We start from the raw sequence: 143,811 nt of genomic DNA on the forward strand, positions 1-143,811 counted from the left end.
ACCCCAAGGGTCAGACATGACTCGGTGCTTGCACAGGGGATACCTTTACCTTTAGAGTTATATATAGGGGGATAGTTTGAGCAGGAGATCCAGTTCCCATAGGGAAGGCTTTTGATCTAAAGGAGCAAATCTAGGAGACATCCAGTCTGTTCTCCTTGCCATCCCTGGCAGTAAATGTCCAACCTCCATTATGCAAATCAAGGATGCGGATAGATAAGAGAGAGCTCGCAGCAGGGGAGAGAGTCTCTGTAGTTGGAATGGAAATGCAAGGGAAGGCACAACAGAAAAAATGAAAAGAAGGTGGGGGGAAGGAGGGGTGAAGGGCTCTCGGGCCTGTTAGACCTCTAAGTCAAGACTCCCGAGTAATTGAGAGGGCTATTATGACAGATGGGCAGAGGTGGCTGCTCAGTGCCAACTCAAAGAACATTGGTGTGGAGGATTCCAGTGCTCTTCCCACCCACACCACTTTTTTCGGGAGAGGAGGAGGAAGGAGAGGCAGCTGAGCGGAACCTTGAGTGGGCTCTTGATGGAGGAGCAGCTGCAGAGGGAGAGGAGGAGGAGGCAGAAGCACGTCTCCCTCCTCACCAACCTGGGTCAGAGACTCCTGGAGCAGGGAGAAGAAGACACATGCCAGGCCAGGGAGCTGGGGGGAGCGATGCTCTAGCTGGAAGGGGAGAGGTTAGACCACTGCCAGGAGGACTACAGGGAGGATGCCATGTTGGACAAGGAGGAGGCAAGGCTAGCCAAGGAGGACTTCACAGCCTTGTATGGTCAGGAGCTACATATTCCTCATGGGGGCTGTGGAGTCCCTACAGGATGGGGGACCTTATGGAGAGGATGGTGACTGTTATGGAGGGCAGGGCAAGGGAAAACCCCGACCGTGCCCCTCTTGAGCTCCCCACAGCTCCCCCCTGTAAAGCCAGTCCCAACTGCCCCACTCCTGGGTGTAAACTGCACGGAGCTTTTATTCCAACCCCAGATCGATTCAGTCCCTTGCCCTCTACACAGAATGCAATTTCTGTTTGGATTTTGGGCGATTTAAATTTTCCTTCTGCAGCAAGAAGGATTGATCCGGAGTGACCCTACCTTTATTGTGCCATATCTGAGACTGCTGTTAATCCTGAATAAAGAAAGCTCTGTGGTAGAGAACCTCTGATAGGCTATACCTGGTCATGTGACAAACTTGCCTTAAAGGAGAAGCCCCTAATTTCTCTCAACTTCTGTCGGTCCTGGATTTTTCCTCCCTCCTCTGCCTTTTTTGATCTTCTCCCTCACCCCTCCAAGAAAAGAAAGAGGCTCTCTGCCTGACTTTCCTGTTTCAATGGGGGGGGGGGGGGGAGGGAGACCCAAGTTCAAAGCGATCTGAATTCAACAGGATTGACAATGGAATAAAGAAAGTAAGTCCAGACTCTGCCTAGGGGTGGTCCTTGACTCCTGTTGCCATACCCCCACCCCTACATTTTTGTTTAAAAATAAAAGGTTTGTTAATTGTTTGCAGTGTTTTGCGCATTTAGTTCTGGGGCAAAGTGGGATGTGGGGGTGGGATTCTGCCCTCAGAGCTGGGGCAAGAAAGGGTCGTGCAGTCATACGGGGAGACTCCCTTGCAGTGCCGCCTGTGCGTTTGAGGGTGGTTTGGGGTGGGGGCTTTCTCTTCTGGAAAAAGGACTTGCGAGGCAATTATGGTTGAATTATAACAATATTTATTTGGAAAGAAGATATTACAGAGAGCCCTCCCTCCGAAAATACCCCAAGAACAAACATCAAACATTAGGAAATAACAATAAACACCAGACGACCACCCACCACACCCTTCAACCCCCAAAACCTCAATAGCCAACTATTTAGAATCCCTCATCTCCCCTGTGGAGTTGGTAGGCCCTCCGTCATTTCTCATAACTTCCGCATCCTCCTGTTCTATATTCTTATTGTCCTCTACGCCGTTCTCCGTCAACGTTCCAGGGCATCCACCCGGGCACTTAAGGCACGCACTGTGGGATAGAGCTGGGGTAGTCAACCTGTTGTCCTCCAGATGTTCATGGACTACAATTCTCATGAGTCCCTGCCAGCAAACGCTGGCAGAGGCTCATGGGAATTGTAGTCCATGAACATCTGGAGGACCACAGGTTGACTACCCCTGGGATAGAGGATAAACAGGAGGAAAATAGACAGGACACCCAAGGTGGTTTGGGGGCACGCAGTGGCACAGGACTTTCCCCAAGAGACGGATTGCATTTACGGGCAGACATGGTCCTCTCCTGCAGACCATCAATCCTGGCCAGTTGGCCTGAAATTGTTGATGAAAGCAGGGAAATGTAGGTCCACAGACTTCACCCATAGACCAGCTCATGGTGGACCCAGCCACAAACCACCCCTTCTCGATGTATTGGGAACTTGCTGGGATGTACCTTGTGTTACTTGGATGCTTGCAGAGGCATCCTCCTCCAACAGCATGCCTTGCCCAACCTCTGCCTCTTCTTGGGGGGAGGTTGGCATTCCCCCCTGCTGTTCTCCCTCTGGTGCTTGGGGGTGGGAGTGGATGGCTCTGCCACTCTCCTGGCTGCCACGGTAGCTGAAGAGGCCGGGAGAAAGAGGCAGAGGGGGGACAAAAAAAACAGAGTCTCAGTTCCTGTTGCTCTCAGTGACAGGTGTGTCCACTGATGCCAAGAAAGTGCCAGAAACTACAATGTGCGGTGGCGTGGCCCACAACTAAGGTGCTCACATCAGGAAGAGGCAAAGGGGCTGCCTGAAAGCCTACACCCCACCTTTAAAACCCTGTAGAACAGCTCGATGGTGCTGGCATATTCAGTGGCAAACGTGCAAAGGAATAAGGGGAAGTTTATGGATGCCCCTTGGAGCTGGAGCCTCTGGGGTAGAATGGCGCCACCATGCTCCTGGATGAACAAAACATAAGGGCTCTGTGAGACAACTTTCAAGGTTGTTATTCCCCCCCCCCCCACACACACACCCAGAGGTCTGAAGTCCACCCCCATCTAATCTATGTATAGGTGTGCTGCTCCTCACCAACATACGTCCTCCTGTCTGGGGGAACAGCAGCAGCCTCCCTTAAAGGAAGACACGCTGTAAAATGCAAGATAGTTTTTTTGGGAGGAGGAAATCTAAACATGGCACAAAGTTGTCTAAGTGGCACATGTGGGGGGAACTCACACAGGTGTCTCCTTTGCTCCAACGGAGGATGTCCTGCTGCCTCCCATATCTCCATCATCCTCTCATGGAAGGGAGTCCTGCCGCTCTCCCTGGGGACTCCCTGCCAAGTCTCCAGGCTGTTCAAGAAGTCTAGATTCAGCCTCTTGAATTTTGTCTGGCACTGTTTTCAGGTCCGATGGTAGCGCCTTGCTGCCAGCTTGCGAGCCAACAAAACATATGCCCTCCTGGTCAGCACATGCATGCTCCTGGAGTGCAGGACCACGTCTAGAAGAGCCTTGATTTCTGCCCTCTGCCAGAAGGCTTCTCTGCATGGCCCTGGCATGCTGGGAAATGGTAGTTATTCAGGAGAGCAATGGATAAACGCCCCTCCTAAAATTTTAAAAAATGTATCCATTTAATGGGCCAATAGCATTACTAGGGTATAAAAGCCATCTTCTTCTCCTCCTCCTCCTCCTCCTCCTCCTTCTTCTTCTTCCAATATACCTGGAAGATATCTCATGTTCACTTGTGCTGTTCCACTGCAGGCAAAGCACTGGGCTGGGAAAGGTTAGAGAAACCGCAGGGAAGTCAAGTTCCTTTGGAGACTGCTCTTCACTAAACCAATTATCCATCCTTTCCACCCTTTCACCTTTCCACCTAGCCTTTTCACTGCATTCCTTAAACTTCTTTTTTTTTTTTTGTTGCTCCGAAAGCAAATGAGTCTTTTCCCCCTCTCCTGTTCCTTTTTGCAGGTTCACTGAATCCCTTAACCTTGCATTCTCCCACAAATAAAACAAAAACTCAGGAAGGAACATCTGTTGATCACTGTCTCCGGGTGTATAAAGAGGGACGGGGTTCGATCATCATTCAGCTGTAATCCGGTTTTGAGTGTAAAGGTGCTTTGTGTGGAGAAATTTCGATTAGGCATATTTGGGACTGGTTTATCCATGTAGCACGTGGAGCATGTGCTACAAGCTCCACTCTTCCAGGGGCCCCATGCTGTGTCTTTCCCCACATGGATCAGGGATATAACCTCTCTCCTCCCCCTTTCCCCCTCTTTAGGGACATTTGGGGTGACACCCCTTATCCACTGTAGGGGACTTCTCCACCGCCAATCTGGCTGCTCTTGCCACAAGTATATTCTGCTAGGGCCCTGCAAATTCTAGTTCAAATCTCCATCAACGTTCTGCAGGGTCTGTAAAATAGAGCTCTTCCGCTGGGTCTTTGGTTGAGATCGGGTCTGTTAAGTTCAATGACCCCCCCCCCCCCCCCTCAGGCGATGCCATTTCATTTGACATTCCATTTGACAAACTGTTTGGTGTAGTGGTTAGGAGTGCGGACTTCTAATCTGGCATGCCAGGTTCGATTCTGCACTCCCCCACATGCAACCAGCTGGGTGACCTTGGGCTCGCCACAGCACTGATAAAACTGTTCTGACCGAGCAGTAATATCAGGGCTCTCTCAGCCTCACCTCCCTCACAGGGTGTCTGTTGTGGGGAGAGGAATGGGAAAGCGACTGCAAGCCGCTTTGAGCCTCTTTCGGGTAGAGAAATGTGGCATATAAGAACCAACTCTTCTTCTTCTTCAGTAATATCAGGGCACTCTCAGGCTCACCCACCTCACAGGGTGCCTGTTGTGGGGAGAGGAAAGGGAAGGCAACTGTAAGCTACTTTGAGACTCCTTCAGGTAGGGAAAAGCGGCATAGAAGAACCAACTCTTCTTCTTCTTCTTCTTCTTCTTCTTCTTCTTGTGGGGAGGCTGGAGGATTTTTCCTTGTACCATCTTGTGTTTGTGATTTTTATAGTTTTATAGTTTTAATTGGGGTTTTTGGGCATTATCATGTGATCCTCCTTGAGACAAGGAGAAAGGTGGATTATAAATTGAACAAACAAACAAACAAACAAACAGGCTCTGGTGCTACAGGCTCCGCAAATCCATAAACCACTGCTGTGCATATTGCCATACAGAATTAAAATGTCAGATAATGTAGGACCCGTGATAATGTAGGGCCCTTGATAACATTTCTTTTTGAGGGAGGATGGGTCTGCATTCCTGTTGATTGAATCATCGCTAGCAGGGAGACAGAGTGCTGCTAGAGTAGCTAGATTTTTCTGCTGCTTTGTGCCTTTTATTCTGTATCCAGGAAACTGAAAGAGCTTCTGCAGTTGAGCAAAATGCAATCCTGAATTCAGATGCAAGAATAGATTCAAGTGGGTCGCCGTGTTGGTCTGAAGTAGCTCAACAAAATAGCACCTTTAAGACCAACAAAAATTTATTCAAGACATGAGCTTTTGAGCTGATGCACTCGAAATCTCACATCTTGAATAATTTTTTATTGGTCATAAAGGTACTATTGGACTCTTATTTTGTTGTGCCACTTATTCAGATGCAAGAAGAAAAGCTGCTTTTTTTTTAATAGCCTGCTTTTCAATACCCAAAGGAGTCCCCAAGCAAGTTACAAACACCTTTCTCTTCCTCTCCCCACAACACATACCCTTGTGAGGTTGGTAGGACCGAGAGAGCCCCAAGAGAACTGCTCCTTGAGAGCAGTCCTAAAAGAACTGTGACTGGCCCAAAGTCACCCAGTGAGCAGCATGTGAAGAAGTGGGGCATCAAACCTGTTTCTCCAGATTACAGTCCACTGCTCTTTAACCACCACATCGTGCTGGCTCTCAAGAAGTCAGTTAATGTTATCTACGGTTAACAAGTCAGGTACAAATGGTGGGTTCGGTTCCCACCACAAACCACAACTTGTTGTACAGTCCACACTTGTTCGTTCATAAACCCTGGTTTGCCATAATGATGAAGAAGAAGAAGAGTTGGTTCTTATATGCAGCTTTTCCCTACCCGAAAGAATCTCAAAGTGGCTTCCATTCGCCTTCCCTTTCCTCTCCCTACAACAGACACCCTGTGAGGTGGGTGAGGCTAAGAGAGCCCTGGTATTATTGAAGAAGAAGAAGAGTTGGTTCTTATATGCCACTTTTTTCTACCTGAAGGAGTCTCAAAGTGGCTTACAGTCACCTTCCCTTTCCTCTCCCCATAACAGACACCCTGTGAGGGAGGTGAGGCTGAGAGAGCCCTGGTATTATTGAAGAAGAAGAGTTGGTACTTATATGCCTCATTTCTCTACCTGAAGGAGTCTCAAAGTGGCTTACAGTCACCTTCCCTTTCCTCTCCCCATAACAGACACCCTGTGAGGGAGGTGACACTGAGAGAGCCCTGAGATTACTGAAGAAGAAGAAGAGTTGGTTCTTATATGCCGCTTTTCCCTACCCGAAGGAGGCTCAAAGCGGCTTACAGTCGCCTTCCCTTTCCTCTCCCCACAACAGACACCCTGTGGGGTGGGTGAGGCTGAGAGAGCCCTGATATTCCTGCTCGATCAGAACAGTTTTATCAGCACTGTGGCGAGCTTAAGGTCACCCAGCTGGTTGCATGTGGGGGAGTGCAGAATTGAACCCGGCATGCCAGATTAGAATTCCACACTCCTAACCACTACACCAAACTGGCTTTCAACATAACCTATGGGGTGGTGACTGTTTTATGGATTATTCAAAGATGCTTCTAAATAGTTTTCATAATCCACAAAGTACAGAAGGGGTCGCTTCCTTCCCCATCAGGGTGAGAGCAGCTGCCAGTTTGAGTCAGATATCTGCGGGATGAAAAGTATTTCCCACTCAGTTGCCTGCCCAAAGAACCTTTACTTCTCATCCCAGTCAGGCAGCCCAATGGGATGTAACACTGGCATTATTTTGGCTTCTGAAAATCAGGCCAGGTTTTTTGCTTGTTTGTTTTTTGCATGAAGCTCTTTCCCGTTTTCATTCTAGTCCAGTGCACAAGAGAACGTAGAACTCGGAATAAAGATACGACAGAGAGCAGAGGGATTAGCATGGATCGCAGTGATGCGGGGGAACATTCATGTTCGATTTATTGTTCAAGATAAATCAGCGCTAAGGCAAGCAACAGAAAAGCTGTTAGGTTTCAAAAATGGCAGCCGGGAGGAGGAAACAGAACTCCGTTACCAAAATCTCAAAAATCAAACTCAAAACAAAGTAACCAAATTTCACATGACTTGAGATATTCATGCTATCCCCCCCCCCCCCCCCGTGATTTGTATAAATTAAAGTGACGATTGTTAAGATACATGGCAACCGCTCTCTTTTCTAGGCCGGATTGACCAGTCGGCAGACTAGACTTCACAGTTTTAGATGCCAAAACGTTTTTCAAGGTAAAAACAATATGGACCTGTGCAAAAAATTCAGTCAAGGACATCTTGCTTAATAACAGATTCTAGTGGGTAGCTGTGTTGGTCTGCATAGCACAGCCATTCTTGACTTTTTTAGCACTGAGAAACCCCTGAAACATTCTTCAGGCTTCATGAGATCCCAGATTCTGCACAATCATGCAGAAGATGGTTGGGAAGCAAAGCTGTGTATTTGCCCACCTGGGGTCTCTCCCCTTCCCACCCCCTCTGCGTCTATCATTGGCCATTTTGGGCGGTGGGGGGAAAACAGGTCAACATGACCATATATGGTCATATCTCCTGATAAATGCTTTACAATTTCCCATGACTCAGTGATGTCGCTTCCAGTTATATAGCTAGATGGTGCTAAGTCAAAAGATTGCTGTTTCATATTTCCATTTTGCCTTGCTGCCCCATAGCTCTGTCATTATGACCCTATTGTAACTCTTTCAAGTCCGTTGACTTCTATAACACTAGAAGAGTTTAACTCTGCTTAGGATTGCAGTGTCTGATGCACATGTAGAGTTGCCAGACCTCTGCCCTCAACCTCTGGGAACTTTTCGGGACAGGGCATAGGAAGCATCAATTGAAGTCATCATTCTCTGTCCCCCAAACTCTATGGTTTTACCATAGAGTTTTGAGGAATTACTGGAACTTTCCTATTCCTCCCCAAGTCCTGCTTCCCGAGTCACTTGAGCAGAATGGGGCAGAATGAGTGGAAGTTTGTCTTGCAGATCTGAGCAAACAGTTAGCCTACAGAGAATCCAACCACCAGACTATTAATTAGTCATTTTGTAATGATAACTATAATATGGGTTTGAGCTAAGAAAAAGGGGCAGAATCTGGAAAGTAACCAGGGTTTTCACGTAGCTAAATCTAGGTCTGCCTCTTTCTTTGTCTTTTTCTATTAAATTATAGGAATGGTTTTTATGTTTAGTAATGGCATAGTCTGAATGCCCAACCAGTGTGTAAATCAGTGAACCTTTAAAGCCCCAATACAAGGGGCATAGATTCTTTCCGTTCCTACTTCCCCTGCTCCCTACCCTGTTGGTTTTTCCTTAAGTGCAAGGGTTTTAGGATGTGTTTTGGATGAAGAATTAAAAATGCGGCCTGTCAGTTTCATGGGTAGGTTTGCCAACCTCCAAGTGGTACCTGGAGATATCCCAGTTCTACCCTTGACCTCCTGGTGACCAAGTTCTGGTCCCCTGGAGAAAATGACCGCTTTGGAGAGTGGACTCTACAGTATTACATGAAGTTCTTCCCTTCCCTACACCCCACTCTCCCTAAGCTTCCACTCCAGGGCAGAGTCTGCACTTACTTTCTTTATTCCATTGTCAATCCTGTTGAATTCAGATCGCTTTGAACTCAGGTCTTCCTCTCCCCCCCCCCCATTGAAACAGGAAATTCTTCTGCATGTGGTTAGGGAGGCTCAGAAGGAGGAGGGGGAGCCGAGCCTCTTTCTTTCTTTTCTTGAAGGGGTGGGGGAGGAGCCAGGCAGGGAGCCTCTTTCTTTTCTTGGAGGGGGTGGGGGAGAAGATCGAAAAAGGCAGAGGAGGGAGGAAAAATCCAGGACCGACAGAAGTTGAGAGAAATTAGGGGCTTCTCCTTTAAGGCAAGCTTGTCACATGGCCAGGTTTAGCCTATCAGAGATTCTCTACCACGGAGCTTGGTTTCCCAATCCGGATATTGAGCATTAAAAGCACTCTAAGATATCGCACAATAAAGGTAGGGTCACTCCGAATCAATCCTTCTTGCTGCAGAAGGAAAATTTAAATCGCCCCAAATCCAAACGGAAATCGCATTTTGTGTAGAGGGCAGGGACTGAATCGATCTGGGGTTGGAATAAAAGCTCCGTGCAGTTTACACCTAGGTTATTTCCCAACCCACAATTGGCCACCCTATTTCAGGGGTTGCTAATATCTTAAGCCTGTATCTTCTCATTACAAAAAAAAAAAAAAACCCAAAAAGTTTTTTCCTGGTTTGTCTTATAATCAGACCAATCTACTGTTTCTTCTGAAAAAACATATCCAGGATATAAACAATAAGTTAAGCAAATTGTTTGGAAGGTGAATATTCTACAACCCGCCTACCCCTCCCCAACATTCCATCACTTTTACACACCGGTTTTCATTGACAAAAAGAATACAATCGAGTGGTGATCATGTCGACGGTTTTCATAGGCTGGGCTGTTCTTTCTGCGCAAGCCAAGCTTAGGGGGAAATGTCTCTGGGGGGGGGGAGAAGATCTCCTCGTTGCCATGGCAGCTGTGTCAGGGCTCAGATCTTCACAAGCAGCTAACCTTTTCATTCACCTGGCTAGCATTGCTTGTTAAGGTCCCGTCCAAATGATGTATCTCTATTTTCACTGTAGAGTAGTCCTTGGCCATCATCTTAGACTCCTTTTTCAAGCATTTCATTTGCGCCAACTGGAGCTGGCTCGTATTGTACGCAATGGCGGGGATGGTGTTCACCAAGATCAGTTGCAGGGGCTTCTTCTCCTCTTTGTAGCGACACCGGATGTAACGGGAGAAAGCGGACCGGTAGGTCTTGTTGAAGAGCGTGTACACGAGCGGATTGACAGCTGAAGAAAGGTACCCGATCCAGACGAAAATGTTCAGCAGCCCCCCGACGACCTCCTCGTTGCACGACTCCTTACAGATGACGGCCATCACGTTGGTGATGAAGAACGGGCACCACATGATGACGAAGAGAAAGAACACAATCCCAAGGACCTTTGATGCTTTCTGCTCGTTGCTGATGGATTGCATCGTCCTCCTCCCAGAGGTGCCAAGGTCCTTGCTAAGAGACCGCTGGAAAAACTTATCAGAAGAAAGAGAACTCTGCGGGAAGAAACTAAAGGGCGCGAACTTGGTTTTGGAGCCAAAGTCGTCCATGCATAATGTGGCTTCCTTCTGGAGGGCTTTGATGGTTAAAAGATAGGTGATGATCATGATGGCAAGAGGAATGAAAAACGCCACGAACGAGCCTATCAAGACGAAATTCTCATCCACGAGTAAGCAGCTCCCGTTCTGGAACACTTTGGAATTGTCCTGAAGTCCAAAGACAGGGACTGGCATGGAAATACCTTGAAGGTTAGGTACAAAACAGAAGAGGACAAGTCATTTATCTTTAAACGCATAACTTTTGCATTGGCAAAATGTAGGGCGGAATTGCTTCATAGGGTTACATTTAAATTCTCACTTTAAAAAAAATTAACCCACATCCTCAAACTAATTATAACCCACGCCACATGCTGCAGAGAGCACACAAGCTGTGTATTGATAACATTCTTGGAAACAGAGATTAGGAGGGCATTGCTGTAGAATGTCCTCCTACTGCTGCTACCTTGGACGTTTATAGCTTTTCTACGAAATGCCATGAGGCACATAAGCACAGGAATCATGGAAATTAGGGGTGTATCTAGGACACCTGCCTTGGATGCCACTGGATCGGTGGCGCAACATGAGCCACACCCTGCCCTAGGGATGCTAGGAACCTGGTGGGATGGGGGGCTCCTTCACCTCCTGGACTGGGCTCAGCACTGATCCTTTGCTGCTTGTCTTCCCTGGATGGCCTCACAGGTCGCTGCCTCGCCCACCAGCTCCCAGAAGGGGCTGGCCAAGCAACCTGCCCCGCAGAACTGAAATCTTTCCCAAGTCCCATGCTCTGGCCATGCTCCAGAGTGCTCTCGTTGCAGAGCTACCCCAGTGTATGTGGCGCAGCCTGTCCTCTGTCCATCACTCCCTGGCAGCACCCATTGCCACAGCCTCGGGGTGCCCACCTCGTAGATGTGAGGCACCAGTAGATGTGAGGCAAGTCTTGGATGGGTCAGCTGGGCTGGAGGGCAGCAGCATGAGGCTTACGGGGACCTGGCGGCCAGGGAGGGGATGTGTCCGGGTACATGCTCCACCAGCTGCAGCTGCCAGGACATGCTCCCACCCTTGCCTCACCAGGCCCCACCCTGCCCATCCCCATCCCCATCCCCATCCCCTGTGTCATCAAGGCCCAGTCTGCCCCCTCACATCACCTGCCTGCCCCAGGCACCAAATACCACTGATAAAAATAAGCAATGGTCAGAACCATGAAGGCTGGATCATCAGAGGAAAATACTCACTCATCTTCTTTGAAGGCCTAGGGTGGGGTGAAGGCTTAAATGTCAATGAGCCCTTGTCAGAAGGGCTCATTGTAGTCCATGGACATCTGGAGAGCCACAGTTTGGCCACCCCTGCAAAACGATCTTCATAATAGCCAAAGTTTCCTTGGCAAAGGGATTGACCCAGTTTCCTTGTCATACAGATTAACTCATGGTAATTCTAGCCTGTAGTAGGAGAGGCTAAACTGTGGCTCTCCAGATGTCCATGGACTAAATGATGATGAGCTGCTAACAACTGGCCATGCTGGCAGGGGCTTATGGTAATTGTAGTCCATAGACTTCTGGAGAGCCGTGGTTTGGCCACCCCTGGCTGAGTGGGACAACTGCTATCTACTGTGCTTGTGAGTCCCTTCCAGGACTGGTTCTCCAGTTAAGTGACTCAAGTGACTCCTTACGGCCAGGGCTAGGTTATCCATGTAGTCCACGTAGCACATGCTATGGGCCCTGCACATTCAGGGGCCCCAAAAGGTTCCTTCTCCCCCATGGATCAGGGCCATAGCTTCTCTCCTCCTGCCCTTTCCCTCTTTAAGGACACTCAGAGTGACACCACTTTCCACTATGGGGGGCCTCTTCACGCCCAGTCTGGCTGCTCCTATTGCAATTGGACTCTGCTCCGGCTCTGCAATTACTTAAACCAGTGGTCCCCAACCTTTCTGAGGCTGGGGACCGGCAGGGCAGCAGGCCGCGCCCGCGCGAATGCATCATGCGCGGCCGAAATCGTGCATGCGTGGCACTTTCGCGCATGCGCAAAAGTGCCATGCATGCGCAATTTCGGCCACGCATGGTGCATTCGCGCATGCGCAATGCGCGGGCACAGCCAGCTCATGCGTGATGTGTGGGCGCGGCCCTGATTTCCTCTCCCCGCCCTCCCGCAGTAAGAACCTTCCCGGGCCGCAGGCTTGCGGCCCGGGAAGTTTTTTACTGCGGGGGGGAACGGGGAGAGGGAGCCGCGGCCTGGCGCCATGGCCTTCGCGGCCCGGCACCGGGCTGCGGCCCGCAGGTTGGGGACCACTGACTTAAACCACTCCTGCTTAAGGCAGCATAATCAGTAGGTTGGCTCACTCCCAGATATCTACATCACCTTCCTGAGCTTGTTCCGCTGCTGGCTGGCTCCAAGTCCCTGAAAAGGATAGTCATATACTTGGCTAGGGGGTGACAAAATACATTGAACCAGCCCTGTTTCTTCCTTGGTGGTGTGCATATGGTTATTTCTTTCGACAAAGAGGAGTGACTTCTCTCCTCCACATAGGTCGGGCAGTAGCCTCGGGCGTGTTTCAGTAGTCAATGTAAAAGAAGAGAACTGGACGAAGCTTTGCTTCAGGGCAAAACAGAGGCAAAGAAGGGGAGAAAAGCATAAACCACAGGAGGAAAAAAAAGGATAAATGCTCGTTTTTCCTTAAAGGGCGACGTAAGGGTATACACTCGTCCTTCCACATAAAATAACACATAGCCCTAAAACCGGCTGAAGAACTGAGATTGAAGAAAATGCTTTCAGGAGGCCAGTACTTTGCCCCAGTGTATACTTGTTCTGCCCTAATGTAACTAGTGGACTGCAGGATCCAGAGGTTTGATCATATTCTGGAAAGGGAGGGAGGAATGTAGTTGTAACTGTTGCTTGCTCCTCTAAACCAGGAGTGGCTAAACTGTGGCTCTCCAGATGTCCATGGTCTACAGCAGGGGTAGTCAACCTGTGGTCCTCCAGATGTTCATGGACCACAATTCCCATGAGCCCCTGCCAGCGAACGCTGGCAGGGGCTCATGGAAATTGTACTCCATGAACATCTGGAGGACCACAGGTTGACTACCCCTGGTCTACAGTTACCATAAATATGATGGAAGGGGCTTTCCATCATGCTGGCAGTGGTTAATGGTCATTGTAGTCCATGATCGTGTGGAGAGCCACAGTATGGACAACCCTGCTCTGATCTGTTATTACAAATAGGGTTACAAATAGGCAGGCGGTGGTTGGACACCTCCCAGGATTATGAATGGTCTCCAAATAAAGGAGATCAATTCGCCTGGAGAAAATGGCAATTTTGGAAGGGGGACTCTGTAGCACAGGGATTCCCAACCGGGGGTTCATGGACCCCTGGGGGGGGGGTCCTCAGGAGTTTTGGAAGGGGTCTGCGGGAGTTCTGAAATGGCGTGGTATGAGGGATCCAGGCTGTCTTATCAGCTCCTACTCTTCTTCTTGGCCTGCATGAGGCGGAGCTTTCTGGGTATGGCGGTATAATAAATATAAATATAAATATAAATATAAATATAAATATAAATATAAATATAAATATAAATATAAATATAAATATAAATATAAATATAAATATAAATATAAATATAAATATAAATATATTTATCCATGGTTCTGCCTCTTAATATTTGTGAAACTGCCGCTGGGGTGGAGCGAGTTAAAATAGGGCCAATCAGGGTGTGGCTGGCTGCACCCTGATTGGCTTGGCTGGAACAACGCCCACCCTTCCTCAACAGAAGCTCACCCCTCACCTCAGAGGCGTGCCGGCCTGCCCGAGCCGAAGGGCGCCTCTCCACTGGCGTGCGTGGTGAGGGGGGCCTTTCCTGCCAAGGGAGCGGCCTCTCAGCATCCCCTCGGGCCGGAAAGGCCTTTCACCGTGTCGCAGATATGGCGAGAGGCCTTCGTGGCCCAAGGGGACACTCTCCGCCGCCTTTGCAGGCAGGGGAGGGGTGTGACTCCACGTCCCCTTGGCCTGGGAAGGACTCACGCCACGTCACAGACGCAGCCACAGGTCTCCCCGGCCCAAGGGGACACTCTCCACCGGCGCCCGCTTCTCCTCTTGCATGCCCGGCGGGGGGGGTGGGCTCTCGGCTCCTGCCGCCCAGCTGCTGCTCTCCACTGCCCCAGACCTCCAGGAACACAAGCTGCTGCATAGGTAAGTTTTGAGGGGGGGGCTTCCCTTTCCCTTGCCCCTTCTCCCCTTTCAAAGCCCATTTTTTAGAAATGGGTTTTGCCACTAGTATAAATGTAAATGCAAATGGAAATGCAAATGCAAATAAATAAAGGCAGGGGGAGAGAGCAAAAGGAAGGCTAAGGCTGTGAACAGTGATGCCATTTCTGGGGGTGTGGCAGGGGGCGTGGCCAGCTGACATCACTTCCGGGGTTCCTTGAAGTCTGATAACTTATTCCAGGGGCTACTCCATGGTCAAAAGGTTGAAAAGGGCTGCTGTAGCATGATGCCACCACACTGAGACCTCTTCTGTTCCCAAGCCCCAACCAGGCTTGTGTGCTCCGGCACGCTCCGGCTGCTTCGGTGGCCATTCAAGCCCAAGGCAGCCAGCAACACAGCGTGAGTGGGGGGGAGGAGCGGTGCTGGTGGTGGCGTGTAGCCCGGCACCCACATGCAGGCTCAGAGCTCTGCCCCTGTGTGCATGCGCTTACTAGTGCGCCACCGCCGCCCCTCCCCCACACACCGCAGCGCTGGCCACCTCGGGCTCAAATGGCCGCCAGCGCACAATCCTAGCCCCAAGCTCTCTAGGCTCCATGCCTCCAAATCACCATGAATTTTGCAATCCAGAGCTGGCTGGGGGAGGAGTTCCCAGGTTTTGATTGGATCCTTTGCAGGACCAAGCTAAAGATCTAACATGTCATCCCTTTTACCAAAGGAGCATTTGCCCTCCCTGCGCCCTTTCTCTTGACAACCAAGAACGACTCCTTTCTCAGCCCCCTGGCAGAGCAGTAGCAGCCCTTAATAAGTGACAGGAATAGCATTTCATAATTTCCCCCCATTAAATTTTCAGGACTGAATAGGACCTATCATTCATTGTCGTGATGGGCAGAGCGGCAAAATCACCCTAGCAACGCAGGAGCCAATGAGAGTGGGGTTCTGGACCGGCCATTAGGACCCGCGGCCTTGGAGACAGGTTAAGATCCAACAGATGGAGTTTGGGTCAGCTGGAGAAGGGTTGTTTAAAAATTAGCTGAGCAGAAGTGTTGCGATAGCCTGACCTTTATTTAATGCCTCCCCTGGGGGTAACCGAGAAGAGACGTTACAGTATTCTAATAGGATTTGCTGAGCCTAGCATGGAACTAAATTGCAGCAGAATCCAATAGTTAAAGGTTATAAACCTGCCAGGGAAAGGGTTTTAAAAGCAGGTTTAAACTAGAGATCCCACATCTGCTTGTTCATATTTACCTCAGCTTGTGTTTTTTTTTTCTTTTTTAAAAATTAAATAATCTTTTAAAAGTAAACTGTCTTCTCACTATCCACTCCAACTGGTTGGCTGTGTTAGCCTGCAATGCAAAATAATCCCTGAACCCAGGAGCACTTTCAAGATGAACATTTATTTCTGCAGAAGCTTTCATGACTCAGAACTGGCCTCATCAGACAGATTCCTTCATTTAGGGTTGCAACTACATGACACCTGTGGCACAAAGGGGAGCCCTGGCCTGATTTACATGATTTCGTGAAACGAATAACCTGGGTGGAGTCTGCATGGAGCTTTTATTCCAATCCCAGGTCAATTCAGTCCCTGCCATCTCCACTGAATGTGATTTCCATTTTGATTTGGTCCGATTCAAATTTTCCCTCTGCAACAAGCATGAATGATCCGGAGTGACCCTACCTTTATCCTGCAATATCTTAGAGTGCTTTTTGCCCTCAATATTTTAAGAATCAGATTGAGAAACCATGAGGAACTCCTGGTGCTTCACATTTGATGCAGACTCCGTGGTAGAGAAGCCCTGATTGGCCCAGGCTGCCAATCTTTTCTTAAAGAGGAAGCTCTAATTTTCTCTCAGCAGAAGCCCTAACTTTTGTCTGTAGAGGTTTGCCTCGGGGTTTCCTCCCCCCCCCCCCTCTGCTCTCTCCGATCCTCTCCCCCCCATTCAAGAAAAGAAAGAAAGAGGCTCCTGCTGTGCTTGGCTCCTCCTCCCTTTCTGAGCCTCCCTAAACACGTGCAGAACACTTTTGTGTTTCAATGGGGAGGGGGAGAGGAAGACCCGAGTTCAAATCAATATGGATTCAGCAGGATTCACAATGGAATAAATAAACAAAGTAAGTGCAGATTCAGCCCTGGATAGCTCAGGCTAGCCCAATGTCATCAGTTCCTGGAAACTAAACAGGGACATCCCGTTTGAAGCAGAGTGCTTGCACTCGAAAGCTCACACCTTGAATAAATCTTTGTTGGTCTTAAAGCTGCCACAGGACTCTGATTTTGTTTTGTTGAGGGACATCCCTGGTTCATATTTGGATGGGAGACCATCAGGGAAATCCAAGGTTATGACAGGATTTTTCACATTACTGTTATAAACTGGATGGCATTAGTTGTTGAACGGATTTCAAATAAAGCGATACAGGGACAGGAGTTTCACACAGTGATTTCTTCCATGAATGAGTTGTCTCTGAAATGCTATGGTCATTTCAAACAGTGCTGCTTTTTGAACCTTCTAAGCTGAACACTATAATGCTATAACGCTATAGTGGCACCATTGGAATCAATGGACCACCTCTTGAGCCCAATGGTAAATTGAGCCCAATGGTGCTGCTATAGCTCTATAGCACTCCTTTTAGAATGTTGAAAACAGCACAAACCCTCTAGGGCAGTTCGCTTAGGACAGAAGGTGGGCAGAGAGGGGAAGCAGTATTGCAGGAAGTGCGACCGACATTTTACACAACACAATACAGGGATCCAAAGGTGCAAGGAAGAGGTAAAAAACCAGAACAGTTTTCTTCAATTGTGGTTGAATCACATTTTGCTAACCCGACACAAGTGGGTTTGTCTCAACAGGTAAATAAATTCCGCTAGCAGCCAGTTGCTAAAATGTGTCTGTTTGAAATGACAGAAGAAATCCGTTAGCAAGCAGTCGCTAAATTGGAATACAAAGGCAATTTGAAACCCCACACAGGCAGGGAATGGCAAACCACCTGTGAACGTCTCTAGCCTTGAATACCCCAAAGTCAGCTGTGGCAGGGCAGCAAAAAGAAAAAAATAAAAGATGATTCATGTGGTACAGATAAGGTTTTCTCTGACCAACTTTACAAACATAGGTAATTAGCCCCCTCCCATTCGGGAAACGTTTCCAGGGCCATCACGAAACCCTGGTTGAGAAAGCCTGCTCTAGAGCAATGGGGAAGGTGGGAAACTGCGAGGCAAAATACTTTGGGGAATGCGGCCTTTGTCAGTTCCCTCCACTGGCTATCTGAGAACAACAATTCACCCTTGAAGAAGAGGACTGTTTGGATGGAGAAATAACAAGTCCTTTGTAGTGTTCCCGCTCTACCGCATGTTTTATTTACGCGCTGCTCCCAAAGCCTTCCTAGCTGGCAGAAGCTGCTGTTATCTCTGCAGGACACAGCTGGAGGGAGAATTCCTTCTTATGGTCACGGTCTATTTTTGGGGCAGTAATTCCCACCGCTGATCACTCACACAATGCCCAAGCTGCAAAAGGACAGTGGGGACAGTAGCCAGCGAAGCAAGGCAATTTACATTCCATGTCACACTAACAAGCAATGCCTCCTTGCATTGGGTGTGGCCACCATTGTGTTTCACTGGCTTTGAGTGTCAGAGGCTGAGGGGAGATGCTATGCCAGGCTGTTATGCCCCATCCAGGAGCAGAAGGAAAAGAAGTACGTGCCACTCCAGCAAAGGGACTTGGTAGGTCATTGAGAGGTGGAGGAAAGAAGCCATAATAGGGTAATGGTAAAAAACCTTTCCAGATGAGAAGAAGAGGAGTTGGTTTTTATACTCCACTTTTCACTGACCGAAGGAGTCTCAAAAGCAGCTTACAATGGCTTTCCCTTCCTCTCCCCACAGCAGACACTCTGCGTGGTAGGTGAGGCTGAGAGCTCTGACAGGACTGTTCTGTGAGAACAGCACTATCAGGGCTGTGATGAGCCCAAGGTTACTCAGCTGGCTGCATGTGCAGGAGCAGGGAATCAAACCCAGTTTGCCAGATTAGAAGCTGCCGCTCTTAACGTCTGCACCACGCTGGCCCTCCCAGACGGGATAAGCAAATTGTCCCTTTATTCTCCACTCTTTTAATTATGTGTGAATGTGATATGGAAGAGAAACTACTTCAGGGTGTGTGTGTAGGCTGCTACCACACAGAGGTTTTTTCCAATTTAGCTTCCAATCTGGTGCGTGTGGTGCGAAGGTGGGGACAGAGCTTCCACACAGAATCAGGCTATAATTGTCCTGTTTCCATCAGGAAGAAGAAGAGTTGGTTCTTATACGCCACTTTTTTCTACCCGAAGGAGGCTCAAAGCAGCTTACAGTCGCCTTCCCTTTCCTCTCCCCACAACAGATACCCTGTGAGGTGGGTGAGGCTGAGAGAGCCCTGATATCGCTGCTCTGTCAGAACAGTTTTATCAGTGCTGTGGCAAGCCCAAGGTCACCCAGCTGGCTGCATGGGGGGGAGTGCAGAATTGAACCCGGCTCGCCAGATTAGAAGTCCGCACTCCTAACCAAACTGGCTCTCAAGGAAAGGACAAAGCTATGGTTGACAACTCTGGTTTGAGAAATTCCTAGAGACCATGGGGGCGGGGGGCAGAGCTTGTGAGAACAGGATTTGGTGAAGGGAAGGGGCTTCAGTAGAGTATAATGCTAGAGACTCCGCCTTCCAAAGTGACCATTTTCTTCAGGGAACTGATATCCGTAGTCTGCAGATCAGTTGCAATTCTGGGAGGTGTCCAGTTTTATGTTTGTTCCCAACAAATTATATAAAGGGAAATAAAAACCCAGCTGGAGAACAGGCGAGAACCACAAAGGTTAGGGATAAAACCCAGGGCCATTCCGCACGAATTATAAGTAGCAGAAGGCTTACAAATGGTAAATGCTACTAATTTGCCATTCCACTGCTCCATAGGGGTGACTGTGGGTGTGGGCTGGATTCCTCCTCCCCTGCTTCGTAGCCGCAAGGGAAGGGGGGTTGGAAGTTTGGCACAGCTGCTAAGAGTAGGATCCAGCAGCCAATGGGCACCCCCTCCCTTTTTCTTTTTCCTTTTTTTTTTTTTGCTGGATCCTTTTGGGCAAATGTTGGATGCAGGGGAGCTGGACGCCCTCCTCCCCCCAGGTTCTCAAGAGCCAGGATCTTCAATATTGGGAGCAGGAATAAACGTTTTGGGAGGGCAGCTCTTGCAGGCATGCTTTCCAAGGGCTTCTCTTGAGCCAGGATTTTGGGGTGATCAGGTGGCCCAACAGCTACATGGCAAGCTGGGGGTCTCTCCCTGCTCTTCTACACATGCAGCCGGCTGGGTTACCTTTGCTTTCCATAGCACTGCAAGCTGTTTCTCTGCAGTACCATCGGGGCTCTCTCAGCCTCACCTACCTCACGGGGTGCTTGTTGTGGGGAGAGGAAAGGGAAGGGGATTGGAAGCTGCTTTGAGATCCCTTCTGGTAGAGAAAAGCAGCATATAAGAACCAACTCCTCTGCAACAGCTTTTAGCATTCAGAACAGTCGGCAAGGCCATGACAAGACTAATCATTGTAGGCAGATCTCCCAGATTTAGCTCACTGTCTGACAGTGTAGCAGCCAGTGCATTGGGGGGTGGAGGAGCTCACATTTTGTCAGAGCGGGCAAGTTGAGCAGGTCCTGTCACTAGCTGGCACTGGGATAATAGACACATAGCCCCTCTGGAGCATAGAGTTGGAATTTGTTCATAGGTTTGTTTGTTTTTTTAAACTATAGTCCAGCCCTCCAACGGTCTGAGGGACAATGAACTGGACCCCTGTTTAAAAAGTTCAAGGACCCCCGATATAGAGGAACAACCATGGATAAGGATGAGTTATCCTTTGAGGTTCCCAAACTATTTAAGATCGTTTCACGCAAGGGGAGGCAGAGGAAAAAGGCTAACCCAGGAGCATGCTGGGTTGGTGCACATATTTCCCTGACTGCTGTGAAGTAAGATACCTGAATGAAACCACTGAATCTCCCAGACTCATCCCAGTAGGGCAATCCAGAGAGAGACAAGAATATCCCCTGTTTGTTTCCCAGTGCGGGTCATTCCTTAATGTGGCCAACCCGTGCTTATCAAATCCCAAAGGGGTCCATGAACCTAGCTAACAACCTTGGTGCACTAGGGCTACCAGGTCTTCCTGCCCACTGGGATGGGGTTAACAGCTCCAGGTTGTGTGTGTGTGTGTGGGGGGGGGGGGGGAGTCTCGGGAAGACTGGACCTCACGGAGCTCTAATGCCATAGATTCTACCCTCCAAAGCAGGGGTAGTCAAACTGCGGCCCTCCAGATGTCCATGAACTACAATTCCCAGAAGCCCCTGCCAGCATTCGCTGGCAGGGGCTTCTGGGAATTGTAGTTCATGGACATCTGGAGGGCCGCAGTTTGACTACCCCTGCTCCAAAGCGTTGTTTTTCTCCAGGGAACTGATCTCTGCAGTCTGAAGGTGAGCTGCCTCATCTTTTATTCTTAGGTCTATTATTTATCATGTACTGGCCCAGAACTAAAGACGGAAAGCAAAATAATTTTTGCTATTTGATTGGGGGGGGGGGGGGAGATGGGGGGGAGGTTTGGTTTCCAGGGCCAAGCTGACACTGGTGTTCTAGCATGTGAAAAGTGCCACTACCGTCCCCGTCTTGCACCCTTGGGAAGCGCGGCATGAGGAAGAAGAAGAAAAGTTGGGTTTTATACCCTGCTTTCACTGGCTGGAGAAATCTCACAGTGGCTTATCATCACCCGCCATTCCTCTCCAACGGGCACACTGTGAGGTAGAGGTAGACAGAGAGCTCTGACAGAACTACTCGTGAAAGCTGCACTATTAGGGCTGTGACAAGCCCAAGGTCACCCAGTTGGCTGGCTCAACAGATTAGAAGCGGCCGCTCTTAACCATGCTAGCATGGCTATGCACACGCCCACCTAGGGTCCTTCCCCTTTCCACCCACTCTAGGCCTATCATTGGCAACGGGTGAGGGGGAGTGGGTTGACATGACCATGTATGGTCATGAAGGTAAAGGTAAAGGTATCCCCTGTGCAAGCACCGAGTCATGTCTGACCCTTGGGGTGACGCCCTCTAGCGTTTTCATGGCAGACTCAATACGGGGTGGTTTGCCATTCCCTTCCCCAGTCATTACCGTTTTACCCCCCAGCAAGCTGGGTACTCATTTTACCGACTATGGAAGGATGGAAGGCTGAGTCAATCTTGAGCAGGCTGCTGCGATCGAACTCCCAGCCTCATGGCCAGAGCTTCAGACAGCATGTTGGCTGCCTTACCATCCTGCGCCACAAGAGGCTCTATGTATGGTCATATCACTTACTTACTTACTTACTTACTTACTTACTTACTTATTTATTTGTCTTTTATACCACCCGTCCAGGAGAACCGACTCTGGGTAGTATGCAACATAAGAAAATACACAATCATAAAATTTAAAAATTAAATTAAAACGGTTAAATTAATGGTAAATGACATCTGGCTCAAATTTCTTAGCATCAACTATGTGGAATCTGGAGTCTCCTGCCATCAAGGTCAAGTCAGAACAGCGGTCTGGATCACTCTACAAGTGATAATAGGTGGTAATATGTGGGTTGGGCCCAGTAGAAGTTAGATGTTTCCAAATGCCTGCCGGAAGAACTCCGCCTTACAGGCCCTGCGGAACTGTGTTAGTTCTGACAGGGCCCAGATAGGTTCCGGGAGATCATTCCATCAGGTAGGGGCCAGGACAGAGAATGTTCCGGCCGTGGTTGAGGCCAGAAGTATCTCCTTGTGGCCAGGGACCACCAGTTGGTTGGTGTTAGCAGAATGTGATGCTCTTTAGGGAATGCAGATAGAAAGGTGGTCTCTCAGATACGTAGATATGGACCGCAGGTGGCCTTATGGGTAAGATAGGTCTGTGCCCTGACCTGTGGGTGGCCTAGGCCAGGGGTAGTCCTGTGGTCCTCCAGATGTTCATGGACTACAATTCCCATGAGCCCCTGCTAGCATTTGCTGGCAGGGGCTCATGGGAATTGTAGTCCATGAACATCTGGAGGACCACAGGTTGACTACCACTAGCCTAGGCTAGTCAGATCTTGAGAAAGAAACAGAATCAGACGGGGTTAGGTCTTGGATGGGAAATCACAAAGGAAGACTGGGGTTGTTATGGAAGTCGAAGAAGAAATGCTGATTTTATTAACTTAGGCAGATTGTGAGTGGATGGGCAGGAAGGGATGTGCCAGTGTTTGTCTCTTGTGGTCCTCCCTTGCATACCCAGGGAATGCTAATTGCCCCTGTGGGATGGTAGGTGAATTACCTCCAGGTCAGGCTGGATTCTGGAGGTTTTTGGTGGTGGTGGGAAATCATTTGAGCATGAAATTGGGTTTACTGTCGGGAGCCAGGTAGTTGTGAGTTCCTGCATTGTGCAGGGGGTTGGACTAGATGACCCTGATTCTATGATTCTAAGAAGAGCAGGTATTTTATACTCCACTTTTTGCTACCTGAAGGAGTCTCAAAGTGGTTTACAATTGCTTTCCCTTCCTCTCCCCACAACAGACATCCTGTGAGGGAGGTGAGGCTGAGAGAGCTCTGAGAGAACTGTATATGACTACATGGGAGGAGTAGGGAATCAAACCCAGTTCTCCCAATTGGATGCTGCTGCTTTTTAACCACTGGCTCTCGAAGGCAATGGCTGTCTCTTGATTTGAAAATCCTATGGGATCACCATAATTCGGTTGCAACTGGACAGCACTTTCCACCCCCAAAGACAGGGTCCGTAGACCCAGGCGCATCCGAATTCCCCTCCTTTTAACAAGACAACAGTTTGGTATTCAAAGCAGCTTTTCCTCCCCTCGCTCTGAAAGGCGAATGCAAAATCTGCAGCGACTAGAATGTTCATTTGCATTACAAATTTCTGCCTTCTGCTTTCTCTTCTGCCTTAGCAGCAATCAGATGTTCTCATCAATAGCGAGCAAAAGGTGATTGAAACCCCATGTGTGAAAAAAACGCCTGTGAAGAAGAAGCTGAATGTGATTTTTTTCCTGGCTTGTTAACAGAAATAGTTATGGGGCCCACCAACGGAAAGAACACGGCATTCCAGGAGACTTTAATCAGCCCTGAGTACAATAATAGGGCTATTACATCCCAATTATCCTCCAGGCAGAGAAGGGTCTAGATGAGAATTGCCAGGCCCCCTCTAGCCACCGGTTGGGGGTGGGTGGTAGGGATGCCGGATCCAAGTTGGGAGACTCCTGGAGATTTGGAGTCGGAGTCTGGGGAGGTCAGGGACCTCAGTGGGGTCCAAGGCCATTCAGTCCACCCTGCAACACATCCATTTTCTCCAGGGGAACTGATCTCCGTAGGGTTGCCAGCTTCCAGGTGAAAATCCCTGTAATTACATCTCACCTGCAGATGGCAGAGACCAGTATTGTACTCCACTGAGTGAGGCCCCTGGTCCTTTCCATCTCCAAATCTCCAGGAGTTTCCCAATTTGCATCTGACAACCTTACTCTACTCCCATCCCCTGCCAGTGGCCAGCAGGTACCCGGCAGCCCTAGATCTCTGTAGTCTGGGGATGAGGGTTAATTCCGGAGTATCCTCAGGTCCCACCTGGAGACTGGCATACCTTAAACTAGACTACCTTGAGATGATAGGGACTGAACCTGAGACCTCCAGTAAGATGAGAGCACGTTCTGCATGGCAACATCTCAGATCCTTCTTCATCATAAATCCGTTGCCTCCGAAGAAGAGTTGGATTTTATACCCCGCTTTTCCCTGCCTGAGGGAGTCTCAAAGTGGCTTGCAATTGCCTTCCCTTCTTCCCACAACAGACACCCTGTGAGGTGGTGGGGCTGAGAGAGCTCTGACAGGGCTGCTGTGAACTCAAAATCACCTAGCTGGCTGCATATGGAGGAGCGGGGAATCAAACCCAGCTTGCCGGATTAGAAGCTGCCAGTCTCGACCACTACACCATGCTGGCTTTGAAGTGGGGTGGGGGGGTGGCGGCTATTAAATCCATGGGGACAGTTCCAAACAGCCACCTCTTTACTAAGCACAAGAACACTGAGCAACATCAAGCAAAACGGGAACAATGGCCAAGACACACAGTTGGTTCTTAATGGAGGCCCTTGATAGGTCCACTATATTGTCCATTGAGCAACTAGGAATGGGGGCTCGGCGAATCCCATTCAAGAGTCCAGGGTCCCAGTCTCTTGCTTCAAGCTCCCTTCCTCAGATTGTCCACATACACAACAGGGGCATTAGCCTAGCCCCTCCATCTGCAGAGGCCTGATTGCTTCTCTGTGCTTATCGTGTGTGGCTGTGTAGGGGTAGGGGTAGGGGTATTGCTCTTGCTATCAGTTTGTAGCCCCTGCATTTCCCAGGATAAAAGCAAGTTGGCCTGTGGAAGAGAGAGGGAATTCAGCCTTTGCCTCAATTTCCCCCAACACCTGTATTTGGGATACAAGCAGAATGTTTAATCCTGGGCCTTGTGGGCAAGCTGGTGCTCCTACAGACCAGAAAACAAGAAATAGGATCAGTATCTGCTTATGTAACATCGAGAAAGCTCTCCATCGTTGGAACAGTGCCAAGATCAGCAGAAAATGGAAATAGGTCACAGAAATGCATGCTGGGATGTTCCTCTTTGGTAGGGACATCTGCCAATTCTTCTGGGTGAAAGATACCCCCTGCAGTATCCAGTGATCTAGGGTTTCCAACCTCAAGGTAAGGTCTAGGAATCTCCTGAAATTATAACTGATCTAAAGATGACTGTTCAAGAGATGGCAGCTTCAGAGGTTGGCTCTAGAGCCGGGGTGGTGAAACTGTGGCTCTCCAGAAGTCCATGGACTACATTTCCCATGAGCCCCTACCAATTGGAATGCATGAACCTCTGGAGGCATTGTACCCCACAGATGTTCCTCCCCTTCCCAGGCTCTACCCCCCCCTCCAAGTCTTCAGGAATTTGCAACCTGGTGTTGGCAGCTGTCCCTCCTCTGTTAGTTCTCCTTCTGCCCTTTCTTTGTGCCTCTGTGAAAAACAGATTATCGAACAAGGTTTTATTTCTACTGCTTTCTGAGGTTATGGACTACAGTTTTTTTTTGGCATCAGATTCTGTCTATTAAATGATAGATTTTATTTGCTTTATTTAATGAAAACATACTCATGATTTCTCTTGTGTCAGGGTGTAAAGTTTCCAAGCACCAGGAGAGTGAGTGGGGCAGGGACATGTGGTTGTGAGGATATGGGGGGGGGTTTGTCATAGAGTTCCTGGTGATTCTCAGAGAGGTGTGATATCACTTCCAGGGTCCATTCCGCACATATAGAATAATGCACTTTCAATGTGCTTTGGCAGCTGGATTTTCCAGTGCAGAACAGGAAAATCTACTTCAAAAGTGCATTGAAAGTGCATTATCTATTGTGTGCGGAATAAGCCCAGTTTTCTTGGAAGTGATGCCACGCCATCACTACCGGCAACCTATTTTTTTTTCTTCCTCCAGCTGCTGGTGTGTGATGTTGGGCAGGCGTACCATGATATTATATGAATGAACTTCAGCAAAATATTTACCACCGTTTGAGCTGCGTTGGTTGCTTGCCATGGATGCCCTGTTTTGTCTTGTGTTGGTTCCCAAAGTGGCTGTTCAAAGTACAGCAGAAGCAGAGGAAAACAAACTATGTCTACCCATTCCCTGTTATTAAAGAACTTTCGAAGAGGAGAAAAGGGATTTGTTGACACTTAGTAAAACATCAGCGCTCCTAAATCCACTTAGTACTAACGAAGAAGACATGTTTATTTCAGCAGAGATTTGGATTGTTGTGGCCACTTGAGAAGGTGGGCTGTGCTAGCAATGTCAATGGGGATTAAAACCAGGGCTTTGGCGCAGATGCTGTTGGAGTCAATTCCACTCTCCTTTGCAACCTGCCTCTGAACAGCATTCACTTAGACCAGGGGTAGTCAAACTGCGGCCCTCCAGATGTCCATGGACTACAATTCCCAGGAGCCCCTGCCAGCGAATGCTTCTGGGAATTGTAGTCCATGGACATCTGGAGGGCCGCAGTTTGACTACCCCTGACTTAGACTAAGCTGCTCATCCGTCCTGACTTTTGCGGGACAGCCACGCCTTCTAGGACATTGTCCCGCGTACCACACAGGTCCTTTAAAGTCCCGCTTCCACCTCCTCTTTTGGTGCCATGGGCCATGGCCCAGACGGAGCTCCCTACCTGCCTCCCTCCCTTCCTGCCCCCCGGCCAGCAGGATGGCCGGCAGTGGCGCTCTGCCCTGACTGGCCATGTGGCTGGCCTACACAGGTGCGCCAGGCAGAAGCCCGCCCTAGGCCCCCACCTGACCTGCGCTGACGGAGACCACGCAGGCGCACGAGATGGGCTTGCGGGAGAGGCACTTGGGAGGTGAAGGTGAGCTCAGTCGGAGGGAGGGAGGCCGCTGCTGCCGCATCAGCGCCAAATCCCGCCTTACCTCCCTTCAACTCTGGTCACCTTAAATTAGACCAGCCTTTTTCAACCTTTTGACTGAGGAGGAGTCTCTGAAATTATTTTTTAAGCTTCAAGGAGCCCTGGAAGTGATGTCAGCTGACCACACCTTCCTGCCCCACATCCTAGAAGTGATATCACCACCTCATCTTAACAAGCAGTCCTGAGAACTGAAGAGCTTATGCTGGGGGGGGGGGGGGCGGGTTAGAAGCAGCCAGTTCCCTGGCTTGTGACCAAGTCTGTCAAAGCAGGAGGATGAAGGCCATGGACCCCCTCAAGAGTTCCTGCAGCCCCTTGGGGGTCCTCAAACCCCTGCTTGGGAATCCCTGCTTTTTTGAGTCTCTGGGCACCTGTGAAATTCAACACAATGCACAGCCACAAAATGGCAGCAGGAGAATGCAGAGCCAGCTACAAAATGGCTGCCACAACTTACGCAGTGAAAGTCTTACCTATATTCACAGAGTGGTGACCTCTGACTTATAGCTCCCACCCCTCAAAAAAGGTCTAAATAAGGACAACATGCTCAAGCCTGTGTAGGGTAAAATGTGTTGTAAAATTGAATATTCATATTTATTAAAATGAAAGACCCAAGGCTTAAAATATAGCCTCATTAAAATCCAAGTGTACATTCATACTAATGCCACCACTGACAAGATGTTTTTCAGCAGGGGTAGTCAAACTGCGGCCCTCTAGATGTCCATGGACTCCAATTCCCAGGAGTCCCTGCCAGCATTCGCTGGCAGGGGCTCCTGGGAATTGGAGTCCATGGACATCTGGAGGGCCGCAGTTTGACTGCCCCTGTTTTTCAGCATCATTGCCTTTATCAAGTCAGGCATAAAGCAGGCCCTGGTCCAGAGGAGCGCTTCCAGTGTCCAGTGAGGGCCCTATAAGAGCCAGCCTTGGCTTCAGAAACGTAGGCGGCCTCAAAGAATTTTATCTGGCCGTCTGGTCCATATAATTGATTAAGGTTCTTAGTGTCCTAAATATTAAACATTGTATATCATTGTATGTAAAGGAGCCCCCTGTTTATTAAATTTTCTTTTCCTGTATTTTATGTATGCTGTTCTATTTATGCCTGACCACTGATAAAAGGAGCGACGTTGAAATGCATCTGGTCAGTGGTTGTATTAGCATGAATGTACACTTGGATTTTAATGACGCTATATTTTAAGCCTTGCGTATTTAATTTTAATAAATATTAATATTCAATTTTGCAACATGTTTTACCCTACATTTTCCTTATTTTGACCCTTTTGGGGGGGAGTTCTTGACTTGGGTCAGGATATTTTCTCCTTTTTGTTGTGGACCTCTGACTTATATCTACCAACCGGGACATGGCAAATCTTCATTTTAAATTTTTTACAAAAATGGACATCCTTATTAGTTGCAAAGCAGATGTCCGAGACACAGATGAAACATTTTCATAGACATAAATGGCAAAGCTTGTGGCTGTAGAAGCCATGTAATAATCAGGGATTTGCACAGCATCAAATTTAAATCCTGGTAAAAGAGCTATAAATTATTCAACATAGTGTTCAGGTGTTCTTTCCCCCCCTTCCTAAGACTCTTGACCTAGTTATGTGGTCTTACGGATGGATATACAATGCAGATGTACCATCCCTCACCTCAGGGCCTGGTCATCCTTTTCCCTTCGGTACCCATTGTCTGCCACCACTTCCTCTCTCTCAGGGATGCCACTCCTCAGATGGGACCTGGAGACCCCCTAGAATTATAGCTCATCCCCAGGTGATAGAGATCAGTTCCCCTGGAGAAAAGGGCTGCTTCGGAGGGTAGACCCCATAGCATTACACTCCACTGAAGTCCCCCCCGCCCCAAATTCTGCCCACTTCCGGCAGATCGGAACTAGAAAGAATAATTAGTTAGATGGTTGTTATTTTCCTTCCATATAACGCTTCTCCTAATTTCATAGCAAACGTTTCTTAGATGCTAAACGCACAGGTCTCTGTGCTGCTTTCTTTCCGTTATGCTGTGTTTTCCCTGCTAAATTCCCCCAACAATTTCCTGGGACAAAACGGCTGCTTTGGAAAGTGGGCTGCATGGCATTATGCCCCAAGCCCTGCCTTCCTAGGTTCCACCCCCAAACTCTCCAGGTATTTCCCAAGACAGAGTTGGCAACCCTTGTCTTGGCTTGATGGGAGAACTTCTCCTTGGCATGCAGAAGGTTCCAGGATCAATCCCTGGCCTCTCCAGCTGAAAGTGATGCAGGTAGCAAGTGACGCAAAAGACCTCTGTGTCTGTTTCTGCACTAGTGATATTGTTTGGATTTGCGTTTTTAAAGGGTTGACTTTTTTTGTCCGTTTCTGCTCTAAAATGTGTTTCTTCAGGAACAGTCCCAAATTGCCCTTTTGACTTGCCCCAAAGCAAAGGAATCCCCAGAAAACCCAATTTCATCTTTTCAAGTGGAGTTTAACAGGGTCTAATTCAGGGCTGCTCAATGTGGAAATACATGCAATCAGGTTTTTCCCTGCACCCGCCGATTTCAGTTGTTTGGAAACACCCCTTTTGTTTGGGAATCCCTCCCTGCCTCCCTCTGTTCTGAATTAATCTGCCTTAAAGGTAAAGGTAAAGGTATCCCCTGTGCAAGCACCGAGTCATGTCTGACCCTTGGGGTGACGCCCTCCAGCATTTTCATGGCAGACTCAATACGGGGTGGTTTACCAGTGCCTTCCCCAGTCATTACCGTTTACCCCCCAGCAAGCTGGGTACTCATTTTACCCACCTCGGAAGGATGGAAGGCTGAGTCAACCTTGAGCTGGCTGCTGGGATTGAACTCCCAGCCTCATGGGCAAAGCTTTCAGACAGCTGCCTTACCACTCCGTGCCACAAGAGGCTCCGCGCCACAAGAGGCTCTGAATCTGCCTTAAAAGGGGGGGGGGGGCTATTGCATTACAATGCTGTTTCTAAGAGAAAAAAAGCAGTCTTGCATAGCAGTGTTATAAAATTATAACCTAGTTTTCTTAAAAAACAAAAATTACATTCCAGACCCTTTCGGGGGAATAGGGGAAGAGAACAAGGGCACAGAATAGTGGGATTAAGGGGTGCAAAGAAAACAAAATTGCAAGCAGGTACCATTTTGCAAAAAAAAACATTTTTTGAAAAGGAGACTTGAGGAAAGCATGGTGGGAGGCTGCATCCATTGGACTCAATGAGGAAAATTGGGTTATAATGTTATAACACCACACAATCATAACGTCTTAAGTTTCAGCCTGGAAAATGAGGGGAGGAAAGCCCGAATACGGAAATACTAGGCCATTTCTGCATGTGCAAAATGTAGCTGCACAGCCTCCGCATGTTGGTGGCATATTCAGCCCCCTCCACATGATGTGCCAACATCCCGAGGCTGTCTAGTAGGTGGCTCACAATTTCGCCATTTTTATTTTGTGATGCAGTAAATCCAGGAAAGTGGATTTACCACCCTAAAATGCTCACGCCACCAGTGAACAACTAGTAATCAGTCAGGGAAAAGAGCATATGGAGGAGAAAACTTGCAATGGTCTCTTGAGTATTGTCCTACCCTTGTTCCTGCCCTCCCCTCTCCATTTCCTGCCTGGTGAGGGAGCCAGATCCCCTCCCCCCCCCGCAGAGGTTCAACCACCATTAAGGCTCTCTCTAGTGGACCTAAGTAACCTCCACTGCCCAAGCCGCCTCTGCTTTGCTGCCCCAGTGCCTCCTTCCCTTCCTCCTCTCATGTGTCTCCTCTTCCCCCCACCACGCCCCAATGACCCCTGCCTGCTGCTCACCCCTTCACTTCCCCACTCAACGTGGATTCTTGCCCTCCCTCTCCCTCCCTGAGCACTTCTTAAGCAGAGGCACTGCTGCTGCACCTCCTGAGCCACGAAAAGTCAGTTGCTTGGGCAGTGTGGCAGCAATGGCTTGGGCAGCTCAGGCAGCACGGTTCAGGCAGCTAGGGCAGCTCGGGCTGTGTGGCGGCAGCTTGGATGGCATGGGCCAGGTGGTGCGGCTCGGGTGGCATAGCTTGGGCAGCCCTACTTAAGAAGTGCTCGGGAAAGGAGAGGGAGGGCAGGAGTCCAAGGTGAGTAGGGGAGGGAAGGGCTGAGCGGCAGGCGGGCTGGGCACCAAATTCACCGTGTGGACATTTTCATTTGCTATTTTGGTTCACCTTCTCACCTCAAATAGGTGTGATCCTTTAAATGGTTTTTAAAGTCTCAATGAACACACATGAGGAATCTCGTTTGTTCTCTTTCAGGAAACCAGGGTTGCCAACTCAGGGTTGAAAAATCCCTGAACATTTGGGGGGTCAAGTCTGGAAAGAATGGTGTGTGTGTGTATACACATCCCAAAGCAGGAATTTTCTCCAGGGGAACTCTTCTCTGCAATCTGGAGAGCCATTGTAATTCTGGGAGCTCTCCAGGCATCACCTGGAGACTGGCAACCCTACAGGAGGTTGATTTGTATGCTGGGGATTTACTGCTCACTGGGGAAGGCTTTTTTTTTGTAACCTTAGCCGAGAACTGTGCTGAGAAGATAAATGAATTCCTTTAAAGCAATTCTGCAAATCCTTTATATGGATTTTGTAATCTGTGAAACTCTTTCACACAGAGTTTTATTTTTTATTTGAGAGAGAGAGGGAGGGAGGGAGAGCACTTCACATTTGATAAGCCAACCCCCCCCCACCCCTAAGTCTGATGTTCTGTCCCTCGGGGAGGCCAATTTACACACTGGAGTGTACCCAAAAGAGCAGAGTTCACCTCCAACTTTATAAAGATGCCAATCCCCAGATGGGACCGAAGAATCCCCCAGTTTTACAACTTACTTCCAGGTGAGCTGGAGAAAATGGCTGCTTTGAGCGTGGACTCCTTATTCCATTGAGGTTCCTCCCTAACCCAAATCCCATCTACTCCTGTCTCTACCCCCAAAGTCTCCAGTTATTTCCTGACTCAGAGTTGGGCAACCCACCTCCAATTAAGTGGTGTCCCATTAATACTAGGTATTAGTATATCTCGACAGGGCACATAAAAACCCAACTTCTGCTACTGCAATGGCTTTTACATTGCCAGGAATGGGCCATAAGTCATGTGCCGCTCTCTCTACCAAATAACACTCCCCTCTAGAACAATTCCTACATTTTATATTTTTACTTTTTACTTTTTACTTTTTACTTTTTACCATCTGGGCCACTAAAATCCCTTGCCATGAAAGCTTCAGGAGCTCAAAGAGGCCATGATGCTGATGCACAAAGTAACCAGCCCAGACCACATGTTTCTACAGGAGAACTCCACAGGATCCAAGATCTGACTGGGCTCTACATGAACTTATCTGGGGCAACCAGTTCCATATCGTTCCAGGGTAATAAACAGGGCTGCCAACCTCCAACAACTGGCTTCCTGGCCAGTACCGTAGAGAAAACAGACGCTTTGGTCAACTCTCTGACATCAACTCTCTGACATTAAACCCACTGATGTTCCTCTGCTCCAGGGGTGGCCAAACTATGGTTCTCCAGATGGTTCTCCAGGGGTGGCCAAACTATACTTCTCTCAGAACTCTCTCAGCCACACCTGCCTCACAAGGTGCCTGGTGTGAGGAGAGGAAGAGAAGGCGATGGTAAGCCACGTTGAGACTCATGAGGCCTACTGGGTGACCCTGGGCCAGCCACAGTTCCTCTTAGAGCTCTCTCAGCCTCACCTCCCTAACTGGGTGTCTGTCGTGAAGAGAGGAAGGGAAGGCAATTGTGAACCGCTTTGAGACTCCTCTTCTTCTTCAAACTCCACCTTCCTCAGGCTCCACCCTGACAATCTCCAGGTATTTCCCAACCTGGAGCTGCCAGCCTCTGACAGTCAAGGAAAACCAAGACATTCCAGTAAATGGTTAGATGATTCTGGGAGCTGTCGTGGGCATTGTGCTGTTTGTTTCTTCTCCTGCTTTTGGAGGAAGGGTTTGTGATGCATGTCATCCAATTTAGTGCCCATTACTGTCTTATGATCACCATCTATATAGAGCTCATAACTCAAATGGATTTTCCCTGGAAAGGATGGCTTAAATTATACACTGTGCTTTCTCCTAGCCCGGGCTTTCTCTACCAGGGTTTCATGAAACCCCGGGGTTTCTTGATGGCCCTGGAAGGGCTTCCTGAATGGGTCGTAGTTGTACACACACACACACACACACACACACACACACACACACACACACACACACACACATTTTTAATTTGTAAAACTAATTAAGCACTGGTAAACGGTAATGACTGGGGAAGGCACTGGCAAACCACCCCGTATTGAGTCTGCCAAGAAAATGGTGGAGGGCGTCACCCCAAGGGTCAGACATGACCGGTGATTGCACAGGGGATACCTTTACCTTTACCACCCAAGAAGGAGGAAGAGGAAGAAGGAGGAGGAGGAGGAAGAAGAGGAGCAGGATCCTGATGCCACTTGTGCCTGCACCATCTGGGGCTCGGGCAGTAGGGTTTCTAGCCTCCAGGAGGTGGCTGGAGATCCCTAAGATTGCAACAGATCTCCAGATGACAAAAATTAGCTCCTGTTGAGAAAATGGCTGCCTTGGAGGGTGGACTGCGTGGCCTTATACCTTGATGAGATCCCTCCCATCTCGAAACCTCAATCTCTCCAGGCTCCACCCCTCAATCTCCAGCTATCTCCCAGCCCAGAGCTGGCAACCCAAGGCAGCTGGTCTCTGGCTGCAGCAGTGGCACTTACTTATCTTGCAAAGAAAAGGAGCTGGTTCTTTGTATCTCACTTTTTACTACCTGAAGGAGTGTCAAAGTGGCTTACAATCACCTTCCCTTTCACTCCCTGTGAGGTAGGCGAGGCTGAGAGAGCTCTGAGAGAACTGTGATAAGCCCTAGGTCACACTCCCTGTGAGGAAGGTGAGGCTGAAAGAGCTCTGAGAGAACTGCGATTAGCCCTAGGCCACACTCCCTGTGAGGAAGGTGAGGCTGAAAGAGCTCTGAGAGAACTGTGATTAGCCCTAGGCCACACTCCCTGTGAGGAAGGTGAGGCTGAGAGAGCTCTGAGAGAACTGTGATCAGCCCTAGGTCACACTCCCTGTGAGGAAGGTGAGGCTGAAAGAGCTCTGAGAGAACTGTGATTAGCTGTAGATCACCCAGAAGGACTCAGATGTCTCATAAGGTCTTTCAATCGCTTCCCTCTCCCCACAACAGGCAGGGGAAGTGGGGCTGGAGAGCTCTGAGAGAATGGCGACTGACACAAGGTCACCCAGCTGGCCGAATGTGGAGAAGTGGGGAATCAAACCCCGTAATCCAGATTAGAGGCTACCATTCTTATCCAGTATACCGTGCTGGCTTTCCCATTGTTTGGCCTCCCATTGCTTGGCCCAGGCAGGGGAGCTGGTGGCCGGGTGGCGGAGATTCCGAGGCCCCATTTTGGGCTTTTGCCCAGGGCTACACAATCACTAAGGTTGCCCCTGCGTCTCATTCCCTCCTTGGAAGGCTGTCGGACAGAGCTTTGCTGCGGAAAGAGCAGAATGCTCAGCTAAAGAAACTCCCCTCCTACAAAATGATGGATGGGAATTCGGCTTGGACTTGCATAAACAAGTCTGTGCAAGGAATTTGCCAGGGGGATGGGGAGAGGGAAACAAGGTGACTTAAATGGATTGTCCAGATGGAGGGAAATTCGGCTTGCTGCTGGGAAGCGGCGCGCAGAGGAGAATGGAGAATGCTGGCAAGGTTTCAATGCAATAACGCAAAGTTCCCACCTCTCAGATTTCGTGAGAACCCAGGCAAGCCGATGCCATCAGATCTCTCAAACAAAACAGGGCCATCCCTGGCTCGTATTTGGATGGAGACCTCCAAGGATTTGGGTGGTAGGTCCTCCAGGGAGCACCAGGGGTCATGATGCAGTGCTAGGAAGTGGCAGACCACCTCCCAACATCCCTTGCCTGGCTGCTAGATAATCCTCACACTTTTCCACAAGTGTAAATTATAGCTGGACAGGCTCCACATGTTGGCGGCATAACCCAACCCAACCCAATAGCTGTCACCAACATCCTGAGGCTATCCAGTAGGCGGTTTCCAATTTCACCATTTTTAAATTGCATGAGCCACCGGTGAGCAACCAGTGCTCAACCAGGGAAAAGACCGTATGGAGAGGGAAATGCGCCATAGTCTCTTGAGTGTTGTCTCACTCTCGCTCCCACTCTCCCCTCTCCATTTCTTGCCCAGTGAGGGAGGCAGATTCCCACCCCTGAAGCAGTTGGAAGAAGAAGAAGAAGACTTGGTTCTTATATGCCACTTTCCTCTACCCGAAGGAGGCTCAAAGCGGCTTACATTCACCTTTCCTTTCCTCTCCCCATTTCTTTCTTTCTCTCTCATTCACCTTCCCTTTCCTATCCCCTTTCCTCTCCCCTCTCCCCACAACAGACCTCCTGTGAGGTGGGTGAGGCTGACCACTGCTCGGTCAGAACAGTTTTATCAGTGCTGTGGCGAGTCCAAGGTCACCCAGCTGGCTGCATGTGGGGGAGTGCAGAATCGAACCTGGTATGCCAGATTAGACGTCCGCACTCCTAACCACTACACCAAACTGGCTCTCAACTGCAATTCTCTCTAGTGGTCCTAAGTAACCACCAGCACCCAAGCCACCACTGTCTTGCTGCTCAAGTGCCTCCTTCCCTCCCTCCTCTTGTGTGTCACACCCTGTCCCTTCTGCTCCTCTTCTCCCCCCACCCCACTGCTCAACCCACTCAGCCATTCCCTTCCCTGCTCACCTTGAACTCCTGCCCTCCCTCTCCCACCTAGTATGCTTTTTAAGCAGGGGTGCTGCTGCTGTGCTGCCCAAGCTGCCACTGTGCCACCATGCTACCGCTACCAGACAAGGTAGTTGGCATTTGTTTGCTTGCCTTCAGACCACCATTCCTGATGCTGCCAATAAAAGGCGTAGGAGAGACAGCTTGGTGGAGAGCCAGTTTGGTGTAGTGGTTAGGAGTGCAGACTTCTAATCTGGCGAGCCGGGTTTGATTCCCCAGTCCCCGACATGGGCTCGCCACGGCACTGATAAAGCTGTTCTGACCAAGCAGTAATATCAGGGCTCTCTCAGCTTCACCCGCCTCACAGGGGGTCTGTTGTGGGGAGAGGAAAGGGAAGCCACTTTGAGACTCCTTTGGATAGAGAAAAGCGACATATGAGAATCAACTCTTCTTCTTCTTCTTCAGTAATATCAGAGCTCTCTCATCCCCACCTACCTCACAGGGGGTTTGTTGGGGAGAGGAAAGGGAAGGCAAATGAGGCTTATAAAAAAACAATTCTTCTTCTTCTTCTTCTTCTTCTTCTTCTTCTTCTTCTTCTTCTTCTTCTTCTTCTTCTTCTTCTTCTTCTTCTTCTTCTTCTGTAGCCAGAACTGATGTCCCACCATAGCTCTATTTCGACTACTCTCAACTTTTTAACCATTGAGAACTCCCTGCAACATTCTTCAGGCTTCAAGGAGGGTGGTGGTGGATGGGTGAAGTCCAGCCAGCACTAGTGCTTTATTTTTTCTCTTTTGACTCCTGAGCCAGAAGCAGCCTCTCAGAGAATGAGGCAAATCTCTGCTGAGAGAATTGTGGGCTTCAGAGTGCAGTCACTTTGAATTGAACAGTCTTTGAATTGATGCCCTGGCCAATCAGAGAAGACTGCTTCAGAGCAGGAAGTTAATTTGCAAAAAAACAGAAATCTACACTTCTACTGGTGGCGGTTTTTCAAATATCAAGGGTTATATCCACTCCTAGATATCGTGGGGGAAAGGTAGGGTCACTGCAGATCAATAATGCATGTTGCAGAGGGAAAATTTAAAGCACCCAAAATCAAAATGGAAATCGAATTCAGTGCAGACGGGAGAGATTTATTCAGCCTGGGAGTGGATAAAAAGCCCCATGCAGATTCGACCTACAGCTGCGTACACGTCCATCTGGGGCCCCACCCCTCCAGGCCCAGCATTGAACATTTTGGGAGGGGGTGGCCTGGTTGACATATATGGTCATATTACCCATACATATTCAACAAATTTAAAAAATATATAAAGCATTAACTCCTGCCCATTCAGGAAACCCTTCCAGGGCCGTCAAGAAATCCCAGTTTCACGAAACCCTGGTTGAGAAACCCTGCTCTATTTAAAGGTGTTTTATTTTCAGTCTTTTCCCACATAACACCTGGCTTTTTGCCTTCACCACTGTAGAATGAAAGACTGTGATGTTCTCAGGGCTTCCTCTCAGCCTTGGGCAGTTCAGACCACAAGTCAGGATTTTTAGGTCAGATGTGCATCCGTCATCTGCCATGTATTGCCCACTCATCTAGTCTGTACTGATCCCGCCGCAGTGGTTTACAACTGCATCATCATCATCAATCATTTATCCTTGACAAACCTGGCTACTATGCTGCTCACCTCCCTCCAATTTCAGATTAATTATGAACAAATTAAAAAGCACTGGTCCCAGGAATGAGCCTAGTGGGAACCCATGGCTGACTGGGTCAGCACAGGGTAGTGCTTAACAGAGGCGCACTCTAATCTGAAATAACTGAGATTGTTTCCCTCCCGTTTGCGCTGAATTCGATTTCCATTTTGCTTGTGGGCGCTTTAAATCCCCCCCCCCCCTGCAACACGCAGCTAGCTGGATGATCCTGGGTGAGTCACAGTTCTTTTCGAGCTGTTCTCACAGAGCAGTTCTTTTGGAGCCATCTCAGCCCCACCTACTTTACAGGAGAGAAAACGAGAGGAGTTTATATGGCACTTTGTGTCTCTTTCGAGTAGTACAAAGTGGGGCATATAAAACCTAGTTCTTCCCTCCATTGTGAGAACCACCAGCTTTCTGATTCTAGATCTTTGTCAAATTTTTAATCCATAAGAGAACCCATTCTCTTATCCCATGAGAGCTAAGGTTGCTCTGGAGTTTTGGACCTTTTCCGCACCAGGCGAGCAATAAGGCGGGTCAAATTCCCGATTCCACTTGACACTCAGGTGTGGTCTGATTCAGCCCCTCCATTGCTCCATGGAAAGGGAATGTGGATATATCCGCATTTCCTTTTTTCCATGAAGAGCAACAGGGCCTATGTTGTAGCAGACCTGAGCAAGAGCACAAATCCGGAGCAGATGAGGTACCAACGGCAAAATGCTCCCCCATGCATGAGCAGGAAGAGGCGGAGCAATGTGCCCCATCATAAACACCAGGACGCAGCCCGATGTGCTGGCCCGGATGCAGAAAAGGTCTTGATGAGGCTTTTTGGAAGTACCAGTATATCATCTCTGTCCAGGATCAAACCTTGTTAACCTTCTCAAAGAATTCCAAAAGTTTGGGCGAGGCCCAACTTCCCTCTGCAGAAGGCATGCTGTTTTCCTCTCATCAGGCTTGTTCCTCTCTACAAGCCTGATGCCATATTAATTTAATAACAGTTTCTACTAATTGGCCTGGAACAGATGTTAGGCTAACTGCTCTGTCATTTCCTGGATCTCCTCTGAACAACTGATGTAATGTTTGCTATTCTCAAGTCCCTTGGTATGCAGGCTGACTTTAGAAGATCAGTCGTTTCATCTTGGAGTTCTTTAAGGGTTCATGACATCCAAAACCAGAGATGTATTGGTTTCCCATTTGCTGCACAGTTCTAGGTCCATTCCGCACAACTTTAATATAGCACTAGTCTTGCATTTTGTTTTCGCCACTAAAACTACGTTCCGCATGATGTCGTGAGCAATCTGCAACACTCCTGCAATACTAGCGTGAAAATCTCTTAATTGTAGCGATTTCCAGGGAATCCAGAAAAGTGGATTCACCCTCAGAAAACTGCCAACAACCTGCAACACTTGCAAAAAAGACCTGTGCGTTCTCAATGTAGCGGTTGCAACAAAGTTCCTCCCCCTGGCTCTCTCCTCCGAATTTCCGGCAAAGCGATTGCCATTTTTTTTTCCTTGGAGTGAGCGGGGAAAGCATCAAACCAGCGAGGCTTCACTCACCCAGCAAGGCTTCTCCGGCTACAGTCCCTCCACAGAAGTGCTTTAAAGCTCCCCTAAGTCCCCGAGCACAACACAGCCCCACATTTGCCAGTTCCCTTTAATTTCGGTCAAAAATCAGGGGGGGGGTTCCACTCGGGGGAGCGTGGTAATGATGACTCGCCAGCTCAAGAATCAAGGCATATTCGTTGAAATGTGTGTGTGTTTTTTTAAAACTGTGCTTAAAGGGAAAGGGGCTTTTCGGGAGCATGAAAACAACCGCCCATTGGCTGTTCGTTTGATTGACGGCCAGGAGCGGGAACAAGCACAGAAACAATCACTTCCTTTCTAGCGATTCCTGCGAGACCAGAAACCTGTGGGGAACGAATGAAATGCTACTGGATTCCACTACAAATGAAGGTATGTGGAACGCCGAGATTCCACTATTTAAAATAGCGTTATTGCTTTGTGAAAGCAATTGGCAACATTGCTCCTTGTGCGGAATGGGCCCTAGAATTTCACCTTTTCTACTATGGGGAACTGATTTTTCAAGCTAGGCACAGGCTCTTAAGGTTTGGTCCTGATGTGTTGAATCGAGCAAAGAGGCTTCAGAACATTGAGGAAAGAAGGATACTAGGGCTGAATCTGCACGGAGCTTTTATTCCAATCCCAGGTTCATTCAGTCCCTGCTGTCTACACTGAATACGATTTCCATTTTGATTTAAATTTTTCTTCTGCAACAAGCAGGATTGATCCAGAGTGACCTTACCTTTTCCCCGCAATATCCTGGAGTGGATATTTAAAAAATCGGCATGGGTAAAGGTGCTGTTGTCTGCTTTTCCCCAAACTAACTTGCTGCCTCTAGCCTCCAATACTGTAGAAAAGCCCTGATTGGCCAGGGTGTCAGTTCAAAAGTTTCCTCATTCCCAGCTTGCAAGGCTTCCCTTAAAGGGGAAGCTCTAACTTCTCTCGGCAGAAGCTCCACAAGCCCTAACTTCTCTTGGCAGAGATTTTCCTCTTGGATTTATTCCCCCTCCTCTGCTGTCTCCAATCCTCCTCCCCTTTCTAGAAAAGAAAGAGGCTCCTGCTGCACTTGGCTCCACCCTCCCCTTCTGAGCTTCTCTAACCATGTGCAGAATACTTTTCTGTTTTAATGTGTGTGTGTCTGTGTGTGTGTGGGGGGAATAGAAGAAGACCCGAGTTCAAATTGATCTGAATTCAGCAGTATCCACAATGGAATAAACAAAGTAAGTGCAGATTCAGCTGGGATCTTCAACTGAAGGCAGAAACAATCAGCCTAGTGAACATGGGAAGGGGGCTCAATAAAATGCTAGGTAGCTCCTCAGCTGATGAGGTTAGCATCCCATTGCCACTGAATGAGTCTAACAAGGCATGTTCTCAGGTGTGTCTGTGGGTGGGGCATTTCTCTATTTGCTAGCTGGATCCTGGATTTGTACTTGGCATCCCATGTGTGCTGTAAATGCACTGCTACATAGGACTTCCTCTGCCATCCTTTCAGCTATTATGTGAAATGCAGACCACCTGTCCAGTCTGCTTCCCTATAGGCTTAGAAGAAAAGCAGGCAAGCCTTTATCATATGAAGACCCAGGGGTGGTTTGCACCTGGAGAGGCTGTTCAGATAATTCTCCAAGCCACAAGGAAGAAGAAGAGCTACCCAAAGGAGTCTCAAAGTAGCTTACAATCACCTCCCCATCCACTCCCCACAACAGCAACCCTGTGAGGGAGATGGGGCTGAGAAAGCTCCGAGAAAACTGTGACTGGCCCAAGGTCACTCAGCTGGCTGCATATGGAGGAGTGGGGAATCAAACCTGGTTCTCCAGATTAGAGGCTGTTGCTCTTAACCACTACACAAAGCTGGCTCATGAAGGAGAAGCCAATCCCAGGGAAGCAGCACCTTGCCCGGCAATGTGCCAGTTTGGTGGGTTTGGTCCACCTGAACAACTGGTGTCCCCCACAGTTGTGTCATGGCGATGTGGGACTCCCATTGCTTGAAATACACCATGGAATAAACTCTGAAGCAATGTCTAAAGCCCAATGGAGACCCCCTCCAATTAAGGCCAGTTACAAGGTGTGCTATTCTGCACATGTCGGCTAATGCACATCCCACCTTCTAAAGTGCATTGAAGGTGCATTATCCAACAGGGAGCTAAGTGCTATATAGGCAACTTGAGCAGATCCTGAGTGGGATCGGAAAGCTGAGAAAGGCAACTCTTTAATCCCTGATAGTTCACACGAGGGTAAGTGAAGTGCCGCCACTGGGAGCTCACAGCTTCAGCTGATGTTCAGTTGGCAAGAGACTGATACAAAATGAACCAGAATTATTCTGGTTCATTAAGCTGCTCCATTGGGATGGTGCTGCAGATCAGCTGTGCCTTCTCATCATCCCTGCCTTCCTGGGAGAGGCATTTGCTAGCTTCTTTCAGGATTGCATTGTATTTTTGTAGAGAGATGTGGGAATTTATCGATTGATTTATCGTATGGCATGTGTAGCATAGCCAGGCGATCCGAGGATGGCCTGGGCAACCAGGTAAGGGACGCTCCCAGGTGGTTTGCATTGCCTACCTGTGCGTCACAACCCCTAATGTACCTTAGAGGAACTACCACCCAAATCCTTGAAGGTCTCCCACCCACATACCAGCCAGGTCAGCCCTGCTTAGTGGCCATTTTCTTCAGGTGAACTGATCCCTGTCACCTGCAGATCAGTTACAATTCCAGGATATCTCTAGTTACCGCCTGGAGGCTGGCAACCCTAATGTGGGTTGTACACCATTTCTTTTTATGCAGAGTTCTAACTGGACGTTTCTGTCTTTTAAAGCTGCATTTATGGTCTGCTTCAAGATCCTATTTTAAATATATCCTTTTTCGGCTGTTTCATAATGTTTTATATCCTGGCTTTTTTTTAATGGCTGTTTATTCTTAATAACTTTTGTGCTGTTGGTTTTTATGATTGTACTAGCTTCAAAGCTGTTCCTAAGAATGGGCCCTGAAAGCTTCCCCTCCCCTGGCCCCCAGCCAGGCAGCTTAAGGTGGCTTTGGGCTGCAGCTTGCAGCCAAATCAAATGGGGCAGGCGGGGACTGGGCAGTTCGTTAGCAGGGCCAAGACAGAGCTCCTTAGCAGGCAGTCAGCAGACCAGGAGGCTCTCGTGAGAAGGCCCAGCCTAGCAGGCCAGGAGGCCCTCATTAGCAAGCCCTCCACCACAACCCTTTGCCCAGGGCCTTTCCCCTTATCTGCTGCTGTCTCCAGGCACTGAGAGCAAAGAGGCTAGAGTCCAGGGACGGAGGGTGGGAGCCGCAGGGGCAGGGCCAATCAGGACAAAGCTGGCTGCACCCTGATTGGCCCTATTCCAACTTGGACAGCCGGATATGTCCCACCCCCTAGGCTGTTTCAGAAATATATAGAGGAACAACAATGGATAAGGATTTGTTTCTTTACTTTGTGAGCTGCCTTGAGCAGGTGTCTGGCATTTTTCTGAATAGCAATATCAGCAGTCATGGGGTCGATGAGATATTCAGTTCTATGAAGATTGTTTCTGTGTTTTTATAGCCAAATTTGCCTGCATAGGTACATCAACTGAAACATCACACATCTCAGCTGATACAGTGATAGCAAGACTGCTTTTTTGGGGCGATGTATGATCAATGATCATGTATAAATTGACAACAAAGAAGAAAGGGATATTCAATCAAAAGGTGCTGAAAGATACGGCAAACCCACAACAGAATTGAAAAATCTTCCCCATTAAACCTGAATTAAGTAAGAATGAGAGACTGCACAGGTTGAAATTCTGGGATCATAAAGGAATGGGATGGATGAAATCTGCTCATTCAAACGCAACTAGTCTGCAGTGGGCCAGTTCTGCGCAGGTGTGTGTTTTTGTGGCAAGCTGAGGTAAATAACAAGAACATTCTCCAAGACCACCAACGGCATTAATGTTTAGATTTTTGTACACCTGTGCCTGTTTCCCCTAGTCTGGTGGTGGTGCGGTGCATGAGAAATGTCGCTCTACTCACCAACGGATATGGTCCAAACGGCAAGGATCTTTGCAAAAGCTTTTGTCCTTGAATTAAAACGGCTGTGATGAATGGGGTTTCGGATGGCAATATAGCGATCCAGCGAGATGGCACAGAGATGCATGATGGAGGCGGTGGAGAAAAGCACATCTAAATAGATCCATATCGCACAGAGGTTTCGGGGCAGAGGCCACGCGTATCCTGCAACCGAGGAGAGCATTTTTGTATTAACTGTATTTGTCAAGACATACCTTGGCCCATCCTCAACAGTGGCGAAGACTCCTCAGAAGGACAGGTAGGCTACCCAAGAGAAGATATGGCTGCCAGTCCCCCTCTGGGTGTGGGATCCCCTGCCCCAAAGTGTGCCCCCCATGCTGATTGGCCAGCTGGCGGGGGAGAAGGGCGGGCATCAGCAGTGTCTGGATACAAAAACCTTTCTCAACTTTTTTGCCAATGAGAAACCCCTGAAACATCCTTCAGGCTTTGAGAAACCCAAGAACTGGTGCGATCATGCAGAATATGGTTTGGAAACATAGCTGTGGACACACCCACCTGGTTCTATACCCCTTTCATAGTTAGCTTGTGCTTCACCTTTGACATTGCCACGCTGAGGCAGTCCTCCGGGCCTCATGCTGCCTCTTGAGGAGACCCTGAACTTCCTGATCCAGCACTGAAACGTCCATCTCTTCTGGCTCTTGGCTGCCTACTTGTAACCTTTGTGTTTTGCTACCTGACCTGTCAGGTTCAGAATAGGCCAGAATTTTTTATGACTGGTTTATTGGAACCAGGGTTACCAGTCTTTAGGTAATGGCTGGAGAACTTTCAGAATGACAACTGGTGTCCAGGATACAGAGATTCCTGTGGAGAAACGGGCTGCTTTGGAAAGGTGAACGCTACGGCATTGTACCCCTTCCTGTTGGAGTATGCAAGAGCTGCAGTGTGCATAACTGAGCAGAATATTAAGAGTGTCCTGCAGGGGGTGACAGAGATGTGTATTTGGCATTGTTATATCAGGAACTTCCTGATATTTTGCAAATTATCTCCTCCAGTGTTTTGATTGGCTCACTGGGAGACTTCCTGCTCCTTTGAGCACAGTTACTCTCTGCTTGCCTCCAGAACAGCAGTTGAAGAGAAGATTGACTGTACAGTGTAGATTACAGTTAGAAGAAGAAGAAGAAGAAGAAGAAGAAGAAGAAGAAGAAGAAGAAGAAGAAGAGTTGGTTCTTCTATGCCGCTTTTCTCTACCCAAAGGAGTCTCAAAGCGGCTTAGAGTCACCTTCCCTTTCCTCTCCCCAGAACAAACACCCTGTGAGGGAGGTGAGGCTGAGAGAGCCCTGATATTAAGAAGAAGAGTTGGTTCTTCTTATATGCCACTTTGCTCTATCCGAAGGAGGCTCAAAGCGGCTTACATTTGCCTTCCCTTTCCTCTCCCCACAACAGACACCCTGTGACGGAGGTGAGGCTGAGAGAGCCCTGATATTACTGTTAAGTCAGAAGAGCTTTCTCAGTGCTGTGGTGGTCCTAAGGTCACTCAGCTGGCTTCATGTGGAGGAGGATCAGGAGATGAAATTCTCTAATCTGCTCACCAGATTAGAAGTCCACACTCCTAACCACTACACCAAGCTGGCTCTCTGTTAGACTAACCGTTAGGAATCTCTCCCATCTCCTCTTTCTATACAAAGGTTTTTCTCTTCTCTTTTTTACTTTTAAACAGCCGGGTGCTTTGCATGCCTTGCATACTGGGACTCTGTGCACATTCCTCTTCCCAAATCCCACCCTCCACCCACCACATCACCAGAATTTCAAAACACAGAGCTGGCAACTTTAATTGGGATTTTGTTGATAATTATGTTGAAAGCCCTTTTCATGGTTGCCTGAGAAAATATGCTTGGTTCCATCTGGGAAGGGAGTCCATTTAAGCTCCCTGAAACATCAGACTCCAGTTAAACTGAGCATTAACCCAATTAAGAATCGGGGCCAAGAACCATCTTCTGGGGGATCTCATCAACAGAAGAATGGCATGGACACCCCCACCTCCCCCCCCCCCGGAAATTTGCCTTCTTTTTACATCGATGAGATCAGCACATGCAGCATACCAGGAGGTCTTAAACTGAGATGATTTTAAATGATTAAAATGCTCCCCTCCCCCTAATATGTCTTTTGAGGGTTTTCCCTTCTGGACTCCCACGGGAGTTACAAGTATCCAGGGCCTACTCTGCGCACACAGGATAATGCACTTTCAATGTGCTTTGGCAGCTGGATTTTCCTGTGCGGAACAGGAAAATCTACTTCAAAAGTTCATTGAAAGTGCATTATCTATTGTGTGCAGACTAAGTCCAGGGTTTCCCTTCCATTCTCTACAAGCGATTCATCTTTTGTTGTTGCAAAAGCAGAGTGTCAATTTATTAAGAATACTGCCAACAAACATCAGTGGCAGAGAGCATAATTGGGAGAGACAGCCGCTATAGCTGCCGCGGCGTACCATTTTGCTTCTTCGACTAGGACTCATTTTGTTTCCAGTTTTCCAATTAACTCCTCTATTACGCTCCAATCTATTTTTGTCCTCGCACACTGACTCCACGCTCAGTTCAAGCAGAGTAAAATAATTGGCAGAACTGAATCCATTCCTTAAGGCACTCGCTTAACGACAGCCCGAGATTATGGGCCACGTTTCTGGGTTTATTGCACATGGCCCCTGTAATCTCTCCACTTGGCATCTTAGAAAACAACGTTTCAGCCTCTGCTCTAAATTGTTTTATTTTCCGAACTCGGTCGTAATTTGTAATCTAAAAGACCAGGAGGAAAAGGAAATGCAAACCGACTATCTGGTCTTTGTCCTTCCCTATGCGTTTGTGCTGTAATTTTGGGTGATCTTTTACTTGCATTTAAAACCGGGTTGGTCTAAGATAGCCTTTCTCGACTGTTTTCCCGTTGAGAAACCCCTGAAATATTCTTCAGGCTTCGAGAAACCGCAGAAGTGGCACGATTGTGCGGAATATGGCTGGGGGCCCTCCCCTTCAAACCCCTTCGGGCCTATCATTGGTCATTTTGGGAGATGGGAGGTGGGTTGACATGGCAATATATCAGCATTCGCTGGCAGGGGGCTCATGGGAATTGTAGTCCATGGACATCTGGAGGGCCGCAGTTTGACTACCCCTACAATATATGGTCATATCACTTGATAAATGTTTAACAAATTAAAAAATATATAAAAATTAATTAACTCTTACCCATTCAGGAAACTCTTTCAGGGCTATCAAGAAACCCCAGGGTTACATGTACCCTTGGTTGAGAAAGCCTGCTCTAAGACGTCCATAACTGGGGTGAGTTTGGTGGCAAGGTTTTAACTCCCCCCCTATACTTAAAGCTGTAGGTCTGGAAACCTTCTGGAACAATATGCTATTTGGAATAGCTTTGTCAGCTCCCCAGCATGGGGTTGTCACTAGGGATACCTAGTCCAAGTTGGAAAATCCTGGGAGAGGAATGGGAAGGCGACTATAAGCCGCTTTGAGCCTCCTTCGGGTAGGGAAAAGCGGCATATAAGAACCAACTCTTCTTCTTCTTTTTCTTTGTGTGTGTGTGTGTGTGGAGAGGAGTGGCAGTGTTTTTGGGGAAAGGAGGTACTTCAGCATCCATGTTCTCCAGGGGACCTGATCTCTGTTGTCTTAAATTTCATTGTAATCCCGAGTTCTTCAGGCCCTGACTGGAGGTTGGCAACCCTAGGTGTCGCAAAAATCAGCAGGTGGTAAAAATTGTTTCTGTAACTTCATGGCCACCTTGGATATAATCTGCTGTGTTTAGCACGCCTTGGTATTAGGGTATATTAAGAAGTACATATCTGTGTGTGCGTACATATCTGTGCCCTGAAGTAAATATCAGACACTTTAAAATCAGAGTCCAGTGGCATCTTTAAGACCAACAAAGATTTAATCAAGGCGTGTGCTTTCGAGTGCAAGCACTCTTCCTCAGACTAAACTTTGTGATTGATGACATCTACTGGTAATTTATTTTGAATGCCACCGTTGGCAAGCTGTACTGGAAACGTACCTATGAAGCCTTTTTTCAATTAACGCTTTCTTTTAATTTTAGGAGGACAGTGGGAAATGTCAAAACAAAAATCTGACAATGATTCGGATGGTCCAGTTCAATGCCCTTAGGAATGATAAAGTTTATCTTCTCTCTAGTAAAGAATGACATTTAACACAATTGGTTTATAAATCATCTCCAGCCAATAAGGTGCTTGCAACGACCTCAATGCCCAATAGCTCTTCCCCCCTGCCAATTTAAATCCCTTTCCTCATTGTAATATAATCTGCTTTCCCCCTCCCTGTGCAATCAACAATCATCTCCCCTACTGCAATCTATAAAGAGGAAACTGAGTGGCAACTGTGAAATCCAGGGCCGTACAAAGAACAAAGGGACTAAAAATTAAAAAGAAACCTTTAAATCAGACATGTGGATCTGGAGTTAAACGGCTTGCGTCTCCCTCCCAAGGATGCACATTTGTTTGAACAGACAAGATCATCGGACTATTAGAGAACCGGTTTAATATTGTTAAGGGGGGGCGGGGGAACCTCGCATCAAGTACAAGGAAAAAACAATGTCTGAGAATAAATTAATTCCTGGCATTTTCTGGCCTTTCCCAGGGAATGTTCATGTAGCGATCAAGTCGGAAATGAGGGTTAAGCTTGTGCATTTACCGAGGGCGCCCAACTGCCTTTGATCAGGACTACAAAATGCCAGAGAAATGTTGAAGTCACAGGGCTTGCTTTGGTCGTTTGTACAACGCCCATGGGAGAAGAAGAAGGGTTGGTTTTTATATCCTGCTTTTATCTTCCTCAAGGAGTCTGAAAGCCGCTTATAAACTCCTTCCCTTCCTCTCCCTGCAATAGGCACCTTGTGACAGTGCTACTTCACGTTTCTTTTCCCCAGCAGTTTGCATCTTGAGCAGAACAGAACTGCTGCAATCACCTGGTGGAATGATCTCCCTGAAGAGATCAGGGCCCTGCCAGAACTTCCACAATTCCGCAGGGCCTGCAAAAGGGAGCTCTTCCCCCAGGCATTTGCTTGAGGCCGACTGACCCATAACACCTACAGGTCCCCCCCAACCCCAGACTGTGAGGTCGAACCTACCAAGGGTGTGTCAAAGTTACTGTTGTCGAAATACTGTTCTAGTTCTAGTTGGTATGTTATTGTTGTTATATTGTTATATTGATACTGATACTGTTCCATGTTAATGTTCTGAAATGTTTTCTGTAAACCGCCCAGAGCCGTAGGGAAGGGCGGTATAAATCAATAAATCAATAAATCAATAAATCAATAAATCAATAAATCAATAAATCAATAAATCAATAAATCAATAAATCAATAAATCAATAAATCAATAAATCAATAAATCAATAAATCAATAAATCAATAAATCATAAAATGGGCCATGGTTAGCCCTGAGAGCTCTGGGTTGGACAATACCAGGAGACTTTGGGAGTGGAGCTGGGGGTGCGCAGGGTTTTGGGCATGGACCTCAGTGGAGCATAATGCTACGGAGTGCACCCTCCAACACAGCTGTTTTCTCCAGGGGAACTGATCTTGGTTGCCTGGAGATGAGCTGTAAAACCAGGGGATCCCCAGGTACCATATGGAGGCTGGCATCCCTAGCCACGGGCAGTGCAAGACCCTGTGAAGCTCCAGTCTCCTGCTGAGCAGAGCTTCCTGTGTTAATAAGTGGCCGCTCACCTGCACAGCTTACAGAGACCACTGCTTGTGAGGCAGGTGGGGCTGAGAGGGTTTGGAGAGAAGTGTGACGGGCCCAAGGTCATCCAGCAGGCCTCATGCAGAGGAGAAATGGGGAATCAAACCCGGTTCTTGACCTCTCTTAACCACTACCCCATACCTTGTTGAAGTCCCTCCCCTTTCCGATGCTCACCCTCCTTGGGCTTCACCCCTAAAATCTCCAGGTGTTTCCCCACTTGGTGACCCTACCTGTAAATGATACACCAGCATCACTTTTTTAAGTTACCGGAGGTGCTAGGTGGAGCTACTGGTATATTTCCTGCTGGCAATTCTTAAAAAGATCAGTGTTAGACACCACCGTTTACCAGGCATCTGGCACTGACTGTAACGTAAGGACTCAGACACCCAAAATCTGTGCATCAGACATGAACCATTGAACACTTCTGCCTGTTTGTGGTGCCAGGAAAAGGTACAGAATACCATGATAATTAGGGTGGCTGTCTCTGGGTTGGAAATAGAAGAAGAAGAAGAAGAAGAAGAAGAAGAAGAAGAAGAAGAAGAAGAAGAAGAAGAAGAAGAAGAAGAAGAAGAGTTGGTTCTTATATGCCGCTTTTCTGTACCCAAAGGAGGCTCAAAGTGGCTTACAGTTACCTTCCCTTTCCTTTCCCCACAACAGACACCCTGTGAGGTGGGTAAGGCTAAGAGAGCCCTGATATCACTGCTCAGTCAGAACAGCTTTATCAGTGCTGTGTTGAGCTCAAGGTCACCCAGCTGGTTGCATGTGGGTGAGTGCAGAATTCCACCCGGCTCGGCAGATTAGAAGTCAGCACTCCTAACCACTACACCAAACTGGGTCTCAGATAAGCTGTTTCCTCCAGGGGAACTGACTTCTATTGCCTGGAGGGTGCTGTCATTCTGGAAGATTTCCAGGCCCCACCTGGAGGTTGAAGCTTAGACAAGAATCGAAAGATGGCTGTGCAATAAAGTCTGTTTATTCCAAAATATGAGTTCTGGTATTTTTTCATCACTTTACATTCAGCAACACAAATGGTCCTCCAAAACAAGGTCCCGGGTCCTAGCCCCGTTTCCTCAGAAAATGGGGCCCCTCCCTTTAATTTTGTTAATCAGTTACACCTGCAGTGCACCTGTTCTGCAAAGTGCCGTGTTGAATGGAGACATGTAAGTGATTGGGTTGAGAGTGCCATGTTCTGAAACATACAATTGTTCATTGGATTCTCTGCTACTGAATGAGCCGGTGGCCCAGGTGATGCTGTAAGGTAACATGTACTGATGTAGGTTTGATTTTGTTATTGTAAGTTGGATAGTATATTTCATTAATGGACACAAAATGTTTTGGTCACCTGATGACAAACATAATAAGAAATAATTAAGAAAGGCTGGAGGTGGTTCTTTATATGAAATAGTTCTATTGTATATTGGAGTGTTTAATCTGTTCCACAAAATTTCTGGTAAGGCCTTGGAGGAGGCACTGGTCTCATGGATTAAGTGCCACTCAGTGCTTAACACCCACTCAGGGCAGCTGTCCCGCCCCTGAGTGCCTCCTCCTCCAACCGCCTTGCCTGTCTGTCTAGTAGCCAGCCAATCACCCTGGGGGGAGGGGGAGGCTATCCACAGAGTTCTTCCCCCCACCCCCTAATCTAGTACCTGTTATATTCCTGAATGCAATAGGCTTAGCCCCTAATTATTAAATATTGTTCTTATGCAGGGAGTAAGGGGATGTTCCATTTGTATTGCTGAATGTAGAGTGATGAATCTCTTTACGAAAAAAATACAAGGACTCATGTTTTAAAATTAACAGACTTTATTGCACAGCCAACTTTTGATCCTAGTCTCGGCTTCAACTATGTGGGACTGGCGTTTTTTCTTCTTTTGGACCCTGCCTGGTGGTTGGCAACCCTATCAATAATACAGCAGGAAAGGTAGTATTGGCCTGTCTCAAGACAAACAAGTGTGCTTGAAGAATGCACATACTTCCATAAATACATAAATACACACCCTACAGCAGGGGTAGTCAAACTGCGGCCCTCCAGATGTCCATGGACTACAATTCCCAGGAACCTGGGAATTGTAGTCTGTGGACATCTGGAGGGCTGCAGTTTGACTACCCTGCCCTACAGCTTCCTACCTTCCTTATAGTTAATTTTACCCTCCACATCACCTCAAAATCTATTCTTTTAAAACAGCTCCAGATGCCTCAATTCAAGTCTAAAGCTTAGAGCAGACATGGCCGGGTGATTAAATTTGGGGTGGGGCTTTATTCTGGCACATTCCTGGCTTTCTACAATTGAAGACTGGTTGTAAAACTCAGGGGAACTGTATTCATTCCCTATTAAGAGGGACTCCCACTGTGTTTGTGTGCATGTGTGGTTCCCCCACAATATTGTGAAACCATGAAAACACTCTCATTTTTCAGAAACTTTGTTAGGTGGGGAATAAAGAGGTCCACCATTCCATTTCACTCACTGACGTTCAGAGCCAGGAATTTAACACCCCTTCTCTCAGATAAGCCCTCAGATAAGCCCAATTTCCTCTAAAAACAACACGTATCACTACTATGACTTCATAGTCCAAACAACTGGTTGCAGTCCATTTGACACACCTCACAATATGGATGAACCCCCGTTCTAAACTGTGCAAAGTGCCAATTTGCTGGATCTTGGGGAAATCCTTCCTCTGGCCTTTTAGTTCTGGCAAGAAGATCGGCATGCACATTTTAATTGCTTGGCAGAGTGTAACTGAGTTTTACTGAGTTTTAAGCTGTGGCTCAGTGGCAGAGCGTTTGCTCGGAATGCAGAAGGTCCCCAGTTCATTTTCCAGTAACCCCATTTAAAAGGACCATGTAGTAGGTAGACAGTCCTCTGTCTGAGACAGACAGTCCTCTGTCTGAGACCTTGCAGAAGTGCTACCAATCCTAGCAGATAGTACTGTCCTAGATGGACTGTCTGAATCAGTACAAGGCAGCTTCATGAGTCCCTCAAGGGTGGCCAAAGTGTGGCTTTCCAGATGTCCATAGAATACAATTCCCATGAGCCATTGCACGGCCACTCCTGCTCTATAGACTTCAATGAAAAGGGTATAATCCTGTTCAGCAGTGGTTTCCAACCCCCTGTCCAGAGACCAGTACCGGTCTGCGGATCAGTCGTTTCCGGGCTGCGGTGCCTCCTCAGCCTCCTCCCCGGCTGCTGCCTCGGGGGCTGCCCTGCCACTCTGCCGCCGGCTCACCTTTGGTGCTCTCCAGTGGCCGCCATGGCTGGGGCTCCCCTTCGGTGTAGCACTGCGCGGCTACTACTAGCAGTGCCCCCCAGCAGGCGGTGGCAAGTCAGGGGTGCAGGGGCTCAGACAGCAGCAGTGATGTCCCTCAGCAAAAGATTACCCCCACCCACGAGCCTCAGTAAAATTGTCAAGTGTTGACCGGTCCCTGGTGATAAAAAGGTTGGGGACCACTGCTGTTCAGGACTCCTCACTGCCATTCACCTTCTCTTGCTCTTCCTTCCGGAATACAAGCGCCAAGAATGAGTGGAATTTTTGAGTCATTAGTCATTGTGTGTAAGCAAGAATGGTATGTTTGCTAGTTAGAAATGGATTCTCTTTCCTTGTAGCTCCTTAAATATAAGGAGATTATTTATAGAAATTATTTGGATCTTTTGATGGATTGTTACCTGCCCTGAGCCTACCTGGCAAGGGTCGGCAATAAGATTAAAGTTTATTATTTAGTATTTACATTCTCTCAAGAATCGACTCACTGAATTTTGTGAAAGTCTGGAACTACCTCTGCCAAGCTCAGAAGCGAAGCCTGGGAAATACAGACACCCCGTGAGGTAAGTGAGGCTGAAAGAACAGTGACTGTATCCAGCTGGCCACATGGGTCTCAAAATAGTCTACCCTTCCTCTCTCCACAACACCCTGTAGGGTATGTGAGACTGAGAGAGCTTGAAGAGAATTGTGACAGGCCCAAGAAGAAAAAAAAGCAGAAAAGTTGGTTCTTATATGCCACTTTTCTCTAACCGAAGGAATCTCAAAGCAGCTTACAATCTCCCCTCCCTTTCCTCTCCCCACAACAGACACCCTGTGAGGGAGATGAGGCTGAGAGAGCCCTGAAATTACTGAAGAAGAAGAGTTGGTTCTTATATGCCACTTTCTCTAACTGAAGGAGTTTACAATCTCCTTCCCTTTCCTCTCCCCACAACAGACACCCTGTGAGGGAGGTGGGGCTGAGAGAGCCCTGAAATTACTGAAGAAGAAGAGTTGGTTCTTATATGCCACTTTCTCTAACCGAAGGAGTTTACAATCTCCTTCCCTTTCCTCTCCCCACAACAGACACCCTGTGAGGGAGGTGGGGCTGGGAGAGCCCTCATATTACTGCTCGGTCAGAACAGATGAGCCCAAGGTCACCCAGCAGGCTGCATGTGGGGGAGCAGGGAATCAAACCCAGCTCGACAGAGTAGAAGCCGCCGCTCTTAACCACTACACCAAGCTGGCCACATGTGTCTCAAACCAATACACAACTAGCCACATGTGTCTCAGAACAGCTAACCATCGCTTACCCTTCCTCTCCCCACAAGACACCTTGTGAGGGATGTGAGGCTGAGAGAGCTTGAAGACAATTGTGACTAGCCTAAGGTCACCCAGCTGGCTTGAGGAGGATGGGCGAATCAAATTCAATTCTCCCAACCAAAGTGTTGGCATGTAGGCCTGCTGCCAGGGTCCTTCTTTATTCTGTGCACTAGGCCAGGCTCTTGCGGTTCAAGATCCACCCTGGACCCTATATGGCCTGTCTCAAGACGGTTATAATTGTGGTGAGGGAGTAGAACAGCTGTCAGGTTTTTGCTTCCATGGCTTCCAAGCCATCCATCTCACCATCATTGATCTGTTACCTAGACGTCAGAAATCAGTACCGCTGAAGAAAATGGCCTTTTTGGCAGGTAAGATCTCTAGCATAGCCTTTCTCACCTGTTTTTGCCATTGAGAAGCTCCTGAAATATTCTTCAGGCTTCGAGAACTCCCAGAAGTGGTGTGATTGTACAGGATATGGTTTGGAGACAACCAACTTGATTTTTACACCCGCCATCTACCCACCCGGAGGAGGCAGCTAGTTCCCTAACAAGTTCATTAAGGCGGGAGAGGGAAGGCCTCAGTGCCCCCACCCCCGAGCTACTGTGGAACCCCAGAGGTCTGGGGACCCCTAGTTGGGATCTCTGGCCTACTCCCTGGTCAGAACTCCACCTTTCTGGTTCCTGCCCTACATCGCCCAGCAGGTCCTGCTGTTCATAGTCCCTGTTCTGTCTAAGAATGCCAAAGAAGTTCCAGATACGATGGCGGAAGGAGATCCTTTATCTTCAATATCTGTGAAAACGGGACAATTTCAACAAGTGCAGCTTCTCTCTGCCCTGTGTGACAGTTGGCATATACTAAAACTTAATCTGGTTCACACGTATTAAAGGTACAGGGTTCCCTGCCCTTCTCAGGAACCAGAGAAAGACAAAAGCTAACTAACTGTTAATGGATGTTGTGCGGCACAGTAGGATGCAGGAAGGTTTTGGGCTCCCATCGCTGAGTTCCCCTGAGGATGGCGTGGGGAACTAGCAGCAGAGGTGTGGGGGCTGCAACCAACGCACCATGCAAATGTGTCGTCATTGACTGGCTAGCAGAACCCGTTAAGTTACTGGAGTGTGATTCTGCCTGCAGCCAGGTTTTCCTATCCATTTACAAGCCGTGTGTTAGAATCCCAACCCTTGGCCAGGTTGGGCACGGGGATTTATTTGGTCCTGGATGGAGGTATTAGGTCACTGGACTGAGAGACCCATTGCGAGACAGCCTTTGCGCTTGGATCCTGCCTCAGAGATAGACCCAACTCCATCTTGTCTTTGAAGCCACCTGATATGACTCAATGTAGATGTACTATAGTCAGTAACACACAGAGAGATGGACAACCACATGATTGATATGTCCACTCTGGATGGAATGAGTAACACACACAGACAAGCTCCTGGTTTCTGGGTACTGTGATCAATAACCCACAACACATTTCTGCATGCTGCACCACACTCTCACGTACACACTCACACCCACAAGCAAACTACAGAAGGAAAGGTAATGGGGGGGGGAGGGGAAATCTCAGCACTAGCTAAATGTTAGCAGACACCTGAAAAAGACCAGACTTGAGCAAAGAGGGATCTTGGGAGTAGCCCCTGAATGACATTTCTTGTTCCCATTGGGTTTCATTGCCCTAAGGCAAGGGTAGTCAACCTGTGGTCCTCCAGATGTCCATGGACTACAATTCCCATGAGCCCCTGTCATCTGGCAGGGGCTCATGGGAATTGTAGTCCATGGACATCTGGAGGACCACAGGTTGACTACCCCTGCCTTAAGGTACATGATGAATGGAGCTTTTCTTTAAAAGATTCATTGTTTTTATTTGTTTAGAACTGAATGGCCCTCCCAAGTGCATGAACAGAAGTGAATAGGCAAGAGTCAGTGTTTAAGAGAACAGATGAATTCCGGGAAGGATGGATAGTGACACGAGACAAAGTTGCTGAGGTCCTAATTTCCATCAGTGTTATCTGCCACCCCAGTAAATTTCTCTAAAAAGATGACACAGACATCCCCCCAAAATTAATAACTAAAGGGAGACCACCAAGGGCTAGACAATATGACACCAAGCGATTGTTTGATCTCCAGGTGGAATAGCTGTGCCCTGTGATTCATCGGTATGCATAACCGATATCTGCCACCAGGTTTCTGTTATGCATTGAATGACATTTTGGGAAGCTCACACAATTTTCAGCCTTGATGTGGTACTGCTGCTAGATACTAGATACTCCTGAGTGCTGGCAGGAGGTTGGGGGGTGGGGGAGGGTGGGGTAGGGTTGCCAGATCTGGTTGGGAAACTGCTGGAGATTCAGAAGTAGAACCTGAGGAGGATCAGGAGTAGATTTACTCAAAGGCAACATCCTGTGTTCATGTGACCTCAGTGGAGTGCAATGCCATAGAGCAGGGGTAGTCAAACTGCGGCCCTCCAGATGTCCATGGACTACAATTCCCATGAGCCCCTGCCAGCAAACGCTGGCAGGGGCTCATGGGAATTGTAGTCCATGGACATCTGGAGGGCCGCAGTTTGACTACCCCTGCCATAGAGTCCTCTCTCCGAAGCATCCTGTCATGTAGCCCTGTACTACATGCTGTAGCTTCAGGTGTTAAAGAGACCAGAGCCCTAGGAGCCCTCGGGCTGTAATCCTGTTTCCCTGTGTTCCCCCCTTCTGCCTCCTTCTTCTGTGTTCTGGTTCTCAGCACTCTCACACACACTGTTCCCAAGATCTTGAAAATGTCCTTCACGATACTATCTCTTGCTCTGCCTGTCCTGGCTCCACTGAGTAGTTCTGGCTGCCTTTTGTCAGCTAGGTGTGAAAATCATAGCTTTTGATTTGTTCTAGCTGTCACTGGAAGATAAAAGCCCGTCTGCTGTGGGAATAGATAACGGTGGGGAAATGCTGTATTGGAAGAAGGGGTGTGTGTCTATCAAAATCACAAGATGTCATAGTCCCATTGTATACGGCACTGGTCAGACCACACCTGGAGTACTGTGTGCAGTTCTGGAGGCCTCACTTCAAGAAGGATGTCGATAAAATTGAAAGGGTACAGGGGAGAGCGACGAAGATGATCTGGGGCCAAGCGACCAAGCCCTATGAAGATAGGTTGAGGGACTTGGGAATGTTCAGCCTGGAGAAAAGGAGGTTGAGAAGGGACATGATAGCCCTTTGAAAGGGGCTTTGAAAGGTTGCCACTTGGAGAAGGGCAGGATGCTGTTTCTGCTGGCTGCAGAGGAAAGGACACGCAGTAATGGGTTTAAACTTCAAGTACAACGATATAGGCTAGATATCAGGAAAAAGTTTTTCACAGTCAGAGTAGTTCAGCAGTGGAATAGGCTGCCTAAGGAGGTGGTGAGCTCCCCCTCTCACTGGCGGTCTTCAAGCAAAGGTTGGATACACACTTTTCTTGGATGCTTTAGGATGCTCAGGGCTAATCCTGCGTTGAGCAGGGGGTTGGACTAGATGGCCTGTATGGCCCCTTCCAACTCTATGATTCTATGATTCTATGATTCTATGTACCCTAAGACTGGCCAAGCCATTTGTTCTTAGCAATAGATACTATCATGATACTTCCAGATGTGCCCTCTGGGATCTAATAAAACAACTCTAAACTTTTTTTTTAATATATAAAGAATGTCTCCATTGTGTTGCATCTCACAAGAGTGTAGCCTTGAGTCGTGACACATCCAGTTTCTCCAGGAGAACTATCTCTGTCATCATGAGCTGCAGTTCTGGGGGATCCCCAGCCCCTACCTGGAGACTGGCATCCCTACACCACAGGCGTGATCCCTAGAGAGGTGGCAGAGACTTTCTCCCCAGTAATAAATAAATATAAATGTACAAGAAAGCTCCTGTTTGCACAGAGTGAATGTTTGGTTGCCGAACCAAATAACTGTACTCTGTAATTCCTTTGTATGTGTAACAAACTCCAGGCTTTTGTTATGCATTAATTACATTTTGGAAGGCTCAAACAATTTGAATCTTGACTGGGGGAGATGCACACAGGCAGCATTTCAGAAGCTATGGGCACAGGCAGCCTCCTCGAATTGGCTCTGATAAGAATTATGCATAAAGGATGTCGAGGGGGATCTGGGGGATTCTTGTGCCCTCCTCCTGCAGTATGTGTCATGCATTCAAAGGATGTCTCTCATTTACTGCCGGAGATTGATTACTTTTTGGCTGTTATCTGTACAGTGGCAGATATGCCTCTTGGAAGGACCACTGTAGATGGTCATGCACCTGGTGAGTCTTTTTGGATATAACATTGTTTACCTCTCTGAATGGGTAAATATGCCTCTGTAATTGGCCTGTCCTTAAAAAACGGGAAGAAGAACATGAAGTACAAAGCTCCACTCCCCCAAGATTGTCTACCAGGCAATGGCTAAATGTCCTCTGAGGCTTTCCTGCCTCCTGCAGAGACGAGCCAGATGCCATCTCTCAGCAGTGAGCATGCACAGTAGCATCAATTGCCGGCAGTTCACAATAGTCAGATTCCTTTTCTAAGACCAGAGAAAGAGCCACCACCTAGCCAGGTCTTCTCTTGGTCTTCTCAATTGAACTTGATGCATAATGGTGGCCTTTCATCAGGTAGTTGGTCCTTTTGCTTTCCAGATAGGGTGAGCTTTGTTAATTAAAGATGTTGACCTAATATTATTTAATGAAAGGAAGATGGCTTGGTATAGTGAAGCAGGGTTGGTACTTGGACAGGACACCACCAAGGAAGGTTCTGCAGAGGAAAGTGATGGCAAACCCATCTCTGCTTCCCACTAGCCCTGAAAAGCCCTTGCTGGGCTACCTGGATGGGAGACCACCAAGGAAGGTTCTGCAGAGGAAGGCCATGGCAAACTCATCTCTGCTTCTCACCAGCCCTGAAAAGCCCTTGCTGGGCTACCTGGATGGGAGACCACCAAGGAAGGTTGTGCAGAGGAATGCCTTGGCAAACCCATCTCTGCTTCTCACTAGCCCTGAAAACCCCTTGCTGGGCTACCGGGATGGGAGACCACCAAGGAAGGTTCTGCAGAGGAAGGCAATGGCAATCCAACCTCTGCCTCTTGACTTGTGACTTGATGGCACTTATGTATACACACTATTTAAAAAGGCTAAATATGTGCAATCTAAGCACCTTCGCTTGCCCAATGTGTGAATAATATCAAAAATGTCCATAACATTTCAGTTCAGGAGTATTCTTCAAAACAGACCACCCTGTGGTTCCCTCACGTTATCTGCCCTGCCTCTTCAACGAGGGAAACAGACCAGTGTTTAAACATCTGCGAGAGACAAATTTCTCTCTAGGTTTTAGTCAACAATGGAGACAAATTGTGTGAGTTGGAGGAAGGCTCTGCACATGGCCAGATATTGACTGGGGTCTGCATCAAGGGCACAGCTTGAAGATGGCCCCCCTCACCTGTGAGCAGCTCCTGAAATCTGATGCACCAGACCTCAGTGTTGTCACAAGGGGTGGGAGAACAATAACAATACAGGCATTCATTTAGACGGGAGATCCCTTTACCTCATACAACCCTCACAGCTAGAATTTAGGCTGTGGGCCAAGAAGACCAAACTTTTCATTTCCTGTTCACTCAGTCACCCCCCTGGCTCTAAAAAAGTAAATAAATTGTAAATAACCTGCACGGCCTATTGAAAATAATGGACCTGTCTCTTCTAATGTCAGGATGCCCCTGGGCAAATGTTTAATAATCCAATAATGAATGCATGGCTGGTTTCGTTAACATAACAGCTACCACTCCATGCCCAAAAAACAGCTAGATTTGAGCCTGTAGCACCTTAGAAACGCACAAGATTTTGAGGGCATAAACTTTTGAGAGGCTGAGAAAGGTGCTTTGACTTTCCCAAGCTCATACCTGAAAATCTTGTTGGTTTTTAAGGCGCCATTGGACTTGAATCTACTTCAGCAGACCCAACTCGGCTGCACTCTGAAACCGTCTCCATTCCAAAGCTAATTGTTCCCGTTAGCGGTTCTACCCCCCCACTCCCAAATCAAGCTTCTTTAATGACATAAAAAGGTAAAGGTAAAGGTATCCCCTGTGCAAGCACCGGGTCATGTCTGACCCTTGGGGTGACGCCCTCTAGCGTTTTCATGGCAGACTCAATACGGGGTGGTTTGCCAGTGCCTTCCCCAGTCATTACCGTTTACCCCCCAGCAAGCTGGGTACTCATTTTACCGACCTCGGAAGGATGGAAGGCTGAGTCGACCTTGAGCCGGCTGCTGGGATCGAACTCCCAGCCTCACTGGCAGAGCTTCAGACTGCATGTCTGCTGCCTTACCACTCTGCGCCACAAGAGGCTCATACTTTAATGACATACACCACATGAAAAATAAATAACTGAGTTGCATGAAGAGTCTGTGACTTCCAGTCTGAAAAGGGGGTGGGTTTGTACCTGCCTTGGGGGGTCTCAGAAGTTTTAGTTTTCACTCTAACCAAGCGTAACGTGAAGTTTTGCAAGAGACATACTTACTCACCATAGAGTATGGTCAGCATGGATACGGGCATGACAAGGAAACCCAAGAGCATGTCCGCTATGGCGAGGGACATCAGGAAGTAGTTCATCGCGTTCTGCAGCTTCTTCTCGAGAGATACGGCCAGGATGACAAGGATATTTCCGGCGATGGTCACCACGATCACGATGACCGTGAGCAAAGCGGGCCAGTTCTTCTCCTGCACGCCGAGGAAGGAGGGGTTGTACGACAGGGGCAGGCTTCGCTCGCAAGAGCCGTTGGTCACCTCCACGGAGTCCGAAGTCAGATTGCACGCGGCGGATCTGTTGATCTCTGTGGATCTCTCCAGCAAGAAAGCCATTTCAGGAGAGTTCCCTCTCTTTGTTGAGCTGCAGCAAGAAACTGGCGGCGGAGTTCACATGTCCGAATGTCTGAAAGCAGCCGAGGTGGGCCACGAGAATGCCAACAGTCAGTGTTCCTTAGCATCCATTCCCACCTTTCTCGTCGGTGCAAAGTTGTGCCGAATTCGAAAACTCATTTGTAATCCCAGAGATTCTCCAATGTCAGTGACCACCTGGAAACTCCTTGAATGGCAGCATTCCACTGCAGGATGAGAAAGGTCGTCTTCAGGCTTTGGAAAGGAAGGGGGGCAACGTGGGGGGGCAGCAGTCCATTCCCTCTCCCTTCCCCCAGTTTCTTCGGCCTTTCTCAACGGCATCTTTTCCTTACTGGTGTTACGGTGTTTCGGAAGAGCAGGCGCGCTGTCAAACCACCTTGCCCCACAGGATGCCACATCTCTCCCCAGTTCTGAAGGAAGGCTGTCGGTTCAAGGCAGCAGTCCAAGTAATTATAAAAAAAATATTATTTTCTAGAGGGCTTCTTGGACACCACAGTCAACCATCAGCCTTGTCACATTTCAGCAACTGTTCTAACGAGTTACACCGGGAAAGACAAGTCACACTGCATAAAGATGGCATAAATCCTTAGCTGCCCTGGTTATTCTGGAGCATCATGAAAAAAAAAAAAAAACAAAAGCGAAAATTCTTGACTACTGCTTCGTTTTATAACATGCGACATGAGACTTACGTTGTCCTCGAGAGCCCAGAGATTAGATTCACCTGGCGCCAGGGTTTGACTTTGCCCGTGCTGTATCCTCCGGTTGGCCCCCCGCACTTCTCCTTCCAGTTTGCACCGAAGAGCTGCTGTTTTGCTGGCAGTTCGGTTGACTTCTGAACTCCCGGTGACAGCGGAGGGAGATTTCTTCCTTCTCCGTTGCTCCTGACAGGCAGACTGTTCTGCTGGCACTTCCCTTGACTCTTATTTTTCCCCTTCAGGCAAGCCACAGGAGAAGGAGATGGATCGCACAGCTCGTTCGAAGGGACACCGTTTAAAGAAATGCCTTGACAAAACCCCAGCGGGAAGAGTCGCCGTCCAAAGGTTCGCCAGAGATTCTGAGCTGCAATGTTTTGTCTTTCTCAATAATTCCACCCCTTACCCCCCCCCCCCCGCCTCCGTTTGTTCAGACCTCCCACTACTGATATGACATAAACAGCAAAGGTAAAAGAGGGAAGACCCACGAGAGCCCTGCCTTTTTCCCTCTCTGCGGCTGCAGCCTGGCGGGGGGTTCGGCAGCCGGAGGTCAGAGTTTTCACAAAGGGGATTGTCCGGCAGGAGAGGCGATGTCCTGCAGAGCGGCTCTCCGGAGTTGGAATGCGCTCCTCGGCGAAAGGGAGGACGAGAGAGAGGCAGGGACGCCGGCTCCGAATGGTATGTGCCAGCAAAGTGGAAACAGGCAGATGACTCCTGCTCCCAGACCGGGAACTGAAGGCGCTTGCTGGCGAGTGGCTGCTTGGGGGTGGCAGACTGGATGCCCCTGGACAGTGCCTGTGACATAAAGGGAATCACCCGGGCATGGTTTTCCAGCAGAGGCAGAGGGGAAGTTTCCGTTAACCCTGGATCACCTGGTGGAAAGGAGGACTCTTTGGCTGGCCCTTGGCATTTCTGGGCAGCAGAGGCTTGAAGGAAACCCGAAGCCGGGGCAGAGTGGTCGCCTTCTGCTTCTGGCTCAAAGAGTGTACAAGACTTTGTCCAGAGGTCCTTTTGCCTGCAATGACATCATGGGGTTAGGATGGAGAATCCAGACAACAATGCCTTCTGCTCGAATTTAGGAAGGGCCCGGCATTTCCGGCCTCGGATGGGGCTGAAATGCTACCCAGCCCAGCATGTGTGAAACGCTGGAGATGCCTTGGCCAGGGGGTGTGGTCTGGTGAGCAAAGGCCTGGGGATCTGGCAGGATCCTGAAATGAGATCCCGGCAGGGCAGAGGAAACAGGGTCCGGAAGGCTGATGATAAAAAGGGAGAGCAGCAGGACAGCATAACTTTTTGTTTTCTTTCGCTTGCAACTTTGGACTTGTTAAGGGTTGTTTTGAGGAGCGCACAACAGAGTTAGCAATAGTTTAAAAAAAAACGCACACAAACAAAGGAAGTGGCTTATTTGATGTGTTTATAATCTGCTTATCAGTTGATTGGCAGCCTAAAACTGCTTACAGTTCTGTATTTTAACTCAAAGCCGACATTGCTGTGTTTGTCTGCTTACTTCGTTGATATCCTTGGAGTCCAAAGGCACCTTTTAGACCAACAAAACTCTTGTTCAAGGGTGCATGCACACTTCTTCAGACAATGAAATAGAAGTCTCTAGCCTACATATGTAAGGCAAGAATAAATTAGCAGTAAATTAGTAAACAGCATCATGAAAATATCCAACAAATATGCTGTTTAATTAAGATATTTAGCTGATATTTAGCCCCATGCTGGAATAACAAACTGAGTTTATAAAGTTATCAGTCTATCAGTCCTTTGGGTTCAACTCCAGTTTGAAAACATAGTAGAGGGAATAAAAAGATCAAGATTAGTGATTAATGGCAGATGCAGTCCCAATTGTAGAGCACAGTAATGAAAAGAGACCCGTTAAGAGCCCTATTCATCTCCATCCACACGGAGGCACCTGTATAAGTGATAGGCTGTGCTCAGTTAGGTCTCCTGTCCTGAAACCAACATGGCTCCCCGCCAGAAACATTTATATCCTGCTTTCTTCCCCAGTGAAGGCTCAAAGTACTTTACACCAGTGGTCCCCAACCTTTATATCACCGGGGACCACTCAAAGCCGGGGACCACTCAACGCCTTTTACTGAGGCCTGGTGGGGGGGGGGTAGTTTACTCCTCTACTCTCAACCACTGCCCTAACGCTCTCTGGTCGCTATGGTAATGTTTAAACATCCCTTCAAAATAAGATACAGATACACCACAACAATGAAGTGTGTTGTAAAGGGCTGGAGAGGATGAAGTAAAGGGCCAGGGGGGGCGGGGAGAAGGTGTCCTTCGGGGCCCACCTCCAATTAGTCGAAGGACCACATGAGGTCCGCGGCCCACAGGTTGGGGATCACTACTTTACACCATTCTTCTCCCCATTTTGAGCATCACAACAACCTAATAAAGCTGGTTAAGCTGGAAGCATGTGACTGCCTTAAGGTCTCCAAGAAGACTTGCATGGCAGACTGGGGGACTTGAGCCTGGGTTTCCCAGAGCATGGTCCAATAATCTAATTTAGGGATGCTCAGCATGGTGCCCATCCAGGATAAGGATCTGTCCAGCCACTGTTGAAGACTGCCAGTGAGGGGGAGCTCACCACCTTCTTAGGCAGCCCATTCCACTGCTGAACTACTCTGATTGTGAAATTCTGCCCCCCCCCAGTTAGTTGATATCAATCTACATGCAGTTTAAACCCACTCCCAGCTGAAATAAATCCCTGCTGTCTACACTGAATTTAATTTTCTCTTTGATTTGGGGCAGTTAAAATTTTTCATCTGCAACAAGCATGACTGATCCAGAGTGACCCTACCTTTCCCCCGCAATACCCAGAATTGGATATAAGCCTCGATATTTGAAAAATTGGCATCAGTAAATGTGCAGCTCTCTGCTTTTTGAAAATTAACTTGCTGCCTCATGTCTTCAACGCTGTAGCAAAGCAGTCTTCCCTGATTGGCCAGGGCATCAGTTCAAAGACTTCCTGGTTCCCGGTTGCAAGCCTTGTCTTAAAGGGACTGTGCTCCAAAAGCCAACACTTCTCTCAGCAGAGATTTGCCTCTTGGATTTATTCCCTCTCTTTGCTGTCTCCAATCCTCCCTCCCCCCACCCCCCATTCAAGAAAAGAAAGAGATTCCTGCTGCACTTGGCTCCCCTCCCCACTCTGAGCTTTCCCAATCGAGTGCAGAACACTTTCTGTTTCAGTTGGCGGGGAGGCATAGAGGAAGACCCGAGTTCAAATTGATCTGAATTCAGCAGGATCCACAAGAAGTGCAGAATCAGCCCTGGTTGCCAAAGAAGACCACCTTTTCCTTTTGTCCCAACCACCTTTCTTGCAGCACTCTGTGACAACCCTGCAATACCGACTGTTTTCCGGAGGTGTCAAATATCTGCTTTTGCCTCCTTTGCAAGCGAGAATTTAAAGGGCGTTCCTTCACACTTCCCAAATCTTTGTGGACTTTGAGGCACACTTTACTATAAGTTGGACAGAAGCTGGCATTCGACTTCTTTTCCTCTCCTCCCTCAAACTTTCCAGGTCTCATGAACGAAAATAGAGTTTGATAAATAGGGGCACATTTCCCATTATCAAACCCTGCCTAGGTCACTTCTATAACTTCTAATTAGGTTCTCAGACATTCCTCTTCTTAGGCCACTTGAAAGATATATTAGCTTCTCTTGATGGATAAGACTGTGTCTTTGGAGAAAAACAGATTAGATGATCATAGATCTCTGTCCATCATTAAAGAGCAAATTTCAGGCTATTGCAGAGTCAATGAGCGTTTAGGTCATGCAGGGAAAATAGAAAGAGTTCAGTCCAGATTGTCAACCTGTGGACGGGATCTAGAGATCTCCCATAAGTAACAACTGATATCCAGGGTCTCTGGAGAAAATGACTGCTTTGGAGGGTAGACTCTATGGTAAGAGTGTCCAAACCGTGGCTCTTTAGATGTCCATGGGCTACAATTGCCATGAGCCCCTGCCAAACTGGCAGGGGCTCATGGCAATTGTAGTCCATGGACATCTGGAGAGCTATGGTTTGGCCACCCCTGCTCTATGGCATCCTGCCTGCCTGAGGTCTTTCCCCTCTCCAAACCTAACACTTCCCAGGCTCCACCCCCAAATTGCTAGGCATTTCCCCACCCACATATGACAAACCTAGGTTTAACCCTTCAAATCCTGCTTACTTTTGCTAATTGCAGCAGGGCTTTCTGCTTTGTTGCCAGCATTTTGAAAGGAAACAAGACATGTTTTTAAAACTCTGATGGTTGTTGAGCACTGCATACCTTGAAAGATGCTGCTGTCTGGATTGGGGCCTGATCTTAATGTCTCTCTGCATCCAGACCCTTATGGCTCACTGATGCTTTTAGTTTGTGCTTCCTGCTGTTCAACATGTGTCCGACTTTCATTGCTAGTTCCTTCTGTTTCACTGATATATTTTGAAGACAAGATGGAAGTCATTTAACTAGAAAAAGTTCATGTACTGGAGATGTATTCCATGTTACCTGCGACACTCCTAATGTTGACAGATCAAACAATACCGGTCATTGCTGCTTGTAAGAGTGCTAGCATTTACATTTACCACACTTCTGCAGTCAGCTGACCTCGCCACATTGATCCCTGCTTCTGGCACATGTAGGCTTGACTACTGTAACTTACTCTGGATAGGGCTACCCTTGAAGGTAGATCTAAATTTCCATCAGCTTGGTGTAGTGGTTAAGATACGGCAAGCTGATTTCTCGCTACTCCATATGCAGTCATCTGGGTGACCTTGGGCTAGTCACAGTTCTGATAGAATTATTTTCACAGAGCAGTAATATCAGGGCTCTCTCAGTCCCACCTCCCTCACAGGGTGTCTGTTGTAGCGAACGGAATGGAAATTGACTCCTTCTGTGACTCCTTCTGGTAGTGAAAAGCGGGGTATAAAAACAACTTCAGTGACATCGAGATTCAATTACTGCTCCTCTCCCTTTGCAGCCTACTGATCTCTGAAAAATGCTCTTCCTGAGGGGCATGGGAGGTCAGCAACAAAAAGCAAAATACAGTGGAAGTTGACACATTCATTTGGATTCCTTTAGCACAAGGTGACCAGATTTTAACATTTGTAAAGTGGGACACCATTGACCGGGGGGGGGGGGGGTCTTGATTAAAAATTGGGTTTATATGGAGCAACAAAAAATTTCATAGAACGCAAAAATAGTATTGTAATATATATATATTTTAAATTTCAACATAAGTACAATTTGCCAGGTACCCCCAGATGTCCCTCCAAAAGTGGGACAATCTGGTCACCTTACTTTAGCACAAAACTGATTTCTTCTTGCTCAGCGGTCTTTTTTCAGTGCTAGAGCTTGACAGTTGCTGAGGCCAAATTCCATTGCTATTAGTTGAATATCAGAACTGTTTTTAGTGAAGAATCAATCTCTGGTGATGATTTTTCGTACATTTTTCGAGTCACCCATATACAATGTGAATTCTTTGGGCCTATCTCTGAAAGCTGAAATCGATGAGGACTTCAGTGTTTAAATAAGTAACCTCATAGAAATGAAAGTTTATTTAAAGAAAATGAAAGCATCTACAACGAAGGCATAGTCAGGACTGAAGCATCAGGCGTACAACAAGCAATACAAGGGTTTGTCTCCCCTCCCATTGGCATTCGAACCAAGCACACTTCAAGGAAGTCAAAACAGAGAAAACCATTTGGCCGTTATAACGACAGGTCTGGGAACTAGGGGGTACTAACCAAAGGGAGGGGAAGGAATTTGCGGGGAGGATAGGGAGTTGTAAAACTTAGTGGCAGGAAACGATCTTGGGGTTATCAAACCAAAGCACCTGTGTTACTATCAGGGCAAGACAGGTCAAACAGGCTACAGAATAAATTCATTGAAACAGAATTAAAAGCATACTGTTTCATGTATTGTTTATTAGTTCAATGTAAACCGCCCTGAGCCTTCGGGGAGGGCGGTATATAAATCTAAATAAATAAATGATAAATAAATAATAATAAATGGCAGAAATCCTGGGGATTCGGACAAATATCCCAAGCCTGTACTATTGAGAAGTATTATTATTATTTTGATATTCTACCTGGATAAATCGAAAGCTAGCATGTTACTTTTTTTTATTTTGGATGTTTCTAAATAAAAGGTATTACCTGATGTTTGTTTTTAGATTTCACTTTAGACCGCTGCAGCTTCCTGTTTACGTGTACTGGATTTTTGCTTTTATGCTGCACCCAGATATTGATGCAGCCTTCGTTATAAGCCTGCCAGTTTGCCTGGAGGGCATATTTTTTTATTTCATCTAACTATACACATATCACTGTCAGGACTGTGGCAGAAAGTCCCCCAATTCAGTTTTAATATAAAAATGTGTCGTGCGCCTGTCTTTTCAGATCGTTTGAAAAATATTGATGTAAGACTCTGAAAGAATTTCTGGTTTGCTGATGGATTCCCTTCCGTTTACCCTGCGGAAAAAGGTAATTTCTTGATCAATGCTATTTTAATGAGGAGCTGCTCTGCATCCCCAGTGGATCTCTGAATTTTCCAAGCAGAAATTACACCATGAAATAAATTCAGTTTAGGAATACAATAACACCCATAACAAATGAAAGCCTCCAGTGTGCTCGTGCATTTCAGAGCGCAGATTGTTTCTTTGGTTTCTTCTGTCTCTTTTACCACTTCTTATGTGTGAGATGTTACCAACAACAGCTCCAAGAACTGAAAAATGTCTCATCTTCATCCCTGACAAATTCCTTTTGTCCTGGAAATGTCTGTGTCCAAGGGCAAGAGTCCCAATGGGGATGCCAGCCTCCAGGTGGGACTTGGGGACACTCTGAAATTACAGCTCATCTTCAGACTGCAGGTATCAGTTCTCCTGGAGAAAAGGACACTTGCAAACCCCACTGACCGTTTATGCACTGGAGGTTTCATGCTGGGCTGTAGGCTGGAGTTTTAGTCGTGGCAGGTTGCCCCACCTCTTCCTGCACCCACACGGGGGAGCATTTGGCCTGCCGCACCCCATCCACCCCTGATTTGTGCTCCTGCACAGGTGCTGGGGCAGTGAAGTTCCCAGTGCATAAACGGTCACTGCGGTGCCTGCCCCCCTCAGACGCCATCCTCCAGTCTTCAGGCAACATCCCCCCACCGATCCCTTGCCATATGGGAATGGAGGTGGAGAAGGACTTGCTTTTACTGGTAATTTCCACAAAGCAACACTTCCTCACCTCCCCCTTCCACTGTGTAAGACAGGCTTTCTCATCCAGGGTATCGTGAAACCCTGGGGTTTCTTGAACGCCCTGGATGGATTCCCTGAATGGGTGGGAGTTAATTAATTTTTAAAATATTTTTTTAATTTGTTAAACATTTGTCAGGTGATATGACCATTTGACTAATATTAGTTAAATCATATGAAAACAGGATCATATAAGGAGGATATAACCAAACAAACGGTATGTAACAGTATGCATAAAATGATCAAATCTAAAATGGTGTGTTCAATAAAATACAGAATTAAGGTTGGCATTTTAAGAGAAGACCATTGGACATCAGAAGTGCTGTTTGCATAAACTGGACTTAGTCTTCCTGGCAGACAGTGCAAAAAGTGCCACTCTAGTGGATGCTTAAGGATCTTTGTCTGACAACAGAATCATAGAATCATAGAATCCTAGAATCATAGAGTTGGAAGGGGCCATACAGGCCATAGAATCCTAGAATCATAGAGTTGGAAGGGGCCATACAGGCCATCTAGTCCAACCCACTGCTCAACGCAGGATTAGCCCTAAGCATCCTAAAGCATCCAAGAAAAGTGTGTATCCAACCTTTGCTTGAAGACTGCCAGTGACTTTGGGGGGGGGGGTATCCTGGAATTATAACTCATCTCCAGATTACAGAGATTACGGATTCCCTGGAGAAAATGGATGGCACTGTGCCCCACAGAGGCCCCTATCCTAAAGCTCCATCTCAAGATCTCCCAGAGCTTCTGCTCCATCTCCTGCCAGTTGCCAGGGGAATTGATCTCTATTGCCTGGAGATCCATTGTGATGGCAAAAGATCTCCAGGCCTCACCTGGAGGTTGGCAAGCCTATAACAATCACTCAGCCTTCTCTCACAAGGGTTGGCTTTTTCTGTCCCGGAGTAGCTCCTCACTGAAAGGATCAAAACGTCCCTGACTCTATTCCCAGCGATGTCTTAAGTCTAATGCGACAAAAATGAGCCATGTCTTCTTCTTCCAGGTTGACAGGAAAGCCCTCGGCAGCCAGACCTGTGAGGGACTCTTCTGCTTCAGTGATCGGCTTACAGCTTCCAGTGCCCTCCAAGGACTGCGGCGATTATTGTCTGTCAATAGAGCAAGACAAAAACCAGCTATTCTGTGAAAATGAAGGCAGCCGAGGGGGATTTGGGTTCTGCAGGATGGAGCGGAAAGAAGCCGAGAGAGGCCTAATAATCCAGTGACAGCAGCCTCCGTTTTTTTCAGAGGCTGTTTTTGATACAGTCCGAGGAGGGTACACAAAAATTGTAAATATTTTTGGTTTGTTTTCTTTAAAAAATCTCCCCCCCCCACTTTTTAGGGTCATTGTTCAGTTTACTGCCTCTGTGACGAATGTTTGGTTTTCTTAATATGTTCTCAGACACACACAGAATGGGGCCTCAGCTGAGCCTCTCGCCTTGAAGGTTAGCAGCTCCGGATAGGGAAATTTTTGGGGATTTCAGTTGGAGTCTCAAAGCGGTTTACGATGGCCTTCCCTCCTTCTCCCCGCAACAAACACCCTGTGAGGCAGGTGGGGCTGAGAAAACCCTGACAGGACTGCTAGTTGAGAACAGCACTATCAGGGCTGTGATAAGCCCAAGGTCATCCAGCTGGCTGTATGTGGAGGTGTGGGGAATCAAATCCTGCTTGCCAGGTTAGAAGCCACTGTTCTTAACCACTACACCAAGCATGGTAGAGACTAGGGCCTAGTCTGCACACAAAGGATAATGCACTTTCAATGTGCTTTGGCAGCTGGATTTTCCAGTGCAGAACAGGAAAATCTACTTCTAAAGTGCATTGAAAGTGCATTATCTATTGTGTGCAGACTAGGCCCAGGGCTGCCAAATCTGGATTCAGATTTATTTGTTTATTTATCATACGACATGCATAGGGCAGCCTGGAGATGCCAGGATTATCTGGCAGCCAGGCAAGAGGTGTTCAGAGGTCGTTTGCCATTTCTTGCCTCCGTGTCATGACCTCTAGTGTGAAATCCACCCAGGTCCTTAGAGGTCTCCCATCCAAATACTAGCTGGTGTCAGCACTGATTAGCTTCTGAGATCCATTGGGATCAGGTTAGCCCGGGCTGTCCAAGTCAGGGCCCCCGAGTTTAGAAATACTTGTAGATTTGAGGGCAGAACCTTGGAGGGTGGAGTCAGAACAACTTTATTGTCATAAAGAATCGACAGAACAAAAACATCAGCATTAACATCTTCATGCAGCTGCAGAGCTCATGGCCAACAGATTATCTATTAGAGTAATCAACAGGATCAAGGCAACTCTTATGACTGATGTAGGATCTGTCTCATTTTGCATAACCTTTATCTGATGCTTCCTGTCTGCACAGTGAGTACTTAGGGCCATTTCGCACGGCTTCAAAATAGCACAATGGTTGCTAATTGAAAACGCTACTAATTTGGAATAACCCACGACGTCGTAGACAATCTGCAACACTCCTGAAACCGACCCGCAAAAAGCGCTTCGTTGTAGCGCTTTCAGGGGAATCCCAAAAAGTGGATTCACCCTCCGGAAAGCGATACACTCCTGCAACCAATCTGCAACAATAGCGATAAAGACCTGTGCGTTAACATTGTTGCGGTTTCTTCAAAGTCCCTCCTCCTGAGCCTGTCCTCCAAACTTCCGGCGAAGCGATCGCCATTTTTTTTCCCCCGAGCGAGTGGAGATCAACGCACCGGCGAGCCTCCGTTTAGCCAGTGAGGCTTCCCAGGCTGCAGTCCCTCCTCAGAGCTGTTTACAGTCACTAAGCACAAGAAGCCCGCAGAAGCCCGTTTGCTGATGTATTTTCCCTTTATTTTTCACACTGTTTCGGCTGAAAATCGCGCCCGTGAGGGGGGGGAGGGGGGATTTTTTTTCCCCACTCGGAGGCAGCGTGGCCACGATCAAATGACAGCTCAAACAGAGGCTTCCCGGCTTCAGTCCCTCCCCTTCAGTCACTAAGCACACACATTTCACACATTCCATTCAGCCGAAAATCGGGCCCGTGAGAGGGGGGGGGATTTTTTTTTTTCACTCGGAGGCAGCGTGTTAACGATCAAACGACAGCTCAAACACCCCAGGCAGCTGGATGGGTCTCTCCGTTGCAACGAATCTACCCAGATTCGTTACAATGGGTCTGTTTTTTTTTTTTTAAAAAAACCTTCCTTAAAGGGAAAGGGGCTGTTTGGGAGCATGCTAACGGCTGCCCATTGGCTGCTTGACGGCCAGGGGCGGGACGAGCTTGGCAATAGCACTTCCTTTCTAGCGATTTCTGCCGAGACCGGAAGCCTGTGGGAAACGCTAAAAAACGCAACTGATTCCACTACAAAGGCAGGTATGCATAACGACGAATTCCACTATTTTAAATGGCGATTTTTCATTCAGTGACCAATTTGCAACAAAGATCCCCGTGCAAAAAGGCCCTTAATATCTTCAGATGGTCGGCTAACAAGAGTCGCTAACGGATTAATTTGGGGCATTCTAAGAATATGTGGGTTTGTGTCTGAGATTGCAGTCAATGGAGGCGCAGTCTCTCAGAGGAAGAAATTTGTTGGGATCTGTCTGGGTTTGTTAAGTTTGATGGAAGGATATTCAAATCGGCTAGCAAATGCACTCCCTTTAATGAGTTTACATCCAAAATGTGGAGGTACATTGGCAAAGTTTTATGTCTTGATGGAATTTCCCACAACCGGGGGAACTTACTCCATTTACTGCAGTGGGATTTAGAGAAGGGAAGGGGCCTTCGGCGGGTATAATGCCAGGCAGTCCACATGACAAAGCAGCTATCTACTCTCCAGGAGAAGTGGAACAAATGTGTTAAATAAATAAACAAACAAACAAATAAATAAATAAAAAGCAATTAATGTAGTTTGGAGATCATTCATAATTCCAGGGGATCTCCAGCCTGACCTCTCCCTAGGAGATACCTCAACAGGGATAATGCCATAGACTCTACTCTCCAAAGAAGGCATTTTCTCCTGGGAAACTGATCCATAGGCTGGAAATCAGTTGTCATTCCTGGGGATCTTCAGGCCCCACCTGGAGGTTGGCAACCTTAAATAAGGGGGATAATAACAATAGTTTCTGGTCTTTCAGAATCATCCAAATAGTTACTGCAATAAGGTACGTGAAGTGCTCTGATAAGCACATTGAGAGACCGCTCGTGTCATACCCTGTCCCTACAAAACTGAACAGGGGGCGTTATTGATTGATTGATTGATTGATTGATTGTCTGGCCTTGTCAGGAGATCCTGAGATTGTCCAGCTGCCCGGCAAGAGACGTTGGTAGGTGGTTTGCCGCTGCCTGCCCCTGTGTCATGACCTTGTTATTCCTTGGAGGTCACCCTTCCAAGCACTAGCTAATGCGTGCAATTCAGCACAAGTTCTCTGGTGGCCCTTCATAGTGACTGAGCACGGAACCAGCAGATCTCTTTTGAAAGGGTTCAAGATATCTTAACGGGAGAGCAAGGGGGGTGGTACATCCCAGTGTTGTCAGATCTTGGAAGCTAAGCATGGTCACTCCTTGGATGGGAGACCACCACAGAAGGATTTGCTGAGGAAGGCACTGGCAAATCACCTCTGCTTCTCCTGTCCCTTGAAAGACCCTTGCTGGGGTTTCCCATAAACCGTTTGCAGCTGGATCCTTCTGAACTACATGTAAAGATGTAAAGAAGCCTAACACAGGAGACTAGGCCTTTTCAGATGCAAATCTAGGGGAATGGAAGCATGTGGGGGAACAGAATTATAGCAGAAGGTTCTTTTCCCAACCTGAACATGTTCCTTGGAAGGTCCTTCTTGCCTATCAGTCAACAGCCTCATGCAATAATAACCCCTGTAGCAGAATATCCATATAAAGCTATGGTATAACATACCTCACGGCATAGCCCTGGTCAGAGAGGGAACTTGGGTAACCAAAACAGGGATGGCTGTGTCGCCATAAGTCAAACTTTCTAGGAAGTGAATGTTTTGATTCATAACAGTTTCTGCTTCGGATGTTTAACAGCCGCATGGCCCGTTTCTGTAGCGCTACTGTAGATTTCCAGAGGGCTGACATGTCAGTATAAGCGATAGTGGTTTGGCCTGGAACATCTAAACAAGGGCATGATTTATGAGATTAATTTTGCCTTTTCATCCAGGAAGAGGCACCAACCAGTAATCCCACAACTGGCCAATTGTTCTTGGTTTGCACATTGTTAGCCAGTGTGGTGGGAACATGCCAGCCCAGCTGGAAAGTTTTCTTGATTTACTGTCAACCACGAAAGTGATTTCAGACGCCGGTTTTATTTTTCCTCTGTCATTTCTCCAATAAAAAATTTATTCACCACATTGATCCTGGCAGAAGACTGCAGAGTAGGAAGAAAGTGACGTAATTGGGCCAACTAATCTTGGGAATGCTGTTGCAATCGTTCAAAGCACACAAAACTCTCTTCAAGCGAGGCATTCTGGAGTCAAGCAACACAAATTAAAAATACAGGGCTATGCGTACAGGGCAGGCTTATGTACAGGTTATGTACAGTACGGCAGGCTTTCTCAACCAGGGTTTTGTGAAACCCTGGAGTTTCTTGATGGCCTTGGAAGGGTTTCCCAAATGGGAATGAGTTAATTATGTTTTATATATTTTTATTGTAAATTTGTTAAAGACTTTTTGGGTGGTATAACCCACCGTCCCCTAGCAAAATGACCAACAATGGGCCTAGAGGGGGTAGGAAAGGGAGGGGTCCCAGGTGGGCATGTGCATAGCTATGCTTCCCAATCATATTCTGCATGATTGCGCCACTTCTGGAGTTACATGAAGCATGGCAAATGTTTCAGGGGGTTCTCAATGGTGAAAAAAGTAAAAAAAGACTGCACTAGGGCAGTGGTCCCCAACCTTTTTATCACCGGGGACCACTCAACGCCGGGGACCACTCACCGGGGACCACTCAACGCCTTTTACTGAGGCCCGGAGGGGAGGGGGTAGTTTACTCCTCTACTCTCAACCACTGCCCTAACACTCTCTGATCGCTATGGTAATGTTTAAACATCCCTTCAAAATAAGATACAGACACACCACAACAATGAACATAAGGAACATTTTATTTTCATGGAAATTTTAACTCATGACAATGACAAATCAATGGGAACCCTGAGCTTGTTTCTCTGCAACGAGATAGTCCCATCTGGGAGTGATGGGAGACAAGGACACCCGAAGTGTGTTGTAAAGGGCCGGGGGGGGGGGGATGAAGTAAAGGGCCGGGAGGGGGGGAGAAGGCGTCCTTCGGGGCCTACCTCCAATTAGTCGAAGGACCACATGTGGTCCGGGGCCCACAGGTTGGGGATCGCTACACTAGGGTATGAATGGCACCAACCAGGCAAAGTCCTGCCTCTGGAACCTTTTGGACTGTTATACAACATGCAATACACCTTGTATTGTTATATGCCTCCATCTTGCCCAAGTGTAGAAGAATTCCACGAACAGCACTTCTCAAGTTTAGTGGCACTGGGCAGTTTACATTAAATGATTTCAAAGATGCCATGAATATTAACAATCCACCTGTATTGAAGATCCACCGAGCAATTGGATCAGGAAGGTGGGTGTTTAATAAACAACAGAAACACGACTATTTTAGAAATTGTCTCCATCAGGGTGGATGATGTGCAATGCCAATGCTAAACAAGATTATATCCTTTTAAGCCAGAGGTAGTCAAACTGCAGCCCTCCAGATGTCCATGGACTACAATTCCCATGAGCTCATGGGAATTGTAGTCCATGGACATCTGGAGGGCTGCAGTCTGACTACCCCAGTTTTAAGCCCTCTCGTTAGGATGGCACCACCAGTCGTTTAATGTGAAAATCAGATGTTCACTCATTTTCCTCATAAAAACACACAAAGCTGCCTGAAACCGAACCAGAAGATTGGTCCATCAAGGTCCATCTTGTCCACTCCAATTGGTGGCATACTGCAGTGTCTGAGACAGAGGTATTTTGTATCACCCAACTCTTAGTTCTTTTTTACCTGGATATGGCGGGGGTTGAAGCTGATGTTAGAGTGAGTGATTCACTCCAAAACCGTTTATGCACTGGAGGTTTCATGCCTGGCTGCAGGCTGGAGTTTTAGTCATGGCAGGTTACCAAACCTCTTCCTGCACGCACACGGGGGAGCATTTGGCCTGGTGTGCCTCATTCACCCCCGATTTGTGCTCCTGCATGAGAGCTGGGGCAATGAAGTTCTCAGTGCATAAACGGTCCAAGTGGTGCTGACAGTTCTCTTAGCCCCACTTACCTCACTGGGTGTCTCTTGTGGGGAAGCGAAAGGTTTTGAGACTTCTTCACATAGTGAAAGAGGGTATAAAAAACAGTAGTAGTAGTAGTAGTAGTAGTAGTAGTAGTCGTTGTCGTTGTCGTTGTCGTTGTCGTTGTCGTTGTCGTTGTCGTTGACGTTGACGTTGACGTTGACGTTGACGTTGACGTTGACGTTGTCGTTGTTCTTCTTCTTCTTCTTCTTCTTCTTCTTCTTCTTATGTGGGCTGCCCCAGTGTAACGCGGACATACACACACCCCTCATGAGCCAGAGAGAAATATAAGATCTCTGCACTTTAAACCAAAATTTAATTTAATTATGCTGTTGTACAACTGCAGGGCAGATTTAGCACATGGAGTTATGAATTACTTTATACAAGAAACAGTTCATTAAGCTTTGAGACAAGCACACACAATTCAGGAAATACAGAACAGCCAGATTCAGGAGTTTTTTTTTTTTAATGTAGTGGAATCAATCATAGCTGCCTGAAAAGCCTGAACTTTTCAGAATTTGAAAGCTAAGACAGGGACGGCCAAGGCCAGTACTTGGGGGGTAGACCAACAGAGGAAGCTAAGGTTTCATCTTCATGGCTTCAGCGCACACACATGGGACTGTACTTTTACAGGCTTGCCATTGAGAAGAACTAGCAAGCTCTTAAATGGCAATTTAGCTCCCAGGAATGCTCTTCCCTTCCCTCACAGTGGAGGCTGCCTTTCCTGCCCCAAAGTCACATTATGTGAGAGGGGCGAGTACTCCTCCCTCCGTTCTCCATCTGCTGCTGTAGGAAGGCAAGTACCAATCCATAAGTATAAGCCCACAGCAGAGAAAGGTGGGAGGGATGTGTGCCTGAACAGATGACCACTTGATGAACAACAGTCACAGGTAAGTGCTGTTTTTGGAGGAGAATAGCAAGCCACCTCTTGCCTTGAAAAATACCAAAAGGGTCAACATGTCAATTGTGACTGGATGGAATTCTATTACTATTATTAATAGTAATGAATTAATTTAATGAATTAAACAATTTCATTTACTACAGGGCTAATGATGGTTAGTATTCAGGTGGATCCTGAATATAGGGCATAAGCCAACAGCAAGGAAGGGTTCTGCTCTGCAGTCAGAAGTGTGCAGTTATGCAGCACTGTAATATGGCAAGCAATTTCCTTAGTAAGTTGAGCAGAGATTTCAGGTAAGGGCCTGTTTGATTGACTGATTATATATATATATATATATATATATATATATATATATATATATATATATATATATATATATATTCACCCTCTTGGTGAAACCTCCCAAACTGTTGCTGTCTACTTCTGATTGAGATCCAGTTTGGAGTAGCATTTAAGAATGACAGTCTTTAATATAGAGAACTGGGTTTGATTCCCCACTCCTCCACATGCAGCTTGCTTAGTGACCTTGGGTCAGTTGCAGTTCTCTCAGAGCTCTCTCATCCTTGCCTACCTCACAGGGCGTCTGTTGTGGGGAGAAAAACGGTAGGCAAATGAAAGCCACTTTGAGACTCCTTCGGGTAATCAAAAGCAGAGTTCAAAAACCAGGCTCTTCTTGTCCAAAAGTTTTGGCAGCAAAATGATTATCATTAAGCCAACTCTTTTGCTAGACATCCTACAGATGTTCCCCCCCCCCTGCCAAATACTGAGGTGCTTGAATACATGTCAGCATTGTACATGGATGCATTGGGGGGGGGGAGACACAGCTATTTTGCCCTGCAAAGATGGTTGCTGAAGAGAAAACCAGAGAGGAACCACAAGAGATCAAAGGACTTCCTTTTCTTCCATGTCCTCAGTGAAACTGGCCAATTCGAAAGGGCCTATGTGCGCAGGGCAAAGCTGTGCCCAGGAAAATTTCATCATCTCTGCTCTCCTCTTCTCTGATGCTTAATTACTGAACCAGAGTTCCTAACAACATTATTTATTTTATTTATTTATTTATCATACTTCTATACTGCCCTCCCCGGAGGCTCAGGGCGGTTTACATTATAACAGAGAACCATACATAAAACAGTCTGTAGAACATGTACATCGATAACCAACAATTGCAACCAAACACAACACAGTACAACAGTAAACAATCGTAATACAAACAGGTCCAGGGCTTATTGATTGAATTCTGAGGAGGGGGTGGGGGGGAGCAGGGGCCCTTGGTCGCTGTAGATTACGTCTGGTCTCGGCCAAATGCCTGGTGGAGGAGCTCCTTTTTGCAGGCCCTGCGGAACTGTTTAAGCTCCGTCAGGGCCCTGATCTCCTCTGGGAGCTCGTTCCACCAGGTAGGGGCCAGAACAGAGAATGCTCTGGCCCTGGTCGAGACCAGACGGACTTCTTTAGGGCCAGGGATCCTTAGCTGATTGGAGGCAGTAGAGCGTAGAGCTCTGGATCATGGAGTGTAGAGATCAGGATCATTGACAGGCTGAAGGTCGGACAGAACCCTGAGGTATCTCACGGCGGCCAATTGGGTCAGGACTAGTCTCTGATTTGGAGATCCTTTCCTCAGAACTGTCAGGGAGTCCCACAAATAGACACAGGATGACAAGTGGTGAAAATACGTTCTGTGAGGTAGATACAGAGGCTGGGTTTGATTTCATTTTGGGGTTCCACGTATCAAATTTGTGGACTTGTCTCCTTGATTTGATTGGCTAGTGATGCGGTAAGTGGGGCATAATGAGTCACTCCGAAGTTAGATTGACTCAGCCCAAATCATTCCAATTTTGCCAAGCAGACTTCAGAAGATGGAATTGTGGTCATATCTAAAGAAGCCACCATGCCAACATCCTCAGACATCAGTCGGGCTTTTCAGAAAAGAAAGAAGGCCCTCTCTTTGTAGAGAAGCTTAAACTGGCAGGTGGAGCACAGGGGAAACAGCTCCAGGTGTGTTAACTCTCCTCAGTATGGAACGCCCATTAGCTCTCCTGCTTCCGATGGCTGGCAGCTAAATCACGGTGGAGAACCCATACTGTCCGTTAACATTGCTTCCTGCACCTGACTGTGCTAATCTAGGCAGTTGTTTTGGCTGGAGAGGCAGACCTGGATTATGTCTGTCTACCTCTAATGGTAATACTAAATATATCTCAATGAGATATATATCAATACTAAATATATCACAATCTGAGGGACCACCTTTCTGAATACGTTCTCCAGAGAGCTCTTCGGCTGAGTAACACCAATCAGCTAAGGATCCCTGGCCCCAAGGGAATATATCTGACCTCAACCACAGCCAGGGCTCCAAAGGTGGAATGAGCTCCCAGGGGAGATCCCGCCTAATGGAACCAGCACCCCGCCTGGTGGAATCAGCTCCTAGGGGAGATCCTGCCTGGTGGAATCAGCTCCTAGGGGAGATCTTCGAACTTCCTAAATTCCGCAAGCCCTGTAAGACAGAGTTCTTCCACTGGACTTATGGTTGAGATCAGCTAGAAAATAGCTACATCAGAATTCCAGGCCTCCCTCTCATCCTTCCTCCTTTCCCACCTCTCTCTCCATCTCCTCCCTATATTTACGATCTCACTAGTTGGAATTGCTATGAATCTCAGCCATTATTGTGGATGCTGAAAGCGGTTTTATCTGTGATTTTATACCTTATTTATTTTATTTTTATGCCAAAACTTTACTTGTTTTATCTGATTTATCTGTCGATGGTAATGTCCAAGAGGGGCAGTATACAAATCACTTAATAATAAATGGGAGCCTTTCTTGGTAGTGACCACCCTTTTCTTTTGTTTCAGACCCTTAAGTGGAGGAATTAGTGGAGTTGCAGAAATAGATGGTGGATGTTAGGCTAGGCAGCACAAAGGGGCTACACTACAATTCCCATGAGCCTCTGCCAGCATTTGCTGGCAGGGGCTCATGGGAATTGTAGTCCATGGACATCTGGAAGGTCACAGTTTGCCCACCTCTGCCCTACAGACTGGGCAGACCCTTCTCCAATCCTTAGAACCAGGTACGGAATGTTGGAAAACATTCATTGTCCTTGCACCTCACCTGTGCCATGGTTGCTTCTTTCCTTTGTGTGAAACAAGGACTGTCCCCCAGGTTATTGAGCACAACGGATACCAGATGTCACAACACATCAGATCCTGCTTTTCATGATTCCTACAGTAAAATACAGCTTCCCCTTCAAAGGGCTGCAGCGTTCCTCTGCGATGCCCGTTCAACTTGCATGGAGTGGCTATGTACCATCATCTATTCCTACAGAAATCATACCCATATAAAATAAGGAGTGACAGGATTGCCCTACTTTGCTTCTTTGTCGCTGCATGTATTATCACTTTCTGGAGCTTACACTTTCTGTAAACATTAGTCATGGCACAGACTGTTTCAATCACTTAAAATGCATATGAAAAATTCAGCTCTCAACTGAGTTGCAAATTTGTTTGTTTTCCTGAGCAGAAAAGGTTCTTCTTGACTATATTCACCAACAGACCTTTCCTTGAGATGTGATAATCAGCTGGCTCGAGGGGAGGGAGAATCTTCCAGCTAAGTAGCCTTTACACATGGGGAAATGGGCTGGATCCTGAAGATCAATTCTTCTAGCATGGGTGCTTTTCTCCAGTGTAAGGGAGCTTCCCTTGGTGTATTATACATGGCAGGAAACCTTGCAAAAATTCTGCCCAAAAAGACATAAAAAAAAAAATTCTGCATGTTTCCGTGGTTTTGCCACGGAAACGTTCCCCTCACAACAGTCACTGTGTCTTTTCAGTGCAGTATTTAAAACTAGCTTTAAAATTACTTTTATTTTAGAACGGTCATGAAAATGCTTGTTTTTGTAAGCATAAACGCTAGCGTGTTTTTGATCTCCTCCCCTGTGCCACCATACACCAATGGGGTAACGGACAGCCTCTAGTCCCTCGTCCACCAATGGGAGCTTGAGGCACCCCTTGTTCGGCAGAGACCCTCCCACCTCTGCTATGACAACATGACACCTGCAGAAATTAATTTAGTCATTCCCTCAGAGGCATTTGCAAGCATTTCAATCTACTCTTTACGAGGAACAGCATACCTCTGAGGGGGAAAGGTTGTCGTGTTTTCAAAAGGCTATGTGCCCCCACAGAAATTTCTTGTTGAGATCTCTGTGTCCATGAACTACATTTTCCATAAGGCCCTGCCAGGAGCATGTGTCAGAGTGGCAGTCATGTGACATTGCAGCTGACCATGGCCTGCCAATGAGCATCTAGCACAGTGGAGGAATTGCCCCCCCCCACTATTTGCCATCGTAAGTCTGCCTTTCAAATGCATAATCCTTGCACAAAAACACAACTGTTTGAAAAAATGATGATTTAAAAGGGTCAGCGTGCTCGCTTCGGTGAAAACATTTACGAGCATAATAGCCTCTTAATACAAGAAAAAAAGCGGAAAGCTTCACGTAGAAGGAAAGCACTTCCACTAGTGAGGGGTGGCCAAACCATGCCTCTTCAGATGTCCATGGACTACATTTCCCATGAGCCCTGCCAGCAGCATTGGCTCATGGGAATTGTGGACCGTGGACATCTTGAGAACCACAGTTTGGCCACCCCTGCACGAGTGGAAAAGAGTCATTGTGTCCAGAGCAAACTGTGTAATATTCATACTACAATTCAAATCTTACAGCCTTTTCCAATAAAGGAAGTGGGGACAATCAACTGCAGCCTTCTTTTAGTTTGGGGTTCCCAAGGTGGTCTCCATGGGTGCTCTGGAGCTGCTGACACCTTTCTTGGCATCCACCAAGGCTTTGTTTAGAGTGATAATGGGTTTCTGGCTGGCCACTGATGGTCCAATTGGCTATGAAGATTTTAAAAATAATGTTATTTCTACGGTGGCAACTGCCATAGCATTTGTTCCCCCCCTTTATCTTCTTTCCTTACATATTCATTTTAATTACTGCTTCACCCCCGCATTTGGGCTTCATTCCATGTGTGTGGTTCTCCTTGGTGTAGCAACCATTTTGGTCTTCATGCTCATCACCCTGTATCAGAATTTCAAAGGTGCCCATGGGCCATTACCTGTTCTAGGTAAAAGGTAGGATTAATAAATCTGGGTTGGGAAATTTAGCATTTGGTTGTTGTTGGGCCACCAGTAACAACTAAGAACCCCAGCCCCCGAAACACTCTCCCTGTAACACCAGATTCTGGCTTCCCTCATGGCAGGGCAATGTGGGAGAAGAATGCAAGGATGTGGATGTTGTTTTAGAATTTTATAGTTTTAACTTGTATTGTTTATCTGATGTACATCATCCTGAGATGACTGAGCCTGGGTGTAAACTGCACAGAGCTTTTATTCCAACCCGAGATTGATTCAGTCCCTGCCCTCTACACAGAATGTCATTTCCGTTTGGATTTTGGGCAATTTAAATTTTCCTTCTGCAGCAAGAAGGATTGATCCGGAGTGACCCTACCTTTATTGTGCAATATCTTAGAGTGCTTTTAATGCTCAATATCCAGATTGGGAAACCAAGCTCTGTGGTAGAGAACATCTGATAGGCCACACCTGGTCATGTGACAAACTTGCCTTAAAGGAGAAGCCCCTAATTTCTCTCAATTTCTGTCGGTCCTGGATTTTTCCTCCCTCCTCTGCCTTTTTTGATCCTCTCCCCCTCCCCTCTAAGAAAAGAAAGAGGCTCCCTGCCTGGCTCCTCTCCCCCCCCCCCCTTCAAGAAAAGAAAGAAAGAGGCTTGCCTCCCCCCCCTTCTGAGCCTCCCTAACCACGTGCAGAAGACTTTCCTGTTTCAATGGGGGGGGGGGAAGGAAGAATCGAATTCAAAGCGATCTGAATTCAACAGGATTGACAGTGGAATAAAGAAAGTAAGTGCAGACTCTGCCCTGGAGACTTTGGGGGTGGGCGGAAGTGTGGGAGGCATTTTAGGGAGGGAGTATAATGCTATGGCATCCACTGTTCAAAGCAACCAAGGGAATGAATTTCTTTAGTTTGGAGATGACCTATAATTCTGAAGGATCCCCCAGGTCCTACCTGGGAACTGACATCCCTAGAAAGAAGAAAAGTGGTAGTTTCTTATGACACTCTGATATTATTAGTCATAATATCTCATCAGGATGAAATTTGCAACCTTTTTAGATCTTCTCAGGCTTAGCTGCTGTTATATTTGTGGAGGAAGGAGTCAATGAAGTGTGGGCCAAACTCTTGCACTGCTATGAAATTAATTCCAAAATGCACTCAAAATTACCTAGAAAGCCATAGAACCGGGTCTTTAAGTCCTGTTGATATTTGCCATAACAGATGGTTCCTCCAGTTTAATATTCCTGAATTATTTAAAGCATCACCACTAGCTGGATGCTCCTCGGTGATCCTTCTTATCTTCAAAAGCCAAGATAGATGGCTGTTTCCTATTGGGAAAGAATGGGGTGTTCTCTCTCACATTTGATTTGATGCTAATGAGCCCTGAATGAGAAGCCCTTTGAAATGTCTTTGAAGTGCCAATGATTAAAAGAAGCATTCCTGTATGTCAGTTTTCTGATTGAAACATTATATATCTTCCAGCTGGGTATGCAAGGGAAAGGAGCCCCATACTGATAAACAAGGCGGGGAGATCTTCCTCCTTAAAGTTTGGCCCCTGTAAATGTTCCGGCCTTTGATATTGAGAGCATTGTGTGCTGTTCCTGTTTTGCATGAATGGGGCAACAAATGTATTTTCCAGCTGTAGTATGTGGAATTGGAATCCTAGGTTTGTTGTGGGTACATATGCTTATAGCCGGCACCAGTTTGGTGTAGTGGTTAGGAGTGTGGACTTCTAATCTGGCATGCCGGGTTCGATTCTGCGCTCCCCCACATGCAGCCAGATGGGTGACCTTGGGCTCAACACGGCACTGATAAAACTGTTCTGACCTGGCAGTGATATCAGGGCTCTCTCAGCCTCATCCACCCCACAGGGTGTCTGTTGTGGGGAGAGGAAAGGGAAGGCGACTGTAAGCCGCTTTGAACCCCCTTTGGGTAGGGAAAAGCGGCATATAAGAACCAACTCTTCTTCTTCTTATGTTGTTATTGTTGTCAGCCATTCAGTCATGTCTGACTCTTGGTGATCCCATGGCATAGCTGTCACCATGATCTCAGATCCGATACCGCCTCCCTCAACTATGCAGCGTTCTGGCTAGTGTCCATTCTGATCACCCCCAACCACCGCGTTCTTTGTTGGCCTGGTTTCCTTTTTCCGCTGACCAATCCTAGCTTAATTGCTTTCTCCGTTGAGTTGGATCACTTGATACGGCCAAAGCAAGTGAGCCGGAGTTTGTGATTTTGCCTACCGGTGATACATCAGGCTTTAGATGCTGTAAGTATTTCTTGTTTGTGATTTTTACTGCCCATGGAACCCACAGAAGATACCAAAGCCTGAAGATGCATGGCCAATGTTCATTTTGGAAGTGTGGAAGGACAGAACTGCATGCTTCCGTGCCTTTGGGTTCCGGGAGAGGGTGTCTGAAAAGCCAGTGGTCATCTCAAGTGTCTGCTTGGTGATGACCTTTTCCATTGGGAAAGGAGTGGCAAAACCAAATTGGGTATTAATGTCTGCCACCAGCAAATCCCACTAGACCAATGTGCACATCCAGCACTCTATACCTGTGTTGCTATTTAGAGGCAGTACCTAGTTGCTGTGTCTCCCGTTTCACTCCTGAAAGTTAGTGCGGGAACAGTGGATTATCTTTTTGCAATTTCAAGCTATGGCGCTCAAAGGATAGTGCCCTTTCTTGTTCATGTGCCTCAGATCACAAGAGCGAATAGATAAGGTGTGCTTGCGATTATCAGGTTTAGTGCATGCAAAATATAAGAAAGTTTAATAAATGAATAAAAAGAATACATATGTTCTGTTCAAGCATCAGGCCAAATAAAGGTGCAAAGAAAAGGTGAAAATGCTGTCTCCTTATCCTAAACCATGTTTAACAGGACAGGATAGTATTACTTGAAGTTGCAGTAGTTTAAAGGTAAGTATTACTTTGATTCTCATAGTTGGGACTTAGAGTCATAGAATCAAAGAGTTGGAAGGGACCTCCTGGGTCATCTAGTCCAACCCCCTGCACAATGGAGGACACTCCCAACCCGATCGCTCATCCACTGTCACCTGCCACCCCCTGGAATCTTGAAACTTCTTCCCATTATTCCTTGTGATGTGGCGAAATAGAGTCACTAAGTAAAAGTCTTTCATGGCTTGCATCCATCCAGGTAAGAGCACAACGCACAGCTCTTTGTAGCAGAATAAGAATATGAAAGAGTGTTTTCTATTGGTCAGCTCCCATTACATAGAAACAATCACTGGAATTAACTAACTAGTAGACAGAATGTTAAGATGAGATTGTATTTGAAAAACTGACTTTCTCTCCCTTTCCCTCCTTCCCTGTACTGTAGATCAGCCCCTTCACTCCCCACCCTTTCCCTGAAATAAATAAAATGGTCCATTAAAAAGAGGACTACCAAGGTGCCAGTGTGAGGTCCTCATGGTGTTGACTTCTGTAGTTATGTGGCATGAAATTGTGTCCTGTGGACTAGAGCACGCGAGTTTGCTTCTGTTATGCTACCAGAAGAGGTTTTCTCCAGTGGAAGTCCACTTCTGTGCCCTTAAAGGTAAAGGTAAAGGTAAAGGTAAAGGTAAAGGTATGCCCTGTGCAAGCATTGGGTCATGTCTAACCCTTGGGGTGACGCCCTCCAGCGTTTTCATGGCAGACTCAATACGGGGTGGTTTGCCAGTGCCTTCCCCAGTCATTACCGTTTACCCCCCAGCAAGCTGGGTACTCATTTTACCAACCTCGGAAGGATGGAAGGCTGAGTCAACCTTGAGCTGGCTGCTGGGATTGAACTCCCAGCCTTATGGGCAAAGCTTTCAGACGGCTGCCTTACCACTCTGCACCACAAGAGGCTCTTCTTCTGTGCCCTTACTAGCACACTATTGTATTTTTAATTTTATTTCAGAGATCTCCAGCGTTTCATTTCTCAATTTTGAAAGCTACATACATTCTCTTTAGAAAATTATTATGGCGAGAAACTTCCTAGTATATATACTCTGCGAGCTGCAAATCCTTCAGTACAATGGAAAATGCTACTAAAGCAGTTATTCATGAAATCTGTTCTTTCCTCTGTACATTTTGCTTCCCAACAGACACACACACACACACACACACACACACACACACACACATACACACAAAGGGGCAGAGATCAACCAAGAAATGATTGGCTTTCTCCTGTACTTTCTCCTCTTCTTCGTAAGTAAGTTATTGGCTTATTTCTTTTGCAAATGGCAGAGAGATGGGCCTGACATTTGTTCAATGTAAAATCTTAGTTCACTTAATTTAACAGAATTAATCTTCAATTAATTACACATTAAGAAATTAATGTTTCAGTCAACCACATGCCTGACTCCGTACCACTTTCTCCACAGAACTTCTGCTTCACTAATATTAAGTGTTCTGAGATGACCTTTGTTGGGATATACCTTCCTCTCCACCTCTGGGACATGTAGTCGTAATTCCTGAGAACCTGCATATCTGCAGCTGTGGGAGCTGCACCCTTTGGCTTCATTTGCCATGTCATTACTAAGAATATGGAGCTTCCTAAACCCCTAAATCCAGCTTAGATCTTTCAAGAGCACTGTCTTCATTTCAAAATGAAAAAAATTCAGGCTAACTAATGTGATATGAAGTCTTAAAAGGTTAAACCTGGCTATAGGGACTTGCCTGTCTCTCAGAATTGGATCAAAGACGGTAAGTGAAATTTAAGGATGAGGCATTATAGGATAATCTTAAAATGACTTAGGTTGTGGCATGGCTTTTTTTTGTTGTTGTTGTTAAATAACTTGTGCGATACAAGGGGAGGGCAATTTGCTTTCTGCTTGCCGATCAGAATCGTTCATAAGAGGGAGTGCTGTTTAAATTTTCAGTACCAACACATCTATTCAGAGAACAGCTTTCAGAACAGATATTAAATGGCTCGTTTTAAGGAGATACCATTTTATGACACTTTTGCCTAAAAGAGAGAGGCCCTGCTCGGCTGAAGTTGTTTTTCAAAATATGAAAACCGAAGTCCCTTGATAAAGCCAAAGAGCGAAACACGTTGGGATTTATATAAAAGAATAAAGAAGAACGGAAGTTTGAAGACTCTATAAAAGTCATTTTTGTACATTCGATTTGCCAGATTGGTATCTCAGTGTCTCTGTACTTGCCCTGTATCTGGTCCTTCACTGGGCCCTACCCCTCTTACTTTATTTTGGCAGGAGCACCAACTGGACATGCCACAGGTCCCCAGCCCTGGGAGTCTACCAAAAACCCATGATTCACATGGATTTTGCCAAACCATTCCAGGGACACACATTCTTGGGGGCTGTGGACTCCTTTATGAAATGATTAGAGGTGGTTCTTGTCTCCTCTATGACCTCTGCTGAAGTCATCAGATCCTTACAATGACTCTCTGTAACCCATGGGCTGCTGGACACGCTGGTCTTGGACAACGGGGCACAGTTTACTTCGGCAGAGTTCAAGGTGTTCCTGGGGGGGAAATTGATCCGCCACATCACCTCAGTGCCTTTCCACCCTTCCACGAATGGGAAAGCAGAGCACAGGGTCTGCACACACAAGGATGCACTCTTTTGCCTCAGGCAGGGGGACTGCAACACCGGCTCTCTCAGTTCCTTGTGCGTCAGCGCATCCCGTCATCATCAGCCACCGGTAAGAGCCTCGCTGAGCTACTCATGGGCAGGAGGCTTTGTACCATCCTGGACTACTTGAACCCAAACCATGACGTGATCCAGGATGCCAGCCAGTGTGAGACAGGATAACGTCATCCAGGATAACCTGGGTGTAAACTGCACGGAGCTTTTATTCCAACCCCAGATCGATTCAGTCCCTGCCCTCTACACAGAATGCGATTTCTGTTTGGATTTGGGGCGATTTAAAATTTCCTCCTGCTGCAAGAAAGATTGATCTGGAGTGACCCTACCTTTATTGTGCGATATCTTAGAGTGCTTTTAAGTCTGAATATTTAAAGACTGGTTTGAATCTGGGCTCTCCTCCATGGTAGTGGACCCGTGATTGGCCACAGGTGGTCATGTGACAAATCTGCCTTAAAGGAGAAGCCCCTAATTTCTCTCAACTTCTGTTGGTTCTGGATTTTTTCTCCTGCCTTTTTCGATCTTCTCCCCCTCCCCTCCAAGAAAAGAAAGAGGCTCCCTGCCTGGCTCCTCTCCCCCCCCTTCAAGAAAAGAAAGAAAGAGGCTTGGCTCTCCCCCCTTCTGAACTACTCTAACCACGTGCAGAAGACTTTCCTGTTTCAATGGGGGGGGGGGGAGGAAGACCTGAGTTCAAAGCGATCTGAATTCAACAGGATTGACAATGGAATAAACAAAGTAAGTGCAGCCTCTGCCCTGGTCTACATTCGGAACTATGGGGCTGGTCCTGTGTGGGTGCCGGCTATGATCACGCAAGCTACCAGGTCTGTCTCCTATCAGGTCGTGATGCCAAAGGACCACCTGCTATGATGACACGCGGACCAGGTCAGGCACCGTGTTCCGGAGCCACCGTCTCAGTTGAACTACCTCCAGACCCACTACCCTACTTTGCCATGCCAGAAGAAGCGGGAGCATCTCCACCCATGCCAGTCACTGCCAATGCACAGCCAGCAACTGCGGTCCCAGCAGTGGCACCCTGCGCCGTGTCTCTCCATCGTGTTGCACCCACTTTGCTTGTCCCAACTGCGGCACCCGAGGTCCACCGGTCTACAAGGGCTTGCATGGTACCTGCAGGATTTTATGCATCACCTGCTGAGTGATTTCTTAAGGGGAAGGTGTGTTGCGCATGTGGGCATGTGTCCAAGCTCATGGTCTGCATTAGGATCGGGTAGGCCCGGACTGTAACTGTAGCAGCCACCACAATAGCCAATCAGTGTGAACTAATCAAGGGGTCTGTGCCAATTGCCCGTCACCCTGGCCAGACCCATTGTTCTCATCACTATGTATATATGTCGGGATCTTAGGGGGTTTTAGTCAGTGAAGTCTTGGTGAAGCTTGTATCATGTGTCTCCATAAATAAAGAGCTGCAATGATTCCAGTGTCATGTCATTCTTGGAACCCAAATAGTCCACCCTCTCAAACAGCCATATTCTCCAGGAGAACTAATAATTGTATAGAATCACTAGTATCAAAGCCCATTTTAAAAATGGGTTTTGAAAGGGGTGGCAGGCAGGAAGGCGTGAAAGGGTGGCCATGGCTCCCTTTGGCCCACAAAGCAGGCTAAAGGGAGTGGAAGCCCCCCCCCCAGTGGCGACAAGGCTTTGTGGCCCGCAGGGAGGTTCCAAACTCCCCCCTCAACTCCCTCCCAGCAGGAGCGTACCTACGGGCCACAAAGCCCTGTTGCTGCCTCTCTCCTCATGGGTCGAAGTGGAGGCCGCAGCCACCAGGCTTCTAGCAGGCAAGGAGGGAGGGTGGGAGCTGGAGGGGGAGGGCCAATCAGGGTGGACCTGGACGGACCGGGCCCCGGACAGTCTCCTCCCAGGAGGCTGTTTCCCAAATATATAAGGGAGCGAAATAGTGTTAAGGATAGAGTCGGAAGGAACTTCCAGGGCCATCTAGTCCAACCCCTTGTACAATGCAGGAACTCACAAATACATGCCTAACCACAGTGACCCCAATTTCATGCCCAAATGATCTCCCCAACCCAAAATCTCCAGCCTAGCCTCGGGGAAATTCACCTACCATCCCACAGCGGCAATTAGCAATTCCCTGGGTATGCAAATAAGACTGAGGAGAAATAGGAATTGAGCAATTCATCCCTCTCTTCATCACCTGTTACAATGTTGCTTTCCAGTCCCTGCAATGGTCCTACCATGTCCCTTTTCTTTCTCTTTGAATATAACTAAAGATCCCTTTCTTGTTGTTTATAGCATTTCTTACTAGCCTAAGTGCATACTGAGCTTTAGCTTTTCTAACACTCTCCCAACAAGAATTGGTTATTTGTTTATATTCCTCCTTGGTTATAAGGTCCTCCCTCCATTTCCTAAATGAATTTTTTTTTTATTCAATTATTTTCAAAGCTGTTTTTGGAGCCATCCTGGTTTCTTTAGGTTCCTCCCAATCAAGTAGATTCAGATTCAGAGTACCTTTATTGGCATAAATCAAGTATTTATTGGACTTTTCATTTTTATCAGAGTCGGTCTTCCAACAGATATTTGGGTAATTGAAATCTCCCATGACCACTAGGTCCTGTCTCTCTGAGAACTTTGTAATCTGGTTTAGGAGTATCTCATCCAAGTTCTTTGCCTGACCAGGCAGTCTATAGCAGACCTCCACCATAAAACCACTATTATTTCCTACTCCTTATATTTTTACCCAAAGACTCTCAGCTGAACTCTCATGCTCAGACACATATATGTCCTCACAAGTATATATATTCTTAACATATAGTGCTGCTCCTCCCCTTTCTTTATTTGCCTGTCCCTTTTAAATAAATTGCACCTCTCAATCCTATTATTCCAGTTGTGAGAGTTATTCCACCAGGTTTCTGCAATGCCTATAAGATCATAGTCCCCTTCCTTTATTAGGACTTCTAGTTCTTCCTGCTTGTTTCCCATACTCTGTGCATTAGTGTAGAGACATCATAATGCTTCATGTGAGTACCCCAGGCTTTTAGTTTTTGAACTTTCCTGTAAGTTAAAGGTTCCTTGCATATGCACCATTTCCTTTAAATCTGTTCCCACCTACAGTTATCTCCATTGGATTTCATTTTAATCCAGAAATGAGCTACGATTCCAGTGGATTCCCAGGTCCTACCTGGAGACTAGCCACCGCGTCTCTTGTCTTGAAAACCCTATGGCAGGCATTCCTGAGACTTCACACCACTTTTCTCCACCATCATAACAAAAACCGAGCACCCGTTTCTCTCAGCTGCAAAGTCACAGAGCAATGAAAGACACTTTTTCCGGCTTCCATCATCTGATGACATATGCCCTTCCTGAGAAAAATTAATTAATTAATTCTTCTGTTATCAATCCACAGCAGCTGAAATCAAAGCATAAACTAGAATAGAATTATAGCTCAAAACTGGCCAGCTGTATCAGCCAGTGACCTTCAAGATATCGCTGTTCATCCTTATCCATTGTTCCTCTTTATATATTTGTGAAACAGGCCTGGGGGTGGAGACTTTCCTGGCAGTCCGAGATGGAATAGGGCCAATCAGTCTGCGGCCACAAAGCAAAGCTCTGATTGGCCCTCCCTCTCGCCCTCCCATCCTCCCTCCTTGCCCGCTCACAGGGGGGGGGGGGAAGATTCCCTTCCCTGTAGCCCGCAAACTTCTCTCGCCGCCACTCTGCAGGCCCACAGGAAGGGACCTCCCCAATGCTGCGCTGGTGCCGCAGCCGCTTCCCGAGGCTTTGCAGGCCCTAGGGAAGCGGCCATGGCACTGGCAGGCCGCAGGGGGCTGGAGGGGGCTTTCAAAGCCCGTTTTTAGGAACGGGCTTTGCAGCTAGTTAAAAATAAACTTAATTTTGATTGAGTGCATTTCCTGAAAACACCTAAACCAGTCCTTGTTGCGTTTTCCTAGAGGCTGAGGAAAAGGGATTCGAAATGCACATTTGTGAGAGGCAGATGGAAGGACAGCAGTAGGAAAGAGTTGGCAAGGAGCCAGAACGTGTGCATATGGGAATATTTGTCTCAGCGAAGGACAACATGGCGAGCCAAAGCAAGCCTATCGTGCCGACCCACTAAGGAAAATGTGGAAACTCTATTTGCAGATGAAGCCAGAAGTCATACCGCATGGTGTAGAAACGCCAGTCTGAGCTCGTCCATCACCCCAGAAGTAAATTCCTTAACATACATGGCAGGATGTAGGATATAGTTTTGCCAGCTTTCCATCCTGTGAACTTACAGCCTCCTTATGCTATTCGTTTCAGGACCACTTTTCATATATCAGCCATAGCCAGGAGCAAGTGCCGCGATTTTTGTGTTATCAATCAGTTATGCAAATGTGTGCAAGAGGGAAAAGTGGATTGTTAATCAGGACATGCTTCTCATGCTGTTTCGCATTTCCCTTTTGGCAGTCCGGGGCAAATGGGAACAGCGGAGGAAGGTGTGTGAATCTGCGCCGTGAAGAGCAGCAAATCCAGGCACATGTGAAGACTGCATCACAGAGGGCGCACAGAAACATCATTAAAAGGCACTGTGATGGAAATAAGGAATTTCACACCATGGAACCCCACATGGTCTGGAAACTATAACTGGTGCAGAACGCCATGGCCTGGATTCTCATGAAGACATCGTGGAGAGCCCACGTCTGGCTGGTACGCCAACAACTTGGCTAGCTCCCCGTTGATTTCCAGATTAATCTTAAGGTTTTGGTAATCAAGGCCATATGCATTTGGGGCCCAGTGTATCTGAGAGACTGCCTCCCTGCCTATACCCCCAAAAGAGCTTTATGCTCTGCCACCTCCAACTGTCTGGAGATCCCTGGTCCAGAGAAGCACATTGGACCTCAACAAGGCCAGCGCCTTCTCTGTGCTGGGCCCTACCTGGTGGGACGAGCTCCCCGAAGAGATCAGGGCTCTGCCTGAACTCCCACAGTTCCGCAGGGCCTGCAAAAAGGAGCTCCTCCACCAGGCATTTGCTTGAGGCCGACTGACTCAAAACATCTACTGGTAACCCCCCCCCCAACCCCCGACTGAAAAATTGAACCCATCCAAGGATTGTCAATGTTATGTTCTTTTAAAATACTGTTCTGGTTGGCATGTTTGCCATGACTGTTATCTGTTATATTGTTATACTAGAATTAAAGTCCATTGTATATTGCAGTACAATGGGTGCTACCCTTCCTCATCCCGAACACATCCCGCCCCAGAACGCCTTATTCTTTTATTTAGTCCGTGGTGCCCACGGCGCCACGGACGGTGTATAGATAATATGGCGTTCGCAGTGGAGCCAAGAGACCCTAGGTAGAGTTGGGTGCTTTGGCACCCGAAGCGTCCATTCGCTCCCCGCGCAGCCAGCGCTGTGGCACATGCCTCTCTCAGCCGATCCTTCCTTACAGGGTTGTTGCGTGGATGATGAGAAAGGAGGACTACTACGCATAACACCCTGGACTGCTTGGAGCAGGCGATATAAGCATGTGTGATGGCCAGTGATGGACCTGGAGGGGAGGAGCCCCGGGTGGGCGTGTCCACAGCTCTGCTTCCCAACCATCTTCTGCATAACTGACCCACTTCTGGTATTTCGTGAAGCCTGAAGAATGTTTCAGGGGTTTCTCAACAGTAAAAATGTTGAGAAAGGCTGGCTTGAAGGAAAGGCAGGATAAAAATGCAACTGGTAGATATTGGATTATTTTTCTCATCCCCCCCTAATTGTTGCTGGGGTTTTTTCCCCTACTAATTGATTATTCCATGTTATGCAAGTGTTATGTCACTCAGGGGATCCTCCAAAAGGGCAGGATATAATTCAAATAAAGAAACCACATTGCTTTTGGTACTTTCTTATTAGCAACATCTTGAGTAACCTTTATCTCCCAGGCAGGCATCAATGGTTTTAGTATGATTAATGTTTTTTTAGAATTTAATTAGCAGCTACAGCTGTTGCGGCTTCCCCTTTTCCTCGCAGGGGGGTCTGGTGAATGGCAGACGGGGCATTTCACTTTCTAAAGTTCAGCTTTCTTGGTGAATGACAGCTCATCCAGCAAAACAGGACACAGAGGTACCCTTATGCTGGAAGACCAGTTAGAAATAGCTTGGAACAGTCTGTAAGTAAATGGTTATTGCCATTAAAATATTGTTTTAATATCATACTGTCACGTTTGAATGAAGTTCAGAGAACACCTCAGGAAATGCCTGAAATCGGGGTTTGAACAAGTTCAGAACAAGCAGCAAGGAAGTGCATTTGTTTCACGGCTGAAATGCACCATGCTGGCTGCGGAAGAGAATGAACATCAGTGAATGTGATTCTTTTGCTAATGGCAACCCTTTCACCATCATGGCTGGGCCTATGGCAGAACTGTTTCCCAGGCAGTGTCTTCTCCAGCAGAAGAGGAGGCTGGCTGTCTTTAAATATTCTTCTTCTTCTTCTTCTTCTTCTTCTTCTTCTTCTTCTTCTTCTTCTTCTTCTTCTTCATCATCATCATTATTTGGATGTATTACCCACCACTCTCAGCTCAAGCCATCTCGGCTTTTACCCGCCACTCTTGGCTAAAGGCTGTCACTTATAGGAGGGCAGGGAAAGGTTCCTGTGGGCATCTTTGCTTTCAGGAGTTAACCTACTGATCATGACCGTGCCTGATCTCACCAGAGCTTGGAAGCTACACAGGAGTGGTCATACTTGGAGGAAAGACCATCAGGGAAGAAGACTTGGGTTGCTGCACACAGAAAAGCCGCGATATGGTGTTTTTGACAACTCTGTTCCTTTCATTTGAGCCAGTGTTTTGGACTGCCCTAGTTCCCCTCTCCTCTGCCCAGGCTAGTTTAATCTCATTAGATCTTGGAAGCTAAGCAGAATTGGTTAGGCTTTGGGCGGGAGACCTCCACCAAAACTCCAGGATCGCTAGGCAGAGGGAAGGCAATGGCAAATCAGCACTGAATACACCCCTGGTCTTGAGAACCCCATGGAGTAATTAGCAGCACAGTCATGGCCCATCCGACAATAAACAGATTAAATCAATCAGTTATAAAAGAAAGGTCTTCCTCTATTATCCCCGCCCCCCAACTGAAACAGAACAGATTGGGAAAGCTCTCAATTGGGAAAGCTCAGAGCGGGGAGGGAAGCCAAGCACAGCAGGAGTCTCTTTTCTTGAATGGGGGGGGGGATTGGAGACAGCAGAGGAGGGAGACTTATATGCACTTCTGGATATCGCGGGGGAAAGGTAGGGTCACTCCGGATCAGTCACTCCGGATGCAGAGGGAAAATTTAAAGCACCCAAATTCAAAATAGAAATCGAATTGAGTGTAGACGGCAGGAATTTATTCAATCTGGGAGTGGGTAAAAAGCCCTGTCCAGACTACACCCTGGTTGAGAAAACTTGCTTTAGACCAATACAGCTATCTACTTGAAATTCTGAGTGTAATCGCTGAACTACTGGATAACATATTTTATATTAGTCTTACATCCTGCCTTTCTCTCTAATGAAGACACAAAGTAGCTTCCATTTTTCTTCTCTCCTCACAACAACCCTGTGAAGAAGGTTAGGCTGAGGGAGTGTTGCGATGGCAGAATAATATCAAAAGTGCAGGGGAGACGGAAGATGAAAAAGGTTATCGTCTGGCCTGGAGAAAAACGCCCAATCCCCTTCATAGAACTTGGACAGGTGAAACCTTTCATGCTCTGACAAGTTTCAGTGGCTCCTTAAATACCATCCCATGAAACTTCTGTTATAGCGGCAAGACCAGCTGGCAACCTGAACTGGAAAGCATGAGGAGGATTATTTCTTGCTGAAATAACACGGATCAGACAGAAGTAATAAAGATACAGAACCTTGGGGAAGAGCATTAGGCAAAATGCTAGTCCAGTGCTACTGATTCTCTCAGGTATGTCTGTGTACAATACATAGCTGTGTACAAACCCGTGCTGTTCCACCAGGGGTGGGCAAACTGCGGCCCTCCAGATGTCCATGGACTGCAATTCCCATCAGCCCCTGCCAGCGAATGCTGGCAGGGGCTGATGGAAATTGCAGTCCATGGACATCTGGAAGGCCACAGTTTGGCCACCCCTGGGCTAGACTTTCTCTGTACTCCTTTGCTTCAGCCCTCTTTCCCACAGTCCTTTTCTGCTACCAAAGGCAGAATGTAAAACTAAATGCCTCCTTGGTGTCTTTCAGGCTACATGTTTTGAAAGTTGGCCCAGAGCTGAGTTCGAGTTCTATCGGGCACTCCCTTTTTGCGGCTAGTGAGAAGATACTTCGCAAAGCCGAATTTTGCTTTAGTCTACGTGTCCCACAAAAAGAGGTCAACCACCCCACCTCACACTGTGACCACAGTTTTTCTTCCTTAAATCAATGTTTTTTTCCCCTTTCTCCCCCGCCCTCAGGGAACTATTGAGGAAAATAGCTAAAGTTTTGGGAAATATATAGGTTGCGGCCATCTAGTGGAAGAAAATGGCAGGGCGGGCAAAGTGGTGCAAAAAAGGGAAAGACAAAATTATCTAATCTTTGTCCCTGAGGAGAGTTGAGCTATCAGTATATAAGTGCTTGAGCCAAAATATTAGCATTTTTGGTTGGGACCGAATTATTATGCTGCTGTTCTGGCACCTATTGGCTCTGCGTGCTCTCAGCTAAAGTGGCAGAGAAATAAAGGGAAAGGAAAGAGTTATAATGTCTTAGGGCCTTTACTGTATACAGCCACGAGGAACGACTTGGAATCAGTTACCCCCAAATTAAGATACTCACATTTACCAAAAGGTGTGAGAGATGCAGATGGACATATGGAACAGGTTAAATCCATTCAATATTCAGGTGTAGCCTTCCAGTCGGCACAGTCACGGAGAGCCCAAGCAAAAGAATGCTCACAGAATGACCTCAGGTATTCTGAGATTCTTCTTTAGAAAAGGGCCTTCCTATGTGCCCGCAGCTATCAAGTTTTTTTTTTTCCCCAGGGAAAGGAAAATCGCCAACTAATGTATGGCTTCCAGATCTTCACAAAGATCTTCACCCTTTCGAAGTTTTTGCAATCAACTTTGGGAATCCCTCGCTGTATACCAAATACTCTGTTCAGGCTGTAGGCAGGGATGGTCTCACTCAAGGCACATATGGGTTCAAATAACCACTTATGAAGAAGAAGAAGAGTTGGTTCTTATATGCCGCTTTTCCCTACCCGAAGGAGGCTCAAAGCGGCTTACAGTCGCCTTTCCATTCCTCTCCCCACAACAGACACCCTGTGAGGTGGGTGAGGCTGAGAGAGCCCTGATATTCCTGCTCGGTCAGAACAGTTTTATCAGTGCTGTGGCGAGCCCAAGGTCACCCAGCTGGTTGCATGTGGGGGAGTGCAGAATCGAACCTGGCATGCCAGATTAGAAGTCCGCACTCCTAACCACTACACCAAACTGGCTCTTATGGGTTAAAAAAAAACCCTCCCCCGGGACTTACCTCTCTTCTTCTTCTTGATCAGGGGTGGGCAAACTGTGGCCCTCCAGATGTCCATGAGAATTGTAGTCCATGGACATCTGGAGGGCCACAGTTTGCCCACCCCTGTTCTTCATAACCATTGTCAAATTGGCTGAGAATAGTCAAGGGAAAATGAGCAGCCTTTCTCAGCATTTTTTTAAACTGTTGAGAAACCCCTGAAACATTTGACTTTGAGAAACTCTGGAAGTGATGTCAAGAGGTTACACCTCCCTGCCAACCCCCTGGAAGTCACATGTCACCTGAAGTGACGTCACCTAGACACTCCCACCAAATGTCCAGGGGACCTGATCTTGGCCATATGGAGCTCAGTAGTAATTCCAGGGCCACTTGGTTGTCAGCAATCCTCAACTGGTTTCTGACTCATGAAAGTTGTTTTTTTATTTCAGTCGATCTTTTGGGCTGAAATTCCAAAACTAAGTAGATCCAGCTCATGGTGCAATAAATGTTGTTATGACTCTAAGCTAACTATGGAACTCTATTTTACTTTCCTCTTCTACCTCTGATTAAATTACAAAGAACTTCAAATCTGCTCAGGATCCCTGGCCCCAAGGAGATCAACTTGGCCTCAACCAGGGTCAGGGCCTTTTCAGCTCTGGCCCCAGTCTGATGGAATGCTCAACTGAATTAGATCAGAGCCCTGCAGGACTTTAACCGATTCTGCAGGGCTTGTCAAATGCAGCTATTCTGCCAGGCCTACGGCTAAGGCCGATATAACATTCTGGAAGTTCTGACTTCCCTGCTGGAAATCCACCAAATGAAATACGAACCAAATGAAACATATCAGCTAAAGGATCTTATGACTCTCCCTCTGCCCCTCCCTGCAGGAGAGAGAAAATCGAGCGACTAGTAATTGGCATTGATTTTAATAGTTTAATGTTATTTATTAATATAATTGCTTTTAGATTGGAAGGAAGGAAGGAAGGAAGGAAGGAAGGAAGGAAGGAAGGAAGGAAGGAAGGAAGGAAGGAAGGAAGGAAGGAAGGAAGGAAGGAAGGAAGGAAGGAAGGAAGACTGTAGAAATTACTTGAGGGGAGAGGAAAAGACCCCACCAAAACTTCTCAGAAGAGCCTGAACAAGTTACAATCTGACAGGGAACCTCTTTGTCTATCATTCAGTAGGAGCAATGTGATCCTGAGACCTTGAGTAATTTTTTAAAATATTTACATTTATTTATTTATACGGTCATAGACCAGAGTCCAAAAATGTCAGAAATAAAAACAAAAGCTTGGAGTACTTTAGGGTAAGGAATCAGTTGATAGATATGTTAAAATTGAACTGGAAAAGATATTTTAAAATGTCAAAAGAAACCTTGACGAATTTAAAAGGCTGAGAAAGCAAACTCTAGAGCATTATGTATATTTCCTGCCCCTTTGTTGAGCTTGAATCACAAGGTCGCAGAATTTTGCCACCCACAGAGACGGCTGAGGCTCTTCATCCAGTAGAAGTTCTCTAAATCCGTTCCGCATTGGTTTGGTGTGGTATCACATCTATTCGTGGGCGAATAAGTTTAGCTCGGGCTAAATTGTAACACAGACAGTGGAAGGAAATATGTTTGATCCTTTCCACTTCTTTTAGGGAGCGGGAACATAGTCTTTCTGCAAAAGGGGGTTTCCTGGGTCTGCCCTCCAAGGGCATGGCTCAACGTCTAACCTTGAGGGATATCTTCCCATGTGGTCACAGGCATGCTATATCTTTTCTGTTCTAATTAAACACGACTTTTTTGTATCACCAGGAATCAGGATGTCTCAGTGGGAAGTAGCACTCAATACTTCAACAAGGCCCCAGGTTTCCGGGAAGGGGGACGGGAGCAAGAGCAAAAGGGTTACCCTAGAAATTCCAACCCGGCGCTTGACCTTGAATAGAACAGTGATATAAATGCAGGGCTTTGTGGAAATATGCAGTCGTGTCCTTGCTTGAGAACAGTGTTGAGTCTTATGTGTGTGTGTGTTTTGCATGCATCATGGGCCTTGGAGGTGTCATGGATGGGGCACTGCTGCTATGCACTGGATCCTCCTCTGTCCATCCCCATCTTGCTCCACGACTGGAGGCCGTTGGCTGTGTTGCCACTGATTCTCATGGTGATGCTATACTATTAATTCCTTACTGAGAATTTTCCCCCCTCATAATTTCTTTGTAGGAAGAAAACAGGATACCATAGACTGCATTAGGTCAGCATCACAGACTGCTGTTTTTTTCAGGACGTAGTCAATCCCCCTAGCCCAGGAGTGGTCAAACTGTGTCTCTCCATGGCAGAGTCTGCACTTACTTTGTTTATTCCATTGTCAATCCTGTTGAATTCAGATCGCTTTGAACTCGGATCTTACTCTCCCCCCCTCCTCCCCATTGAACCAGGAAATTCTTCTGCATGTGGTTAGGGTAGTTCAGAAGGGGGGGGGGGAGAGCCAAGCTTTCTTTCTTTTCTTGAAGGGTGGGGGGAGAGGAACCAAGCAGGGAGCCTCTTTCTTTTCTTGGAGGGGAGGGGGAGAAGATCGGAAAAGGCAGAGAAGGGAGAAAAAATCCAGGACCGACAGAAGTTGAGAGAAATTAGGGGCTTCTCCTTTAAGGCAAATTCTCACATGACCACCTGTGGCCAATCACAGGTCCTCTGCCACGGAGGAGAGCCCCGATTCAAAATAATGCGATTTTATAATATATTCAGGATTAAAAGCACTTTAAGATATCGCACAATGAAGGTAGGGTCACTCTGGATCAATCCTTCTTACTGCAGAAGGAAATTTTAAATCGCCCCAAATCCAAACGGAAATCGCATTCTGTGTAGAGGGCAAGGACTGAATCGATCTGGGGTTAAAATAAAAGCTCTGTGCAGTTTACAACCAAATGTCCACGGACTACAATTCCCATGAGCCCTATGCTGGCGTGGCTCATGAGAATTGTAGTCCATGGACATCTGGAGAGACAGTTTGGCCACTCCTGGAGTAGCCTTAAAGGGAAATGGGACACAAATTAATGGTAGGCTCAGTTTTAGCTGATCTAGATGCGGAGAACCTATAGGAAAATGGCAGACCGAAGAAGCAGCAACTGGATTTCATCTTAAAACAGCCCGCGGCGCCACAGGCGCCACGGACTAAATAAAGCCATAAGGGCTTACTGGGAGGAGTTAGGGCGGGCTCTGTCCAGGATGAGGAAGGGTGCCGATTGGCCCCTTCCTCCGGACAGACCATCGGCCGGGCCAATCGGCAGGCGCTTTGCGCCTGCCGATTGGCCTGGCCGATTCCCGCCCTGCCGACAAGGGAGCAATTGCGAGCCGCACGGAGCGCGGCTCGCAGTTGCTCCCTTGCAGGCGGCCTGACGCATCGGGAGGTGCAAAGCGCCTCTCGCCGCATCAGGCCACCGGCCAAGGGAGCCCCCGCCAGCCGCGCTGCGTGCGACTGCCAGGGGCTCCCTTACCTAGCGCCCGCTGTATTTTTCTTACAGCGGGCTTGATTACTAGTCTTATGAATAAACTGGTGCAGAACACCCTTTCAGATGCAAGCCAAAGAGCATAATCAAGAAAAATGCCTGAACAACATGAACAATAGGTCTTCCTGCCAGTGCATGCTATTGGTCAGTTTCAGTTTAAACTGACTGGGTCCTGAAACCAGGATCTAGCAGCGCATTGGTGAATTACATTGCCTGCTTCGATCCTGCCTCAGACCTCAGGCTCAGCCCTCAGCAGAATTGTTAACAGAACCACAAACACAACAATGGCCAGCCCCATCCCATGACCGCAGTGTAACCCCAGCACTGGTGCAGTGCCCGGGCTGTTCATTTGTAGCCTATGCTCATTCAACTGAGAAGAAAATCAATGGGCGTATGGGGGGGGGGGAAGGCTCTGCTCCAAATTGCAAAGGTTGTACCAACCTACCAGTCATGAAAGTGTGTTGTTAGCTCCTGGGAGAGGCAGACGGAAGCAGCCAACCAGTGCATGCTGATGCGGCCATCCCCTTGACACCAGGCGATCATCTCCCCCATACAACAATAAGAGAGGGAACACAGCCCGTTCCCCTGGAAAGAGGACATTAGAAGTAGCCTCCTGGACCAGACTTGTGGTCCTTCTAGTCCAGCATCCTGTTTCATCCAGCACTCAATCCTTTGAGCTTGGACAAGGGGTAATAATATGATTTACTTTTTATTTACAATTAAACATAGGACTGCCCCTCTCAACCCGGCTCTCTCAGGATGGCGTACATCTAGTTAAAATAACATAAAACAAGCAGTTAGAACATCATAAAATAACAATCGAATCCCCTTTGCATCCTACTAACAGCCTCTCCCGCTTACCAGGGTATAGATATTACAAGGGAGAGTGTTGGGTCTGTGTGTGTTGAGGATGGTCTTAGATGTCGTTGGCAGCCTGGCCTCAACCAAATGCCTGGTGGAAGAAATCCATCTTGCAGGCCTTGAGGAACTGGGTGAGTTCTGACAGGGCCCAGGTAGGTTCTGGGAGATCATTCCACCAAAAAGGCCCTGGCCCTGATGAAGGCCAGGTGCACCTCTTGTGGGTCAGGGCCCACCAGCCTGTTGGAACTGGTTGTGTGTAACACTCTTTAGGGAATGTATTTGGAGAGGCGGTCTCATCTTTGTGTTACTTCTACAGCCTGGTATTCTTACCCACCCTGATTCAAACAATCAATCAAACTTTATTACAGTCGTTCAGACCAAGTTATATGAAGTCATTACATAAGAGACCAAGAGACTATGGTCATTTAATTTAATACAATTTAAAACAGATCATAAAATAGAACTTAAAACTATGCTACTTTAGAGCATCGGATTTTTATGGCGGCGGCACAAAACTTAGCCAGCTGAGTTGTCACCTGGGGGGACTCATCACTTAGCAGCCTCTTTGCTCGATCTACATCATGATGTTCTGGCAACTTTTTAAGGGGTGGTTCAATCAAGTTGCTACGAATGTCTACATAAGCAGGGCAGTGGAACAATATATGCTCTCTTGTATCAGTTTTGCCACTCCCACAAAAACATTGTCTCAGCGTAAGGGGAATGTTCTTATAGCAACCCTCAGCAAGAGCTGAAGGCAAGACAGAGCATCTTGCAAGGGTAAATGCCCTTCTTTGCTTACTTATTACCAATTGAGATAGAAAAGTGACAGGGGCTAGAACATATCTTGTTTTAACTGGGGCCAAAAAAGTTGGAGCTTTACTCAGGTCCAGTTGACATCAATTGTCCCGTATCCGCTGCTTAACTAATGATGCAGCTTGATCGTGAGCTAATTTGGATAATGAGTGTATGGAGAAGCCCAGACTTTGGATTCCTCTGTGGACAGCCTTAGTCCAAGAAGACTGGAATTTGTCATTCAGGGTTAAAGAAACTATACCCTGTGGGTTATGTATTAATTTCAGCCACATTCCTATCACTGAGAGGCAGATTTTGTCCTGGACCATTAACATTCCTGTTTCCAGACGCACCATGGAGTTGGTTACACAGCATGGAAGTTGGAGGAGTGCCCGAAGGAATTTAGACTGGACCCTTTCAAGCTTGATAATATCTGATATTGAAGCACCCAAAAATGCACCATAAGTGAGTTGGGCTAAAGATTTAGCAAAGTATAGTTTCAGGGCTGCTGGTATAAAGAATCTGCCCTTTGTTCAATAGAATTTCAATATGTTATTTGCTGTTCTTTGCCCTAGTTCTGATGTATATGAATAATGGATGCTCTTTGCTCCAGAGGCTTGAATATATACACCTAAATATTTAAATTTGGTTACTTGTTCACTTTTGTGCCCATTTAGCATCCATGTTCTAGATTTTGGATGTTTGCCCAATGCCATGGCCTTGGTCTTCTGGTAGTTATTTTCGAGATGTTCTTTTTCGCAATGTACGGCAAGTTTTTTAAGCATTCGCCTAATACCTATAGAAAGAGCCTCTTGTGGCGCAGGGTGGTAAGGCAGCAGAAATGCTGTCTGAAGCTGTCTGCCCATGAAGCTGGGAGTTCAATCCCAGCAGCCAGCTCAAGGTTGACTCAGCCTTCCATCCTTCCGAGGTCAGTAAAAAGAGTACCCAGCTTGCAGGGGGGCAAAACGGTAATGACTGGGGAAGGCACTGGCAAACTACCCCATATTGAGTCTGCCATGAAAACGCTGGAGGGCGTCACCCCAAGGGTCAGACATGACCCGGTGCTTGCACAGGGGATATATTTACCTTTACCTTTTAGGGCAAGTTTTTAAAGCATTCGCCTAATACCTATAGGGGTTCTTGAAAGACCACCCTGATTCTACAAATGAGTTTATTCCCCTTGGGTTCTGCCATCAATTGGACTCGGTGTTGTCTCTGACAACCTTCGATATGTCCTTCACTGGCCTTTTTACAGTGCTTGTACCCAGCAATAGCTGCATCCCACTGATTCTGTCCGTGCCATTAGCTCTCTGTATGCTCCTTCTTCCTCACCTTGGCTTAGCAGCATCTGACGTTGCAAACTCCTGCAGATTGTATGATTCTCTGCAAACTCCTGCGGATTATATGATTCCCTTGGCAAGCTCATTTCCCCTTCTGGTCCCTTCTTGAAATGGCTGCCCTCTATGCTTACCGTCAAGTCCCACGTTGTCCCCATTTAGATCTGGAAGATTCACTCTGTCGTGCTGTGGAATGAGTCACCCTGGACTAGGTGCTCCGTAGCGCCTGTCAGCTTTCCTCTGGAAGTTAGTTTGAGAACAACACTGCAATCGAACTGCAATCTATGAAGGGACGTCTCTCTGTTTCCATTTTAGTGCAAAGGCGGTCAGTCTCTTACGCAGGATCAACTTGCCCCAGAACACGGGTAGTCAAACTGCGGCCCTCCAGATGTCCATGGGCTACAATTCCCATGAGCCCCTGCCAGCATTCACTGGACATCTGGAGGGCCACAGTTTGACTACCCCTGCCCTCGAATAACAACTTGCACCTTTCCTTCTAACCTCCACACACGCTTCTGCTGTCTAGTGTAGCCTTTTCCCACCTTTTGACTGTGGAGAAACCCCTGAGATCTTTTTCAGGCTTTGAGGAAGTGGGCCGTAAGTGATGTCAGCTGGTCACGCCTCCCTGCCATGCCCAAGGAGGACTGGGGGGGGGGGAGAGGAGAAAGGAGGCCATTTGAAGCAAGAGTCGGCATCCAGGCTCCGCCCCCTTTCCCGGGCATAGGAACCATGTGAGAACGCCAGTGGAAGCATCCAGTTCCTTGAATTATGGGAATAGCTTGCGGCCGAGTCCATTAAGGCAGGGTATAGGGGAATGGCCAGGGAACCTCTGGGGAGGGGGGGGGGATCTCATGGAGCCTCGGGTTGGGAATCCCTGGGTTAGCAGACCTGCATGGTGAATAGGCAGCATTATGAAACTGAACGCTGTTTGGTGGGCATGGTCCTTAATTTTATGCTTTCCAATCTTCATTTTATTTCTAGCTGTCCAGGAGGGCTTGCGGCCTGTTGCTGCAGCAATTTGTGTTTGTGCCAACGTCTTTGGTTTGGTCCCTAGCACCGAAGACCCCACCGTGATGCCTGCTGGCACCTTTCCTGGTGCCTGTTTTTAGAAGGTGGGCAGGGCCGCATAGCACTTCTGACGGAACACTGGAGATCCGATTGGCTGTGCCAATTTTAAAACAAGTCCCTTTGGCCATGGCTGCTGCCACAGGATGAAGACCTTAACTAACTGGTGGAAGGTAATCTGTGGCGACCATTTTGTGATGGGCTCCGCCTCCTGTGGCAGCCATTTTGTGGCAGCTGTTTTGTGGCTGTGCCTTCCACTCAGGACCAGAATTGTTTGAGAACAATTTATGGCTTTGCCTTCTGAATCCCTGGTGGTTGCTGTGAATAATAGGATACACGATACAATAACATTTATTGTATGTAGCCAAAGGCCATTACAAAACACAATGTCGACCCATATATCTCTTATAGGGTGGCACTTTTTGCTCTGGCTGCCAGGAAGATTCGAGCTAATGCATTTTTACAGGAGCCTCCACCTTGATACACCATTTTATCCCTTTTATTGTAACTTAGTTGTCCATGTTTACATTTTTAGGTACACAATATTGGAGAAATATTGTTTTATTTATTTATATTTGTGCCATATTGTTTTAATTGTGTTTTGTAATGGCCTTTGGCTATATACAATAAATGTTATCGTATCGTATCGTAATAGGATACACCTAGACACTCCCACCAAATGTGACATCATGCTCCATCACCCCCATCTGCAATGCCAGAAATGGTCCAGCATCCTACTCCGCTGAGCTGGGAACAGGGCTAAGGCAGGGATTTCCTGCTTTGTCACCCCCTGCTACCCCAGCCCCCCAAAACACAGTTAAGTCAAAATGAGAGAACTTACCTCTCTGCACTCCAGCCACTACCCCATGCAAGGAGCCTCAGCCAGCAAGGATTTTTATGACTGGAGCCGCTCCCCTCTCCCACCCCTCCAGGCTCAACATTGGCCATTTTGGGAGGGAGAGGGCGGGTCAACATATATGGACATCTCACCCAATAATTTTTAAAATTAAAAAAAATTGAACATTAATTAACTCCCCCCTCCTCCCCCCAAATCGGGGAAAACCTTCTGGGGCTGTCAAGAAACCCCTGTTGAGAAAGCTTGGGCTAGAGACTCTGGAAGCTCTATGCTTGGGAGAGTTTGTGGTCTGTTGTTTAAGAGATTTGTACCCATGAAGTTTTATGATGGCGTGTCAACAAAACTGGCTTTACCGGAAGTCAGTTCATTAACCGTATTGAGTTTTGAAGCTATGGGATTAAACAACCACATATGAGATGGTCTGAGCGTTCCTTATCATGATGTTGCTTTCCACAGTCGATTATCATGATTGCACATTCCCTGTGAGCTCCTGTTTCGTGCCAGAATTCCAGTGGGGCCTGGAGTCTCCAAAAAAACAGCTCTATTTTCAGCCTTTTGTGTTCCTGGCATTGAGAAAGGCCGTTGCATGGGCTGAGACCCTGGGAAGTTATTGCTAGTCAGAATACTGTTCAGACTCTTGGCTCGATAGTCTGACTTTTGTGTGTGTGTAAAACTACGTTTCACAACTTGTATCATGGTTGTTCTCCTGTCCTGCACAATCTGCCCACCCATCTGTAACTAGCCACTTTTAGTCCTGTGCAGAAGAAAGGTGGGATGGAAATATTTTAAGTAATTTGTTTCCTTCTTTTTCAAAAATTAATCTTTATCAGGTACACTTTCTGGCTTACAAAGTCCTGCACTGAAGTGCCGCAGGACTTTCCCACAAGCCAAACGGAATGCAGAGAGAGGCATAACATAGCTTTACCTACACACTAGCATTATATTTATTGTATATTATATTTATCATAGAGTTGGGAGGGGCCATACAGACCATCTAGTCCAGGGTTAGGGTTAGGACATCTGGAGGGCCACAGTTTGCCTACCCCTGATCTAGTCCAACATGCTACTCAATGCAGGATCAGCCCAAAACATCCCGGAGAAGTATCTGTCCAGCTTGTGCTTGAAGACCACCAGTGGAGAGGAGCTCACCACCTCCTTAGGCTGTCCATTGCTGAACTACTCTGAAGGTGAAATTTCTTTTCCTGGTATCTATCCGATATCGTTCTCCAGGTAGTTTAAACCTATTACTGTGAGTCATCTTCTCTGCTGCCAAGAGGAACCTTTCCGTGCCCTCCTCTCAGTGACAACCTTCCAGCTACTTAAAGACAGCAATCATGTCCCCTCTCTCTTAGCAGAGTAAATAACAAAAATTGAGTCCAGTAGCACCTTTGAGACCAACAAAGATTTATTCAAGCCGTGAACTTTCAAGTGCAGGCACTCTTCCTCAGACAAAATAGGACTAGATCATGAGAGTACAGATATATATATAAAAAAGGTAAACTAGTGGCAAATCAGTAAACAGTGTCATAATATCCAAATTATGCCATATCATGCCATAATTCTTTGCTACAACAGCTAATCAGTCCTTTTGAGTTCAGTTGTCGTTCACAAAAGCATTGAAGAAATAAAACTGTCCATGCCAGTAATTAGCGGCAGACACTTCCTCCGTTGTGAAAAGAAATAGTTCAAAGAGACTAGTTGCTTGCCCCATCCGTCTCCACCCAAGTAAATAAGTAAATAAGGCAATTAGATGATCTAAGAACAAGTAAAGGTTTATTCAGGAATTACCATCCTTGATAGTGCAGAGAGACAGAGATAAGAGCTGACTACATGCGTAACTAAGAGAGAGTGAGACAGACTGGAACTGTGGCTTCCGAAAAGAAGCAGGAAATTGTCCCTAAGAGTAGCAATCTGGAGACAGACAAGGAAGGACACTTAACTGGAGAGAAGGTCCTCCTGACCTCAGTATCCGATCTAACAGTCTTCTTGTTGCTCACTGCAGGGTCTTCTTCTCTTCTTCTTTGTACACCAGGCATGGCCTATTCTCCTCCCGCCTTCAAGCCCTATGAAGATAGGTTGAGGGACTTGGGAATGTTCAGCCTGGAGAAAAGGAGGTTGAGAGGGGACATGATAGCCCTCTTTAAGTATTTGAAAGGTTGTCACTTGGAGGAGGGCAGGATGCTGTTTCTGTTGGCTGCAGAGGAGAGGACACGCAGTAATGGGTTTAAACTACAAGTACAACGATATAGGCTAGATATCAGGGGAAAAATTTTTCACAGTCAGAGTAGTTCAGCAGTGGAATAGGCTGCCTAAGGAGGTGGCGAGCTCCCCCTCACTGGCAGCCTTCAAGCAAAGGTTGAATACACATTTTTCTTGGATGCTTTAGGATGCTTAGGGCTGATCCTGCGTTGAGCAGGGGGTTGGACTAGATGGCCTGTATGGCTCCTTCCAACTCTATGATTCTGTGATTCTCCAGTCTGAACATTCCCAAGTCCCTCCGCCTTTCCTCAAAGGTCCCGGATCATCCTTGTCTCCTCCATTTTGTCCATGTCCGTTTTGAAGGGAGGCCTCCAAAACTGCTCACAGTACTCCAGGTGGGGTCTGACCTATGCAGTAGACAGCAGGACTATGAGATTTTGATGTGAGGCCTCTGTTGATCTAGCCCAAAACGGCATTTGCCTTCTTTACCGCCGCATCACATCACATATAGAAGAAGAAGAGTTGGTTCTTATATGTCACTTTTCTCTACCCGAAGGAGGCTCAAAGCGGCTTATAGTCACCTTCCCTTTCCTCTCCCCACAACAGACACCCTGTGGGGTGGGTGAGGCTGAGAGAGCCCTGATATCACTGCCCGGTCAGAACAGCTTTATCAGTGCCGTGGCGAGCCCAAGGTCACCCAGCTGGCTGCCTGTGGGGGAGCGCAGAATCGAACCCGGCATGCCAGATTAGAAGTCCGCACTCCTAACCACTACACCAAACTGACTCTATAGTCGAAGGCCTTTATGAAACAAACATATATTTTTGTGTGTTCTTGCTACTGAGCTTAATGTTAGAGTAAATAAGCAACCTATGCCTGCGTATGGAATTTGTCTGAGTGTATTTGGCTTATTTTCTGTAACTGTACACGTTTCTCTTCATTTTAGTGCTGCAATTGGTTTCCAGTTGCAGTTGTCCAAACTACTAATTTAGGTGTTATAATAATACAGGTTCTTATGGGCAAAACAGTTCCACAGGACAGCTGTATGTATATGCTGCTGTTCACCTCCTTAGTTAGTACTAGTAATTTTACTGTCAGCGACAGGAGGTATGCAAGAAACTGTGCAGTTAGCAAGTCGATTCATCTGAAGGAAACACATTTTTCCTGTTTTCAGTTTTGTTCCCCAAAGCAATTTCTGAAAGTTTATTTTCCCCACTGGTTTCACTGGCGAACCCATACAGTTAAGCTGTAACATCTTTGCTTCCATCCAACTTGCCTGATTTCTTTTGGAAATTGTACTCATCCTCTGAGGCAGGGGTAGTCAATCTGCGGCCCTCCAGATGTCCATGGACTACAATTCCCAGGAGCCCCTGCCAGCATTCGCCAGCGAATGCTGGCAAGGGCTCCTGGGAATTGTAGTCCATGGACATCTGGAGGGCCACAGTTTGACTACCCCTGCTCTGAGGGATCTGTCCTGCCTCGTTTTCGGCAAAGGGGAGAAAGGGACCTGGTTTTGTAGGCACTTAAAAGCAAAACACATTTTCCAGCAATAACATATTTGCTTTGTGATAAACCTCTCAGGGCCCAGCATGGAGTTGCTTTTCCTGCTCACACTCATGCTCTCTCCTTCGCAACCTGTTCTTCTGTCCCTCCCCCCACCCCACCAGAGCTCGCTCCTCGTGGCACCACATTCTCAGAGGCTGCACATGGATTGATGCTAGCATTGAAATGTCAGGCAACCCAGGCCTCTAAGCAGCATGATTCAGACTGTGATTCATACAATCTGCTCGTGGATGCATTCCAGGGACCCTGGCAGGCAGGTGTTGGATGCTTTCGATTTCACACTCTCCCGCCTTCAAGCAGTATCTTTCCCCACAGGACAAGTCCACACCCCTGCTGCATCCTGTGTACAAAGACGGAGACAGAGAGACAGAGACAGAGAGAAGAAGAAGAAGAGTTGGTTCTTATATGCCGCTTTTCCCTACCTGAAGGAGGCTCAAAGCGGCTTACAGTCGCCTTCCCTTTCCTCTCCCCACAACAGACACCCTGTGAGGGAGGTGAGGCTGAGAGAGCCCTGATATCACTGCTCGGTCAGAATAGTTTTATCAGTGTTGTGTTGAGCCCAAGGTCACCCAGCTGGCTGCATGTGGGGGAGTGCAGAATCGAACCCGGCATGCCAGATTATAAATCCACACTCCTAACCACTACACCAAACTGGCTCTCAGAGAGAAAACAGATGCTCTGGGTACACCATTATGCTACTGGAATATGTAAAATGTGCAGGATGCATGATTAAACAGCATATAACAAATACCCTGCAGGGAACATCAGAGATGTATGGCTAGGAGAGTTAGAAGAGACGCTTTCTAGAATTTTTCAAATACTACCCTCCAGTGGCTCATTGGAGACTTCCTGCTCCTTCGAGCATACTTCCTTCCAGCTTGCCTACGGAACAGCAGTTGAACTGACAGAATGAACAACAGAAGTTTGATTGCAGACAACAGATAGCTAGACAGTTAGGACTCTCTCCTCTCTTCTTTCTACACAAAGTGTTGTTTTTTTTCATTTCTTAATTAAAAAACCAAAAAAAAAACAAAACATTTTCTGGGCAAGAGAGGATCAGAGGCGGTTGGCCATTGCCTGCCTCTGCGTTCCCAGCTCTGGGTTGCAAAATACCTAGAGACTTTGGGAGTGGGCAGAATTTGGGGTGGGGAAGGACCTCAGGGCGATTCTGCACCAATGGTGCAGCTAGGTTGTGAAGGGGAGATGGCAGGGGGGGGGGTTATTTGAAGGAAGGTGGGATTATATAACAACATAATCCCCCCTCCCCCCAAAAAGCTCAATTTCAGCCATGTGGCACCACAAAGCACTGTGGAACAAACTGGGGCATTTTTTGTCCCTGCTGGCATTCTGCGTCCACACGGGCCTGTGCCTGGCTAGACTCCGTTAGCCCCCGGGGGGGCTAAGGGAATGTGGGAAATATCCATGTTCCCTTAATGCATGGCAACAGAGCCCTAAAGTGCGCCAAGCCCAGGAAAGGGAGGGATCGGCAGCAATTTCATGTGGAAATAGGGGGGCTTTCCGCACCGGGATCCTTGTAGCAAATTGTTTGCTGAACGAAAAATCGCCATTTAAAATAGTGCAATTCGTCATTATGCATACCTGACTTTGTAGTGGAATCCAGTTGCGTTTCTATCGTTTCCCACAAGCTTCCGGTCTCAGCAAAAATCGCTAGAAAGGAAACGCTATTGCCGAGCTCGTCCCGCCCCTGGCTGTCAAGCAGCCAATGGGCAGCCATTAGCATGCTCCCAAACAGCCCCTTTCCCTTTAAGAAAGGTTTTTTAAAAAAAAAAAAAACACACCCATTGCAACGAATATGTGTTGATTTGTTGCAACGGAGAGACCCATCAGCTGGCAGGTGTGTTTGAGCTGTCGTTTCATCGTTGCCACGCTCCCCCCAAGTGAAAAAAAAAAATCCCCCCCCCCACGGGCCCGATTTTCGGCTGAAAACGGTGTAAAAAGTAAAGGGAAAATACATCAGCAAACGGGCTTCTCTGTTGTTTGTGCTTAGTGACTAAACAGCTCTGGGGAGGGACTGAAGCCGGGGAAGCCTCTAAACAGGCTTGCTGGTGGGTTGAACTTCGCTCGCTCGGAGAAAAAAAAATGGCGATCGCTTCGCCGGAAGATCAGAGGAGAGAGCCAGGGGGAGGGACTTTGTAGAAACCACAACAATGGTAACGCACAGAACTTTCCCGCTAGTGTTGCAGATTGGTTGCAGGAGTGTAGCGCTTTCCAGAGGGTGAATCCACTTTTGGGGATTTCCCTGAAAGTGCTACAAGGAAGCGCTTTTTGCGGATCGGTTTCAGGTGTGTGGCAGATTGTCAACGATGTTGTGCATAATGGCAAATCAGTAGCGTTTTCAATTGGCAACCATTGTGCGATTTTGAAGGCGTGCGAAAAGCCCCAGGGATTAGCCCCACTTCCATAGGAGCACCCACCTGGCCTCCCCTCTCCCGTGCAGAATCCAACTCAATGGAGTATAATGCTTTGGAGTCCACCTTCCCTGGCAGCCCTTTTCTCCAGGGGAACTGATCCCTGTCACCTGGCGATGAGCTATTATCCTGGGGGATCCCCAGGCCCCACCTGGTGACTGGCATCCTTACTGTGTAGTGACCCTGTGGTCTCCCATCCAAGACTTAACCAAGGTCAGCCATGCTTAGCTTCCAAGATGAAACAAGATCAAGCTTGCCTGGGCCAGTGTGCAAACCCTGGATGCTCTGATTTTCCTTCTCCACCAGGAAGGTTTTGTGTAGCTTTATCTAAGTAGGGACAAGTTCATGCCTCCCTTCCTTGCTATCCAGTTACAAAAAGCTTCCTCCTCCTCCTCTTCCTCCTCTTCCTCCTCTTCTAAAAGACTATTTTTTTACCATTGGCTTTAAATTTTAATAACCTTGTTTGAGAAGCCCAATATCCCATCCTCCATTTGTGCAGAGAGAAAAAAATCTTCAAAGGCATGCTTCTCTATTGGCCTTCTATTGGCCTTCGGAGACACAGAGATGTGTTTTTGCTCTGCTTTCGTTTGGAAAATAGATCCCTTGAATGCTCCTGGATGGTCTGTTGGCTCCTCTTCACCTGTTACTATGGCAATTTGATTATGCCAAGAAAAAAATGATTCCCTTCGTAGTGCTTTCAAACATATTTGGCTAATAACCGTGCTGTTTGCAAAAGAAAAAGGAAAAAGAAACATCACAATAAGGGAAGTGGCGAAGCCTATACGTTTGAGAGCAGAAGGTACACACAGCAAACGATTTAGAACTCATGAAGTTGTAAACAATCACATATGGGAAACTGTTGCTCATAAACTGGAAATGGGAGCACAAACTTATCTCTTAGCTATATGGCCAATATTTCGGCCTGTCCGCAAAACAGAAAACCAGGGACAATGTGGTCCCCGGTTGCTGATGGAATCTACAGAGAGAGGTGCTAGGATTGATTCTGTTGGGGAATTATAGAATCTGTCAATTAATTTTGATCTGTCAATTAATTTTAAGTATCTGGAGGAAGAAAATACTATAAATCAAGGGTCCCCAACCTGGGTAGAATCTGCACTCACATTTTTTTCCCCACTGTAAATCTTGCTGAATTCTGGTCGATTTGAACCCATATCTACAGCATTCTTTCCCCCGGAATTTAAACACGTCTCCCTTCTGCATTTGCATTGTCCCAATTTTCAGTCTCCTTCCAGCTTGATTGGGGGGTTGGGGGGGGGTCGGGTGAGGTTCCACCTTGCATTGAAGGAGCGCAAGGCTGGAGAGGGCTTTATTTCCTGCCTTTTGACTCCTGAGTCTACAGCTGAGTCTGGAAGACTGGGGACGAAGGTCAGCAGACTAAAGGTCAGTTGCAACAGTTTTTATATGGCTGGCCCTGTCTCCTGAGGCCCTGAAGCCCCCCCCCCTCCTACTACGACTGACACTAATCTGCCTAACCCAGTGGGTCCCAGTAAGTGTTGAGCTGAGGCTCTTGCAATTCCATTTTCTATTGTTATGTTAGGTTATTGTTGTCATAATATTATCACTGTTATGACTGTTATCACCTGTTACCATATGGTATCTGTATCTTTTCCTGTTCCCTGTAAACCACCATGAGCCTTCAGGGTGGGTGGTATATAAATAGGATGGATGGATGGATGGATAATCGTTCGTAACTTTGTTTTTCCCATGTGAACAAGACAATCAGAGATGTGGATCACTTATTTAGCACAGCATTAATACAATATCCAGTGACTTGTGGATACTGCCGTTAACGGCTGCAAGGTCCACAGCTGAATTGTGCCCGGCAACGAAGTGGCTGATGCAGTATTGGAGAAATGTCATCTGCCCATCCAGTTCCAGGTCATATCTGACTGCCGCAGTCTGCACCCGTGATTGTCTCAGAATTGCTTTCAAAGGCAGCCCCGTGTACCAGTAGATCAGCCCCACAGTTACCGGGACATGAGTGACAGAGGTTGAGAGCATGATTTCTGGGAAAGGCTGCATCTGTTTGACCAGTCTGGGCTGTAAAAGGGCGCCCTTCTCTCCCTCTGCTTTCCAGGCATCCACACATTTCTTTCTCCTTACTCCATAGCACCTTAAAGACTAAGGTCTATGAGGCACAATTCTTCATGGACAAGAACTGGATCTATCAGACATGTTTAACAGGGAAGAGTCACTAACAGCTTAAAGCAGGGATTCCCATCCAGGGGTCTGCAGACCTCCATGGGTCCGTGGGAGCTCCAGAGAGGGTCCATGACCTTTCCCCTCCTGCCTTAATGGACTTGGACACACGTTAGGTAACCAGCTGCTTCCATTGCCCCTCCTCCAGAGCGCGATTTCTCTTGTGGTTTCTGGGTCTTGGAGGAGGTGGAGCCTCCCATTTTAAGCCTCCTCCTGTCTTCCCACTCCCAGCAGCCCTTCTCAAGCCTGCCTATTAAAACAGGCAGTGATGTCTCTTCTGGGTAGCTTGGGAGGGCCAGCTGACTGCACTACTGGGGCTCCTTGCAGCCTGAAAAATTATTTCAGGGGCTCCTCCATGGTCAAAAGGTTGAAAAAGGCTGGGTTAAAAGGCTGTCTGGGTTTTTTTCTCTTATGGGTTTTCCTGCATTGTGACATGCTAAAAAAGCTGAGACAAAATATTCTGGAACCGGGTGAGGTTTTTGGTAATTTTTTAAACCCCTGTTGTTTACTTAGGCGGGTGTCTTATTCTCATACATGCTGTTAAGATTCCCGTTTCCATATTAAGCCGATCTTTTATAGAGACACTGTAGGGTACAAAGAGGCACAAAAGAGGCAGTAAGCATTTTGAAAACAACTCTGCTTTAATTTGGTTGCTCAGATATTTAAAACAGGAGAAGCTGTCTGAGGGATGATGATTCTGGGGAGGGGGCTAGCTGAACCACAACCTGGGGCATCGTCCATGCAAAGGTTTTGCTCCAATTTGGCCAAAATGGGGGCTTTTCGTCATGCGATAAATATAGTGAAACGCTTACCTTGTGAAGAAGCTATATTCCGGCTGTTCCGCATGACGTCAGCAACCTCCTGCGTCTGGCCAGCAAACTTCTCGCTACATCCGCCATTTTAAAGCGACAGTTGGGGAATCACATAAAGTGGTTTCACCAAATTAAAAGCGCTTTCCCCCAGCAGACAAACAGCAGGACACTGGCAAAAGATAGGTATGGAGGCAAAGAAGCTATACATCCATCTCCAATGTCCCGATCTTGCACCTGCCTCCCTCTCCCTTCTTCTGGGAGACGGGAAATGCTTTTTTAAAATGGAGAACAGCCTGGAGCAACGAATAGGTGGACATGCACCTTGGCTGAGATTGTCTGTGCCTCTATGAAGATTTGGATAGGTGTTTAAATGAATAAATCTATTTAAAATATAAATGGCGATCCCGGGAAGTTCATCTGTCAATCAGCCATGCTAGGAGGGGATTGGCTGGCCAAAGTGATTGACAGTGGAAGGCAGGCCAAAGCGCAACAAGACTAAAGCAGGAAAAGCGGCCAGAAACATGCGAAACAGACCGAGGAGTGCCGGTGAGTCATGATTATTTCTTGTGCTTCGCAGTATAGCAGGCTTCACATTACAATGCCCAATGTGTGGAAAAGCCCTGGGTTTTATATTTGGTGTGTGTGTGTGTGTGGGGGGAAGAGTCCAAATGACATTTCCCCCCCCCCTCCAATCATCCACTTTCCATGTTCCCCCTGCTTTCCTATGGTATATCCCAAATCTGATTTGGCTTTGGCTTGGTCTTTTTGCGAACATGGCAGTCAAAGTATGTTTCTATGCCGCACACATGGGAAGGCGCACATTTTTGTAGGTCCTTTCCAAATTGGAGCCATTCTCCCTGCCAGATCCACTGGTATGATCTAAGGATCCCTCCAAGGAACCTTTCCTCCCACTTAAAGAGCCATTTAACGTAGGATGAAACTTCCTTAGGGTACAGGAAAGCTTCAGACTTGGATTAGTAAAGTAGAAGGACATAGTGATATAGTGGTTATGATGGCCCAGGGCCTGATCTGGGCATTTTGGGATGGTTTGCCTAGTGTGCAGTACCAAAATAGAATGACCACTAGACTGGAAAGCCTTTTATGATTTTATTCAACTGCAGAAGAATAAAATGACACAGGTGGGTTGGTACCGAAGGAGCCTGTGTGTAGAACATAGGATCAATCCATCGAAGGTGGGGAAAGATGATGCTTTTTGGGGTCAAACCAATAACCTAGGGTCTCCACCCCCTGCACATCCCACAGGACCAACCCATTGTATCCAAGCCAGCTTCCCGGAAAGGTCACAAAAGGCAACTTTCCCGTTCTTTCCCAATCCTCTGGTAGCATAAACAACGGCATGATATAAACAATTGCCTCTGGCCTTGAGAATAGGACATATATGCCTTGGCAACAGACAAGGCTGCTAAGAACAAGTGAACAAGTTAGATTTCAAAACAGTTATGAAATAGTTTTCTATACTGAACAAAAGTTCATTTCTCACTCCATCAGTTAAGAGCAGCAGAGTCTAGTCTGGACCGCTTCCTCCTTAGGAAATATAAATTCCTGTGAGAACGGTGTACAAATCTTTACAATTGCTTCCCATAATACTTGGGAAAGGCCCCCGTGGGTGGAGCACTGTCCGGGACTGAGCTTTTGCCTGTATGGGCCGATCTGGCCGTGCCCAGCTTTGCTGGGTGCAACCGGATTGGGCCGGCCCCTGGAGCATCTGCCTCCAGGAGCTGGCTGTGAGCCGCCTAGCCAGCTCTGCAACCAGATGCAGTCTGGCCACCGAGGACGCTGTTCCTCTGCTGGCCTGCTTTGGCCACCGGCCCATTGTGCCAGCCAGTGGCCGCACCGGCCACCTCCAGAGATGTCAGCCCACCCTCCACCAGAGCTACGGGCTCGCCTGCTGCACACCTCAACCCCTAGCTGCCTTGCCCTTCCCCCAGCCGCCAGCAGGCCTCATGCCTCCAGCACCGCGTGCCAGCATGCCCGCCTCCACCTGCCTAGCCCCAGCCGCCAGCCACAACTCCCACTCCTCCATCAGGGCCTTCCGCTAGCCCCTGTTGCATTCTTGGATGCAAAGGGCTATTTTCCTAATTTAATAAATAATAATAATAACCCTCAGAGCCTCTTGTGGCGCAGAGTGGTAAGGCAGCCGTCTGAAAGCTTTGCCCATGAGGCTGGGAGTTCAATCCCAGCAGCCGGCTCAAGGTCGACTCAGCCTTCCATCCTTCCGAGGTCGGTAAAATGAGTACCCAGCTTGCTGGGGGGTAAACGGTAATGACTGGGGAAGGCACTGGCAAACCACCCCGTATTGAGTCTGCCATGAAAACGCTAGAGGGCATCACCCCAAGGGTCAGACATGACCCGGTGCTTGCACAGGGGATACCTTTACCTTTACCTTAATAATAACCCTCAGAGAGGCTCAAATTATCAGAAGGAGGAGGTATCTTTAATACCAAAATTGTATGATTCTTTTTGCATTTCTTGTTAGCCACCCTGAGCCAAGCAGGGTATAAATACAATTTTATTATTACTTAGAATAGTCGATGGTTGTTGGGACCCTGGAATGGCTCTGTGGATGTACTGCTGAATGCTACTGGCAGATTATTATAATATATAACTCAGTATCTATTATAAGATTAGTAGCCTGTGGAGCAGGTAAGTGATAGGCATCTTCCCCTCCCACCTGATCTAGCGATGATTAAAATGAAAGGATGAAAATCAGAAGTGAGCCTTGTTTCCTGTCCTTTCAAGCCAGATGTTTGACAGATATTTTCTGGGTACCGTAGCAGTCCACACCATCTGTCTGGCCTGAACAGGAAACAGAAACATATCCTAATATAGAAACAGATTAATGCACACTTCAGTTCTGTGACATTTCTTCCCTGTTGATTCATTGAACGGGAACAGCGGAGGAGATATCAGCGTGTCATTCTGTTGAGTTTATGCACATTTCTTTTTCTCCTAGACCAATATTTTCTGATCATATGCAGAACAGGAGCATCTTTGGAAGGGACACACCACACCAGTGCTCAAGACAGTACTACCAAATTTCGTATTAGATGAAGCATCCTTGAAAAAGCTCATGCAAGACGCTGCAGATCGGAGGTCTGTTTTAAAAAGGGTTGCCAGCTGGAGTCTGGGAAATTCCTGGAGATTTGGGAGTACAGCATGGGGAGGGCAGGGTTTGAGGAGAAGAGGGACCTCAAAGAGATATAATGCCATAGATTCCACCCTTCAGAGTGGCCATCTCCTCCAGGGGACTGCTCTCTGCTACCCGGAGATTAGAATTGGAAGGATCCTGTTTGAGATTTTGCTTTGAGATTCCTTAAGATGGACAAAAGCAGAGTATTAAAAGCTACTCTTGAGAGCCAGGGTAGTGGTGGATTCTGATCTGGAGAACTGGGTTTGATTCCTTCTTCTTTCTCCATGTGAAGCCTGCTGGGTGGCCCGTGAGCCACTCACAGCTCTCTCAGGGCTCTTTCAGCTTTACAGAGTGTCTGTTTTGGGAGGGGGGGGGAAGGGCAGCCAATTGTAAGCTGCTTTGAGACCCCTTCAGGTAGTAAAAAGCTGTGCTCTTCTCCTTCAGAGACGGGACTCAGGGCTTGGCTGACTTTCCCGCTGACTTTTAAAAAGTGATACTCCATTTACTCCTAAAACTACAGCGTGGAAGGAAGAGGGAGAGGGAGTGCATGGATTTCCCCCTCAACCCACCTTTTCCCCTCTTTAAGAAATCTCGTCCAAAGATATCCCTCTCCCCCCCACTGCCACGGGAGAAAAAAAATTACTTCTGTTCACCATTAATCACTAACCGTAACATTTTTAGTCCCCTTATGCGTTTGTGAACGGCAATCGAAGCCAAAGGACTCCGTTTGTTATTCTAGCAAGGCTGTTGTGTTTGCAGATCTGCTGAGGACTGAGCTTGACGCCCGAGGCAGGATCCAAGCAGATGTGTAATTGACCAGTGAGCCAGTAGATCCCGTCTGCAGGATCCAGTCATTTCAAACCTGTAACGACCAATGGCGTGCACAGGTGGGAAGACCCATTGTCTGATTGTGTATATGAATTGGGGGCTTTCAGGGGGAGGTTAGTTCATTCGCAACTTGTACCACGCTGAGATCTTAATAAAAAGAGCTGTTTGCACACCCAGTGTCCTGGCTTCCTTCAAGCCCATACATTTAACAAAGGCATTATTTGTTCTTCGTTATGCTGCATATTTGTTGAATATCTTCATGACGCTGTTTACTAACTCACTGCTAATTTACTCCCTCCTTATATCCGTACTCTGATTATTCCTATTTCATTGCCTGAGGAAGCGTGCATGCACACAAAACCTCACACCTTGCATAAAACTTTGTTGGTCTTAAGGTGCCACCGGACTCAAATTTTGTTCTCCCCACAACAGACACCCTGTGTGGTGGGTGAGGCTGAGAGAACTATGACTGGCCCAAGGTCACCCAGCTGGCTGCATGTGGAGGAGTGGGGAATCAAATCCAATTCTCCAGATTAGAGACAGCCATTCTTAACCACTACACCACCCTGGCTCTCCATTTCTTCTCTTTCGCATCCCCCTATCAATTTAATTCCCCCTATCAATTTAATATGAGCCTCCTGTGGCGCAGAGTGGTAAGGCAGCAGACATGCAGTTTGAGGCTCTGCCCATGAGGCAGGGAGCTCAATCCCAGCAGCCGGCTCAGGGTTGACTCAGCCTTCCATCCTTCTGAGGTCAGTAAAATGAGTACCCAGCTTGCTGGGGGGTAAACGGTAATGACTGGGGAAGGCACTGGCAAACCACCCCGTATTGAGTCTGCCAAGAAAACGCTAGAGGGCGTCACCCCAAGGGTCAGACATGACTCGGTGCTTGCACAGGGGATACCTTTACCTTTATCAATTTAATTCCTTTCTTATCAGGACATTTTAATGACAATGATAGTGCTGACTGCTTCAACAGAGTCTACTTTAAGCGTTCCAAGCACAGTAATCTTCGTAGCGACTCTCAAAAACAGGCCAGCAGCCTCCTCCCCGTGTTACAGAAGGGGTAACCAAAGAAAGAGAAGCTTGACGAGAGCTTCAAAACTTCCCTCTGGTTTCTTTCTTTTTTTTTTAAGCCAACAGTGATCCGGCCAGAAGAACAAAGGTGCTTAAATCCTTTCATCTATAGAAACAGTCTGCTTAAAACTGCCCTTCCATGTGCTGCTAGTTTCCCCTGGGATCAATATTGCCGTGCAAGCTCACCTTCCAAAACAGCCTTTTTCTTTAGAAGTGGGATAAATGTTTTCAATAAATAAATGATTTTCATGCTCTGGAAATCTTTATCCCCCACACTTGGAAGTTGGCAACTCTGCACCCCATAGCTTACTCCTTAGTCTTCCACCCCCTCCCTTTCCTATCTTTTCCTCCTCTACTGACTTACTCCCTCCCCCCAACCTTCTGCCACCAATTTCTCCCCTCAACTACTGGTTGTATGAGGTTGCTAGGCAACCCCATAATGCTGATGACCATAACCTTGCGAATCTTGTGCAGAATCATTTTTTGAACTTGCAATGTGTCTTTTTTTTTTTTTAAGCAGCAAACATCTCTTCTCTGTTGGGGGGGGGGATTTTTGGTTTCCCTTAGGTTTGTGGAAACATCTCCTCTTTCTGGACTGGGCCCCATTGGGCAGATCGTTTGATTCTGACTCTGGGACAGAGTTGAGAATTAGATACACAATTGGGGTTGTCATGTAATTTGATAGCTGAAACAACTGTTTGAAAAAGCCCTCCGAAATTCTGCTGTTTTTAATTAGTTCTGCAAAAATGAGTGCTACAGGACAGAAGAACACATCTCTTATATCTCTTCAAGAACAGGCTAGAAAGGGAGATTGCAGAAATGCAAGTTATTACAACACTCAAAACTATGACATACCCTGGACTCAACAAGGATGTAGGTTTTTTATCTCACTAATTTTGAGTTTAACTCCTTGGCCTTGGGAGGAGATAGTTGCCAGCCAGCAATTGCCTTGCAGGAATGTTTCACACTTGTATGGAGACAGAGGGGGGCCAGCAGCAAATGGTGGGGTGGAGGCCTTTGATCCCTGACATAGACAGTTTTATTTCTCCTATGTTTTTGTGAACTACAACTGAATTCCAGGGGACTGATAGGCTGTTTTGGCAAAGAATTATCATCTGGCTGTATTTGGATGTGTGACACAGTCTACTAATTTAACAGAATTAATTTTTTGCTATATATTTCCACTATGAAGGGAGTTCATAGTCTGAGGAAGAGTGCTTGCACTCGAAAACTCACGCCTTGAATAAATCTTTGTTGGTCTTAAACGTGCCACTGGACTCACTCTGATTTCATTATATCTCTTATGGAATCGAATGTGGAGCCCAATAGAGCTGGGCTAGTGCTCCTAAGTTCTATATTAGCTCAACCTTGCCCCAATTAGTATTGCTTCTAAGAGCAACATAACAGCTGCAAATTAAGCTCAAACTCTTCATACTAGAAAAATGAACCTGATTTGCAAAATTACTCTTCCCTTGCCAATAAAAACATTATGTGTTAGCAGTACCAGCTACTGAAACAGCAGATTCTGTCTTTTCTATAGGTACCACTTGGGTAAGCAGATGCTAATTGGCAGTGAAAACGGCCAACATTAATTGTTGTATTGTGTTTACATGGACAGTTCTTTGTAAAAAAAAAAAAAAAAGAGTCAAGATTTGCTTAGTTAAGTTTGCAAGCGGTTAAAGGATGGTGGACTGCAATTTGGTTAACTTCCCCACTCCTCCTCCATGTGCAGCCAGCTGGATGACGTTGGGTTCATCCAGTTCTCTTAGAGCTGTTCTCACAGTGCTTTTCCCCACCCACCTACCTTACAATATCTGTTGTGGGGAGAGGAAGGGAAAGGTGTTTGTAACCCACTTTGGGACTTCTTCAGGTAGGGAAGGTATTAAAAAAAAACAGCTTTTCTTATCACTTTAAAAGCTCTCGCTATCCAAATGGTGGAAACAAAAACGAATTGTGGAAACATGGAGACAATGAAAAGAGGAATCATTGTTAACTACTATTAACTAATTGCATTTGGGGAGGGTTTAGAATGCTTTAATTAAATTAATAAACATTAGCAGGAGCAGGATTAGTTCAAGATATTATGCTTCCCCCATGAAAGGACACCCTTCTAGGGTTTGCTCTGCTACACTTACTGGCTGGATCCAACCCAAGCCCCTGCAGTGTTGGCCCAGGGCTTAGATTGGAGCCCTGGAGCGGGGTGCTGGTCCCCTCCCGTGAGGCTGATGCCTGAAGTAAACAAGAGAGGGGGGTGGGGCCTGCACGGAGCTTTTATTGCAATCCCAGGTCGATTCAGTCCCTGCTGTCTACACAGAATGCGATTTCCGTTTTGATTTTTGGCTATTTAAATTTCCACTCTGCAACAAACATGATTGATCCAGAGTGACCTTACCTTTTCTTCGCGATATCCTGGAGTGCTTTTAACCTTCGATACTTTAAAAACTGCATGACTAAAGGTGCAGCTCTGCTTTCCCCCAAACTAACTTGCTTCTGAGCCTCCAGCATTGTACAAAACCCCTGCTTGCTCGGGGCGTCAGTTCAAATACTTCCTGGTTGTGAAACTTTCCTCCCAAGATTTATTTTTTCTTTGTTTCCCTCTGGAATCTGTGCTCCAGAACCAGCAGAGATTTGCCTCTTCTCTGAGAGGATGCTGGCTGGCTGGCTGCTTGAAACTGGTAGCCTCTAATCTGGCAAGCCAAGTTTGATTCCCTGCTCCTCCACATGCAACCCGCTGTGTGACCTTCACCTACTCACAGTCCTGTTAGAGCTGTTCTCACAGAGCAGTTCTGTCAGAGCTCCTCCAGCCCCACCTACCCCACAGGGTGTTTGTTTTGGGGAGAGGAAGGGAAGGCGATTATAAGCCGCTTGGAGACTCCTTCTGGCAGTGAAAAGAGGGGTATAAAAACCAACTCTTCTTCTTGGCTGAAACACTGGCTATAACTACATATTCTGAAAATGACGCTGACCTTGCTTATTGTGAGGGAGATAGAATCAGCACTCTAATCTGCTCCAGCCTGGAGCGAATCACTTCATCTCTTCCTCCCCACTGAAAGAGGGGAGCCGCAAAAAAAAAGTAGCGAAATTATTACTGTTATTGAAATGATTACATTTATTTCCTGAGCTGTCTTGAGAGCCACAGAGAAGATTACAGTATTGGCCAAACATAGACAACTGCAGTATAAAAACAGAAATGTAAAATAAATCAAATGATTACAAGTCTTAAAACAAGAGTTAAACTAATTGTCTGCTCCTCCTGGCATGGGAAAGGTCATAAAGAGTGGGCTGGTGGGTTCTTACAGGGAGACAAGTCAATTCGATGCTTTTAGGCCTCAACCACAGCTCTAAATCACTGCCGTGTGAAAAGGAGCAGACTGTGGTGTGGGGGACAGGGGGATGCAGTTGCCAGATCAAGACTGGAAACCCCTGAAGATTTGGAGACGGAGATTGGGGAGGACAGAGACCTCAGTGGGTTACAACTTCATACAGTCCAACTTCTATAGCAGCCAGGGCTGGGCGGTTCGGCGTCCAGAGTGGACATTCGCACCTGAAGCAGCCAGCGTCAGGGTGCAAACAGCCGCTCCGGGTGCAAACAGCCGCTTCGAATGCCAAACCGTCAAATCCAGTGCTGAGGGTCGGCAGCATTCAGAAGAACATGCCATGGAAAACTGGCTTCAGCGACCGAAAGGGTGAATTGCCCCAAATCTCCCCATTCATGGTGACACACACAAAGTGCTTTTAGCCACACCCTTCACCCTGGTGCTGGGTGACCAGTTCTGCTGGAAGATTCCTTGGTCCTCAGATGGGCTGTGTCCGCACTAGGGGTATCGTTCGGATTTGCATTTTTAAAGGATCGAGTTTTTGAGCCTTTTCCGCACTGAAATGTGTCTCTTCAGGCACAGTACCCAATTGCCCTCTTATTTGCCCCACTGCAAAGGCATCGCGAATTTCAGCCTGGGAAAGAGGGGGAGGGAAGCCTGAACGTAAAAAGGCTGCCATTGACTTGCGGCATCCAAAGGAAATCCAAAGCGAGGCTAAAACAAGGCATATCTCCTAATGCAGAAACAGCCTTGGAGAACACACTCCGAAAGAAAATATGTAGAAAAGAGAATGCACAACAGTCTCGAAAAATAAACGGGAAGTCTCTAAGCAACTTCTGGCAAGGCCGTTTTTCAACATAAAGTCTTCCTCGGGGTTTATATATTTTACCACGGCTGTGTTTCCATGGAGAATAACGTTTCATCGGAGCATACAACATCAATTTGTCAAAAAATTAAGAGACATTTCCTTTGGGGAAAAAATTATTAAAAATGTTTCCTTATATCTTTTCAGCCTCAAACGTTTGGGAGCATTATTCCACCCCCACCGTTTGGACTTTTTTTGGTTTGTTTCCCTCACATTTAACTTCCAGGTAGAGTCTAGAGATTGCCCTGAATTACCACTGACCTCCAGACAACAGGGATCACTCCCCTTGAAAAGAAAATGTCTGCTTTAGGGGCACAATAAAATCAGGGCCATTCCGCACAACGACCAATATTGCCAAATGTTTGCAGTATGCAGAAATGCTATATTTAATAGTGGAATTTCGTCATACCGCATACCTTCAATTTTTGCGGTTCAAGTCCCAATAGCGATCTATTCATTCCCCACAGGTTTCCGGTCTCGCCGGAATTGCAACAAAGGAGGTGATATTTTTCTGTGCTTTTTTCCCGCCCCTGGCCGTCAATCAAACAGAACAGTCAATGAACTGTTGTGTTCGTGCTCCCAAAAATACCCTTTCCCTTAAAAAACTGTTTTTTAAAAACCCGAAAACACCAGTAGCAATGAATATTTGTTCATTCAGTGTCTAAGAAAGACCTTTCCCACTGGTATAGGAGCTGCTGCTTAATTGTTTACATGCTCTTCAAGTAAAAAAAAGAAATCTCCCCCCCCCCCCGATGGGTGCAATTTCTGGCAAAATTACGGGCAGAGTCGAATGGGGGGCTTTAAAGATAATTGCAGAAGGGAGCTTTGTTTCACTCTTAAGCACTTCTGAATTGCTTGCGGAGGGACTTCAGCTGCTTTCTTATTGTTAACTAGTATCAAAGCTTTGAAAAGCTTCCTTTTGGGCAGAAAAGCCCTCTCGCCAGCTCTGCAAGGTGGCGAGAGGGCTTTGCAGCCCAAAAGGAAGGAAATCCTCCCACCCCAGGCCCCGCAGCCGCTTCCCTTTGGCCCCCAAAGCCCTCTTGCCCCCTGGGGCACTTACATGTGTCTTGGGCAGCGTCCAGTGGCAATCTGTCGAAATGGCGGCAGAGAGCCCCTGGCTGGTTGTGTGGGCGGAGAGTGGGCATGGCCGGTCCAAGGCAGGGCCCAATCGGGACGAGTGCCCACTCTCCGCCCACTTAGGCCTTAGCGCATTATTACTAACAGCAAGCCCACTGTTACAGATAGCTCTAGCATACCCACTGGGGTCCCTCCCCAGCCCAAACCCTACCTTCCCAGACTCCACCCCCAAATCTCCATGAATTTCCCAATCCAAAGTTAGCCACCCGAGTTGGGAGTGCACGTGTTTGACTGACACATGGATGAAATCCCTCCTGCCTCCTGCTCCAGAATTACTGAGGTTTTCAGCATACTGGGACATACTATTTTAAGCTGGAACCGAATCTCTTGTAACAGCTTGTTTCTCCTACATTGCCCACATAAAGAACTATAGACTGCTGGTGTAATTGAGGCAATTTAGGACAAAATGACTAAAGTCACAGCAAGTCATCTGCTCTTGCTTATCTGGAAAGGCAGAAAAAAAATATTACCTAAAATATGGTCAGTCCTTCGCATGGTTTGCCTCAAGCTGTTCGGAAGAGATAGCCCAAGAGGTTTGAAGGTCTCGAGGTCTGATTGCTGGTGGCTGACTTGTAAATCCAGTTTGCACAATCAGGGCTTGCTCACATGGCCATCTCTTTGTTTGGGGGCCAGTGTTCATTACTCCCCCCGCCAAAAGGGGAGGGGGATAATCCAATGCTTATATCAGCCTTTCTCAACGTTTTGTACCTTTGAGAAACCCCTGAAACCTTCTTCAGGCTTCAAAAAAATCCCAGAAGTGGCACGATCGTGCAGAATACGGTTTGGAAGCAGAGCTGTGGACACACCCACCCGGGGCCTCTCCCCTTCCCACCCCCTCCAGGCCCATCATTGGCCATTGGGGCGGGGCAGGTTGACATGACCCTATACAGTCATATCACCAGTAAAATATCTAACAAATTTAAAACGTACATTAAAAATGAATTAGCTCTCACCCATTTGGGAAACCCTTCAAGAGCTGTCAAGGAACCCCAGGGCTTCATGAAACCTTGGTTGAGAAAGCCTGGCTTATATTCATTCTGGTTTCCTCATGGCTCCCCAATTAATCCTGTTGAGCAGGGGTGGGCTGGGAGGGGAAAAAAGGGTGGTCAGCCTCCCGCTGGAGATCTCCCACTGTTACAACTAGGGTTGTATGCTTCGGTTCAGTGCTGCAGCACATAGAGGAGGGATGGCAGCAGTGCGTCAGCTGGCGGCCGCACGAAGGCACAGAGCTCTGCACCTGTGTGCAGCTGCTGGCTGGTGTACCGCCATTGCCTCTTCTCTCTGCGCAGGCTTCAGTGATCACCAAGGAGATTGAACCGTGCCAAAGCACACACCTCTACTTACAATTGATCTCCAGGAGAAAGAGTTCAGTTCACCAGGAGAAAAGGGCTGCTCTGGAAGGTGAACTCTATGGCCGGGGAACTTTGAAGTCCCTCCCCCTCTCCAAGCACCACCCCTCTCAGTCTCTGCCCCTTCCCCAAATCTACAGGCATGTTCCAACCCAGAGCTGGCAGCCCTAGGGGAAAACAGCCTAGGGAAATGGCTCCATGTGGCCTGGCCCTGAAAGGAGGCAGAAGGGCAGAGCCTGCCTAGTTAGCACCCTGTGCAACTTGGCTCTGCACCTCCTTTGCCGTGTGGGACTTGGCCAGTTGCCTCCTTCTCTGCCCTGTGCTAGGCTCAGCTGTGCTCCAGCCTGTTCCAGGCTTGGCTACATCCTAGAGTTGACAGCTACGGTTTTGGAAGTCCATGGAGATTTGGGGACAGAGTAGAATTTGGGAGGCAAGGAAACAGGAATGTCAGTCTGCAGGTGGTTTTACAGCTCACCTCCAGGTGACAGAGGTCAATTCCCTGGAGAACATGGCTGATTTGAGGATAGGCTCGATAGCATTATACTCCTTCCCCGTCTCCAATCCCGCCCACTCCCAGCTCCACCCCAAAGTCTCCACATATTTCCATCCTAGGAGAAAACTCAGCAGAGTATAACGCCACAGAATCCACACTTCCAAGCAGCCATTTTCTCCAAGGGAACAAACTTGTTGTAGCGGTTAAGAGTGGCAACCTTTAATCTGGAGAACTGGGTTCCCTGCTCATCCATATGCAGCTACCTGGGTGAGCCTGGGCTAGTCACAGTCCTGTTAGAGCTGTTTTCACAAAGCAGTTCTGTCAGAGCTCTCTCAGCCTCATTTACCTCACGGGGTGTCTGTTGTGGGGAGAGGAAGGGAAGGTGATTGTAAGCCACTTTAGTGAAAAGGAGTGAAAAGTAGAGTATAAAACCAACTCTTCTTCTTCATCTCTGTTGCCAATGGCTAATACAGGAGATCTCCAGGCCCCCACTGGAGGCTGGCAACCGCATTTAACCACCCCACCATTAAGGCCTTCCAAGTCACTAGCCCACCAGAACTTCCCCCTGTGTTCTTAATGGCTGGTCCATTTCTCATTCTGAGAATAGTAATTATAAAGAATAAGATGGACACAGGAAACTGTTTAATAACAAACAGAGCTGTCCAGGGACTCAAGCAAAAGAGGATCGCTCCCAAACCGGCAACTTGAGATCCTGCTTACTAGTGATGGGTGTACATCCTGCCACCCACCCGGGCATTAAGCCTGGGCAAAACGAGGCGTTTGGATATCTCTCGGGTTATTCCATGAAAACCCTGACCCAGATAGTCCAGGCTAGGCTGATCTTGTCAGCCTCTGGAAGCTAAGCAGGGTCTGCCTGAGAGCCAGTTTGGTGTAGTGGTTAGGAGTGCGGACTTCTAATCTGGCATGCCAGGTTCGATTCTGCACTCCCCCACATGCAACCAACTGGGTGACCTTGGGCTCGCCACGGCACTGATAAAACTGTTCTGACAGAGCAGTGATATCAGGGCTCTCTCAGCCTCACCCACCCCACAGGGTGTCTGTTGTGGGGAGAGGAAAGGGAAGGCGGCTGTAAGCCGCTTTGAGCCTCCTTCAGGTAGGGAAAAGCGGCATATAAGAACCAACTCTTCTTCTTCTTCTTCTTCTTGGTTAGTCCTTGGATGGGAGACCACCAGGGAAGTCCAGGGTTGCTATGCAGGGTCAGGCAATGGCCAGTCACCTCTTCTAGTCTCTTGCCTTGAAAACCCTATGGAGTTGTCCTAAGTCAGTTATAATTTGACATCACTTTCCCTCCTTTTCAGTTTCTTTATAAATTATATTGGCCACTCTCTGAAGAAACCAAACTTCCATCCACCAAAAATTGGGAAAGACATATCTCATTATTACTATACTAGAAATATAGACCATTGCACTTTTAAATGCAATGGGCGTTAGAGTGGGCTGGAAGGGGCTGTGGCAGGGAGGCCCTCTCCCCCGCCCCCCTCCCGCCCCAGCCTCCCTGCTTTGCAGCTCCTTTCCCGGCTGTGAAGCCCTCTCCCCGGCAGTCTGGGGCTCAGGGGCCAATCGGGAGCCACGCTGTGCATGGTTCCTGATTAGCCCCTTGGGCCAATGGGCTCCTTTCCTCATCCTGGACTGGGCCCACCCCAACCCGCCTTATTGCTTTATTTATACCGCTCCCGCAGTGGTGTACAGATGATGACGACTTAGCCTTATTCATCAGAACCCCTATAGGTCTGAGAAGCGCCTTAAGAGCTCTAAACCAGTGGTCCCCAACCTTTTTTAGGCTGGGGACCGGCAGGGCATTGGGCCGCGCCCGCAGGGACCGCGCCCGCGCGGGCCACGCCCACGCTTCGGGCCGCGCCCGCGGCCACGCCCGCGGATCGGGCCGCGCCCGGCCGCGCCCGGCGGCCGCACCCGCGAGCCGCGCCCGGCCGCGCCCGCGGATCGGGCCACACCCGCGGGCCGCGCCCGTGGATCGGGCCGAGAGGGCGCGGCCTGCACGGGCGCGGCCCGGCCCTGATTCTCCCCGCCCTCCCGCAGTAAGTAGCTTCCCGGGCCGCAGGCTTGCGGCCTGGGAAGTTTTTTACTGCGGGGGTGGGGGGGGCGGGGAGAGGGAGCCGCGGCCCGGCGCCATGGCCTTTGCGGCCCGGCGCCGGGCCGCGGCCCGCAGGTTGGGGACCACTGCTCTAAACGCCTGCTGTCAAATGAATAGCCTGGTGATTAACCATGATAAGACCAAGATCATGGTTTGTGGTAAGAGACCTAAATCTCATATTTGGAGACTAAATGGCACCCTAAGAGAACAAGTCCAGCAGTATAAATATCTTGGCGTCATTTTCAGGTAACTTATTAAAGAGGTGCCTATATCAATAACATCTCTTTAGATGCACAGAAAAGCGCAGGAGCAATTTAAAAATTCTTCTGGCAGAAAGGAGGCCGTTACATTCCAGCTGCAATGAACATCTTTAAGGCTAAGGTTCTTGCTCAGCTGACATATGGGGCTCCTATTAGTATAACAGGCAGACTGGGCAGTCTAGAAGGTCCAGTCTAAATTCCTAAGGTCAGCATCCCAAACAACATCTCAAATGTAGCAATTAGGATTGAGACGGGAATGGTCAATGTTCAGTCCAGGCTTTGGGTAGCTTACCTTTGCATTCTGGCTAAAACTACTTTTCCAACAGCAAGGTCTTGCCAGTCTAATAGTGATAGACACATTCACTGCACCTTGGCAAATTGCACTCACTAAAAAGCTGTGCTACTATGGTCTCTCATATCAATTGTGTTTGTCTATGGGTTACGATAAGGCTATAGATCTTGTCAAGACAAGAGTGACGGAAGTAGAGAGCCGACATGATCTCAACAATATCCAGGACCTACTTTTAAGGAAAGATCTTTTAAACAGGAATACCTCTAAGAAAAGTGGAAAATCCTGAGCACAGGAGATCCTTTACCCTCCTTCGTCACAATGCCCTACCCTCTGCTCACTTGAGTGGGAAATTTGAAGGACTCCCTCTCGAGGATCGGCTCTGCATTTGCAACGAGGGTCAAGTGGAGACCACAGAACACATCTTCTTTGAGTGCAAATTGTATAATCTTATTTGCACGGGTGCATTAGTAACAATGCTTATGGAATGCCCTCGCAGCCTGAGAAAACATCGCCTGCAACTATTGCTATCGGACTTAAATAGTTTTTTAACTAGCAAAGTAACAAAATTGGCTTGGCTAGCTTCCAGAACTAGGAAAGATTGGTTTACTGACGTATAGCATTATAACTTTGCCGACTGGTCCATAGAATCGCTTATGCTTCGCGCCTGCCGATTGGGCCCTCCGACTGTCAGTCCGGGGGAAGGGGCCTATCGGCACCCTTCCTCATCCCGGACAGGGCCCGCCCTCAGGGCCCTTACAGGTTTATTTATTCTGCTCCGCCAGGAGCGATTGAAGATGTCTCATTTTGCTTCCCTAAGTCAATGGTATTTAATGCTTCTCTTAAATACTGACTTTTATGGTTTTAAAAGTTTTAAAGTTTTACTGCTGAAGCATTTCTAACCTTTTTCTTATGTATTACCTTCCCTTTTTACTGCCATTGTTTATTAGACATCACTTTCCTGCAACACTACCCCCATGAAAGATTTCAGTTGTTCGAAGTTCTTGGAATATCCAGGGTGCACCTCTTTGGGAGTTCGATCTTCAATCGTCCCCGAATTCCCCTTCAGCTGCCCTTTTCTCCTCTCAACTACCCGTTTACTCCCTCCTGATGAGTTATAATGACAAGCAATTGACTGGCTGAGAAGTGGGGGACATTTTTTCCCTCTCCTCTTCCCTCCCGGTTGGATACAGAATTCATGCAGCTTGGAGGACATGCTGAGAAAGGTATTTGTGGGAAAACCTGGCAGGTAATCCCTGGAAAATCAATTTCATCTCAAGCCAGGTGTCTCTGCGAACTACAGTTCTGAGTCAGATGCCAGGGATGTGATGCGCCTCTCAAGACGTCAACTGCTAAATGTGTGTTCCGCAGTATCTTTGGCATTAATAAAATAAACTGTCTCCACAGCAGTCCAATATTTGGGTTTTCAGTTACTATGGTGCTGTAGTTATCGGTTCTTCCCTTGAGTTATTGTATGAAGGGCTGGATCCCACCAACTTTTCTGCTGGTGGACCAAGTAGATGAGTATTCCCTTTGACCACCAGATGACTGGCCCAGGGTCACCCAGTTGGCGTTATGTGGAAGGTGGGAAACCAAACCTGGTTCTCCAGATTAAAGTCTAAAAAGGTAAAAGGTAAAGGTATCCCCTGTGCAAGCACCGAGTCATGTCTGACCCTTGGGGTGACGCCCTCTAGCGTTTTCATGGCAGACTCAATACGGGGTGGTTTGCCAGTGCCTTCCCCAGTCATTACCGTTTACCCCCCAGCAAGCTGGGTACTCATTTTACCAACCTCAGAAGGATGGAAGGCTGAGTCAACCTTGAGCCAGCTGCTGGGATTGAACTCCCAGCCTCGTGGGCAGAGCTTTCAGATTGCATGTCTGCTGCCTTACCACTCTGCACCACAAGAGGCTCAGCTAGATTAAAGTCTATCACTCTTTAATCCAGGCTTTCTCAAACCTTTGGACAAGGGGTGAGTGATTCAGCGCTGTTTGGCTGCCTCATTGATCATCGAAGCTGGCCGCTTCGGGCTTCGGTAATTGCCGAGACAGCCAAACCGCACCAAAGCGCTCACCCCTACTTTTGGTGACCCCTGAAATATTCTTCAGGCTTCAAGTAACCCCAAAAGTGATGACAGCTGGCCGTACCTCCCTGCCAAGCCCCTGGAAATCACATGTTTACAGTGTGCATGGCATCACTCATAAAATAAAATGCTTGTTAAATAAGAAGTTAGTTTCATTTTTTGCCTGGGCAAAGCAAGGAAGCAGTCATCTCAGCTGTCATAAAGGCCCCAGGCAAAGCAGCAATTCTCCTCTGTGTGATTTGGAGATCGCATTTAACTTTGCGAGATCTCTAGGCACCACCAAGGCCCATTATGCACGGAGTGGAAGGTCCGCATTCAGGGTGGAATGGCAGCAGCTAAAATCACCAATAATGCATGCTGCAGGCGGCAACCAGGCGCAGAGTCAACATATGCCGCTGAAAAAGCCGTGTTAGCGAGATGTGGAAGAAAGTGGAGCTTCCCAGGACCAGGGCGCAACCAGAAGCAGCTCCGGAGTAGCCGCATGCATAATCGGATACTCTGGGTTTTGCCGCCGTTGCGTTCAGTCCTGTGCGTAAGTGGTTTGCTTTGCTTCTCCGCGTTCTCCAATGCCGCCGTTTCAGCGGCTGTGCATAATAGGCCCAAGAGATGAACAAAGAGGGTTTTGCCATTGCCTGTTTCTGCATGGCAACCTGGGATATCCTGGTGCTCTCCCATCCATGTCCTAACCAAGGCTGACTTAATTTCTGAGACCTGACAATATAGGGTTAGCCTGAGCCATCCGGATAAGGAGTAATAGATCCAGGTAAGACAGAGGCACTACTGCGGGATTAGAAAGCCAATAAGAGCTTATAAATTCAGCCTGTTGGGAATGTGGCTGCACTTTCTTTCAAAGAGCAGAGGATTTTTGTTTTGTAATATGGAGGCACAGCTGTCTGTGAAATGTAGGTCCTCTAACCCAGTGGTTCTCAACCTTCCTATTGCCATGACCCTTTAATACAGTTCCTCCTGTTGTGCTGACCCCCAACCATAAAATTATGCAAGGGTTCTTCCACGGAAATTAAACCGAAACTGACCAATGGCTTGAAGATACATTGTTCATGATTGTATATAAGTTGTTTTTTCCCCCGGGGATTCTCAGTTCAGTTCTGCCTCTTGTCCCACCATGCCAATCTCGCTCTTTTCCGCTGCTCCAGACAGACGAACGCTCTATCTCGATCTACCCCACAAGGCTGTTGTGTGGATGGTGCCAACCCACCCTGGCCAAGCTGCTTGCCCTGCCACGGTCCCTATGAAAGGATCATTCGACCCCCAAAGGGGTCCTGACCCCCAGTTGAGAACCACTGCTCTAACCTGTTGTGATAGTGGCAGTTTGTCCATAAGAGCTGTAAAATAGTTGTTAAAGACACAAATGAAAGCAGGTCGTAAGCACAAGATTGATTGCTTCTGCTTTCAGGTAGAATTCTTGTCATGGTTTAAAGCAGTGGTCCCCAACCCCCAGGCCACGGCCTCGTGCTGGGCCGCGAGAGCCTCAGTAGCGGGCCGCGGTTCCCTCTCCCCGCCCCCCCCCGCAGCGACAAGCTTGCTAGGCTGCAAACAAATTGGTCGCCAAAGCAGGCAATAAGCTTGTGGCACGGCAAGCTTCTTGCTGCCGGATGTGGGGGGGGGGGAGAGGGAAGTGCGGCCGGTGGCACACCGGCAGTACGAACGCGAATGTGTGTACCTGCCGCGCATGCGCATTTGCACCTGATGGGGACGCAGACATGCACGCATGGCTTTTTCGTCCATGCGCGCATGCACAGAGCCACCATGCATGTGTGTTTGAACCCCCCCTGGGAGCACAAACGCGCACACATGGCAGGTACGTGTATGCATGAAACTGCTGTGGGTGCGCGTTTGTGGCCCCACCGGGTGCAAATGCACATGTGTGGCAGGTAAGCGCATGCGCATTTGCGTGGGCCCCAGTCAGCCTCTCCCCCCACCCCTTGGCAGTGGTCTACAACGTGAAAAATATTGTGGACCGCTGGTTTAAAGTATTCTTCAGTGTCCACCCCAAACAATCCTAGTCTGCGACACAGTTTTGGACTAGTGTATCTGAAGGCTATCACGACTTGTATGGTCCTGGACAGATTGATCTGATCAGATCATAGAATCATAGAGTTGGAAGGGACCTCCAGGGTCATCTAGTCCAACCCCTGCACAATGCAGGAACTCACAACTAAGCTATGCACTGGTTAAGTAGGAATGGCTGAAATTACAAATCAATCAGAAATATATTAACATAAGTTAACCTCCAAGGTTGGAGATGGCAAGCCAAGTCTTTATAAATAATTTATATAACAGTAGGAAAACTTCCTGTGTCTTCAATGGTGAATAAAAGGAGAAGATAAGAGTTGTCTGATTTAATTGTTTAGTTTTACCTGTCAAGAAGTTCTTATTCTGAGTAATGTCTCACGAGCAAGGCTGAGAAACATTCCTGTGTTAGGTAATAAATATATTTTAATGGATTTTGTCAGCACACAAAAAAATTATGACGCCCATCTGTGACATGATGATATTGAGGTGTGTTTTGGAGAAAGTTGGGAAGGTTTTAGGAAAATCATAAATGTGTGTGTGTGTATGTGTGTATAATTTTTATTTTTATTTTTATATAAATACTGGTTGCATTTTGGATTTCGGGGGCTTCTCTTTGGTGAGTCTTGTAGACGTCTGTTTTATTCCTCAGCTGTTGACTCAAGATCTTTTCTCCTCAAACGTTCATATTGATTAATCAATCAATTAATTAGTCAGATTACTGAGAGCATTTAAAGCATCAAGTCTAGAAATTTGAAATGAGCTCCACAGTTATGTCTTGGATGGGAAGCCACCAAGGGAGATTATGGTTGCAACGCAGAGGCAGGCAATGGCAAACCACCTCTGGTGTAGTGGTTAAGAGTGGCGGCATCTTATTTGGAGAACTGGGTTTGATTCCCCACTCCTCCATATTTTTATTTATCATACTTATATACCGCCCTCCCCGGAGGCTCAGGTGCCAGGTGCTGGTCGCTGTCTGGTTAGAGCTGTTCTTGCAGAGCAGTTCTGTCTGAGCTCCCTCAGCCCCCCCTATCTCACAGGGAATCTTCTGTGGGGAAAGGAAGGGAATGTGATTGTAAGCCGCTTTGAGACTCTTCCAGGTAGTAAAGAGCGCAGCATAAAAATCAACCCTTCTTCATCTTCTCTAAATGTCTCTTGCCTTGAAAACCTTACAGGGTCACCATAATTTGACTGCAACTGGACGGCAGCTTCCACCACCATCTGAAGGACTTCCTTCTGTCGACTTTGCCTGCCTTTTCTGTAGTGGCCCCAAGACTGCAGAACTCCCTTCCTCTAGAACTTCACCTGGTCCCAGATGGACATGTTTTTAGGAGTCTAGAAAAGGTCTTTTTTCCTTTCTACATCCTTTTTTGTACTGTTTATTCATTGCCCTCAGGAGTTTTAGTATTTTATTCCCTGTTGGGATCATTCCTGAAAGTTTTGTGGGTGTTGTGCGTACTTTTGGCTTCGGTGCTGGTGTTTCAGCTTTCGGGCTTCTCAGTTTCACTTAACATCTGTCTCCTTTTGCGCTTATCTCTCACCTCCTCTCCCCGTTCTCCATTCTGAAAACCTAAATTGTGACAAGAAGGACCGCTCTGCTCTTGCCTTCTACCATCTGCCTTTCTGCGTCTCACGGGGGGGGGGGGAATGTATTAATAGTGCCCAAACCAAATTCAATCCTATGAATATTGAACATATCTGCACGTTGGAAAGCGCCTTTCCCTCATTCCTAATTCCTCCCAGCGTGATGCAGTGGTTAGGAGTGCGGACTTCTAATCTGGCGAGCCGGGATTGATTCCCTGCTCCTCCACCTGCAGCCAGCTGGGTGACTTTGGGCTTGCCACAACCCTGATAGTGCTGTTCTGACCGAGAAGTCCTGTCAGAGCTCTCTCGGCCTTCTCAGCCTCTCCTACCTCACCTCACCACCCCAGCTGCCTTGGCCAGGGTGCAGCCAGCAAAATGGTCCCCTGCTGATGGTACGGAAGAGGTCAGGGTGTCTGTTTTGGGGAGAGGAAGGGAAGGCAATTGTAAGCTGCTTTGGGATTCCTTCGGGCTGGGAAGGTTGGTTCTTATTATTGGTTCTTATTATTGTTCTTGGGCCAGTTCTGTCAGAGTTCTCTCAGCCTCACCTCCCTCACAGGGTGTCTGTTGTGGGGAGAGGAAGAGAAGGACGGTGTAAGCCACTTTGAGACTCCTTCAGGCATTGAAAAGCAGAGTATCAAAAACAATTCTTCATATTCATTTCCCTATTGAGGCATTTCTATTAACTCCATCTGGGGCGGAACGGGAGTAGATTCTCATCAAGCAGCCACCAGCCTGAGGAGGAGAAGTCTTTAAAATCCCTGAAAAATGTTTAACCCAATTAGAAGCAGATACAGGACACTGAAAGGGTTTCTCAGGGTTCAGTGCTTTTACTAAAGAATTTTTCAAAAAAGTTGGCTGATTGTTGAGTATAATGCTATCAAAAGAGAGCCCCATTTCTTTTAAAAGAAGGACACTGTTTTTTGCTTAACTATTGATTGAGATTCTCTCTTTAAGGTATAGGAAGGCCGAGCATCAAAGAATTGAGGCTTTTGAACTCTGGTGCTGGAGAAGACTCTTGCGAGTCCCTTGGACTGCAAGGTGAACAAACTGGTCAGTCCTAGAGGAGATCAGCCCTGACTGCTCCTTAGAAGGCCAGATCCTGAAGATGAAACTCAAATACTTTGGCCACCTCATGAGAAGGAAGGACTCCCTGGAGAAGAGCCCAATGCTGGGAGCAATCAAGGGCAAAAGAAGAAGGGGACGACAGAGAATGAGGTGGCTGGATGGAGTCACTGAAGCACTCGGTGCAAACTTAAATGGACTCCGGGGAATGGTAGAGGACAGGAAGGCCTGGAGGATCATTGTCCATGGGGTCGCGATGGGTCGGACATGACTTGGCACCTAACAACAACAACAAAGAGAATAAAAGTTTGTTTGTTGAGTTAAATTAAAAGTTTCCCCCAGGGATCTCTTAAACTGAAGACCATCTGTATCAAACCAAGAGAGAAGTAGTTTAGAATATACAGCACTTGGTTTCCCAAATGTTGTTTTCTACTCCATACAACACCTACTCCCCCCCAGTTCTGGGATATCCTTCCAAAATATAAAACCTCACCAACATATCTGTATTTGCTGCACTACCATTTAGCAAGGAGGGCCTTCTTACTAGCAAGTGTTAATTCCTTCATCTCTACCATGTCTTGGGGAAGGTTTCACCAAATATCCATATCTGAAAAAAACTGCTTATACGTCTGTGAAGGCCTGGGCTAATTCTGCACATGGAAAATAATGCACTTTCAATGTGCTATTGCAACAGGGTTTTCCTGTGCAGATCAGGAAAATCTATTTCTAAGGTGCATTGAAGGTGCATTAACCCTTGGGTGCAGAATGGGCCCTGGACTGGATTGGATTGTCCAGCTTCCTCAGCCCAACGAGCTGCTATTCAGAGCTATTTGGCGGACCTGGACCTATTCTGCACACAATAGATAATGCACTTTCAATGCACTTTTGAAGTAGATTTTCCTGTTCTGCACAGGAAAATCCAGCTGCCAAATTCCAAATGCAGTTCTAAGTCCCTCTTTATAAAAGCAATGCTACCTGAACAGGATCCTACCAAACTGGATTGCTTTTGTTCTTGGGAATATGCTGAAAGCAAATAGTCACGGTTTGCTAAGGAGGAAGTGTGGCTTCATATAAGTTAGCGTTGGGATTTGGTTCTGTTCTCTCTGGATTGTGGCTTATTGTGCAAATAAAGGTTTTTGCATTTAGCTCCGAATGTGCTGGGAGGGCAGTGGCGAGCAAGGGGTCACACAGTTCGGGTTCTCTGGGTCACATGGTTCTATTATTTCTAGTGCTGTCCCTATGGATAAGCCAGATTTTTGAAGGTGGGCCTGTTGGACCTTATGAGATCAAGGGACCCAACCAAAAGCTTGGCGGAAGAGCTCCATCTTGCAAGCTCTGTGGAGCTGCCCCAGTTCTATCAGGGCTTGGATCTCTTCCAGGAGCACATTCCACCAAGTAACGGCCAAGACCGAAAATGTCAAGGCTCATGGGAATTGTAGTGTGTGGACATCTGTCGAGTCACAGTTTTGCCACCTCTGCACTATTGCCTTACTCTGGGTAGCCCAAACTCACCTGGTCTTCTCAGATCTATAAAATTAAGCAGGGTCAGCCCAGGGCCAAGAGCTAAAGCAGGGGTGGTCAAACTGCGGCCCTCCAGATGTCCATGGACTACAATTCCCATGAACTCCTGCCAGTTCGCTGGCAGGGGCTCATGGGAATTGTAGTCCATGGACATCTGGAGGGCCGCAGTTTGACCACCCCTGAGCGAAAGTAATCTCTGTCCACACAGCTGTATGGATATTCCCCTTTTTCGAGTGTGATATTAGCAAGCTGCATTAGGATGCCAAGCATAATAATAAAGAGCCCTGGAGCTATATGAAGTTGCAGGGAAGGGGCAGCCCACATTCTGTCATATTCTGCCTACGCAGGCGTGATTTATCTTAATCCCGGATTGAACACACGAGGCAAAGAACAAGCCGCTGGAGAAAAACCATCACCTGGAACATAAGGCAGAGGGGCTCTGAACAGATGTGCCTGGCAAGAAGTCAGTGAGGAAAATAGCTTGTCAAGACAGCAAGAGCCAGACCGATCACACAGGGGGAAATGGAGAATTTATCTGCAAATCTGAATTCTAGCTATATTAAATCCAGGGGTTCAGTGAGACACGGATGCTCATCTCCAAACAACCAACAATTTTACTGGAACCAGAAAACACTGAACACAGGTAACCAGAACTGTCATTCTCGAGCCCCCCCAGATTTGCCCCTGGCTGTTATCGGAGGCCCGTGATTGGTCCATAAAGCCTGTTCACAATTGGCTACAAGCCCAGGACTAGTGATTCCCTAGCAGGGGTTCAGGATCCCCGTCTCAGATCCCAAGCTCAAAGTCTCTTTGTGTTGATAGACACAACAAGCTGTCAGAAGAGAGGCTATGACTCAATGGCAGAATATCTTCTCTGCATGCCCCCATTGTAACTTTCCACTCCAGTACAGATCACACAGAATGGCTTGGGCATCAGTGCTTAATTTTGTTTTTTCAAAAAGTTCCCGGTGCTCATATATCAATGTGATGCCAATTTCCGCACATTCCCAAGCCTTCCCTACTAGGGTCGTCAGCTCCACGTTGGAAAATACCTGGAGGAATGGGTGGGTGGAACCTGAGAATGGTGGGGTTTGGGGAAGGGAGTTTTGCCCCCAAGACTGACTGTTGAGCCCAACATCTCCAACTTGCTGACATCACTTCTGGGTGACATCGGCATGTAGGAAATCGTCCGGAAAGTGCAAACCCATCTCCCACCGGCAGTTCAAAATGCCTTGGCAATCCTAATAGCACTTTACACACTCACAAAAATAAACCATTAAACCAGGCTTTCCCAATCAGGGTTTCTTGACAGCCCTGGAACGGGTTCCCACGTGGGTGAGAGTTGATTAATTTTTTTTATATCTTTTAAAAGTTTATTAAACATTTATTGGGTGAAATAACCATACATAGTCATGTTGACCCCTCACCCCCACCCCACTCATGGCCAATAATGAACCTGGAGGGGATGGGAAGGGGAGTGGCCTCGGGTGGGCATGCACGTAACTATGCTTCCCAACCATATTCCGCATGATCGTGCCACTTCTGGGGTTTCTTGAAGCCTGAAGAATGTTTCAGGGGGTTCTCAATGGTAGAAAAGTTCAGAAAGGCTGCATTAAGCTCAAGAAAGCTGAGTGTTTTCTGTTGTTCTGCTATGCAAAAGCTGCAAGCCAACTGCGGGGGACAACTGGGGGGGGGGGTCCCAATGCTGACCTGAGGCCACTAATGAACCAGTTCTTCAATTTCAGTTTTGTACTTCCATAGAAATACCTATTCAGAACGCCTGCACTACTAGCAGATTCCAAAGGGTCTATGTGTTGTACAGTATATTATTGTTGTTGTTGTTATTATACTGTACAACACATAGACCCTTTGGAGTCGACTAGAATTACAAGTGTTTTGCACTTATTATCATTATTTTATTTTTAGCCTGTTGTTCCGAATGTTCAGGGTAGGTAACATCAGTATCATCAACATACAATTTAACACTTTAAAACAGTTGCAGTATACAAATAATCCCCTCTAAAACACCTAGGCAGAGTCTGCACTTACTTTTTTAATTCCATTGTCAATCCTGTTGAATTCAGATCGCTTTGAACTTGGGTTTTCCTCTCTCCGCCCTCCCCATTGAAAGTCTTCTGCATGTGGTTAGGGTAGTTCAGAAGGGGGGGGAGGGGAGCCAGGCCTCTTTCTTTCTTTTCTTGAAGGGTGGGGAGAGGAGCCAAGCAGGGAGCCTCTTTCTTTTCTTGGAGGGGTGGGGGAGAGGATCGAAAAAAGCAGAGGAGGGAGGAAAAATCAAGGACCAACAGAAGTTGAGAGAAATTAGGGGCTTCTCCTTTAAGGCAAGTTTGTCACATGACCACCTGTGGCCAATCACGGGTCCTCTACAATGGAGGAGGGCCCAGTTTCAAAACAGCCTTTAAATATTGAGCATTAAAAGCACTCTATCGCACAATAAAAGTAGGGTCACTCCGGATCAATCCTTCTTGCTGCAGAAGGAAAATTGAAATTGCCCCAAATCCAAACGGAAATCGCATTCTGTGTAGAGGGCAGGGACTGAATCGACCTAGGGTTGGAATAAAAGCTCCGTGCAGTTTACACCCTAGAGATTGGTGTCCTCTGGAAGGGAGCTGATCTTCCAGCTCCTCCTCCTCCTTGCGTTGAGGCCAGCTATTTTTTAGTATGTTATTGCAGGATGCTTCGGAGGGTGGTCTCCATACCATTGTATTCCACTGAGGTCCCTTCCCGCCACAATTCCCACCCACTCCTCAAAGTTTCCAGGTGTTTCCCAACCCAGAGCTGGCAGCCGTAATCAGTAAGATCCCTAAACTCAAACATCTGAGCTCCTTTCTAGAGATATGCCTTGAGGTATACCTCCTGCTGAGATTAAAAAAGGTAAAGGTGTCCCCTGTGCAAGCACCGGGTCATGTCTGACCCTTGGGGTGACGCCCTCTAGCGTTTTCATGGCAGACTCAATACGGGGAGGTTTGCCAGTGCCTTCCCCAGTCATGACCGTTTACCCCCCAGCAAGCAAGCTGGGTACTCATTTTACCGACCTCGGAAGGATGGAAAGCTGAGTCAACCTTGAGCCGGCTGCTGGGACTGAACTCCCAGCCTCATGGGCAGAGCTTTCAGACTGCATGTCTGCTGCCTTACCACTCTGCGCCACAAGAGGCTCTTCCTGCTGAGATTAGACAGGCCCTATCCTGGGGTGGTCCACAGCACCAGGAAGCAGGGTCCTATGCTCCTTTTCTCTGCTATCATGTTAATTAATCTGCACAATATAGTACAAGATGGGATTTTACTGCAGTGTTATATAACTAACTAATTTAAGAAAAAGAAAAGTTGCGTCAACAGCCGCTGATCCTTCTCTGCGGATTTCTGGTATTGCTGTTAGTTCTCCAAGGTTGCCGTCTCTTTTCAAATTTGATTTCTAACCGCTGGCAAAAAACTGGCTCCTCCCTCCTCCGCAAACTCTCCCACCATATGGAGGTTCAGAATCTGGGTGTAAAGAGAGCTTATATGCTGCCGGTAGAGTTGCCAGCCTCCAGATGGGGCCTGGAGACTCTGTTAAATTGTGGATTCAGTAACAACTCGAAGACGATCTTTCCCATAATCAGCTCATTACTCAACACCAACAACACTGAACACAGAACAGCCAGGTCCTTGAACTCATATACAGTTTTGAGGCTCCTTCCAAGTCCTGTGATTAGTCATTAACGGAGGCCTTGGATAGGTCCATATTAAGCCACAGCTTTATTGTCAACTCTGCAGGAGTGTTGGTACAGCCGGGGAGAGGGAGCCGGACTTGTAATCACCTGACCACAAGAACCTGGACCCCAGCGACACCCTGGGGCCCACCTGGTACCCCCGCTGGGAACATGGGTCCCCTTGCCACTGGATTCCCACCATCAGACAGTGTCTCACCTGGGGTGGCAAGAAGAAGTGCTGTGTTGGGTGGCCTTGGACCCACCCCAGGCCACCCGGCACTGTAAACCCTGGGGTGCCAAGGAGAGGTGTCCAACTACCTTGGTCCCACCCCAGGTTACTGGCACTGTGAGCCACATGCCCCTCCTGGTGGATCAGCCATGTTTGCAGACCTGCCACCTCCTAAGGAGGCCCCTAACCTGGGGAGTCCAAGGTACAGACCGAACCCTCCCCCCACAGGTTCATCCCAGACCGCCAGCTGTGATAAAATGCAATTCAGAGACAATTGACAGTGGCCATCCAAAAAGAACAATATAAGGCCAACATAACAGGGTGGGTGGGAGGGAAGTTGTTCCGGCGGCAGTTCTGCTGGAATGGATACTACAGGTTTCAGAGTCATTACATACTGAGGAGGCCACATGGGGTGCAGTCCCAGGAGACAGCAGAATAGAGAAGAAAGAACAGGAGACGATCATCAAATACCAAGACCTATGAGTTGAGTTAGAAATCCTCTGGGAGAAGAAAGTTACCATAATGCTGGTTGTCACTGGATTCATTAGAGCAGTGTGCAGAAGTCTCAAGAAACACCTGGTCATTCTGGGCATTGAGCACTGGGTATTTTCAGTATTAAAAGTAGCAGAATGAATGAATGATGAGACCAGACAGGGCAGTATTTAAAGTACAATGAAGTATTTTACTAGTACTACCAGGGTACGGGAATTGGGGTACAAAACAATAAAATGCATAGCTTTCTATAGCTCATGATGGCGCTCCCCCTCACTGGCAATCTTCAAGCAAAGGTTGGATACACACTTTTCTTGGATGCTTTAGGATGCTTAGGGCTGATCCTGCGTTGAGGAGGGGGTTGGACTAGATGGCCTGTATGGCCCCTTCCAACTCTATGATTCTATGATTCTATGGCCTGTATGGCCCCTTCCAACTCTATGATTCTATGATTCTATGATTCTATGATTCTATGATTCTATGATTCTTAGCTGTTATATCAGTGATTCTCTCAACCTTCCTAATGCCGTGACCCTTTAATACAGTTCCTCATGTTGTGGTGACCCTCAACCATAAAATTATGCCAACGTTCTTTCACAGAAATTAAACTGAAACTGACCAAAGGCATGAAGATCCATTGTTCATAATTGTATATAGATTGGTTATAAATTGCATATAAATTGGCGGGCACCTTCAGGAGAAGCGGCAAGAGCAGCAGTGACCTCCCCCCGCCCCAAGCTAATCACCCTGGCACAACTCCTGTGAAAGGGTCGTTTGACCCCCAAAGGGGTCCTGACCCCCAGCTTGAGAACCACTGTGTCACACAGTTAAATACCAAGATGGATCTTTCTCTCTGCCTAAAGCAGTTTAGAGAAAACAAAGGCAGAAAGGATAATTCCTTCTCTTCCGGTTACAGTTGCATTCCTTAAAACAAGACATGTAGACGATGGCCGTAAACACTTTACATACCAGTAAACAAATCACATGACCCACTTTGCCTTTTCCCACTAGCAACAAGTGTCAACAAACAGTTAGCCCTTTTCCTGACAATCGGTGGCTGACCCTCGCCAAAAGACAAAGTTTAACAGTTAATAACACCAGATCATCTCCAGAAGACAGTGTTGCTTGGAACAGTAAGAATCCCATGAAAATATATCTGGGATTCCCCAAAATTTGGCTAGCTCTCAAAATGCAGAACACCCTCCCCCGGTCAAATATCTCATTGTGACAATTCTCCTCCTCCTCTCTCCCCCTCTTCCTTCTGGCTCAAGGTGACATACAAATCCTAATTTAAAATGTCACAGTTTAAACCCCCCCAAAATAAAACTCCAATGAGAATAACAGCCATGTAGGGCCCACAAGGCAAAAGGAATCCTCCATAACGTTATAATGTGAAATTCTAGGTGCTGGTTTGGCTTGTCCTGGAAAACTGTAATACTGTAAACTCCACGCAGGCATAGAAGGAATTTGTCCTCCAAATCCTTGAAGGATAAATGAGCAGACTGCTTACAGCCTCGGAATAAATTACCCAGCTAACCAGTTCTGGCACAAGCAATGAACAGTCGAGTGATCAGAATCAAAAATGTGACAGGCGTAATATTCCCCACTCAATTGCGCTTCGTTCTGCTGATCTGACCACTTTTCATTTCCCCAAGAACGTTGTTCATCTTGCAGCTCATTAATTCTGCACCATTTTTCCTGCTGCACAATCGGTACAGTTACAGGGCTGTTCGGCAAGAGGGAAGCGGCGGCAATGCCGTTTGTATCGTGCCGCGCAAATGATTCTGATTGGCTCATGAGTTCTTTTGTGCTTTCTTCTGCATTGACTGTAAATCACGCACGTATTATTTAATCACCTGGTTTGTCTTAATTGGAGGCAAAGCTAAAGTCAAACGACAGACTCCGAGTGGAGGGAAGAAAACATGAGATTGCATTCACGGTAGCCATCGGGGTATAAAACCCAACTCCTCCCCCTCCTCCTCCCCCTCTTCTCCTTCTCCTTCTCCTTCTCCTTCTCCTTCTCCTTCTCCTTCTCCTTTTCCTTCTTCATCATAAACCTTTCCATAGGCAATTAGCTCAAACCAGGGTAAGTCTCAGATTCTATTATCAGTGACCATTGGAGTTACTCCTAAGCAGCCATCTATCCTCCTGGATGACCCTGGTTTGAGCCCAACATAATGAAATCACTTCCTGGGTCACATTGGAAATGACATCATGCTATCTGAACAGCCCATTGGTGGTAGAGCTTGGGAGGCAAACCTAGTCAGAAGGGATTGTTTGGGGTAGAGCATGCTTTCTCAACCAGGGCTTTGTGAAGTTGATGGCCCTGGAAGGGTTTTCTGAACGGGTGGGAGTTAGTTCATTTTA

The 143,811-nt window shown here is 47.3% G+C and overlaps 1 protein-coding gene and 1 long non-coding RNA gene across 5 annotated transcripts; one reads left to right on the top strand and one right to left on the bottom strand.

Annotated features, from left to right (window-relative positions):
- Window positions 1-2,114: 2,114 nt before the first annotated feature.
- On the bottom strand, window positions 2,115-61,112 carry HTR2A (5-hydroxytryptamine receptor 2A). 4 transcript variants are annotated; one of them, XR_013226990.1, is made up of 4 exons: window positions 59,669-61,108; window positions 42,851-43,051; window positions 9,506-10,468; window positions 2,115-2,569 (listed from the first exon to the last, which is right to left on the bottom strand). XR_013226990.1 is itself a non-coding variant. In XM_077314290.1 (4 exons), the coding sequence occupies exons 2-4, from the start codon at window positions 60,003-60,005 to the stop codon at window positions 9,669-9,671; spliced, it is 1,338 nt and encodes a 445-aa protein (XP_077170405.1). In that variant the 5' UTR covers window positions 60,006-60,462; window positions 60,731-61,108; the 3' UTR covers window positions 7,239-9,668. The 4 variants fall into 4 exon arrangements, 3 of the variants coding, with proteins under 3 accessions (XP_077170405.1, XP_077170392.1, XP_077170413.1); XM_077314290.1 differs by lacking the exon at window positions 2,115-2,569 and having other exon boundaries at window positions 7,239-10,468; window positions 59,669-60,462; window positions 60,731-61,108; XM_077314277.1 differs by lacking the exon at window positions 2,115-2,569 and having other exon boundaries at window positions 7,239-10,468.
- A 10-nt stretch (window positions 61,113-61,122) lies between these two features.
- LOC143825901 (uncharacterized) lies at window positions 61,123-71,785 on the top strand. The gene is made up of 3 exons (XR_013226991.1): window positions 61,123-61,411; window positions 67,119-67,202; window positions 68,958-71,785. It is a non-coding gene; the product is annotated as an uncharacterized LOC143825901 (long non-coding RNA).
- Window positions 71,786-143,811: the final 72,026 nt, after the last annotated feature.

The sequence above is a fragment of the Paroedura picta genome, chromosome 1 (assembly GCF_049243985.1).
Source record: "Paroedura picta isolate Pp20150507F chromosome 1, Ppicta_v3.0, whole genome shotgun sequence".
Lineage (NCBI taxonomy): Eukaryota > Metazoa > Chordata > Lepidosauria > Squamata > Gekkonidae > Paroedura > Paroedura picta.

What these genes read in the sequence shown, in the direction of transcription:
- HTR2A (XM_077314290.1), bottom strand. Translation starts at nt 60,005, where the DNA reads ATGGCTTTCTTGCTGGAGAGATCCACAGAGATCAACAGATCCGCCGCG. An exon ending in CATGCTGACCATACTCTATG is followed by an intron (nt 43,052 to 59,668) that starts GTGAGTAAGTAT and finishes CCTCGGTTGCAG; the next exon opens with GATACGCGTGGCCTCTGCCC. An exon ending in CGTTTGGACCATATCCGTTG is followed by an intron (nt 10,469 to 42,850) that starts GTGAGTAGAGCG and finishes CTAACCTTCAAG; the next exon opens with GTATTTCCATGCCAGTCCCT.